Here is a 144,179-nt window from a genome sequence, read left to right on the forward strand (position 1 = left end):
TTTTATTTAGTATGTACAGACACCATACTTGACCCTCCTTTTGCTTGACTTATATTACCTTATTGGACATGTGATAGAAGGTTTAAGTTTAAAATTGAATAAATGGTGAATATAGCCACTACCTCAGTATTTAGGATCACCCAGAAGTGTAATAGTCTTTACTGCATTTTCGCCTAGATTACGAGTTTTGCGCTATAGAAGTTGCGAAACGAACGTTGCGTTATTTCACCCTCCATAGCGCTGCCATTACACGTTTCTGAAAAGCCTCCTTGTGCTTGCAATATGGTAGCGATAAGCTCCATACCGCACAAAATCCAAGGGCTGCTTTGAGGTGCTTGTGCACGCTTCCCCCATAGACATCAATGGGGAGAAGATGTTAGGAAAAAAAACTAACACCTGAAGTGCGGAATGGCGATTGCCGTAACGCAACCCCATTGATGTCTATGGGGAAAAAAAAAGTTACGTTTAAACCTAACACCCTAACATAAACCCCAAGTCTAAACACCCCTAATCTGCTGCCCCCGACATCACGACACCTAAATAAAGCTATTAACCCCTAATCTGCCGCTCCCAGCATGGCCAACACTATAATAAAGTTATTAACCCCTATTCCGCCGTTCCCCGACATTGCTGCCACTATTCAAATTATGCTTACCTGATAATTTCATTTTTTTCTGAAGGAAAGAGTCCACAGCTGCATTCATTACTTTTGGGAATACAGAACCTGGCCGCCAGGAGGAGGCAAAGACACCCCAGCCAAAGGCTTAAATACCTCCCCCACTTCCCTCATCCCCCAGTTATTCTGCCGAGGGAACAAGGAACAGTAGGAGAAACATTCAGGGTGAAAAAATTACAGCCGCCTCATAGATAAAAACACGGGCAGGAGCTGTGGACTCTTCCCTTCAGAAGAAAATGAAATTATCAGGTAAGCATAATTTATGTTTTTCTTCTTAAAAAGGAAGAGTCTTCAGCTGCAGTCATTACTTTTGGGAAAAGAATAACCAAGCTAGAGGACACTGAATGCAAACAACGGGTGGGTACAAAAGGCACCTCAACCTGATTACTCGACACCCTAAAAAATATAGATGACATGGGTGAAAAACACGAAGCCCAGTTAACTGCACATTAGTTACACCACCGGCAAAGCCGAACTAAACCACTCAGTCCCAGAGTCCATCAAGCCCAAACAACCTCCGAGGAGTCAGCCCAGCGGATCACGACTCCCATGAAGGTACCCGGCCAAGACAAGGACCGCTATCTGCCCCCAAAAAGGAAAACAGATTCTCATGAAAAATTCAAAGGATCATTCCACTCCACAGAACATAGAACAACCCATGGTTGTCTTCCAATAGCAACGCCCAGGAAGGTGAACTCCCTAGAAACGCAAGAAAGAGATCCATACACAGGGAAACATGTCCCTAAAAGGCAAAATCATGCCTCGCCGGATCAACTGAAGACCCTGGCCCCGAGATAGGGGCCCCTGAAGCCTCAGGGGCCAACGCTTCCACAGAATGCTGAACTGAATCGGGTGATCCCACGTTCAACGGGCCCTGGTTAACGGAACACGGACAGTATCTTAGAAATACTTCGCTTAAGAGATAGAAATGATTCAGCGCCATAGAAATGGCCATGCGGAACCATGCCGTAACCTCTGGAGGAAACAAGCCACCCTCCGGAGAAGGAGTAAGGGCCATAAGGACACCTGCTTGCTGTGACAAACTTGTATAGGAACACAACTGCAGATTTTGCAAATAGTTTTGTACCACTCTCTCAGTGATGAACACTATATATCAAGTGTATATCAAAGGAGAGAGAGTGGAGATAATATGGTAAATAAGTACCAGAATGACTTGTAACAATGTCCAGAGACAATAGTAGCAATAATCTGTTCAAATTAATGAAGTAATAGATAGCTGGTTACAAGTGAGAAGGAACAGTCTCTTATCCCTTAGTAAGCAACAACATTTGTGGATGAAACTATTAGTTATGGGGGAACTCCATTCCCAAGACCTCTTCTTCCCGGCTTGGATGAAGACTTCTGCCCGTCTGGAGGACCACTTCACCCGGCTTCGTTGAGGACTTCGTCACGGTTGGGTGAAGACTTCTCAAGATAGGGTGATCTTCAAGGGGTTAGTGTTAGGTTTTATTAAGGGGGGATTGGGTGGGTTTTAGAGTAGGGTTGGGTGGTGGGTTTTAATGTTGGGGTGGTATTGTCTTTTTTTTCAGGTAAAAGAGCTGATTACTTAGGGGCAATGCCCTGCAAAAGGCCCTTTTAAGGGCTATTTGTAATTTAGTATAGGGTAGGGCTTTTTATTATTTTGGGGGGCTTTTTTATTTTATTAGGGGGATTAGATTAGGTATAATTAGTTTAAAAAACTTGTAATTATTTTATTATTTTCTGTAATTTAGTGTTTTTTTCCATACTTTAGATAATTTTATTTAATTGTAGTTAATTTAGGGAATTAATTTAATTGTAGTGTAGTGTTAGGTGTTAGTGTAACTTAGGTTAGGTTTTATTTTACAGGTAAATTTGTCTTTATTTTAACTAGGTAGCTATTAAATAGTTAATAACTATTTAATAACTATTCTACCTAGTTAAAATAAATACAAAGTTGCCTGTAAAATAAAAATAAATCCTAAGCTAGCTACAATGTAACTATTAGTTATATTGTAGCTATCTTAGGGTTTATTTTATAGGTAAGTATTTAGTTTTAAATAGGAATAATTTAGTTAATTGTAGTAATTTTATTTAGATTTATTGAAATTATATTTAAGTTAGGGGGGGTTAGGGTTAGACTTAGGTTTAGGGGTTAAGAACTTTAATATAGTGGCGGCAACGGTGGGGGTGGCAGATTAGGGGTCAATAAGTGTAGGTAGGTGGCGGCGACATTGGGGGCGGCAGAGTAGGGGTTAATAAATAAAATGTAGGGTTCAGCGATGTTGGGGGCAGCAGATTAGGGTTAATACATATAATGTAGGTGGCGGCGGTGTCCGGAGCGGCAGATTAGGGGTTAGTAATATAATGTAGGTGTCGGCAATGTCGGGGGCGGCAGATTAGGGGTTAATAAGTGTAAGATTAGGGGTGTTTAGACTCGGGGTTCATGTTAGGGTGTTAGGTGTAGATATAACTTTTATTTCCCCATAGGAATCAATGGGGCTGCGTTAGGAGCTTTACGCTGCTTTTTTACAGGTGTTAGGTTTTTTTTCAGCCGGCTCTCCCTTATTGATTCCTATGGGGAAATCGTGCACGAGCACGTTTAGACAGCTCACCGCTAACGTAAGCAGCGCTGGTATTGAGGTGAGATGTGGAGCTAAATTTTGCTATCCGCTCACTTTTCTGCGGCTAACACCGAGTTTGTAAATACCCATAATACCAGCGCTGTCTGTAGGTGAGCGGTTAGCTTAAACTGCTTGTTAGCACCGCACCCCTGTTAACGCAAAACTCATAATCTAGCTGATAGTTATTTGTTGCCAGGGTTTATTTGCTACAGCCAAAGGCATTAAAAGCCCATAAGGCGGTCTCCTTTCAGTGTTAGTTGTTACACAGGTGATACAGAATCTAACATATTCCTTTACGGTCTTTTTTATTCCAGGCCACCAAAAAGTCCTGGATGATAATTCCAGGGTACGTTGTACACCTGGGTGTCCAGATAAAGGGGTGTCGTGATGACTTTTTACTAGCTGCTGCCGGAGTTTGGTTGGAACAAATATCTTATCCTTATGGTAGTATATTCCAGCTCTCTTGGTAAGGACAGAATGAGGTACTTCTTTATCTAACTGAGAAAATACTTGAGGTCTGTTGCTAGTTGTGAAGTAATACCAACAAAACGTTCAGGAGCAATGATATGGGTGGTCATAGGCTGAGGCAGGGGTTTGGTTTGGAGAGAGCATCCGCTTTTCTGTTTTTATCAGCTGGTCTATAAACAATTTGAAGATCAAATCTGGAGAAGTACAGGCTCCAGCGCACTTGTCTGGATGACAAGGTTTTGTTAGTTTGCAAGTATTGCAAATTTTTGTGGTCAGTAAAGATTAAGATCAGATGTTTTGCTCCTTCTAACAAGTGTCTCCAGTGTTCCAGGGATCTTCTTATAGCCAGAAGTTCCTTTTCCCCTACTGAGTAATTCATCTCAGCAGGGTTCATTATTTTAGAGTAGAATGATACTGGATGAAGAGGTTCAGAGAATGATTTCCTTTGGGATAGAACAGCTCCGATGGCATAATTGGAAGAATCAACTTCTAGAACATACTGATAATTCGCATCAGGGAATCTTAAAATGGGAGCAGTTGTAAAACTCGTTTTAAGAACTCAAAGGCTGTGATGGCTTGTGGAGGCCAAATGAATGGTTTAGTAATACTAGTTAGTTGAGTGAGAGGTTTTGCTATGGCTGAGATATTTTTTATGAATTTCCTGTAAAAGTTAGAAAAACCTAAGAATCGTTGGAGTTCTTTTATGTTAGTGGGTAAAGGCCAGTCCTTGACGGCTTCAACTTTTCCTGTTTGCATTTGAATTCCTTCAGGAGTTATGTTATAACCAAGAAAAGAGATGTTGGAGACGTGGAATAAACACTTTTCAGATTTAGCATACAGCTTGTGTATCTTTAGTCTTGTCAAAACCCATCTAACATGTTTTATGTGTTCTTCTTTGGTTTTGGAGTATATCAAATAATCATCCAGGTAGACGACCATACAGACATCCAATAAATCCCTGAAGACATCATTGATGAAGTGTTGGAAAGTGGCTGGGGCGTTACATAAGCCAAAAGGTATTACGAGATACTCAAATAAACCATATCTGGTCCTAAATGCCGTCAGCCACTCATCACCTTCTCTAATGCGAATGAGGTTATAAGCCCCTTGAAGATCAAGTTTGGTGTATATAGAGGCTTCTGATAATCTTTCAATCATTTCAGGAATGAGCGGAAGGGGGTACTTGTTTTTAATTGTTAGTTTATTAAGTTCCTGATAGTCGATAATGGGACGTATTGTCTTTGTTTGTGACAAAAAACATTCCGTCCCCTGCGGGTGTAGTTGACGGTCTGATGAACCTCTTACACAAATTTTCGTCTAGATATTCATTTAGATGTTCTAATTCAGGTTGACTTAATGGGTATACATGTCCGTATGGGATATTAGCACCAGGTAGTAACTTAATTGGACAATCATATACGCGGTGTGGTGGAAGGTTCTCAGCCTCAGTTTTGCTGAAGACGTCGGAAAATTCTGTGTATTCTTTAGGCAGTATTTGATCCTCCAAAAATGCATGTAGAAATGTTGTATTGGGTGAGCACGTATTGTTACAATATATTGTATCGAAACATACCTGGGAGGTTAACCAATGTATCTTCGGTTGATGCAGTTGAAGCCATTTGATACCTAAAATGACAGGGAAATGAGGAGATGGTAACACATCAAAAGAAATATATTCAGTGTGTCCTGTGTCAGTGGTGACTCGTAATGGAACAGTGTGATGTGTGATAGGCCCTGTACTGATAAGAGACCCATCAATAACTCGAATGGAAACAGGGGAATTTTTCAACACCAAAGGAATTTTATTAGTCTTCACAGTATTAGAGTCTAAGAAATTTCCAAAAGCTCTGGAATCGATTATGGCTTCAGTTCTGACTCGTTTGTGGTCCCACTGTAAAATGAGAGAAAGCTTACAATAAGATGCGTTATTAGTCACTATTTGTGATGAGTGAATGAAAATGGACTTACGTTTCTTGTTCTTGAGAAGTATGGGGCAATCAGAAACAACGTGCGCAGGATTTGCGCAGTACATGCACAAGTTCCTATTCCTTATCCTGGTTCTCTCCTCTGAGGTTAAAGGACCTCGAATCACTCCTATCTCCATAGGAACAGTGGGAGAAGACGTTTTCTGAGGTACAGATGGTTGGGTGAATGAGGAATACTTAGCAGGTGTGTCTGAGTAACCTTGTTCTGACCTTCTTTCACGTAGTCTCCTATCTATCTGTGTAGAGATCCTCATTAATGCTTCTAGTGTATTTGGGAGTTCCATACGTGCTAGCTCATCTTTCACGTAGTCCGCTAGTTCAAGGCGGAACTGGTTGTGTAGGGAGATCTGAATCCACAATGAATCTGTGGCAAACATTTTAAATTCGGCTATATACTCCCCTTCTGCTCTTTTGCCTTGTTTCAAACTTCTCATACTGGCTTCTGCAGTGAGTTGTATATCTTTGTCGAGGTATAATTCGTCCAATGCAGAGATGAACTCATCCAGGGAGCCAAGTATTGGATCGTCATTTTCACAGAGGTTATCTGCCCACACTCTAGGTTTAGCACGAAGAAAGGGAAATAATCGTTAAAACCTTAACTCTTTCAGTGGGGTAACTTCTGGGTTTTAATTTAAAAAGCAAACGGCATGCATTTCTAAACTGTCTGTAGCTCTTCCTGTTGCCAGCAAAAGTGTCTGGTAATGAGATATGTGGTTCAGGTATGTCTGCAACTTGAGAGCTTTTAACAGCTATAGAGTCCTTGATTATGTCTTTCAGGGATTGGTTTTCAATTTGTAGAACCCTAACCGCCTGACCAATTTGGTCGACCTTTTGTGAAAGATTGAAAACTATTTGTGGCAAGGGACGCCATTTTTAAATGGTTCCCTTGCATTGAAGATCCAGTGTATGGCGGTGACCGTATGAAGAGGACGCTCTGCGTCGGATGTCTTCAAGGATGGATCCACTCCACGCCGCTGGGATGAAGATAGAAGACGCCGCTGGGATGAAGATAGAAGATGCTGCCTGGATGAAGATAGAAGATGCCGCCTGGATAAAGACTTCTTGCCGCCTGGATGGGGATGGATGTCCGGACTTCAGAAACTGTGAGTGGATCTTCGGGGGTTAGAGTTAGTTTTTTTTTTTTAACTTTTTTTTTTTTTTTTTTTAAGATTAGGGTTTGGGCTTTTTTTAAAAGAACTGCATGCCCTTTTCATGGCAATGTAAAAGAGCTGAATGCCCTCTTAAGCGAAATGCCCGTACAAATGCCCTTTTCAGAGCAATGGGTAGCTTAGGTTTTTGTTAGAGTAAGGTTTTTTATTTTGGGGGGTTGGTTGGTGGGTTTTACTGTTGGGGGGTCTTTGTATTTTTTTCAAGGTAAAAGAGCTGATTTCTTTAGGGCAATGCCCTACAAAAGGCCCTTTTTAGGGCTGTTGGTAATTTATTGTAGGCTAGGGGATGTTTTTATTTGGGGGGGGCTTTTTTATTTTTATAGGGCTATTAGATTAGGTGTAATTGATTTTATTTTTGTTAATTTCGTTTGTTATTTTTCGTTATTTAGTTGTTTTTTTTTTTTAATTTTAGACAAATTGTTTTAGTAGTGTTAGGTTTTTTTAATGTGTAATTTAGTTTTTTAATTGGTAGTTATTTTAATTTTAGTATAATAGTTTAGTATAATAGTTATGTTAGGTTAATTGTTAGTTTAAACTTGTTTTTTTTTTTATTTCACAGGTAAGTTTTTATTTATTTTAAGATAGGGATATTGTAATTTTAATTTAAAGTTAGGGGGTGATAGGTTTAGGGGTTAATAGTTTAATTTATTAATGGCGATGTGGGGGGGGCTGGCGGTTTAGGGTTTAATAGGTTTATTTAGTATTGGCGATGTGGGGGGCTGGTGGTTTAGGGGTTAACAGGTTTAGTTAGTGGCGGCGGTGTCGGGGAGCGGCGGATTAGGGGTTAATAAGTTTAATATAGTGTTTGCGATGTGGGAGGGCCTCAGTTTAGGGGTTAATAGACGGTTTATGGGTGTTAGTGTACTTTGTAACAGTTTAGTTATGAGTTTTGTGAAACAATTTTGTTACACAAGATCCATAACTACTGGTCTCAGATGGCGGAATGGATCGTGTTGGTATAGGCTGTAATGCAAGCATTTTAGCCTCACTGCACAACCGGCAATATGGCGCTATGGAAATCCCATGCAAAAACATCATTTTTTGAGTGCGGGATTGACGTTGCGTTACAGGCTACAATGCTTGTGGTATAGCTATACCGACATGACTCGTAATGACTGCGTTACTGTACAATTCTTATTAGACTCTTATAGCTTTGGGATCCATGTTTATCTACTAAGGGTCCAAAAGTGACTCTAAGTTTGACACTTGCTACATACCCCATATAGCTCCACCTATTAGTGCTTTATAATACTTGAGGTCCAAAAGCGACCATTTTATCTCATAGTAGGAGATACATTTATAAGTTTATACACTTGAAAATAGGGGTAAATCACAGGTCCTATAGCCACCCAAATAATCAGAAAAATTATGGTTTATTGTGTGGTCTATTTCTTGGATTTTAATGTATACAATTCTCTATAGCTTGATGTATGATAATATATACCCGAATAGTGTTAAGTCCTATGATTTTGTATATAGACTTGGAATATTTATCTCAAATTTATTGGGATTGCAGAATATTGATCCACTTTTTGGAAAAGAGTACTGCTATATTTATGTTGCTTGTATTCTTTGCATAAACCTGAATAAAATAATATTGAAAAATAAAAAAATCATTACTGGCAGACTCATTAGAAAACCGCTTAGAAAAGACTGGTTAACCAGAAAGATGAAGCAGCAGCTACATCAGCAATAGAGATAGCTGGCCTAAATAAATATCTTGCTTGCAGTAAGGCCTTTCTATGAAAGGATTCTAACTTCCTAACTAAAGGGTCCTTAAAAGAGGTACTGTCTTCCAAAGGAATAATAGCATGCTTAGCCAGAGTGGAAATATTAGAGGCAAGTAAGGGATATAACTTCTTAAACCTTGCAGAAGGATTACAAGAACAGGATTTAAACAGTTAACTAGCTTGCCCCATCTACTTCAGGACGTTTATCTCTAAAGTAAACAAAGTTTCTTTAATAGAGAACAAATATGCTAAATTTAAGCGAATAAGAATATATCACAAATTAATGATCAGAGGAAGACCCCTGATCATCAGAACCAACCTCTTCCTCTAACAGCGACTAACCATACCCCATATACATCCCTCTGACAAACACTGTACTCTGAGGGGGAAACGGGCCTCAACTAAGACTGAAAGCCCCTCTCACTGAAGAATCATATGCACATTGTTGTTCTTCAACTTCCTCCAGCGGAGGCAAAGACAAGATTTGTTTCTGGTAAGGTGGGAGGGATTTTATAGAGGTCTTGGTGTTTGGGAGTCTATGGGGGGTAGTTATCAAGCCGTCAACCTCAAATACGCTGGAATTCCGCAGCGTATTTGTGGCGAGGCTGATTCGCCTTAGTTATCAAAGGCTACAGACCGGCAAAAGTAGAATTTTGTGACGTAAACTTCGATCCGCCGGACTCAGTCCGACACAGATCGATTCTTACGTCACTCCAGATGTTCCGAATACAAGTGCGGCACAATCTGACTACTTTTGCTAGTTATCAAAAAACTAGCAGGTACGCTCGGCACTTTTACGGCCCAGCGTACCTGGTTTTCAATCCGCCGCCCTGGAGGCGGCGGATCCCATAGGAATCAATGGGAGTCTGACCATAGCGAAAGTACAAGTTCGCTGCTGACAGATATCCCATTGATTTCTATGGGAGCTGTCTACACCTAACACGTACCCCGAGTCTAAACACCACTAATCTGACCCCCCCTACACCGCCGCAACTAAATAAATGTATTACCCCCTAAACCGCCACTCCCGGAGCCCACCGCAACTATAATAAATGTATTAACCCCTAAACCGCCGCTCCCGGAGCCCACCGCCACCTACAATAAATTACCTAGTAACCCCTATCCTGCCCCCCCTATACCGCCGCCCTCTGTAATAAAGTTATTAACCCCTATCCTGCCGATCCCGCACCTCGCCGCAACTAAATAAATAGTTTAACCCCTAAACCGCAGCTCCCTGACCCTGCCGCAACCTATATTAAATTTATTAACCCCTAATCTGCCCCCTCTACACCGTCGCCACCTATAATAAATTTATTAACCCCTATCCTGCCCCCCACTACACCGCCGCCACTGTAATAAATTTATTAACCCCTAAACCTAAGTCTAACACTAACCCTAACACCCCCCTAACTTAAATATTAATTAAATAAATCTAAATAATATTTCTCTTATTAACTAAGTTAATCCTATTTAAAACTAAATACTTACCTATAAAATTAACCCTAATATAGCTACAATATAAATAATAATTATATTGTAGCTATCTTAGGATTTATTTTTATTTTACAGGCAACTTTCAATTTATTTTAACTAGGTACAATAGCTATTAGTTATTAACTATGTAATAGCTTACCTAGCTAAAATAAAGAGAAATGTACCTGTAAAATAAAAACTAACCTAAGTTACAATTACACCTAACACTACACTATACTTACATAAATTATTCCTATTTAAAACTAAATACTTACCTGTAAAATAAACCCTAAGATAGCTACAATGTAATTAAGAATTACATTGTAGCTATCTTAGGATTTATATTTATTTTACAGGTAACTTTGTATTTATTTTAGCTAGTTAGAATAGTTATTAAATAGTTATTAACTATTTAATAACTACCTAGCTAAAAGAAATACAAAATTACCTGTAAAATAAATCCTAACCTAAGTTACAATTAAACCTAACACTACACTATCATTAAATTAATTAAATAAATTAACTACAAATAACTACAATTAAATACAATTACATAAACTAACTAAAGTACAAAAAATAAAAAAAGCTAAGTTACAAAAAATAAAAAACATAAGTTACAAACATTTAAAAAATATTACAACAATTTTAAGCTAATTACACCTAATCTAAGCCCCCTAATAAAATAACAAACCCCCCAAAATAAAAAAATGCCCTACCCTATTCTAAATTACAAAAGTTCAAAGCTCTTTTACCTTACCAGCCCTTAAAAGGGCCTTTTGTGGGGGCATGCCCCAAAGAATTCAGCTCTTTTACCTGTAAAAGAAAAATACAACCCCCCCCAACATTAAAACCCACCACCCACATACCCCTAATCTAACCCAAACCCCCCTTAAAATAACCTAACACTAATCCCCTGAAGATCATCCTACCTTGAGTCGTCTTCACTCAGCCGAGCAGCGATGGAACCGAAGTGGACATCCGGAGCGGAAGAAGTTATCCTCCAAGCGGCGCTGAAGAAATCTTCCATCCGATGAAGTGATCCTCCAAGCGGCGCTGAAGAAGTCTTCGATCCGGGCGATGTAATCTTCCAAGAGGCGATGAAGAAGTCTTCTATCTGGGCGATGTCATCTTCCAAGCTGGGTCTTCAATCTTCATCCCGCCGACGCGGAACATCCTTCTTTACCGACGGACTACCGACGAATGAAGGCTCCTTTAAGGGACGTCATCCAAGATGGCGTCCCTTCAATTCTGATTGGCTGATAGGATTCTATCAGCCAATCGGAATTAAGGTAGGAAAAATCTGATTGGCTGATGGAATCAGCCAATCAGATTCAAGTTCAATCCGATTGGCTGATCCAATCAGCCAATCAGATTGAGCTCGCATTCTATTGGCTGATCGGAACAGCCAATAGAATGCAAGTTCAATCTGATTGGCTGATTGGATCAGCCAATCAGATTGAACTTGAATCTGATTGGCTGATTCCATCAGCCAATCAGATTTTTCCTACCTTAATTCCGATTGGCTGATAGAATCCTATCAGCCAATCGGAATTGAAGGGACGCCATCTTGGATGACGTCCCTTAAAGGAGCCTTCATTCGTCGGTAGTCCGTCGGTAAAGAAGGATGTTCCGCGTCGGCGGGATGAAGATTGAAGACCCGGCTTGGAAGATGACATCGCCCGGATAGAAGACTTCTTCATCGCCTCTTGGAAGATGACATCGCCCGGATCGAAGACTTCTTCAGCGCCGCTTGGAGGATCACTTCATCGGATGGAAGATTTCTTCAGCGCCGCTTGGAGGATAACTTCTTTCGCTCCGGATGTCCACTTCGGTTCCATCGCTGCTCGGCTGAGTGAAGACGACTCAAGGTAGGATGATCTTCAGGGGATTAGTGTTAGGTTATTTTAAGGGGGGTTTGGGTTAGATTAGAGGTATGTGGGTGGTGGGTTTTAATGTTGTGGGGGGGTTGTATTTTTCTTTTACAGGCAAAAGAGCTGAATTCTTTGGGGCATGCCCCCACAAAAGGCCCTTTTTTATTTTGGGGGGGTTTGATATTTTATTAAGGGGCTTAGATTAGGTTTAATTAGCTTAAAATTGTTGTAATATTTTTTAAATGTTTGTAACTTATGTTTTTTATTTTTTGTAACTTAGCTTTTTTTATTTTTTGTACTTTAGTTAGTTTATGTAATTGTATTTAATTGTAGTTATTTGTAGTTAATTTATTTAATTAATTTAATGATAGTGTAGTGTTAGGTTTAATTGTAACTTAGGTTAGGATTTATTTTACAGGTAATTTTGTATTTCTTTTAGCTAGGTAGTTATTAAATAGTTAATAACTATTTAATAACTATTCTAACTAGCTAAAATAAATACAAAGTTACCTGTAAAATAAATATAAATCCTAAGATAGCTACAATGTAATTCTTAATTACATTGTAGCTATCTTAGGGTTTATTTTACAGGTAAGGATTTAGTTTTAAATAGGAATAATTTATTTAAGTATAGTGTAGTGTTAGGTGTAATTGTAACAGGTTAGTTTTTATTTTACAGGTACATTTCTCTTTATTTTAGCTAGGTAAGCTATTAAATAGTTAATAACTATTTAATAGCTATTGTACCTAGTTAAAATAAATTGAAAGTTGCCTGTAAAATAAAAATAAATCCTAAGATAGCTACAATATAATTATTATTTATATTGTAGCTATATTAGGGTTTATTTTATAGGTAAGTATTTAGTTTTAAATAGGATTAATTTAGTTAATAATAGAAATATTATTTAGATTTATTTAATTAATATTTAAGTTAGGGGGGTGTTAGGGTTAGTGTTAGACTTAGGTTTAGGGGTTAATAATTTTATTACAGTGGAGGCGGTGTAGTGGGGGGGCAGGATAGGGGTTAATAAATTTATTATAGGTGGCGACGGTGTAGGGGGGGCAGGATAGGGGTTAATAAATTTAATATAGGTTGCGGCGGGGTCAGGGAGCGGCGGTTTAGGGGTTAAACTATTTATTTAGTTGCGGCGAGGTGCGGGATCGGCAGGATAGGGGTTAATAACTTTATTATAGAGGGCGACGGTATAGGGGGGGCAGGATAGGGGTTACTAGGTATAATGTAGGTGGCGGTGGGCTCCGGGAGCGGCGGTTTAGGGGTTAAGACATTTATTATAGTTGCGGTGGGCTCCGGGAGCGGCGGTTTAGGGGTTAAGACATTTATTATAGTTGCGGCAGGGTCTAGGAGCGGCGGTTTAGGGGTTAGTAACTTTATTTAGTTGCGGGGGGCTCCGGGGGCGCCGGTATAGGGGGTAGAACAGTGCAGTTTAGTGTGAGTGCTTAGTGACAGGCTAGCAATAAAGCTGTAAAAAAGCCGAAGAGCAGCGAGATCGGATGAGTGATAACTCTCACAGTCCGCTACTCATCGCCCCAAGGCTTTTTGACAGCTTTATTTGATAACTTAGGCGTATTTTTTCAGGTTCGCGGCGGCAAAGGTAGGCGAGCTTAGGCGGGCGTATTGGGCCGGCGAAGGCAGAAAAGTTGACACGATGATAACTACCCCCCTTTGCCTCCTCCTGGTGGTCAGGAAAGGTGATTCCCAGGAGTAATGGATTGTGGACTCTAACCACTTTTATGAAAGAAAAGTAGTTTCATACTAACGATAGCCCTATATTTTCAAACCTCTACTAGAAGACAATTGCATAAATCCACTACAATTTGACGCTATTATTGTCACGGTTCCCACCGTTCCATGCAGACAGCCAGGCTTGGTCGCCCCTTCGGGGGCAAGCAAGGGACTTGAACCTGGGACCTCTCTTGTCCTAGGCTTGTTCTCTTGCCTCTAAGCCACGGTTGATTCTCTCAATTTGTGTGTGCATGCAAGTCTTTCATTACCTTTCCTTCCTGCTTAGGTGTCTTTGTTCCTGAAATCTCCAAGACTGACCCAGGCTTGTGACCTCGGCTCTGTTCATCGTTTACCTGCACCTCTGGCTTTCTTTGATCTCTGCAATACCTTCACTACTCTCTTGGATTTACCCTTGTTTGTACAGCATGCTTGGATCCTTGGTGTTTGCACACAGCCCCCATGCATTTATTCACAGCCCAGGTGGTTTTATTACCTGATCACTTTGGGCTGTGATACCTGTAAGGGTGAGCACATCTCTCTGCTACAGACTCCAATCCAGGTAAGACCTCTACATAAGAACTGACCATTATGGAGCCGCAGAGATGAACAGGATGCTCACTGCCCTGACCCAGCAAGTATCCAACTTGAATCAGACTGTTCTCAATTTGCAGCGGGACTTTTGTGCTCTTAAAGGTACGGTACACCCAGAACCAGCATATTGTGAACCTTTTGGACTGTTACCTGAGAGATTCGATGGTAGCCGTTCCTCCTTCTTGTCCTTTAAGGTATATTGTGAGCTGTTTGCCTTAAAGCCTCTTACGTATGCCACTGACTTCATCATAGTCCGCTCAGCCATCAACCTACTTTCTGGGCAGATAAAAAAAATGGGCACACCAGATGCTCCTGGATAAGTCCTGTCCTAGACAACTGGGGGGCTTTCATAACAGTCATGGCCACTCAGTGTACTACCACAAGGCAAACTAAGGTTCCTAGGTCTGTTCCACGTTCCCACAGATCACGGCTTCCTTGTGACTGGGATGATTTTTACCAGTACTCACCCGCAAACCTTGAGGCTTCTGATGAATCCTATATTATTATTTTTATTATTATACTTTATTTATTAAGCGCCAACATATTCCGCAGCGCTGTCCATGGATACAATTCATTAATAAAACAATGCAAGACTTGTAAGAGACAGGACAAAATTTACAAACACATACAGGAGGGATTGAGGGCCCTATTCCTGTGGAAACTTACAATCTAGAAGGGTAGGAGGTTGAGAAACAGGAGGTGAGGACTGCAAGATTGAGAAGGATGTTAATACAGAGTTAGATGAGGGAAATGTTAGGTAAGTGAAGTTAATTTATTATTGAGTTGGGTGGTAGGCTTCCCTGAACAGAAAAGTCTTCAGAGAACATTTAAAGGAAGAAAGATTAGGGCAAAGCCTGACAGCATGAGGGAGAGTGTTCCAGAGGGTAGGTGCTGCACGAGAGAAGTCCTGCAGTCTAGCATGAGAGGAGGTGATAGTTGCAGATGCAAGGAGCAGGTCATTGTTGGATCTTAGTGGGCAGGCTGGAGTATACTTGTGTATTAGAGGATAGGTAGAGCGGAGCGGCGTTGGTGAGAGTTTTGTATGTAAGGGTGAGAATTTTGAATTTGATTCTGCTGTGAATGGGGAGCCAATGAAGGGACTCACAAAGAGGTGCAGCAGATACAGATCGACAGGAAAGGTGGATCAGCCTGGCAGAGGCATTTAGGATGGATTGAAGGGGGGAGAGGCGGGAAAGAGGAAGGCCAGCGAGTAGGTTATTGCAGTAGTCAAGTCGGGAGATAACAAGGGAGTGGATTATTTGCTTTGTGGTGTCAGCGCTCAGAAAAGGGCGAATTTGGAAATATTGCGTAGATGATTGCAGCAGGATGTAGAAAGCGATTGGATATGGGCGACGAAGGATAAGTTTGAGTCAAGTGTGACTCCGAGGCAGCGGACTTGGGGCGATGGGGAAATGGTGATGCCGTCAACAGGGATAGAGAAGTCAGAAGTCGGCGTAGAGCTTGAGGGGGGGATAAGAAGGAGCTCAGTCTTGGACATGTTAATCTTTAGGTGGTGAGAGGCCATCCAGGAAGAAATACCAGATAAGCAGTTGCTGACATGAGAGAGGACAGAGGGAGAGAGAGCAGGGGTGGAGAGGTAGATCAGGGTGTCATCAGCATAGAGGTGATATTTGAAGCCATAACTGTTGATAAGATTACCCAGCGAAGAAGTATAGATGGAGAAGAGTAGAGGACCCAGAACAGATCCTTGAGGTACTCCAGGACATTGAGGAGCCCATGGAGATAGGGGTAATCCGGAATAGGCAGGCTCCCCAAGAAAGAGCCAGAAGGAGTCATTGTCTTTGCTTTAACTGCGGGGCACTTCATCTCCAATTGCCCTATTCGCCCACCTTGGTCTCCAGCTCTCCAAACTGGCACTATTTTTGTTCACCCTCTTTGTTCTATATGCAATTCTGTGAGGTGCCAAGGTTGCAGTCATGGCTGTCCATGTTCTGCTGTTCAGAAGAGTCTACTAACCTCTGAAACTGTTATTTCCTGTAGACCTACGGAACCTGCTTTTGCTAGTCCTAAATTCCCTGAGACCTCGGTTATGCCTCTACCTCTTGCTCCTGATGATTTGCCTAATCCTGAAACCACCATCATCACTTCTGTACCAGCAAGCACCAGCATTACATTCTGTCCTGACAAAGTACTGCCACCTGACTGCACTTATTGCCTCAAATGGTATCCGTGTCTGCAAGCAGGATCTTGTGATGTTCGAGAAAGCATTGCAAGCTGTGAATGCCTCACCTGCGAGTACTTCGACAGCAGCCAAGATGAAAAAGAATAGGAAGAAGGCTGCCAAGAACACTATTGGCCCAATGTTTCCCAGTAATGTAGAAGATGACCAAATTGTAGGTCTGGATGACTACGGGAGAGTCGCCATCTTGCCAGATGACAACTTTGACAGGTCTGATGATGAGGCTGACTTTGCTACCAAACTCAAAGTGGCCTCTACCCAGCCTGCTCATGCCCGGGGGGCGATTTTAAGGGGAGGGAACTGTCAAGGTTCCCACCGTTCCATGCAGACAGCCAGGCGTGGTCGCCCCTTTGGGGGCAAGCGAGGGACTTGAACCTGGGACCTCGCTTGTCCTAGGCTTGTTCTCTTACCTCTAAGCCACAGTTGCTACTCTCTATTTGTGTGTGTATGTAAGCCTTTCATTACCTTTCCTTATCCTGCCTGCTGCACTGGGGCTGGACTCTGGATATTGCTTTGCCTGGATCACCTGTGCTCATTTACAACCTGTCAGTCAGGCTTACCTGGGACTTCCTACCAATTAGCAGCTCATTATCTGGCTATATAACCCTGCCTTTTCCTGTGCTCAGTGTCAGTTCTTTGTTTCATGTTTCCTGTTTAGGTGTCTTTGTTCCTGAAATCTCCAAGACTGACCCTGGCTTATGACCCCGGCTGTTCATAGTTTACCTGCACCTGGCTTCCTTTGATCTCTGCAATACCTTCACTACTCTCTTGGATTTACCCTTGTTTGTACAGCATACTTGGATCCTTGGTTTTTGCACACAGCCCCAATGCATTTATTCACAGCCCATGTGGTTTTCTTACCTGATCCCTTTGGGCTGCGATACCTGTAAGGGTGAGCACATATCTCTGCTACAGACTCCAATCCAGGTAAGACCTTTACAATTATGCAAATTACTAGCATTTGTTACATATTATATTCATGGTATACAGTCCACTTATTTGTTCTATAGGTGTCTAGGGGAGGAAACATAACGTTGTTACACTCTTGGGAGTTCTCAGTGTCTTTAGTTGGAAGCCAACATGTGTTGGCTGTGGTTTAGGACCCAGGAAAGAAGAGACCATGACTTGGGTTCAGAGCTCATCACAGTTTGCTCTAACAAACTTTTAATTTTTATGCTTTTAGCCTAGATGTGTACATCCAATTGAGTGCTGACCATTCTGTATGTTGTTTTTAGACGTGCTCTGGCTGTTGTACTCTTGTATGTTTTAACCTGACCAATAAAAGAAGATATGTTTTATTTTGTCAAGGAGGGTGCCGGTCTTTTCTTTTGAATGATATATATATACACACACACACACACACACACACACACACACACACACACACACACACACACACATACAGTATATCCTTATTATTCAACAAATAAAAGTAGACAGCCAAATTTAAAAACAGTAGTTTTATTAGATATAACATATTTCAAGCTACCAAATTTAGATTTTTTTACATCTTATAGACCTTTTTAAGATCTTATAAATCTACAACTTTAAGTGCCTACGTTTATAGATTAAAGCTAAAAATGATATCACAGATAAAACAAAAGCAATAACCTATGCTTATTTACTGTCGAAATCGTTCTGTATATGTATACACAGGGTCCGAAAATTGTACGACAATTGACAGTGTTTTCATACAGCAGATAAACTGAAGCAAGACAGAGCTTGCTACATTTTAGTTAATTTGCTCCACAAGAAATGGAGATAATCCACTTGTGAGTATTTTAGTAAATCTATGATAACAAAACTATTGGGATAGATTCACTGGGCGCGATCACATATACGGCGCAGGTTTCGGCGCAAGCGTGGGAACCTGCGCCGCCCGTAATTTCACCTCGCACATCGGGGTATTACATATACGGCGCCGGCAGTTCATAAAGTGCCGTAAGTCAGATAAACTAGCGATGTCCAGAAATGAGCGTAGCTACAAATTTCTGGAGTCGCTAGTGACTTACAGCACTTTAGAAACTGCCGGCACCTAAGAAAAGTAAAGAAAATAACAAATCTCCCGTAAAAGTCTAACCTGCCTCCCAAAAATAAGCCCGACATGTAAAACCCCTATATCCGCAATCCCCCCCTCTCATTACTAATATTAAATGTATTAACCCCTAGACCGACAACCCCCCACAACGCAATATGCCTATTTAAACTATTAACCCTTATATCCGCCATCAAACCCACACCGCAAGTAATAACTAAATTATTAACCCCTAAACCGCCATAGCCCACATAGCCTATTAAATGTATTAACCCCTAATCTGCCGCAGCCAACGTTGCCGCCACTATATTAAAGTTATTAACCCCTAAACCTAAGTCTAACCCTAACACTAACACCCCCTAACTTAAATATTATTTAAATAAATCTAAATAAAATTACTATTATTAACTAAATTATTCCTATTTAAAACTAAATAAATACCTGTAAAAAAAAAACCCTAAGATAGCTTCAATATAATTAATAATTACATTATAGCTATTTTAGGATTTTTTTTTTTTACAGGCAACTTTGTATTTATTTTAACTAGGTACCTAGTTAAAATAAGTACAAATTTACCTGTAAAATAAATCCTAACCTAAATTACAATTATACCTAACACTACACTATAATTAAATTAATTACATAAAAAAACTACAATTAAATTAAATAAACTAAAGTACAAAAAACAACAAACACTAAATTACAGAAAATAAAAAATTAATTACAATTTTTTAAATCTAATTACACCTACTCTAATCCCCCTAATAAAATAAAAAAGCCCCCCAAAATAATAAAATTCCCTACCATATACTAAATTACAAATAGCCCTTAAAAGGGCCTTTTGCGGGGCATTGCCCCAAAGTAATCAGCTCTTTTATCTGTAACATAAAAGACAATACCCCCCCAACATTACAACCCACCACCCACACACCCAAACCTATTCTAAAACCCACCCAATCCCCCCTTAATAAAACCCTAACACTACCCCCTTGAAGATCACCCTACCTTGAGCCGTCTTCACCCAGCCGGGCAGAAGTGGACATCCAGAGGGGCAGAAGTCTTTATCCGATCCAGCCAGAAGAGGTCCTCCAAGCGGCAGAAGTCTTCACCCAGGCGGCATCTTCAATCTTCTTCCGTCCGGAGCGGAGCGGGTCCATCTTGAAGACATCCGACGCGGAGCATCCTCTTCCTTCTTGATCGGACGACTGAATGAATCCAAGATGGCGTCCCTTCAATTCCTATTGGCTGATAGAATCAGCCAAACGGAATTAAGGTAGGAAAAATCCTATTGGCTGATGCAATCAGCCAATAGGATTGAGCTTGCATTCTATTGGCTGTTCCAATCAGCCAATAGAATGCGAGCTCAATCCTACTGGCTGATCGGATCAGCCAATAGGATTGAACTTCAATCTTATTGGCTGATTGTATCAGCCAATATGATTTTTCCTACCTTAATTCCGATTGGCTGATAGGATTCTATCAGCCAATCGGAATTGAAGGGATGCCATCTTGGCTGACGTCACTTAAAGGAACCTTCATTCAGTCGTCGGATCAAGAAGGAAGAGGATGCTCAGCGCCGGATGTCTTCAAGATGGACCCACTCCGCTCCGGATGCAAGAAGATAGAAGATGCCGCCTGGATGAAGACTTCTGCCGCTTGGAGGACCTCTTCTGGCCGGATCGGATGAAGACTTCTGCCCCTCTGGATGTCCACTTCTGCCCGGCTGAGTGAAGACAGCTCAAGGTAGTGTGATCTTCAAGGGGGTAGTGTTAGGTTTTATTAAGGGGGGATTGGGTGGGTTTTAGAATAGGGTTGGGTGAGTGGGTGGTGGGTTGTAATGTTGGGGGGGGTATTGTCATTTATTTTACAGGTAAAAGAGCTGATTACTTTGGGGCAATGCCCCGCAAAAGGCCCTTTTAAGGGCTATTTGTAATTTAGTATAGGGTAGGGAATTTTATTATTTTGGGGGGCTTTTTTATTTTATTAGGGGGATTAGAGTAGGTGTAATTAGCTTAAAAAAATTGTAACTAATTTTTTATTTTCTTTAATTTAGTGTTTGTTGTTTTTTGTACTTTAGTTTATTTTATTTAATTGTAGTTAGTTTATGTAATTAATTTAATTATAGTGTAGTGTTAGGTTTAATTGTAATTTAGGTTAGGATTTATTTTACAGGTAAATTTGTATTTATTTTAACAAGGTAGTTATTAAATAGTTAATAACTATTTAATAACTTTTGTACCTAGTTAAAATAAATACAAAGTTGCCTGTAAAATAAAAATAAATCCTAAAATAGCTATAATGTAATTATTAATTATATTGTAGCTATCTTAGGGTTTATTTTATAGGTAAGTATTTAGTTTTAAATAGGAATAATTTAGTTAATAATAGTAAATTGATTTAGATTTATTTAAATAATATTTAAGTTAGGGGGGTGTTAGGGTTAGACTTAGGTTTAGGGGTTAATAACTATTATAGTGGCGGCGACGTTGGCGGCGGCAGATTAGGGGTTAATACATTTAATAGGCTATGTGGGCTATGGCGGCTTAGGGGTTAATAATTTAGTTATTACTTGCGTTGTGGGCTATGGCGGTTTAGGGGTTAATAGAGTTTATTAGTTATTACGGTGGGGGATTGCGGTTGACAGGTAGATAGACATTGCGCATGCGTTAGGTGTTTGTTTATTTTTGCAGGCATTTTCGGGAGTTACGGTGCTCCCATACTCAGCACAAGGCCTGCTACGGCTGCCTTTTATGGCGAGGTAAAAATGGAGTAAGATTTCTCCATTTTCGCCACGTAAGGCCTTGCGCTGGATATTGGATACCGATTTACAACGCGGTCCCATGTTAGCCTATGGGAGTATGCGAGCGACGGGTGAAATATACGTGCCACATTTATAAGCGGCGCTGTATATAGGATACCAAAATCGCGTAAAAACTGGCGTCGCCGGCTTTTGCGGGCGACACTGCATATGTAATGGAGGCCACTAAATCCTATTGAAACAATGCTATTGTATGGAGAATATTCAATACAAAATGTAGAGTCACATGAGTTTTAGTGAATGGGCTCAATAGTATTACACAGAAGCGGCTATTAGTAAATCTGTCACACAGTAACACAAACACACTCACAAAATTAATCCCATTAATTTGCAGATTCTTCATCTTCATTTCCAATCTCACCAGTTCCCATAATTTTTTTTTAGACTTACTAAAGAATAGAGATGACCAAATAGTGAAAGGTTACGAAGAATTAGGCGAGACTGAAATTTGTCAGCGCTATATAAATAACCAATAATAAGAATTATTGCGTAGAGAAGGAAAAGACTATTGGAGTATTTGCCCCACTACACTTTAGAAAAACTGATTTCTGAATTGTAAGCAATGTAAATATTTTTTTCTAAAAAATAAAAATTGCTACAGAGTATACCGTATTATTTATCTGTTCCTAGCATGGTTTATACACAGCATAGTAGACGAGTTTCAAAGATGACAGAAGTCCATTGAGGACAACCTATACACACACACACACATATATATATATATATATATATATATATATATATATATATATATATATATATATATGGGCCTTTAAACATTAATATTCTTTAATAACAGTTTTTTTTTTGTTTTTTTTTGCTGCATATTTGTTTTTTGAACTGCACCACTGGCAAGGACTGATTGTCATTGTGAGTGCTATACCCCTATTTGGATTTTATATATATATATATATATATATATATATATATATATATATATATATACACAGTATATACTTAAATTAATACGATTAAAAAGGTGAACAATTTAACACAAGCAATCATATCCCTGAATTTGATTTCTAGCCAGAAATGTATCTAAGCCATTTTTAAATGTATCTATGGTTTTGGCATTCACTACCTCCTTAGGCAATGAGTTCCACAATTTGATTGCTCTTGAATTGTACTACAGAAAGTTTTCAATAATATCCCTGTGCACAAAGAGATTTATCCAACTCAATAATGTGTCTCACAGTCAATTTGAAGTCTAATTCATAGTATACACATCTAGAGATGAACAGAAGAAAAAAAATGCACAAATTTATGTTCTACTAATGTCAAATGGAAACCAACTTATATGTGGCCAGGAATTAAATATCCCATCAAGGTCTTATTTTAAAAGAACGATATTTATCTCGGAAGGGAGTTGTGAAGGGTGTGATTCATATGAGGTGAGTCAATCTCGTGTCACATATCACCCCTCTCTGTAATCTCAATCAAATTAGGCTGTTGAAGGTCAAATACATGATGTCACTGTGACAGGGTCACATTTGTTTTTGTCTTTATTTCACCTTTTTTTCAGCTTTGCCCTGTAAATAAAGAACAAAATAGAATTTTTAAACAAAAACATAAGAAGCCACAGTGAAATCCCATCTGTCATATGGCGATTTATAGAGACGCTATACAGCAATAGTAAAGGTGTTCAAATAGATTAGTATGCTCACTCATAACTGTGTTTAAAAGAAACATAATACAGTACCCCATTTTTTTCATGATCCAGATAGAACAATTTTAAACAACTTTCCAATTTACTTCTATTATCCAATTTGCTTACTTCTCTTGGTGTCCTTTGTTGAAGAAGCAGCAATGCATTACTGAGAGCTGGCTGAACACATCAGGTGAGTCAATGACATTAGACATACAGGTATATGTGCAGCCACCAATCAGCAGCTATCTCATGGCACTTGCTGCTCCTAAACCTACCTAGGTATGCTTTTAAAGAAAGGATATCAAGAGAACATTTGATAAAATAAGTAAATTAAAAGTTACATAAAATTATCTGGGTCATAAAAGTTAAATTTTGACTGCCAAGGGGTTACACACAAAGATAAACTCCTACTGAGGCACCACAATCTACTGCTACCCCTAAATAGTACATAACCAATCAGGTGCATCATACGCGTGTATCAGACAATCACCAGCCATGTCCAGTTCAGGACTGGCTAGAGAACAGCTCTCAATTTTTTTTTAATTATTTTTTTAAATAGAACATTTTATTATTACTGCATTGGAATATCCCTTTAACCCAATCTCTCTTCTAATATAAAAATAACTAATGAACGAGGCCAGAGTTCTCAAGAGGACAAATACACTGCTGCCTAGGAACTCCTTTGCTCAGTTTGGATCCTGTCTGGTTGATCATACGATGCAATAAGCTTCTTATTCCTTACATATTATTTGCTGCAAACTAACTGTTCAGTATGGATATTGCACATGGGATATTTATGGTTTCCTTAGGCATATATATGACTTTAAAGGGACATGAAAATACACAGGTATTGTCTGGCCAGACGAGTGAGCTGCGGCTTGCTTCCATTTGACCCTGTAGTTTTTTTTAAAGTTTTATAACTTCGTTTGAGTATCTTTAGCAGATAGCAACTATCGGCGATTTGCATGATTTATTTAAAGCACAGAGATATGTTTTAGTCTGCTTAAAGGAACACTGTACCCAAAAATTTTCTTTCGTGACTCAGATTGAGCATGAAATTTTAAGCAACTTTCTAATTTACTCCTATTAGCAAATTGTCTTCATTCTCTTGGTATCTTTGTTTGAAATGCAAGAATGTAAGTTTAGATGCCGGCCCACTTTTGGTGAACAACCTGGGTTGTCCTTGCTGATTGGTGTATAAATTCATCCACCAATAAAAAAGTGCTGTCCAGAGTACTGAAACCAAAAAAAAAAAGCTTAGATGCCTTCTTTTTCAAATAATGATAGCAAGAGAACGAAGAAAAATTGATAATAGGAGTAAATTAGAAAGTTGCTTAAAATTGCATGCTCTTTCTGAATTACAAAAGAAAAAAATTGGGTTCAGTGTCCCTTTAAATTTTCTTATATTTTTAAACTATATGTGTCAGTAGACACAACGATTAACTTTTCTGTATAAGATAGAAGTCTTAGAAATGTTATACACCTTTTTGTATTGAATTTATTCACTTGATCCCACACAAGTTTATCACACATTGCAAACGATGTTAGTTTGTTTTTCCATATGTGTGTGTGTATATATATATATATACTGTATACAAAAGTGTCTGGCTTCTAAACTTGTAGCGTCCTGGCCTAGATATACAACAGATTATACAAATAAAAATTAAAGTGTCTCTATGGAACTCTAAATACCTTTGCATCCTCCTTGGTCTCAGAAGTACTGAACAAAGGAACAACTAAAATAGAAAGAAAGATATTAATTAGAGAAGGACATTGATTGGAGGAGCCCCTCTCTCTGTATTTATCAACCAATGAACAAACAGGTCAGAAGCTAGTAGTCAAACAAAAAACAGTTCTCTTTAAAAAAAAATTAAAAAACTGGGCAAGAATCAAACCCACAATTTAAGTCTCCCAAGTTGTGTTATTTTTGCACTCTTTGGTAGATTTCTTCACTTTTCTATACTTTTGTGGCCTCACCTTTCTTGTGCAGTAAACTGAAGATTCCGTACAGGATTAGAGCTGTCACAAATAGATACATCCCATCTTCAATAGACGGCCCAGAGATACCTACAACGAGAAAGAGACTCCATGTATTATTGGTCATGTATTATTGGTCATGTGAGAGAAGAGATTTTGCTTCATGCATCGTGATCAGAAAAGTGATAATTGTGTGGCAACTCATCTGTAAAGGCTTCCCTGCTTATTTCATTTGTTTTTCTCTGTCAGGGATGACCAACCATTGGTCCATGGGCCATCTGTGGTCTTCTAGACTAGTTCTTTCTGCACCCATGAAAAAGAAGAACTAAGAACGTCTGCCATAATTTTTTTGTCGCCCCAGGAAAAAGCCAGACTAAAAATGTGTGCTTAGCGGACTGATGGGTGGGTAAAAAGGTTGGCCACAATCAAAACAGCGCTGTGGAGGAGAACAGATAAAGGGTATCCGGCAACCTTACCTTAATCTGGATCTGAGCCACTGGACATTTTTAGAAAATATATTAGTTGTGTGTTTAATAGCCATAAATTTATGTGTGTCCCTAAAGACTTCTACAGTGCAGACCTACTCAACAGAGGGACCTAGTGCAAAAATGTTTTAGGCCCCCCAAAACGGTAACTCTGTATAATGATTTTGAGGATAAATAAGATAAAAAGGTAGCTACACCTACAACCTGCACTAATAAAAGGCTCAACTGTACAAGGATTGTACACATTCTGCACAAACCTATTTATAGACTCACTGTTACGGGCCCCCCTAGCCTTTGGGCCTGGTGCCACTGTCCCTGCTGCACCAATGGTAGTTCCGCCCCTGGACTTCTAGAATATTGATCTGTGGCCAATATATGTTAGAAAGTTGGCCAATTAGGAATGGTTATAACTGGCTTACTAGAGTGTACAACCAATGACTGTGTAGGATACAGCTGTGTCTGCACTTCCATGTATAACATGAATTGGAAAGCCCACAATATTCAGAATTAAATTACAAGAAAAGAGAACAAAATAAATAATGAAAGTATATTGCAAAGTTGTTTTTCAACATGTAATTAAACAATTTATATTAATATCTTGAGGTGTTTAATGCCCCTTTAAATATAAAATAGTGGTTGGAATTACTCCTACTTTAGAATAAACAACTGATACCATCTATTTTCCATTTGTTTTCAAATTGTTGTTTTACTTTTCCTACAAATTGTGGAAGTTTGAGGGTATTTACCTGCCACTTGGAGGGTACGTGAACGTGTCAGGCCTTCTTTGGAGCTGACGTGGTAGACACGGCAGGAGTATCGAGCCCCATGGTGTTGAGCACTGACATTGATGCGTAGTGATGCTGTCATGCTGAAGGTGCCATCTTGGTTGCGGCTGTGAGGGGATAGAGTAGTTCCAGAGAGGAGGGTAGAATGTGGCTCCCCTGGGAGACGGACCAGGAACTCCACAGAGATTTCCAGTGGATGAAAGTGAGAGATGGCACAGGTGAGGGTCAACTCCTCATCAGGGCGGCCAAAGAGAGGGTCAGGGAGGAGAGTGACTTGAGGGACAGCTGGGCAGAAAGAGGAAGAGGAAACAGATGGGGGGTGAGGTAGAGAAGAAAAAGCAAGAAGGGCATACATTAGGAGTGAATGGGATAATGAGAAGAGTTGTTGTAAAGAAGTGAAAGAGAAGAGGAAGTAAAGCGAGAAGGGAGAAAACGAGTAGGAGACAAATTGGAAAAGAGAGAGGAAGGAGAGTTAGAGATGTAGAAAGGAGAGGATGGAAAAATATTGAAGTTGGAGACAGTGCAAAGTAATAACGGTAATGGAAAGAATTTAAAAAAGGAGGAGGAGGTTGGGTGTGAATGAAGGAGAAAAAGAAAGGTGGAGGGAATAAAGTAGAGAAAGGAGGAGGTTTGGAAGTAATAAGGAAGTTAGGAAACAACAAAGGAGTGAAAGGAAAAACATGGAAGTGTATGAAGAAGAGAAACAAGGAGGCGGGAAACAAAAGAGAGAAAGATAAAGGGGTTGGGAAGAGAAAAGAAAAAGTTGGAAGGATATGAGGGAAAAAAATAGGTTGGGAAGGAACAATGGAGAGGAATGGAGGAAGTTGAAGGGTAATGAAGGAGTGAAAGGTAGAGATTGGGGGTTTGGAGGGAATGAAGGAGAGAAAATTGAAGAAATAAAAACAGAAGATACAGGAATTAGGTAATAAAGACATTACATAAAATAAAAGGGAGAAACAGGGAAGGAGTGAAAAGTAAAGGAAAGAAGTGAAATCAGAGAGGGATGAATAAAATATAGAGATGGGAGATATATAAATATTATGATAATTAAAAAACAGATTTTCCTGTTACCCCATCAACCCTTCTTACGTTTCCTCTCTTTCTCATAGGCTATTGTTTAAAGTAGTTTTTTTCTAGACGTGCAAAAATGTGGTTATGTTATTTGTTTGCAAAACAAATATTGAAGTTTAACCCTTTGAGTGCTAAACACTTTCCCACCTGGGTGTTAAGCTGATAGAGGGTTTTTAATTTTTTTTAAATATATATATATATTTTTTTACTTTTTTAAAAAAAATTCCCAGATCCCCAAGACTTATACTGTTGGAAAGGTTAGGCAATTACCTTTCCACTGGTGGGTCTTGAGGGTCTGTAGCTGCTTAGATGCCTGAGATACAGGCTTCTAATCAGCATGCCCCCTTTCCCTATACATGTCATTGTCTGTTTTAAAAAAAAAGTTGCGCAGTGACGTCATCACGTCATTGCGCGTGACGTTACCACGCAAAACATGAAGCCCCGGCGATGCCTGTCACTATGCAGGTCCGATCACCGGGGTAGGAGCGAGTGGGGATCTTCCTCAAGGTGGGAGAGTGCTAGCGACGGCTCTGAGCCGTCATTAGCACCAGAGTGGGAAACTGCAACGGCTCAGTCGTCGTTAGCACTCAAGGGGTTAAAGGAACATGAAATACAAATTTAGTCTTTCGTGATTCAGATAGAGCATACAACTTTACACAAATCTAATGTACTTATATTATCACATTTTCTTTGTTCTCTTGGTATCTTTTGTTGAAAAGTAGCGAGGTAAGCTCAGGAGAGTGCACATGTCTGGAGAACTATATGGCAGCAGTTATGCAAGAATATTATCCATTTGCAACTAGAGGGCAGCACTGTTTCCTGTAGTGCTACAGATGCTACCTAGGTATCTCTACAACACAGAATATCATAGGAACAAAGCAAATTAAATTGGAAACTTTTATAAAATTGTATGTTCTGTCTAAATCACAATTTTTTTTTTGAGGGTTTCATATCCATTTAACTAAACAAACATATGAACAAATGATAAAGTTTATTAATTAGTTCATTTAGTTTCGCCTTTCAATAGATAAGGGTAACTACAACAGATTTAGTATTAGATCATTAGTTTATTTAGTTAACAAAGTACATTTGCTTACTTAATTAACTAAATTAATTTACTTAAAGGGACACTGGACCCAATTTTTTTCTTTCATGATTCAGATAGAGCATGCAATTTTAAGCAACTTTCTAATTTACTCCTATTATCAATTTTTCTTCATTCTCTTGGTATCTTTATTTGAAATGCAAGAATGTAAGTTTAGATGCCGGTTGTGAATAACCTGGGTTGTTCTTGCTGATTGGTGGATAAATTCATCCACCAATAAAAAAAGTGCTGTCCAGAGACTGAACCAAAAAAGAAGCTTAGATGCCTTCTTTTTCAAATAAAGATAGCAAGTGAATGAAGAAAGATTGATAATAGGAGTAAATAAGAAAGTTGCTTAAAATTGCATGCTCTATCTGAATCACGAAAGAAAAAATTGGGTTCAGTGTCCCTTTAATGAACAAATTTAAGACTCAATTACAAAGCACGCACAATCATGGATTTCCTGTCCAATATCAACTAAAAGAGCTATACGATATAAATATATATATATATAAATAATAAATATGTTTAAATTAGTTTTAGAAGCGTTTGAGTTCAAAGTCCCTTTAAGTTTGCTACAATTTTATTGCCTCCCTAGAGCATTGCACTGACTGGCTCATTTACACCCATGCAAATAATAATAATAAAATATATATATTGCTCTTTTATATGTGTGATGCAGTAACATATATTGAGAATATAATATATATCATAGAAGGTAAAACAGTACATCATGTCTACCACACGCATGCTTCAGATAAAACCTGGTTTGACTTTTCTGCTTTCATTTCAGTGTTTCTCACCTGTAACCTTTAGCTGGATGTCCCTCTGCGCTCTCACATAGGGCAAGTAGACAGTGCAGAGAAAGGTTCCCTGGTATCGGACATCAGCTTTTTCCAGTGTGAGGGACGCGTCCCCAGAAGAGTGCAAGGCAGTGAAGTTCATGCGACAGTCTGGTGCAGCTTCTGCCACCCGATCTAGTCGCCCATCGTAAGCGTAGAGAACCGTCCCATCGCCAAGAGCTCTGTGTCTCCACTCCACAGAGAAACGAGACTGTTGCCCTCGCCAGAGACCACATGGAATGGTCATGGGCTTGTCAAAAGTTGCAAATTGGGACACGGATGGGGTGTACACAGCTAATGTGACTGGAAGTGGAAGAATGTGAATTAAAAGGTTAAGGAGAGGTGGAACATCGAATAATGTAGCATCAAAAATGCTGTAGAGACAATTAGTAGAATTAATGGTAACAAAGAAAAGTAAGAAAGTGTGGAAATATTGGGGTCTATTTATGATAGTGCGAACGGACATGATATGATGTAGCGTATCATGTCCGCCGCACATCGATAAATGCCAACAGCATACGCAGTCGGCATTTATCATTGCACCAGCAGTTGTGAACTGCTGATGCAATGCCGCCCCCAGCAGATTTGCGGCCAGGGGTGTCAATCAACCCAATCGTATTCGATCACGTTGATTTCTGTCCGCCGCCTCAGAGCTGGCGTACAGGTTATGGAACAGGCAGCAGTCTTTAGACCACTGCTCCATAACATCTGTTTCTGGTGACCCCATAGTGTCATGTTTGAAGGAGAGAGCGGAAAAAGTGGAGGTGGAGTGACAATTGAGAAGGGCAATGAATGGTGGGGGTTGGAGTGTGGAGGTAGTGAGTGGGTCAGTGGAATGCAAGGATGTTAAGGCAGAAAGAGCTTGTTTGTAGTAAGAGAAGGAAAAAGGGGATCAAAAGAGAAGTTGGTTGGTTTGAGTGAGCGAGTTTAGGGTGGATATAAAAGAGAGGGATGAGTTGTAGTCAGAGGGAAGGAGGGGACCAGGGATTTAGTTTGACCAAAGTTTGAGGTAGTCAAAATTGGTTGGATTGAGAGGCAGATGGTAGATTAGATTAAGAAATAATTAAAAGGAAGTGAGAAAAAAAAATATATATTAGAATAGGGGAGGGAAAAAACAGATATCAAAGTGTGGAATTTTGCAAATGAGAGAAAGGACAGAAAAGGGGAAGTGGAGCTAAAAGTGGGATCAATAAATATCTCCAATTTCACCAGTTTTTAGATCATGCTATGTGGCTGAATCTGCTGCATAGAATAATATAGACACTTGCACCCACAGTGGTGGGAGGGTATGGAAATTAGGCATGTTTGGAAACTTTATAAAGAGAGAAGACTTTTTCAGATACTTACAGACCTGACGAAACGTATGCAGTATGTATGTCAGATTGATTTCTCTGATAAGATCTGGGGGTCCCCTCTTTGAGGGGTTTACAACTTAGGGCTAGATGACGAGTGGAGCCCTATTTATCGCTCCCACTCGCACTTTACCTTTGCTAGAAGTAAGCATTTTGCGTGCGTTGGATAGCACGCGTATTGCAAGTTGAAAATAAAACATTTTCGCACAAGCGCTAAACCGTAACGTGCAAAAAGCTGAACCTCAAATATTCTGACCGATTTAACGTAGTATTCTCCCTTAGACTTCAATGGAGGGCAAAACATAACAACCTTACTCGCCAGCAACCCAGATAACATTTTCTCAAGTATATATACATATTTAGACACCTGAGACCTCATATCTTTGAGCCCTAATACATTTTTTAGGCAATTTTTTAAAAATAATTTTTATTAGACAGTGTTATTATAATTGTAACTGTACTTTTAAATGTAATTTTGATGTGTTTCCTGCAACTTTTTTGACTCGCGTAACAGAGCTCTGAGGTCGTGTTATCCAGACTGACTTTAAATTCAATAGCGCTCAAGCGAACGCGTTTACTTTCAACTTTTAATTTGTGCGCTTCTTCCGACATATTCAAAGAGCCATGATAAACCCCTTATCGCTCGTGTGCAACAGTTAGAGCGCCACTCGTAAACTAGTCCTTAGTTGGAATTGAGATGTCTGATTTGGGCTAACCCTTAAACACCTTGACATATGTACTATTTTTCCACTACATAAATAATGCTGCACTGCCAGTCTTTGTCAAAACACTTTTTTATAAAAGAGTTGGAGAGATGTGGCCCGTTACTCTCAGGGCAAAATTTGGCAATCAGCAGTTCTGCCCACTAGATCAGCCATTTAATGTGTTAAACTTTACAAATTGCAAGCTTGGGGTTCTGTGGTATATGGTCCCTTAGAGTACGTAACAGTTTTCCAACATGCTCAGCCACCTGCCGGTGGAGGTGCGACTGACTGGGAGCAGGGAATGACCAAAACTAATAACCTTCTGGAGATTGAAGTAGTATTTTAGGCCATACAGCTGCTTGATTCCATCTCTGCTTATGTAACATTCTTGTGAACTGCTGGTGCAATGCCGCCCCTCCAGATTCGCTGCCAATCGGCCGCTAGGGGGTGTTAATCAACCCGATCGTATTCGATTGTGTTGATTTCCGGCGATGTCTGTCCGCCTCCTCAGAGCAGGCGGACAGGTTATGGAGCAGCGGTCTTTAGACCTCTGCTTCATAACTTGTGTTTCCGGCGAGTCTAAATGCTCGCCATTAACACGGGGCATCACGTTCCATTCGGAGCTTGATAATTCGGCCCCTTGGTATGAATGTAACGAGGATGAGGGTAGGGCCTGTTTGGACTGTTTGTCTGGTCCTTGGGGGGGGGGGGGGAGGCATAGGCAAGAGGGCTTTTTTGGTTGAATGATTAGTGTGTGGGTCTATTTCTTACCTTTTTCTGGGGAACCCAAACTAGAGGTTGAGTGTTTTAGGTACATTCTATGCATTGAGTGAACAGTGGTCAGTAACGATTGCGCCATAGTGTTTGGCTGTAATAGTTTAATTTCATTAGACATTGTTGTCCTATTTTGCGTTATTTTCTTTTTACTATCCAACATAGGTTCTAGTTAAAGGGACACTGAATTAAAAATAAAAGTTAGCATTATTCCAATAAATGTAAAAAAAAATCCACTTCTTAATGTACTATGTGTTTTAAATTTTTACCGTTTCGCTGCAATCATTTGACAAAATGTTTCTTATTTTCCACCCTCAGGGGAAGGAAGGAATATGACGGACTGTTGCTGCGATGCACCTGCGCAAGCTTCTGCAACGTCAAGGAATACGTCACTCACCGATTCTCTCTATTGAAAGCAGCAGACCTGCTCTATCTATCCAGTATTATGCTTCAGGCGGCATCAGCTTCACATAACAAAATGTGCATGCACTATATCACTGGACTAACTGCGCATGCGCAAGATAACAAAAAAGCAGTTTAATTATATTCATAGAAGCAGCCGCCGATATAAGGATGAAAACGACGATTGTACAGCCCATATTAGTGGGTTGGCTTGACTGACGTCAGTATAAAAAATGTAAAATACATTTTTAATATGTTACATGCATCGTTGGACAATGAAAGTAGGTGCATTTTATAACTTTAATCATTAGTCCATTCACCAAAAAAAAGTACAGTAATCCTTTAAAGTGAAGGTCAATTTTGATGAATTAGTGCCTGGTTTTTAATAATCCTATTAAAAACAAGGGCACTTTAATTCATCAAAATTGACATTTCACTTGTTTTCTTCTAAAACTTACCTTTTAATCCTGACATCCGCTCCAGCTATTCCCCCGGCCGTCGGAAGCCTCTTCTTACATCAGAAATGACAAATCCGGCTTCCTCCAATCACGGCTCTCATGGCCTGAGGCAACGCCGTGATTTGAGGAAGCCAGATTGGTCATTTTGGACCCGCAAAGAGTTCTTGCGACGGGCGGAGGAAGCGCTGCAGCGGCTGTCAGGATTAAAAGGTAAGTTTTTGAAGAAAACAAGTGAAAAATGTCAATTTTGATTAATTAAAGTGCCCTTGTTTTTAATAGGATTATTAAAACCGGGCACTAATTTATCAAAATTGACCTTCACTTTTAAGCTGGAGAGGCTAGTGAAACAGGAGAGGAAGGTGGGGAAACTCACAGATATGAGCAATTCTGTAACTCGGTCCCTAGCTATAGCTCTAGTGACCTCTAGTGTTCACTGCTTAGTATTACAAGCATAAATCAAGCTGTGCACCAGTACCTGCCAGATGGTCATCTTTCTCGCCCTGTGGCCCTAGTACGGCACTAACACTGTACCCATCAGTCTCATCTCTAGCGGACATGCTGTACCAAGTGCGCCCCAAAGAAGGAGGGCTGATCTCTTCTTTCGTGAGAGAGCGGGCCCAATCCAGTGAGACCTCCTGGGGTAGGTGTTCTGTCATCTCACAGTTGGTGAATTCACGAGACCTTAACTTGCCAGAGGAGTCTAAAATAGGAGAGACAGAAATAAGGCAGGGGACGAGTGCAAACATAAAGTGTTAGGGTTAGGGTAAGGGGCTGGAATCTTAAAGGTACATTGTACTGAAAACCATTAAAGGGACACTGAACCCAATTTTTTTTTCTATCGTGATTCAGATAGAGCATGCAATTTTAAGCAACTTTCTAATTTACTCCTATTATCAAATTCTTTTCATTCTCTTGGTATCTTTATTTGAAATGCAAGAATGTAAGTTTAGATGCCGGCCCATTTTTGGTGAACACACTGTGTTGTTCTTGCTGATTGGTGGCTAAATTCACCCACCAATAAACAAGTGCTTTCCATGGTTCTGAACCAAAAAAATAGCTTAGATGCCTTCTTTTTCAAATAAAGAAAGCAAGAGAACAAAGAAAAATTGATAATAGGAGTAAATTAGAAAGTTGTTTAAAATTGCATGCTCTATCTGAATCACGAACGAAAAAATTTGAGTTCAGTGTCCCTTTAACTACTTTAATATATTCCACCTTTATTTTGTCTTTTGAAATAGCTGCTTTTGCCTTTTGAAGCCACCACCAATACTAAAGAGGCAGCAGAATTAAAGGGATACTAAACCCAATTTTTTTTTTCTTTTATGATTCAGATATAGCAGCAATTTTAATCTACTTTCTAATTGACTCCTATTATCACATTTTCTTCGTTCTCTTGCTATCTTTATTTGAAAAAGCAGGAATGTAAAGCTTAGGAGCCGGCCAATCTTTGGTCCAGCACCTGGGTAGCTCTTGCTGATTGGTAGCTAAAAGCAGCTCACATTCCTGCTTTTTTCATATAAAAATAGAGAATGAATAAAAATTGATAATAGGAGTAAATGAGAAAGTTGCTCAAAATGTCTGCTCTATCTGAATCATAAAAGGAAAAAATTGGGTTGTGTCCCTTTAAACTTGGCAGTGGGGAGTCCTAGAGAGCGAGAGAGACCAGCCCATTTCAAATGGTGTTCCTGCAGCAGCTTTGAATATAATGAACTCTTATCTCCTGCTTGTCTGAGTACATTAACCAATTAACAGAGTTTTTGAAAGACAATTAATACAGTAAAATCTCTGTACATCTTTAATTATATATTTTTTCTAATATGCAGAATTCTGGGGCTCTAATCTCTTAATGTCTATTTAATCCACTGTTTAAAGGGACGGTAAATACCTTCAGATAGTAAATTTGCACCATCATTTCATTATTTATTTTGCCCATATTATCTGTTTATTGGAACAAAAAACTATTCAAATGGGCTGAGCTTGCAGGGAGAATTACCTAATTTTTCTAACCATTATATAAGCAAATGCCTCCTTGTCTTATCTCTCTCTGTATACACAAAACCCAATACTCACAGAGAGAGCAATTCAAAATGAAAATTTTAGTACCTCTCTCTTGCACCCCCTGGAATTGTGATTTTTTTCTGTTGCCTCTTCTTTGCTTCCGTATTGAAATGTTCAGGGCTCGATTTATCAAAGCCCTACGGCTGCAAATTCTCACAAGAACTTGCTCGCCGTAGATTCACAAGCAGCGGTCACTAGACCGCCGCTTCCCTAACCTCTTCGCCACCTCTAAGGTGGCGAAATTCAATCTCCACGGTCTAGTTCGACCGAGGAGATTGACAGCTCCTGCCCGCGCGGGATTGGCTGTGCGCGGGCAGGGAGCAGACATTCCAAGTGAGAGCAAAATTGCGCTTGTGTGTAATGGTGATTACCTACGGGTAAATTCGCCCCGCCACAGGCAAGCTGAGGCGTACAGGGGCGCATTTATGCGCCCCTGTCCGCCTCAGCTTTGATAAATCTAGCCCTCAGTATATGTGGTGGTTTCAACAGGCAAAAGCAGCTATTTTAAATGATAAAATTACAGGTAAAGGAGTGGTTTTTAAATAATTTAATATACACCAGCAGGGAAAATAGATTATTGGCAACACTTTAAAAGGGAAACAATTTTACAATACAATGTCCCTTTAAAGGGATATGAAACCCCAAATGTTCTTTTGAGATTCAGACAGAGCATTCTATTTTTAAAAACTTTCCAATTGACTTCTATTAGCAAATTTGCTTTGTTTCCATGGTTTTATGTATTCAAGAGATACATAGATCAGCATCTGGAGCACTACAGGAAATAGTGCTGCCATCTAGTGGTCTTACAAATGGATAACATTCTAGCAAAACTGCTGCCATAAATGGGCTGGCTCCTAAGCTTATGTCCCTGCTTTTCAACAAAATATACAAAGAGAACAAAGAAAAAAAAAATATAATAGGAGTAAATTAGAAAGTTGTTTAAAATTGCATGTTCAATCTGAATCATGAAAGAAAAAATGTAGGTTTCATATCCCTTTAAGAAAAAATATAGACACTCTAGAACTGAGACAGGCTTCACAAGCTTGACCCTGCCACCTATCTGTCACAAAATAATTGTGGCTAGGTGTCTACTCTAACAACTGCTGGGTGGATTATGACTATAGAAAAACCAACTGCAGCAAATAAGGTGTTAACGCATTATAAAATTCCCACATTTACCTAGATTGTTAAGTATTGCATCTCCCTTCTCTTACTTGTGTATGGTTACAACTACATACCAGTGACATAGTACACCAAGGTGCCTTCTTCTGGGATCACGGCTGGTGCAGGGGTCAAGCTGGAGGTGTCTGTGAGCACTAAGTGCACAGGAGTCTGCTGTATAGATTTTGGCTTGGTAGCAGTACCGGGAATCTCTTCCACATACCAGCAGGAAATGAAGCCATTGCCAGAGACCAGAGTGTTCATAAACAGGACAATCCCTGCAAGGGACGAAAATTCAACAATATACAAATAAAGAAAAAGGATAAAGAAAAATCCAAAATGGTTGCAACATCTATTGACCAATAGGAATGCAGGAGCTTTACTCATCTACCAGTCACCTTCTATCCCGGGGACAGCTATGTACAAACATGCACTTCCTGTCTATATTAGGGCTTGATGATATATCTTAAACATAGTATACGTTTGTGACTACAGACACATATGCTAAACAGGTGTTTTTTTTAAAGGGACAGTCTACACCATCATTTTTATTGTTTAAAAAGATAGATAATCCCTTTATTACCCATTTCCCAGTTTTGCATAACCAACACAGTTATATTATTAAGCTTTTTACCTCTGTAATTACCTTGTATCTAAGCTTCAACAGACTGCCCCCTTATTTCAGTTATTTTGACTATAGAGAATCACATGAACTAACCCCCTTGAGTAGGGAAAAAAATGTCAAATTCCATTCAGATAAGAGGCGGCCTTCAAGGGCTAAGAAATTAGCATATGACCAACCTAGGTTTAGCTTTCAACTAAGAATGCCAAGAGAACAAAGCAAAATTGATGATAAAAGTAAATTGGAAAGTTGTTTAAAATTACATCTCCTATCTGAATCATGAAAGTTTATTTTTCACTACACTGTCCCTTTAAATTTATGCTTTATGCTGATTTTCCTTGGCAGTGTTTAAAAGGACACTGTACTATAAACATTTGTTTCCCCTTAATATATATTACACATAACTTGTTATACATACTGTAGAGTATTAAATGTATGTGAAATTGTTGTTTCCTGTTTGTTTTTGTATTTAACAACATAATTTATGCTTACCAGATAAATTCCTTTTCTTCCTGGCAGGGAGAGTCCACGACTTCATTCCTTACTGTTGGGAAATACAACACCTGGCCACCAGGAGGAGGCAAAGACACCCCAGCCAAAGGGTTAAATATCCCTTCCACGTCCCCTATCCCCCAATCATTCTGCCGAGGGAACAAGGAAAAGTAGGAGAAACATCAGGGTATAAAAGGTGCCAGAAGAAATAATATAAAAACGGGGGCCGTCCATCAAAAAAATAAATTACGGGCAGGGTCGTGGACTCTCCCTGTCAGGAAGGAAAGGAATTTATCTGGTAAGCATAAATTATGTTTTTCTTCCATAAGGCAGGGAGAGTCCACAACTTAATTCCTTACTGTTGGTAAAACTATACCCAAGCTCCAAAGGACACTGAATGAATAATGGGAGGGAAAGGAAAAAGAGGGGAAAGAAAAAAAGAGGCAGACCCTATTCTGAGGGCACCACAGCCTGCAAAACCTTTCTCCCGAAAGCTGCTTCAGCTGAAGCAAACACATCAAACTTGTAAAATTTAGAAAAAGTATGTAAGGAGGACCAGGTAGCCGCCTTACAAATCTGATCCATTGAGGCTTCATTCTTAAAAGCCCAGGTAGAAGCTACTGCTCTAGTGGAATGAGCCGTAATCCTCTCATGAGGCTGTCATCCCGCTGTCTCATAAGCTGAGCGGATGACACTCCTCAACCAGAAGATAGAGAAGTCGTAGTAGCCTTCTGCCCCTTACGCTTCCCTGCATAGATGACAAACAAAGAGGAAGATTGTCAGATTTCCTTAGTAGCCTGAAGCTAGAACTTCAAGGCACGAATCACATCTAGATTGTGAAGCAAACGTTCCTTTGCTGAAGGATTAGGACACAAGGAAGGAACAACATTTTTTTGATTAACGTTACAATTCGACACCACCCTAGGAAGGAACCCTAGTTTAGTGCATAAAACTGCCTTATTAGCATGAAAAAACAGATAAGGGGGATCACATTGCAAAGCAGAAATCTCAGAAACTCTGCGCGCAGAAGCAATAGCCAACAAAAAAGACCCTTCCAAGTTAACAATTTAATGTCAACAGCATGCATAGGCTCAAACAGAGCCTGCTGCAAAACACTAAGAACAAGATTGAGGCTCCAAGGTGGAGCCCCAGATCTAAACACGGTCTGATCCTAACCAGAGCCTTATCAAAGGACTGCACATCCAGAAGCTCAGCCAATCTCTTGTGCAGTAACACAGACAGGGCTGATTTCTGTCCAGGGAACTAGCAGATAGGCCCTTCTCCATTCCATCCTGGAGAAAAGATAAATTTCTGGCAACCTTAACCTTATGCAATGAAAAGCCACGCTGTTCACAAAGTCCTCCACACTTTATGGTAGATACGATGACTAACTGGCTTACGAGCTTGAACCAGAGTGTAGATAACACTCTCATAAAACCTTCTTCTGGCTAAGACTAAGCATTCAATCTCCATGCAGTGAGCCTCAGAATCTAGATTTTGATGAAAGAAGGGACCCTGTATCAGCAGATCTCTGCGACAAGGTATCTTCCACTGAGGAGATGAGGACATCCCCACCAGATCCGCAAACCGCATCCTTCGCGGCCACGACGGAGCAATCAGAATTACAGATGCTCGCTCCTGCTTGATGCAAGACACCACACGAGGGAGAAGCGGTAATGGAGGAAAAACATATGAGTCTGAACCTCCATGATACTGATAGGGCATCTATCAATTCTGCCTGAGGATTCTTCGAACTCGACCTGTACCTGGGTAGCTATGTATTGAGGCGGGATGCCATGAGATCTATCTCCGACATCCCCCACTCGCTGCATATCTCTGCATACACTTCGGGGTGAAGAGACCATTCCCCTGGGTGAAAGGATTGCCCACTCTAGTATTTGAGATACTTCTCTCATCGCCAAGGAACTTCTCGTTCCCCCCTGATGGTTAATATAGGCAACCAAGGTTATATTGTCTGATTGGAATCTGATAAACTATGACGAACCCAGAAGGGGCTAAGCCTTCAAGGCATTGAAGATTGCCCACAGTTCCAAAATATTGAGTCCACAGAGCTTGCGCCTTCTTGGCACATGAAATGGCTCCCCAGCCGGAAAGGCTTGCATCCGTAGTCACAATCTCCCAGGACGGTCTCAAAGAGCACGTGCCTTGGTACAGAAGATCTGGACAGAGACACCAGGAGAGCGAGTCTCTCGACAGGCTGTCCAGCACATTCTGTTGAGACAGATCTGAATGGTCGCCTTCCCATTGTTTCAGCATGCATAGTTGTAAGGGTCTGAGGTGGAATCTGGCAAAAGGAATGATGTCCATGCAGGACACCATGAGTCTGATTACCTCCATACACTGAGCCACTGAGGGTCTCAAGGAGGCCAAGATATGCAGAAGTTAGCTTGCAACGTCTCTGATCTGGGATAAGTATTCTCACGGATATGGAGTCTATTATAGTTCCCAGAAAATTTACTCTTATACTTGGAGTAAGAGAACTCTTTTCCAAGTTTATATTTCATTTATGTGATCAAAGAAGATTGAGAAGGGACTTGGAGCGTTCTTCTGCTGGACGAAAAGATGGTGCCTGTACCAAGATATCATCCAGGTAAGGCGTTACTCCAATACCTTGAGTTCTGGCAACGGCTAGAAGAGCCCCAGAACCTTTGTAAATATCCTTGGAGCAGTAGCTAGGCCAAATGGAAGAGCTATGAACTGGAAGTGCTGGTCCAGAAAAGCAAACCTCAGGAACTGAAAATGTTCCCTGTGAATCGCGACGTGAAGGTATGCATCCTTCAGGTCTATTGTGGTCACAAACTGTCATTCCTGAACCAGAGGAAGGATTGACCGTATTGTCTCCATTTTGAAAGAGGGAACACTCAGAAACTTGTTTAGGCACTTTAGGTCCAGAATTGGACGAAACGTTCCCTCCTTTGGAACCAACAAAAAGGTTTGAATAAAACCCAAACCTCTTTCTGCTGTAGGTACTAGGACAATTACTTCTAGAGAGGAGAGATCCTGTACGCAACCTAAGAAGGCAGCCCTCTTTTCCGCTCTTGAAGACAGACTGGAGAGTATGAATCTGCCCCTGGCGGATGAGACTTGAATCCTTGAGATACAACCTCCAGGACCCAAGGGTTCTTTACATCCTGGAAGCAAGCGTTTGAAAAAAGAGACAGTCTGCCCCCTACTCGATCTGATCCTGGATCGGGGGCAACCCCTTCATGCCAATTTGTTCTCAGCGGGCTTCTTAGTATGTTTGGACTTATTCCAGTAGTGAGCCGGCTTCCAAGTACTCTTGGGCTGCTCCAACTTGGAAGAGGACTGCTGTCGTTGTGACTTGTCAGCATGAAAGGAACCAAAATTAGACAGTTGCCGTCTGCATAGTCACGTCACAGATGAAGGAGTTCGCAATTCTCAGTGCTTTAATTCTCTCCTGAATATCCTCAAGGGGAGTCTCCACCTCAATGTACTCTGACATAGTGTTTCAATAGTAGGTAGCTGTTCCAGCAAACATGGCTAAGTTAAAACATCTTCCTCAGAAAAGTTTCCATTTTCTTATGCATAGGCTCTCTAAAAGAAGAACTATCCTCCAGAGAGATAGTAGTATGCTTAGCCAGCATAGAGATAGCGCCATCCACCTTAGGGATGGAGCCCACAATTCTAATTGATAGTCAGGGACCGGGAATAATTTTTTTAAAGTAGACGAGAGGGAAAAATAAGTTCCTACTGTTTCCCATTCGTTACTAATAATGTTCGCCATTTTAACTGGCACAGGAAAAGTCAGAGGAACCTTCCTATCTTCATAAACCCCGTCTAATTCAGGGATCTTGGGCTCCTCAGGGAGTGTGGCCTCTGGAACCTCTAGTGTAGACACAACCTCCTTTAATAAAAAAACGCAGATGCTCAATTTTAAATCTACAGGAGGGTTCCTCCGCAGAAGGAGGTTTAAAAACTGAAGTCTCCGACTCAGAAAGTTCACCCTCTGAAGCTACAGAGGTTAACTCATCCTCGGATAGCTGGGATATAGTAGCTAAATCCAACAAATATTTAGATGACTCTATGCCAGGAAAACTATGTTTAACCTTTCTCTTGCATTTGTTAGAACGAGGTAAGGCACTCAAGGCCGCAGACACCGCCGATTGTAACTGCGCGGGAAAGTCGCTGGAAAAAGGCCCCCTCCAGATGGGGGATTAGTTGACTGTGGGGAAATGCATGTGAAGCGGGTAATGTAGAAAGGGTAGTAATTTCTCGGGACCCAGATTCTTGAGAAGTAGACGGCTCAGAAGGGCTAATAGCGCTATGAGTATTAGCAGGCTTTCTCCCTACTTAGACTTTAGAACAGTGTTTAGGCAAATGGAACAAAATTGAGAAGACGGGCAAACCACAGCCTCCTCACAATATAAACAGGAATTAATAATCAGTACAGAAGTAGCAGAACCTTTTAATGTAGTATCAGAGTCCTCCATAGCTTTGTATATACCCACAGAAGAACAAGCAAAAATAGACGCTTTTATTTAAAAAAACGTCACCTTAATACTCCCAATGGCTGGGGCACTCACCACCTCCTAGACCCAGACAGCTTACAGTGAAAACGCTCTCCTCAGGAGTGATGTCTGCAGCAGGATCTTAGGAAATGAAAGAGACCACACCCAGTCACGTGGTACGTAAGACAGAACTTCCCCTGCTAGGAAAAAGGGCGCTAAGCTATTATGAGCTGCGCAACATTTAAAAAACGAAAGTGAAACCTGTTTGTTCCAAGCCCAAAAAAACACACAGTCTATGAATCCAAAAAAACTCACATTAAGCAGATATAAATCCCCAAGCCTGAAGGAGATATTAACCCTTGATCCTATCGAGGTATAAAGGAGCCACACTGTGACCCTGTATAGCACTTTAAAGTGTATAAATAAAAAACGGTCTTACCCTCCAGGATCCATGCAGTGGAACAGGCACAGCCTCTCAAGTGTGACAGTCTTGCAGCAGCGCTTCTGACATGGACTTAAGTGTGTAACAGCAAGCAGTGAAATTCAACACTGGTTACTCAGGAGCTGTTAGCGACAGTGTGGATGGGTTCTCAGAAAAACTTTCCCTGCATCTCCAGACTCTAACTTTCATCAATACTCTCACTGAGAGGTTGACATGATTACTTAAAAACTCCAGTCCTATCTCGAAGGGCAGATACCCTTTTTCAGGACTATCCAAATCTTCTGACACTTCTCTGCCGCCTCCTATAGTGACGAAAGGCAAATAATGACTGGGGGATAGGGGAAGTGGGAGGGATATTTAAGCCTTCGGGTGGGGTGTCTGTGCCTCCTCCTGACGGCCAGGTGTTGTATTTCCCAACAGTAAAGAATGAAGTTGTGGATTCTCCCTGCCTTATGGAAGGAAATAGTTGTTTTTGCGCATTAAACCAATTACCTGTTGTTCTCAAGGGCATTCTAATTTAAATGGGTAAAGCAAATGTTATCCATGTCTAAACGCACAGCCTAATAGGTATTGAAATTCTAATTTTGGCTGGGGGAGTCAATGAGCAAAACCAGCTATTTCAGTGGATTTTTTTTTATCTTAATACCATGGTACCATTTGAATTAAATGCTGACTTTGAATTATGCCATTTTTTAATCTGATATATAAACCCCATAATATGAGGAAATATTCTTTGTGTTTTCACTATGTATTTACCACTCAGATCAAATGCTGACTTTGAACTATACCATTCTTTAATCTGATATGCAAATCCCATAATGTGAGGAAATATTCCTTACGTTTTCGCTATGCTATGGTAATTATAGATAGATATAATTTGGTTTTCATACATATATCATGGTTTATATATACGTGTATATTCCTTTAAATAAAATGCCAGATTCTTGGTCCGTGATACCTGAATGTGTAACAACAGAATAGCTACGCACTGCTTTTATGAATATCATCTTAAAAACATTACCATCTTAAATGGAGTAATTGAATCGTGAAGGAGGAATAAAAGGATACCTAGAACCGCTAAGAGTCACTCTTGAAAAAGCCACAGGGGCGTGGCGAAACGTACGTCGAGATTACGCATCTGGTAATGCGTCACAGGGAAGGGTGTTGTACTGCAAGGACTTTGGCTGTTATACGGATACATTGTATCAATCCTTTGCCATCCTACTTGATAACAAAGTGTAACTTGTATAGTGCAACATTTTTGCACTGTAACCCCGAGTGACTATTTTTTTGCCAGATTGCATTTGTTTTATAATTTTATACTTTTAATAAATATTTTGAGTGGAAGTGGTTCCGGACTTCTTTTGCCTAGGCTTAACCTCATAAAAGTCAGGTCTGCATTTAAAGTGGAGCTTGGAAACAGCTCCCATAAAGTGTGAGTAACATTTCAAGCATTGACCATTTAAATTGTGTTGTAACAATATGACACTATTGCTTTATCCCTTTTTTTTCTTGGAGATTCAGGAGTTTGAGAGGAAAAAAACACACAGAGATACAGCTAATCCTGACAGCTTTGTACTCAGGACTGCCTTTACACCTGAGCTGATGATAGCTCAGGCATATGTGAGTAGTCACTTGAACACACAATTGTATATAAATACTGTCTAAACAATATTTCACTATTTTGTGTTTTTCTCTTTTCTCTATTTGAGGAACTGAGGACCTTCAATCCGATATCCTTTTTATCACATTTATTCACATTATTATTTTTGTTTGTGATTTGAGTTATTTATTTTTATTACTAACAGGTAAAATGGACCATTGGGAACACATTAAAGGGGAGTACAGTTTCACTTTCATGTAGTTATTAAGTGTGTCCTTGTCAGTATACTCAAAACAAACAGGATTGCTTTAGAGTCCATCCTGGAGTCATTTGATGATCAGCAAACAACTTTAGAAGTCATTTGCACATCATCAGACATCATCAGGCTGTAAAGTCATCAGCTCAGGTAAATAATTATCAGTGATAATTTCAGAATGATTAGCAGATGACCTTACTGATACCTTCACAAGCATGAACAGCCAGTGAATGACTGTAGAGTTATCTCAGTTAAATATTTTGGCCTGTGGGCATACTTCAGGATGGCTCCTGATGACTAGTCTGGAGTTATCGATTACTTCCAGGAAGATCATCCTTTTTGACTAGGGTAATGATCATGTTGTATTGTACCTGTTTGGTAAAGTTTGTTTGCTTTGTTTTAGAGTAATTTATAGAACCTTTTGAGCTTCTGGGGGAACAGTAACCTGTGTGATCACCATCCAGAGTTACAATACAAGAGGTTGATTTTGCCTCTGTGTTTTCTGCAATTGCTTTGACACACTACCACCCCATATTTTGTAGGATAATAATGGTTTCAGAGCTTGGTCCACTGTACCGAAAAAGAACCTATTAAAAGTCATGGGTTGCTGAGGACGTCTAGCCACACCCAAATTGCCCTCACTCTCTTCCAGCTCTGCTTAACTCCCCACCCAGACCCGTCTAATCCCTGCAACTCCACCACCAATAGGATGTGACTCCTCCCTTATCTCACGGAATAGCCTACCAGTCTTCCCATCCTGGATAGTCTCCAGCAAATTTAAAATATGCTTTTGTAGCTTAAACTGAAGGACCAGCTATGTTTTTTTAGGAGACAAAGTTCTTTGTATAGATATGAGAAGAATAATCTAAAGAATTAGAAACAGGTGTAAAAATATTGGCGCTACCACTCCCTGGCTCTCAATAGATCATTTTAAAAAGTTATTAGACATGTAATACTAATGAAAATTTAGATTTACAAGTTCTAAAAAGATCAGAAAACCTGTTCCTACAGCAGAAAACTCCCAGCATTCAGTGCTTATACTGCAGGGAAAATAGGCAGAGACATGCAAATAATACAATCTATCTTGCTGTCCCTTTCACTTATATGAAGGTTATGTTATTCAATAATGTTTTATGTGTATTCAGGATTAGAGCCATTTTTCTAATAAGCAACATTAGCAACTGTCTTCGGTCACCTCTGAGGCTCAACCAGACCTCCTACTGTAACTGTCCCTATTTGAGATGGACAGTCCCTAAATCTGAGCTCTGTATTGCTGTCCCGTGGAGATAACCATATGTCTTCTTTTTGAAGATTTTCCATTAGCCTCATCCACAGACCACCAGACACGCCCACCAACTGCTAAGACACACCCACTTTTGATTAAAGACCCTGCCCCTCCTGAAGTGGCCTCCAGCCAATCAGCTGGCGATTATGATCCAAGCCTGTGTGTGTCTTTATTTAGTGCGTCACTGGGAGCAACAATTAGCAAAGGATGGTTTGCTCCCTATATTTATCTGAGAACTTTGGCTATTACATCAATAATTTGTTTAGTCCTTAATGCTTTTCTTTTCAAAGCAATGATGTAAGGCAATAGTCGCAAACAAACTCATGTATTTTATACTTATTATGTTATATCAATACATTTTTGCAATTTCATAGTGTCCAACACAAGAAAACATTTCCAGGGATATTTTGCAGCAGAGCAATCAAGTAGTTAGGGTAAAGGAGTATTGACCACGCCCACCAACAGCTTTTCAACACTGCCCACTCCACTAAAAAACGCCTAATGTAAATTGCCTGTGTTCTGTCAAAATTTGCTCCCTATGACGAACCCTACCGTCACTGGGGCTTCTGAAGGGGGCGGTTGGCTAGCCTCCTGCCCACTGACTATGGCCCGGGTAATTATCCAGGGATTTTACCCTATTTGCCAGGTCAGGGCACGGAGGGGAGCCGGGACAGGAAAACCCTCTTCCTGGCCGGGGGTGACTACTGAAGAGATACGGCTAAGGCGCATCCCAGGTAACCGGCCTCTTGGAACCATTTCCGGATGTTTTACTCCCTATGCCGGATACCTGGGAAAGGTGCAGCTTTCCACCACAGTCGGCCAGTTTGTAATGGCAATGGGATTCTCAGGAAGAAGCTCATCCCACCTGTAGCCAGGCTTGTGGAACTGGTTTCGGTAACCTCCTGAACTGCCCGGCTGGCTTATCCCCTTATCAGGGAAACATGTCCCGAGACTCTAACACGTAAGTAAGCCTACATGCCCAGAGACAGGCTGAGTGTTATCTGTCTGCCCTATTGTGTACTGTCATTGTTTCCTGAGTGAGTTAATTATTGTGTATTCCCATTGTTCCCTTAAAGGGACACTGAACCCAAATTTTTTCTTTCGTGAGTCAGATAGAGCATGCAATTTTAAGCAACTTTCTAATTTACTCCTATTATCAATTTTTCTTCGTTCTCTTGCTATCTTTATGTGAAAAAGAAGGCATCTAAGCTTTTTTTTTTGGTTCAGTTCTAGATAGCACTTTTTTATTGGTGGATGAATTTATCCACCAATCAGCAAGAACAACCCAGGTTGTTCACCAAAAAACATAATTTATGCTTACCTGATAAATTTATTTTTCTTGTGGTGTATCCAGTCCACGGATCATCCATTACTTGTGGGATATTCTCATTCCCAACAGGAAGTTGCAAGAGGACACCCACAGCAGAGCTGTCTATATAGCTCCTCCCCTCACTACCATATCCAGTCATTCGACCGAAAACAAGCAGAGAAAGGGGAAACCATAGGGTGCAGTGGTGACTGTAGTTTAAAATTAAAAAATACCTGCCTTAAAATGACAGGGCGGGCCGTGGACTGGATACACCACAAGAGAAATAAATTTATCAGGTAAGCATAAATTATGTTTTCTCTTGTAAGGTGTATCCAGTCCACGGATCATCCATTACTTGTGGGATACCAATACCAAAGCTAAAGTACACGGATGAAGGGAGGGACAAGGCAGGTACTTAAACGGAAGGTACCACTGCCTGAAAAACCTTTCTCCCAAAAAATAGCCTCCGAAGAAGCAAAAATATCAAATTCGTAGAATTTTGAAAAAGTATGAAGCGAAGACCAAGTCGCCGCCTTGCAAATCTGTTCAACAGAAGCCTCATTCTTAAAGGCCCATGTGGAAGCCACAGCTCTAGTAGAATGAGCTGTAATCCTTTCAGGAGGCTGCTGGCCAGCAGTCTCATAAGCTAAGCGTATTACACTCCTTAGCCAAATTAGATACCACCTTAGGTAAAAACCCAGGTTTGGTATGCAGAACTACCTTATCCGCATGGAAGATCAGATAAGGAGAATCACATTGTAAGGCAGATAACTCGGAAACTCTACGAGCCGAGGAAATAGCTACCAAAAAAAAAGAACTTTCCAAGATAAAAGTTTGATATCTATGGAATGAAGAACTTTAAGAACCAAATTTAAGCTCCAATGTGGAGCAACAGGTTTAAACACAGGCTTGATTCTAACTAAAGCCTGACAAAATGCCTGAACGTCTGGGACATCCGCCAGACACTTGTGCAAAAGAATAGATAGCGCAGAAATCTGTCCCTTTAAGGAACTAGCTGACAATCCTTTCTCCAACCCTTCTTGGAGAAAAGATAATATCCTGGGAATCCTGACCTTACTCCATGAGTAGGCCTTGAATTCACACCAATAAAATATTTACGCCATATTTTATGATAGATTTTCCTGGTGACAGGCTTTCGTGCCTGAATTAAAGTATCAATGACTGACTCGGAGAAACCACGCTTTGATAAAATCAAGCGTTCAATCTCCATGCAGTCAGCCTCAGAGAAATTAGATTTGGATGGTTGAAAGGACCTTGAAGTAGAAGGTCCTGTCTCAGCGGCAGAGTCCATGGTGGAAAGGAAGACATGTCCACCAGATCTGCATACCAAGTCCTGAGTGGCCACGCAGGTGCTATCAAGATCACTGATGCTCTCTCCTGCTTGATCTTGGCAATCAGACAAGGGAGCACAGGAAATGGTGGAAACACATAAGCCAGGTTGAAGGACCAAGGCGCTGCTAGAGCATCTATCAGCGTTGCCTTGGGGTCCCTGGACAAGGAAGCTTGATGTCTCAGTCTGTAATAGTTAATGCGCAAAAAAGTGCTAAACTAGGCCCCACCCACTCATAGTAACACAGTGGAAAGCCTCAGGAAACTGTTTCTAGGCAAATTTAAGCCAGCCATGTGGAAAAAAACTAGGCCCCAATAAAGTTTTATCACCAAAGTATATATAAAAACGTTTAAACATGCCAGCAAACGTTTTATATTGTAAATATAAAAGAGTATTACCTCAGAAAGTAAGCATGATACCAGTCGTTATTAAATCACTGTATTCAGGCTTACCTTACATAAATTTGGTATCAGCAGCATTTTCTAGCCTTCACATCTTCTAGAAAAATATTAACTGCACATACCTCATAGCAGGATAACCTGCACGCCATTCCCCCGCTGAAGTTATCTCTCTCTTCAGTCATGTGTGAGAACAGCAATGGATCTTAGTTACAACCTGCTAAGATCATAGAAAACACAGGCAGATTCTTCTTTTTTTCTGCCTGGAACAAAATAGCACAACTCCGGTACTATTTAAAAATAATAAACTCTTGATTGAAGCAAAATAACAGCTACATTTCACCACTTATCTCTTACTACCTCCATGCTTGTTGAGAGTTGCAAGAGAATGACTGGATATGGTAGTGAGGGGAGGAGCTATATAGACAGCTCTGCTGTGGGTGTCCTCTTGCAACTTCCTGTTGGGAATGAGAATATCCCACAAGTAATGGATGATCCGTGGACTGGATACACCTTACAAGAGAAATGGGCCGACATCTAAACTTACATTCTTGCATTTCAAATAAAGATACCAAGAGAATGAAGGGAATTTGATAATAGGAGTAAATTAAAAAGTTGCTTAAAATTTCATGCTCTTTCTGAATCACGAAAGAAAAAAATTTGGGTTCAGTGTCCCTTTAAGTGAGTTGATTACCCAGTTAAAGGGGGATTCTCCCTGGAAGTATATAAAATGTATGTACTCCCTTCAATAAATGTTTTACCTGAACTGGAGTCCTGTCTCTTGTTTTGGGTAATGGGCTGGGGTCAGCTATTTACATGCTGGAGGGGTTTGGAGAGCAGGAGGCAGCATTTGGCGGAGGTACCAAGTGGTCCGTCACACTCCATCGTCGAGATTTGCTACTTTCATGTGCACATGCGCACAATAACGTAATTGCACTACATATGTTTCAAACGAATGTGTGGAATGCGATTGCATAATTACAAGCATGCGCACATTATTAGGTAGCAAATTTCATTCTTAAAGCGGCCATGGATATACGCGCATGCACAGTTGAAGATAGTGGTAGCAATTTTCAATGGGTGGTAATTTGTCATTCAATTACACAAGGTTTTTCACCCACTTCTTAATTACAGCTCCATTTGTCACCACCACCTTCAACTGCGTGCATCTCCATGGGCGCTTTAAAATTGAATGTGAGGAGTAAATATCCTCTCCATCGAACATTTACTACCTAACAGTCGCCTAGATTACGAGTTTGGCGCTAGAAGCTATGCGGTGCTAACGAGCAGTTTATTGTCACTGCTCACTTACAGACAGCGCTGGTATTACAGGTTTTTACAAACCCGGCATTAGCCGCAAAAAAGTGAGCGAAGAACAAAATTTTGCTCCACATCTCGACTCAATACCAGCGCTGCTAACGGTAGCGGTGAGCTGGCTAAACGTGCTTGTGCACGACTTCCCCATAGGAATTAATGGGGGAGAGCCGGCTGAAAAAAACCTAACACCCATTGATACCTATGGGGAAATACATTTATGTCTACACCTAACACCCTAACATGAACCCCGAGTCTAAACACCCCTAATATTACACTTTCCTAACCCCTAATCTGCCGCCCCCGACATCGCCGACACCTACATTATATTATTAACCCCTAATCTGCCGCTCCGGACACCGCCGCCACCTACATTATACTTATGAACCCCTAATCTGCTGCCCCCAACATCGCCGCCACCTACATTATATTTATTAACCCCTAATCTGCCGCCCCCAATGTCGCCGCCACCTACCTACACTTATTAACCCCTATTCTGCCGCTCACAACGATGCCACCACTATAATAAAGTTATTAACCCCTAAACCTAAGTCTAACCCTAACCCTAACCCCCCCTAACTTAAATATAATTTAAATAAATCTAAATAAAATTACTACAATTAACTAAATTATTCCTATTTAAAACTAAATACTTACCTATAAAATAAACCCTAAGCTAGCTACAATATAGCTAATAGTTACATTGTATCTATCTTATGGTTTATTATTATTTTACAGGCAAGATTGTATTTATTTTAACTAGGTAGAATAGTTATTAAATAGTTATTAACTATTTAATAACTACCTAGTTAAAATAAAGACAAATTTACCTGTAAAATAAAACCTAACCTAAGTTACACTAACACCTAGCACTACACTATAATTAAATAAATTAACTAAATTAAATACAATTAAATAAAATTATCTAAAGTACGAAAAAAACAAAACACTAAATTACAGAAAATAATAAAATAATTACAAGATTTTTAAACTAATTACACCTACTTTAATCCCCCTAACAAAATAAAAAAGCCCCCCAAAATAAAAAAAAGCCCTACCCTACACTAAATTACAAATAGCCCTTAAAAGGGCCTTTTGCGGGGCATTGCTCCAAAGTAATCAGCTCTTTTACCTGTAAACCCCCCCAACATTAAAACCCACCACCCACACAACCAACCCTACTCTAAAACCCACCCAATCCCCCCTTAAAAAAACCTAACACTAACCCCCTGAAGATCACCCTACCGTGAGACGTCTTCACCCAACCGGACAGAAGTGGTCCTCCAGATGGGCAGAAGTCTTCATCCAACCGGACAGAAATGGTCCTCCAGATGGGCAGAAGTCTTCATCCAGACGGCATCTTCTATCTTCATCCATCCAGCGCGGAGCGGGTCCATCTTAAAGACATCCGACGTGGAGCATCCTCTTCATCTGGAGCCTTCTTACTAAATGACGGTACCTTTAAGTGACGTCATCCAAGATGGCGTCCCTACAATTCCGATTGGCTGATAGAATTCTATCAGCCAATCGGAATTAAGGTAGAAAAAATCCTATTGGCTGATGCATTCAGCCAATAGGATTGAGCTTGCATTCTATTGGCTGATTGGAACAGCCAATAGAATGCCAGCTCAATCCTATTGACGGATGAAGAGGATGCTCCGCGTCGGATGTCTTGAAGATGGACCCGCTCCGCACCGGATGGATGAAGATAGAAGATGCCGTCTGGATGAATACTTCTACCCGTCTGGAGGACCATTTCTGCCCAGTTGGATGAAGACTTCTGCCCGTCTGGAGGACCACTTCTGCCCGGTTGGGTGAAGACGTCTTACGGTAGGGTGATCTTCAGTGGGTTAGTGTTAGGTTTTTTTAAGGGGGGATTGGGTGGGATTTAGAGTAGAGTTGGTTGTGTGGGTGGTGCGTTTTAATGTTTTGGGGGTTGTTTGTAATTTTTTTACAGGTAAAAGAGCTGATTACTTTGGGGCAATGCCCCGCAAAAGGCCATTTTAAGGGCTATTTGTAATTTAGTGTAGGGTAGGGCTTTTTTTTAATTTGGGGGGCTTTTTTATTTTGATACGGGGATTAGAGTAGGTGTAATTAGTTTAAAAATCTTGTAATTATTTTATTATTTTCTGTAATTTAGTGGGATTTTTTTTCGTACTTTAGATAATTTTATTTAATTGCAAATAATTGTATTTAATTTAGTTAATTTATTTAATTATAGTGTAGTGTTAGGTGTTAGTGTAACTTAGGTTAGGCTTTATTTTACAGGTAAATTTGTCTTTATTTTAGCTAGGTAGTTATTAAATAGTTAATAACTATTTAATAACTATTCTACCTAGTTAAAAACATAATTTATGTAAGAACTTACCTGATAAATTCATTTCTTTCATATTAGCAAGAGTCCATGAGCTAGTGACGTATGGGATATACATTCCTACCAGGAGGGGCAAAGTTTCCCAAACCTCAAAATGCCTATAAATACACCCCTCACCACACCCACAAATCAGTTTAACGAATAGCCAAGAAGTGGGGTGATAAGAAAAAAGTGCGAAAGCATAAAAAATAAGGAATTGGAATAATTGTGCTTTATACAAAAAAATCATAACCACCACAAAAAAGGGTGGGCCTCATGGACTCTTGCTAATATGAAAGAAATGAATTTATCAGGTAAGTTCTTACATAAATTATGTTTTCTTTCATGTAATTAGCAAGAGTCCATGAGCTAGTGACGTATGGGATAATAAATACCCAAGATGTGGAACTTCCATGCAAGAGTCACTAGAGAGGGAGGGATAAAATAAAGACAGCCAATTCCGCTGAAAAAAATAATCCACACCCCAAAATAAAGTTTTAATCTTATAATAAAAAAAACTGAAATTATAAGCAGAAGAATCAAACTGAAACAGCTGCCTGAAGCACTTTTCTACCAAAAACTGCTTCAGAAGAAGAAAACACATCAAAATGGTAGAATTTAGTAAAAGTATGCAAAGAAGACCAAGTGGCTGCTTTGCAAATCTGATCAACTGAAGCTTCATTCCTAAACGCCCAGGAAGTAGAAACTGACCTAGTAGAATGAGCTGTAATCCTTTGAGGTGGAGTTTTACCCGACTCGACATAAGCATGATGAATCAAAGATTTTAACCAAGATGCCAAAGAAATGGCAGAGGCCTTCTGACCTTTCCTGGAACCGGAAAAGATAACAAATAGACTAGAAGTCTTTCGGAAACCTTTAGTAGCTTCAACATAATATTTCAAAGCTCTAACTACATCCAAAGAATGCAACGATCTTTCCTTAGAATTCTTAGGATTAGGACACAATGAAGGAACCACAATTTCTCTACTAATGTTGTTAGAGTTCACAACTTTAGGTAAAAATTTAAATGAAGTCCGCAACACCGCCTTATCCTGATGAAAGATCAGAAAAGGAGATTGACAAGAAAGAGCAGATAACTCTAAAACTCTTCTAGCAGAAGAGATGGCCAAAAGGAACAGAACTTTCCAAGAAAGTAATTTAATGTCCAGAGAATGCATAGGTTCAAACGGAGGAGCTTGTAAAGCCCCCAAAACCAAATTCAAACTCCAAGGAGGGGAGATTGACTTAATGACAGGTTTTATATGAACCAAAGCCTGTACAAAACAATGAATATCCGGAAGATTAGCAATCTTTCTGTGAAACAACACAGAAAGAGCAGAAATTTGTCCTTTCAAAGAACTTGCAGACAAACCCTTATCCAGACCATCCTGAAGAAATTGTAAAATTCTAGGAATTCTAAAAGAATGCCAGGAAAATTGATGAGAAGAGCACCAAGAAATGTAAGTCTTCCAGACTCGATAATATATCTTCCTAGACACAGATTTACGAGCCTGTAACATAGTATTAATTACGGAGTCAGAGAAACCTCTATGACTGAGAATCAAGCGTTCAATCTCCATACCTTCAAATTTAATGATTTGAGATCCTGATGGAAAAAAGGACCTTGAGATAGAAGGTCTGGTCTTAACGGAAGAGTCCAAGGTTGACAAGTAGCCATCCGAACAAGATCCGCATACCAAAACCTGTGAGGCCATGCTGGAGCCACCAGCAGAACAAACGAACGCTCTTTTAGAATCTTGGAGATCACTCTTGGAAGAAGAACCAGAGGCGGAAAGATATAGGCAGGATGATACTTCCAAGGAAGTGACAATGCATCCACTGCCTCCGCCTGAGGATCCCTGGATCTGGACAGATACCTGGGAAGTTTCTTGTTTAGATGAGAGGCCATCAGATCTATTTCTGGAAGACCCCAGATTTGAACAATCTGAAGAAACACCTCTGGGTGAAGAGACCATTCGCCCGGATGTAACGTCTGGCGACTGAGATAATCCGCTTCCCAATTGTCTACACCTGGGATGTGAACCGCAGAAATTAGACAGGAGCTGGATTCCGCCCAAGCAAGTATCCGAGATACTTCTTTCATAGCCAGAGGACTGTGAGTCCCCCCTTGATGATTGACATATGCCACGGTCGTGACATTGTCCGTCTGAAAACAAATGAACGATTCTCTCTTCAGAAGAGGCCATGACTGAAGAGCTCTGAAAATCACACGGAGTTCCAAAATATTGATGGGTAATCTCGCCTCCTGAGATTCCCAAACCCCCTGCGCTGTCAGAGACCCCCATACAGCTCCCCAACCTGTCAGACTCGCATCTGTTGAGATCACAGTCAAGGTTGGGAGAACAAAAGAAGCCCCTTGAACTAAACAATGGTGATCTGTCCACCACGTCAGAGAGTGTCGTACAATCGGATTTAAAGATATTAACTGTGATATCTTTGTATAATCCCTGCACCACTGGTTCAGCATACAAAGCTGAAGAGGTCGCATGTGAAAACGAGCAAAGGGGATCGCGTCCGATGCAGCAGTTATAAGACCTAGAATTTCCATGCATAAGGCTACCGAAGGGAATGATTGAGACTGAAGGTTTCGACAAGCTGAAACCAATTTCTTGAAGAAATGACACAAGTCGATTCGTATGAAATTCTGCTAAATGTGAAGACTGAGCAAGTACCAAGATATCGTCCAGATAAGGAAATACCACAATACCCTGTTCTCTGATTACAGATAGCAGGGCACCGAGAACCTTTGAAAAAATCCTTGGAGCTGTTGCTAGGCCGAACGGCAGAGCCACAAACTGGTAATGCTTGTCTAGAAAAGAGAATCTCAGAAACTGATAGTGATCTGGATGAATCGGAATATGCAGATATGCATCCTGTAAATCTATTGTGGACATATAATGCCCTTGCTGAACAAAAGGCAGTATAGTCCTTATAGTTACCATTTTGAATGTTGGTATCCTTACATAATGATTCAATATTTTTAAATCCAGAACTGGTCTGAAGGAATTCTCCTTCTTTGGTACAATGAATAGATTGGAGTAAAACCCCAGACCCTGTTCCAGAACTGGAACTGGCACAATTACTCCAGCCAACTCTAGATCTGGAACACATTTCAGAAATGCTTGAGCCTTCACTGGGTTTATTGGAATGCGAGAAAGAAAAAATCTTCTTGCAGGAGGCCTTACTTTGAAACCTATTCTGTACCCTTGTCAAACAATGTTCTGAATCCAAAGACTGTGAATCGAATTGATCCAAATTTCTTTGAAAAATCGTAATCTGCCTCCTACCAGCTGTGCTGGAATGAGGGCCGCACCTTCATGTGGACTTGGGAGCTGGCTTTTGCTTTCTAAAAAGGCTTGGATTTATTCCAGACTGGAGATGGTTTCCAAACAGAAACTGTTCCTTTAGGGGAAGGATCAGGCTTCTGTTCCTTATTCTGACGAAAGGAACAAAAACGATTAGCAGCCCTATATTTACCTTTACATTTTTTATCCTGAGGTAAAAAAGTTCCTTTCCCCCCAGTAACAGTTGAAATAATAGAATCCAACTGGGAACCAAACAATTTATTACCTTGGAAAGAAAGGGAAAGCAAAGTTGACTTAGAAGACATATCTGCATTCCAAGTTTTAAGCCATAAAGCTCTTCTAGCTAAAATAGCTAAAGACATATACCTGACATCAACTCTAATGATATCAAAGATTGCATCACAAATAAAGTTATTAGCATGTTGAAGAAGTTTAACAATGCTATGAGTATTATGATCTGACACTTGTTGTGCCAAAGCCTCCAACCAAAAAGTGGAAGCTGCCGCAACATCAGCCAAAGAAATAGCAGGCCTAAGAAGATTACCTGAACACAAATAAGCTTTCCTTAGAAAGGAATCAATTTTCCTATCTAAAGGATCCTTAAAGGAAGTACTATCTGCCGTAGGAATAGTAGTACGTTTAGCGAGAGTAGAGATAGCCCCATCAACTTTAGGGATTTTGTCCCAAAACTCTAATCTGTCAGATGGCACGGGATACAATTTCTTAAACCTTTTAGAAGGAGTAAATGAATTACCCAGATTATTCCATTCCCTAGAAATTACTTCAGAAATAGCATCAGGGACAGGAAAAACTTCCGGAATAACTGTAGGAGGTTTAAAAAACGAATTTAAACGCTTAGTAGATTTAGTAACAAGAGGACTAGATTCCTCCATCTCTAATGTGATTAAGACTTCTTTAAGTAAAGAACGAATAAATTCAATTTTAAATAAATATGAAGATTTATCAGTGTCAATATCTGAGACAGAATCCTCTGAACCAGAAAAATCATCATCAAAAACAGACAAATCAGAATGATGATGTTCATTTAAAAATTCATCTGAAAAATGTGAAGTTTTAAAAGACCTTTTCCGTTTACTGGAAGGAGGAATAACAGACATAGCCTTCCTAATAGATTTAGAAACAAAATCTTAAAAATATTAACAGGAACATCCTGAGTATTAGATGTTGATGGAACAGCAACAGGTAATGGTATATTACTAATGGAAATACTATCTGCATTAGCAAGTTTATCATGACATTCATCACAAACTACAGCCGGAGGGACAGTTACCACAAGTTTACAGCAGATACACTTAACTTTGGTGGAACCAGCATCAGGCAGCGTTTTTCCAGAAGTAGCTTCTGATCCAGGGTCAATCTGAGACATCTTGCAATATGTAAAAGAAAAAACAACATATAAAGCAAAATCTATCAAATTCCTTAAAAGGCAGTTTCAGGAATGGGAAAAAATGCCAATGAACAAGCTTCTAGCAACCAGAAGCAAATGAAAAATGAGACTTAAATAATGTGAGAAAAAAGGTGGAGACAAAAATGACGCCCAAATTTTTTACCGCCAAAAAAGCCGCCCACATTATTGGCGCCCAATGCTTTTGGCGCCAAAAATGACGCCACATCTGGTGACGCCGACATTTTTGGCGCAAAACGTCAAAAAAAATGACGTAAACACGAACAACTTCCGTCGACAAGTATGACGCCGGAAATGACAAAGAAATTTTTTGCGCCAAAAAAGTCAGCGCCAAGAATGACGCAATAAAATGAAGCATTTTCAGCCCCCGCGAGCCTTTCATATACATTATCCCAAATAATGAAACTGACTGTCTGAAATAAGGAATATTGATCATCCTGAATCAAGGCAAATAAATGTTTAAACACATATATTTAGAACTTTATATAAAAGTGCCCAACCATAGCTTAGAGTGTCTTAAAAAAACATAATTTATGCTTACCTGATAAATTCATTTCTCTTGTAGTGTATCCAGTCCACGGATCATCCATTACTTGTGAGATATTCTCCTTCCCCAACAGGAAGTTGCAAGAGGATCACCCACAGCAGAGCTGCTATATAGCTCCTCCCCTAACTGCCATATCCAGTCATTCGACCGAAACAAGCCGAGAAAGGACAAACCATTGTGTGCAGTGGTGACTGAAGTTTAATTAAAATTTAGACCTGCCTGAAAAGGACAGGGCGGGCCGTGGACTGGATACACTACAAGAGAAATAAATTTATCAGGTAAGCATAAATTATGTTTTCTCTTGTTAAGTGTATCCAGTCCACGGATCATCCATTACTTGTGGGATACCAATACCAAAGCTTAAGTACACGGATGATGGGAGGGACAAGGCAGGAACTTAAACGGAAGGAACCACTGCCTGTAGAACCTTTCTCCCAAAAACAGCCTCCGAAGAAGCAAAAGTATCAAATTTGTAAAATTTTGAAAAGGTATGAAGCGAAGACCAAGTCGCAGCCTTGCAAATCTGTTCAACAGAGGCCTCATTTTTAAAGGCCCAGGTAGAAGCCACAGCTCTAGTAGAATGAGCTGTAATTCTTTAAGGGGGCTGCTGTCCAGCAGTCTCATATGCTAAACGGATTATACTCCGAAGCCAAAAAGAAAGAGAGGTTGCCGAGGCCTTTTGACCTCTCCTCTGTCCAGAGTATATAACAAACAGGTGAGATGTTTGGCGAAAATCTTTAGTAGCCTGCAAGTAAAAACTTCAATGCACGGACTACGTCTAGATTATGCAAAAGACGTTCCTTCTTTGAAGAAGGATTAGGGCATAATGATGGAACAACAATCTCTTGATTGATATTTTTGTTAGAAACCACCTTAGGTAAAAACCCAGGTTTTGTACGCAGAACTACTTTATCTGAATGAAAGATCAGATAAGGAGAATCACAATGTAAGGCAGATAACTCTGAGACTCTTCGAGCCGAGGAAATAGCCATCAGAAAAAGAACTTTCCATGATAGAAGTTTAATATCAATAGAATGAAGGGGTTCAAACGGAACCCCTTGAAGAACTTTAAGAACCAAGTTTAAGCTCCATGGGGGAGCAACAGGTTTAAACACAGGCTTAATTCTAACTAAAACCTGACAAAATGCCAGAACGTCTGGAACTTCTGCCAGACGCTTGTGTAAAATAATAGACAGAGCAGAAATCTGTCCCTTTAAAGAACTAGATGATAGTCCTTTGTCCAAACCCTCTTGGAGGAAGGACAATATCCTAGGAATCCTAACCCTACTCCATGAGTAATTCTTGGATTCACACCAATGAAGATATTTACGCGAAATCTTGTGGTAAATTTTCCTGGTGACAGGCTTTCGTGCCTGTATTAAGGTATCAATTACTGACTCGGAGAAGCCACGCTTTGATAGGATCAAGCGTTCAATCTCCATGCAGTCAGTCTCAGAGAAAGTAGATTCGGATGATTGAAAGGACCTTGTATTAGAAGGTCTTGTCTCAGAGGCAGAGTCCATGGTGGAAAGGATGACATGTCCACTAGGTCTGCATACCAGGTCCTGTGTGGCCACGAAGGCGCTATCAATATCACCGATGCTCTCTCCTGTTTGATTTTGGCAATCAGACGAGGGAGCAGAGGAAACGGTGGAAACACATAGGCCAGGTTGAAGAACCAAGGCACTGCGAGAGCATATATCAGTGCCGCTTCTGGGTCCCTGGACCTGGATCCGTAACAAGGAAGCTTGGCGTTCTGGCGAGACGCCATGAGATCCAGTTCTGGTTTGCCCCAACGGAGAACCAATTGAGCAAACACCTCCGGATGGAGTTCCCACTCCCCCGGATGAAAAGTCTGACGACTTAGAAATCCGCCTCCCAGTTCTCTACCCCTGGGATATGGATCGCTGATAGGTGGCAAGAGTGAGTCTCTGCCCAGCGAATTATCTTGGAGACTTCTGACATCGCTAGGGAACTCCTGGTCCCCCCTTGATGGATGATGTAAGCCACAGTCGTGATGTTGTCCGACTGAAATCTGATGAACCTCAGTGTTGCTAACTGAGGCCAAGCTAGAAGAGCATTGAATATTGTTCTTAACTCCAGAATATTTATTGGGAGGAGTTTCTCCTCCTGAGTCTCCTGAGTCCATGAACCCTGAGCCTTCAGGGAGTTCCAGACTGCACCCCAACCTGGAAGGCTGGCGTCTGTTGTTACAATGGTCCAATCTGGCCTGCGAAAGGTCATACCTTTGGACAGATGGACCCGAGATAACCACCAGAGAAGAGAATCTCTGGTTTCCTGATCCAGATTTAGTAGAGGGGACAAATCTGTGTAATCCCCATTCCACTGACTGAGCATGCATAATTGCAGCGGTCTGAGATGCAGGCGCGCAAATGGCACTATGTCCATCGCCGCTACCATTAAGCCGATTACTTCCATGCACTGAGCCACCGGAATGGAGTGAAGAACACGGCAAGCATTTAGAAGTTTTGATAACCTGGACTCCGTCAGGTAAATTTTCATTTCTATAGAATCTATCAGAGTCCCTAGGAAGGAAACCCTTGTGAGAGGAGATAGAGAACTCTTTTCTTCGTTCACTTTCCACCCATGCGACCTCAGAAATGCCAGAACTATCTCAGTATGAGACTTGGCAATTTGAAAGCTTGACGCCTGTATCAGGATGTCGTCTAGGTAAGGAGCCACCGCTATGCCTCGCGGTCTTAGAACCGCCAGAAGTGAGCCCAGAACCTTTGTAAAAATTCTTGGGGCTGTAGCCAACCCGAATGGAAGAGCTACAAACTGGTAATGCCTGTCTAGAAAGGCAAACCTCAGGAACCGATGATGATTCTTGTGGATCGGAATGTGAAGGTAGGCATCCTTTAAGTCCACTGTGGTCATGTACTGACCCTCTTGGATCATGGGTAAAATGGTTCGAATAGTTTCCATCTTGAATGATGGAACTCTGAGGAATTTGTTTAGGATCTTTAGATCCAAAATTGGTCTGAAGGTTCCCTCTTTTTTGGGAACCACAAACAGATTTGAATAAAACCCCTGTCTTTGTTCCGTCCGCGGAACTGGATGGATCACTCCCATTACAAGGAGGTCTTGCACGCAGCTTAGGAATGCCTCTTTCTTTATCTGGTTTGCAGATAATCTTGAAAGGTGAAATCTCCCTTGTGGGGGAGAAGCTTTGAAGTCCAGAAGATATCCCTGAGATATGATCTCCAACGCCCAGGGATCCTGAACATCTCTTGCCCACGCCTGGGCGAAGAGAGAGAGTCTGCCCCCTACTAGATCCGTTGTCGGATAGGGGGCCGCTCCTTCATGCTGTCTTGGAGGCAGCAGCAGGCTTTCTGGCCTGCTTGCCCTTGTTCCAGGACTGGGTAGGTTTCTAGGCCTGCTTAGATTGAGGAAAAGTTCCCTCTTGTTTTGAAGTAGAGGGAGCTGATCCTGCACCTGCCTTGAAATTTCGAAAGGCACGAAAATTAGACTGTTTGGCCCTTGATTTAGCCCTGTCCTGAGGAAGGGTATGACCCTTACCTCCAGTAATGTCAGCAATAATTTCTTTCAAACCAGGCCCGAATAAGGTCTGCCCCTTGAAAGGAATGTTAGACTTTGAAGTCACATCAGCTGACCAGGATTTAAGTCATAGCGCCCTACGCACCTGGATGGCGAATCCGGAATTCTTAGCCGTTAGTTTAGTCAAATGAACAATGGCATCAGAAACAAATGAGTTAGCTAGCTTAAGTGTTCTAAGCTTGTAAATAATTTCAGTCAATGGAGCTGTATGGATGGCCTCTTCCAGGGCCTCAAACCAGAACGCCGCCGCAGCAGTGACAGGCGCAATGCATGCAAGGGGCTGTAAAATAAAACCTTGTTGAATAAACATTTTCTTAAGGTAACCCTCTAATTTTTTATCCATTGGATCTGAAAAATCACAACTGTCCTCAACCGGGATAGTGGTACGCTTTGCTAAAGTAGAAACTGCTCCCTCCACCTTAGGGACTGTCTGCCATAAGTCCCGTGTAGTGGCATCTATTGGAAACATTTTTCTAAATATAGGAGGTGGGGAAAAGGGCACACCGGGTCTATCCCACTCCTTACTAATAATTTCTGTAAGCCTTTTAGGTATAGGAAAAACATCAGTACTCACCGGCACTGCATAGTATTTATCCAGCCTACACAATTTCTCTGGCACTGCAATTGTGTCACAGTCATTCAGAGCAGCTAATACCTCCCCAAGTAACACACAGAGGTTCTCAAGCTTAAATTTAAAATTAGAAATCTCTGAATCAGGTCTCCCCGATTCAGAGACGTCACCCACAGACTGAAGCTCTCCGTCCTCAGGTTCTGCATATATCAGACATGGCTCTTACGCGCTCTGTATCTCGTCTAACCCCAGAGCTATCGCGCTTGCCTCTCAATTCAGGCAATCTGGCTAATACCTGTGACAGGGTATTATTCATGATTGCAGCCATGTCCTGCAAAGTAATCGCTATGGGCATCCCTGATGTACTTGGCGCCATATTAGCGAGCGTCCCTCGAGCGGGAGGCGAAGGGTCCGACACGTGGGGAGAGTTAGTCGGCATAACTTCCCCCTCGACAGACCCCTCTGGTGACAATTCTTTTATAGATAAAGACTGATCTTTACTGTTTAAGGTGAAATCAATACATTTAGTACACAATCTCCTATGGGGCTCCACCATGGCTTTTAAACATAATGAGCAAGTAGTTTCCTCTGTGTCAGACATGTTTGTACAGACTAGCAATGAGACTAGCAAGCTTGGAAAACACTTTAAACAAAGTTAGCAAGCAATATAAAAAACGTTACTGTGCCTTTAAGAGAAACAAATTTTGGCAAAATTTGAAATAACAGTGAAAAAAGGCAGTTACACTAACAAAGTTTTTACAGTGTATGTAACAAGTAAGCAGAGCATTGCACCCACTTGCAAATGGATGATTAACCCCTTAATACAAAAAACAGATTAACAAAACGAAAAATATGTTTTTTAAACAGTCATAACAACTGCCACAGCTCCTACTTTTGAAGCCTTTTGAGCCCATCAGAGATGTCCTATAGCATGCAGGGGACTGCTGAGGGAAGCTGAATGTCACAGTTTGTAATTTAACTGCACCAACTGTATTATACTAATACAGTGGAAAGCCTCAGGAAACTTTCTAGCAAAAATAAAGCCAGCCATGTGGAAAAAACTAGGCCCCAATAAGTTTTATCACCAAAGCATATATAAAAACGATTAAACATGCCAGCAAACGTTTTATATTACACTTTTATAAGAGTATGTATCTCTGTTAATAAGCCTGATACCAGTCGCTATTAAATCACTGCATTTAGGCTTAACTTACATTAATCCGGTATCAGCAGCATTTTTCTAGCAAGTTCCATCCCTAGAAATATGTTTACTGCACATACCTTATTGCAGGAAAACCTGCACGCCATTCCCTCTCTGAAGTTACCTCACTCCTCAGAATATGTGAGAACGGCAATGGATCTTAGTTACTTCTGCTAAGATCATAGAAATCACAGGCAGATTCTTCTTCTAATGCTGCCTTTGATAAAACAGTACACTCCGGTACCATTTAAAAATAACAAACTTTTGATTGAAGTTAAGAAACTAACTATAATACACCACTCTCCTCTTACTACGTCCATCTTTGTTGAGAGTTGCAAGAGAATGACTGGATATGGCAGTTAGGGGAGGAGCTATATAGCAGCTCTGCTGTGGGTGATCCTCTTGCAACTTCCTGTTGGGGAAGGAGAATATCCCACAAGTAATGGATGATCCGTGGACTGGATACACTTAACAAGAGAAATAAGGCTTACTTACCCCAGGACACTCATCTACATGTAGTAGAAAGCCAAACCAGTACTGAAACGAGAATCAGTAGAGGTAATGGTATATAAGAGTATATCTTCGATCTGAAAAGGGAGGTAAGAGATGAATCTCTACGACCGATAACAGAGAACCTATGAAATAGATCCCGTAGAAGGGACCATTGAATTCAAATAGGCAATACTCTCTTCACATCCCTCTGACATTCACTGCACACTGAGAGGAAAACCGGGCTCCAGCCTGCTGCGAAGCGCATATCAACGTAGAATCTAGCACAAACTTACTTCACCACCTCCACGGGAGGCAAAGTTTGTAAAACTGATTTGTGGGTGTGGTGAGGGGTGTATTTATAGGCATTTTGAGGTTTGGGAAACTTTGCCCCTCCTGGTAGGAATGTATATCCCATACGTCACTAGCTCATGGACTCTTGCTAATTACATGAAATAAATAAATACAAAGTTGCCTGTAAAATAAAAATAAACCCTAAGATAGCTACAATGTAACTATTAGTTATATTGTAGCTAGCTTAGGGTTTATTTTATAGGTAAGTAATTTAGTTAATTGTAGTAATTTTATTTAGATTTATTTAAATTATATTTAAGTTAGGGTGGTGTTAGGGTTAGACTTAGGTTTAGGGGTTAATAACTTTATTATAGTGGCGGCGACGTTGGGGGCGGCAGATTAGAGGTTAATAAATGTAGGTAGGTGGCGGCGATGTTAGGGATGGCAGATTAGGGGTTAATACAATTTAACTAGTGTTTGCGAGGCGGGAGTGCGGCGGTTTAGGGGTTAATATATTTATTATAGTGTCGGCGATGTCCGGTTCGGCAGATTAGGGGTTAAAATATTTATTTTAGTGTTTGCGATGTGGGGGGGCCTCGGTTTAGGGGTTAATAGGTAGTTTATGGGGGTTAGTGTACTTTTTAGCACTTTAGTTAAGAGTTTTATGCTACGGCGTTGTAGTGTAAAACTCTTAACTACTGACTTTTAAATGTGGTAGCAGTCTTGACAGGAGAGGGTTTACCGCTCACTTTTGGTCAGACTCGTAATACCGGCGTTATGCAAGTCCCATTGAAAATATAGTATACGCAATTGACGTAAGTGGATTTGCGGTATTTCCGAGTCTGGCCAAAAAAGTGAGCGGTGAGCCTGTCATTTCAAGACTCGTAATACCAGCGGGCGTTAAAAAACATAATTTATGCTTACCTGATAAATTCCTTTCTTCTGTAGTGTGATCAGTCCACGGGTCATCATTACTTGTGGGATATTATCTGCTCCCCTACAGGAAGTGCAAGAGGATTCACCCAGCAGAGTTGCTATATAGCTCCTCCCCTCTACGTCACCTCCAGTCATTCGACCAAGGACCAACGAGAAAGGAGAAGCCAAGGGTGTAGTGGTGACTGGAGTATAATTTAAAAAATATTTACCTGCCTTAAAAAACAGGGCGGGCCGTGGACTGATCACACTACAGAAGAAAGGAATTTATCAGGTAAGCATAAATTATGTTTTCTTCTGTTAAGTGTGATCAGTCCACGGGTCATCATTACTTGTGGGATACCAATACCAAAGCAAAAGTACACGGATGACGGGAGGGATAGGCAGGCTCTTTATACAGAAGGAACCACTGCCTGAAGAACCTTTCTCCCAAAAATAGCCTCCGAGGAAGCAAAAGTGTCAAATTTGTAAAATTTGGAAAAAGTATGAAGCGAAGACCAAGTTGCAGCCTTGCAAATCTGTTCAACAGAGGCCTCATTCTTAAAGGCCCAAGTGGAAGCCACAGCTCTAGTGGAATGAGCTGTAATTCTTTCAGGAGGCTGCTGTCCAGCAGTCTCATAAGCTAAACGAATTATGCTACGAAGCCAAAAAGAGAGAGAGGTAGCAGAAGCTTTTTGACCTCTCCTCTGACCAGAGTAAACGACAAACAGGGAAGACGTTTGTCGAAAATCTTTAGTTGCCTGTAAATAAAATTTAAGGGCACGAACTACATCCAGATTGTGCAAAAGACGTTCCTTCCTCGAAGAAGGATTTGGGCACAAGGATGGAACAACAATCTCCTGATTGATATTCCTGTTAGTGACTACCTTAGGTAAGAACCCAGGTTTAGTACGCAGAACTACCTTATCCGAGTGAAAAATCAAATAAGGAGAATCACAATGTAAGACTGATAACTCAGAGACTCTTCGAGCCGAGGAAATAGCCATTAAAAATAGAACTTTCCAAGATAACAACTTTATAACAATGGAATGAAGGGGTTCAAACGGAACACCCTGTAAAACGTTAAGAACAAGGTTTAAACTCCATGGTGGAGCCACAGCTTTAAACACAGGTTTAATCCTGGCCAAAGCCTGACAAAAAGCCTGAACGTCTGGAACTTCTGACAGACGCTTGTGTAACAGAATGGACAGAGCTGAGATCTGTCCCTTTAAGGAACTAGCGGATAACCTCTTTTCTAAACCTTCTTGTAGAAAAGACAATATCCTAGGAATCCTAACCTTACTCCAAGAGTAACCTTTGGATTCGCACCAATATAGGTATTTACGCCATATTTTATGGTAAATCTTTCTGGTAACAGGCTTCCTAGCCTGTATTAAGGTATCAATAACTGACTCAGAAAAACCACGCTTTGATAAGATCAAGCGTTCAATTTCCAAGCAGTCAGCTTCAGAGAAGTTAGATTTTGATGTTTGAAAGGACCCTGAATCAGAAGGTCCTGTTTCAGAGGTAACGACCAAGGTGGACAGAATGACATGTCCACCAGATCTGTATACCAAGTCCTGCGTGGCCATGCAGGCGCTATTAGAATCACTGATGCTTTCTCCTGTTTGATTCTGGCAATCAATCGAGGAAGCATCGGGAAAGGTGGAAACACATAAGCCATCCTGAAGGTCCATGGTGCTGTCAAGGCATCTATCAGGACCGCTCCCGGATCCCTGGATCTGGACCCGTATCGCGGAAGCTTGGCGTTCTGTCGAGACGCCATGAGATCTATCTCTGGTTTGCCCCAACGTCGAAGTATTTGGGCAAAGACCTCTGGATGAAGTTCCCACTCCCCCGGATGAAAAGTCTGACGACTTAAGAAATCCGCCTCCCAGTTCTCCACTCCCGGGATGTGGATTGCAGACAGGTGGCAAGAGTGAGACTCTGCCCAGCGAATTATCTTCGATACTTCCATCATTGCTAGGGAGCTTCTTGTCCCTCCCTGATGGTTGATATAAGCTACAGTCGTGATGTTGTCCGACTGGAACCTGATGAACCCCCGAGTTGTTAACTGGGGTCAAGCCAGAAGAGCATTGAGGACTGCTCTCAATTCCAGAATGTTTATTGGAAGAAGACTCTCCTCCTGATTCCATAGTCCCTGAGCCTTCAGAGAATTCCAGACAGCGCCCCAACCTAGTAGGCTGGCGTCTGTTGTTACAATTGACCAGTCTGGCCTGCTGAATGGCATTCCCCTGGCCAGATGTGGCCGATAAAGCCACCATAGAAGAGAATTTCTGGTCTCTTGATTCAGATTTAGAGTGGGGGACAAATCTGAGTAATCCCCATTCCACTGACTTAGCATGCACAGTTGCAGTGGTCTGAGATGTAGGCGTGCAAAAGGAACTATGTCCATTGCTGCTACCATTAGTCCGATTACCTCCATGCATTGAGCTACTGACGGGTGTTGAATAGAATGAAGGACACGGCATGCACTTTGAAGTTTTGTTAACCTGTCCTCTGTCAGGTAAATCTTCATTTCTACAGAATCTATCAGAGTCCCCAGGAAGGGAACTCTTGTGAGTGGAAAGAGAGAACTTTTCTCTTTGTTCACTTTCCATCCATGCGACCTTAGAAATGCCAGTACTATCTCTGTATGAGATTTGGCAGTTTGAAGGCTTGAAGCTTGTATCAGTATGTCGTCTAAGTACGGAGCTACTGAAATTCCTCGCGGTCTTAGTACCGCCAGAAGAGTGCCCAGAACCTTTGTGAAGATTCTTGGAGCCGTAGCCAGTCCGAATGGAAGAGCTACAAACTGGTAATGCCTGTCTAAAAAGGCAAACCTTAGATACCGGTAATGGCTTTTGTGAATCGGTATGTGAAGGTAAGCATCCTTTAAATCCACTGTGGTCATGTACTGACCCTCTTGGATCATGGGCAAAATTGTTCGAATAGTTTCCATCTTGAACGATGGAACTCTTAGGAATTTGTTTAGGATCTTTAAATCCAAGATTGGCCTGAAGGTTCCCTCTTTTTTGGGAACTACAAACAGATTTGAGTAAAACCCTTGTCCTTGTTCCAACCGCGGAACTGGATGGATCACTCCCATTAATAAAAGATCTTGTACGCAGCGTAGAAACGCTTCCTTCTTTGTTAGGTTTGTTGACAACCTTGACAGATGAAATCTCCCTCTTGGGGGAGAGGATTTGAAGTCCAGAAGGTATCCCTGAGATATGATCTCTAACGCCCAGGGATCCTGAACATCTCTTGCCCAAGCCTGGGCGAAGAGGGAAAGTCTGCCCCCCACTAGATCCGGTCCCGGATCGGGGGCCCTCAATTCATGCTGTCTTAGGGGCAACAGCAGGTTTTCTGGCCTGTTTGCCCCTGTTCCAGGACTGGTTAGGTTTCCAGCCTTGTCTGTAGCGAGCAACAGCTCCTTCCTGTTTTGGTGCAGAGGAAGTTGATGCTGCTCCTGCTTTGAAATTACGAAAGGAACGAAAATTGGACTGTCTAGCCTTGGCTTTGGCCTTGTCCTGAGGCAGGGCATGACCTTTACCTCCTGTAATGTCAGCAATAATCTCTTTCAAGCCGGGCCCGAATAAGGTCTGCCCTTTGAAAGGAATATTAAGCAATTTAGATTTAGACGTAACATCAGCTGACCAGGATTTCAGCCACAGAGCTCTGTGTGCCTGAATGGCGAATCCTGAATTTTTAGCCGCAAGTTTAGTTAAATGTACTACGGCATCTGAAATAAATGAATTAGCTAACTTAAGGAATTTAAGTTTGTGTGTGATGTCATCTAGTGTGGATGATTGAAGTGTCTCTTCCAGAGACTCAAACCAAAATGCTGCTGCAGCCGTGACAGGCGCAATACATGCAAGAGGTTGCAATATAAACCCTTGTTGAACAAACATTTTCTTAAGGTAACCCTCTAATTTTTTATCCATTGGATCTGAAAAAGCACAGCTATCCTCCACTGGGATAGTGGTACGCTTAGCTAAAGTAGAAACTGCTCCCTCCACCTTAGGGACCATTTGCCATAAGTCCCGTGTGGCGGCGTCTATTGGAAACATCTTTCTGAATATAGGAGGGGGTGAGAAAGGCACACCGGGTCTATCCCACTCCTTAGTAACAATGTCAGTAAGTCTCTTAGGTATAGGAAAAACGTCAGTACTCGTCGGTACCGCAAAATATTTATCCAACCTACACATTTTCTCTGGGATTGCAACTGTGTTACAATCATTCAGAGCCGCTAATACCTCCCCTAGTAACACACGGAGGTTCTCAAGCTTAAATTTAAAATTTGAAATGTCTGAGTCCAGTTTATTTGGATCAGAACCGTCACCCACAGAATGAAGCTCTCCGTCTTCACGTTCTGCAAACTCTGACGCAGTATCAGACATGGCCCTTGCATTATCCGCGCACTCTGTTCTCACCCCAGAGTGATCACGTTTACCTCTTAGTTCTGGTAGTTTAGCCAAAACTTCAGTCATAACAGTAGCCATATCTTGTAATGTGATTTGTAATGGCCGCCCAGATGTACTCGGCGCTACAATATCACGCACCTCCTGAGCGGGAGATGCAGGTACTGACACGTGAGGCGAGTTAGTCGGCATAACTCTCCCCTCGTTGTTTGGTGAAATATGTTCAATTTGTACAGATTGACTGTTTTTTAAAGTAGCATCAATACATTTAGTACATAAATTTCTATTGGGCTCCACTTTGGCATTAACACATATAGCACAGAGATATTCCTCTGAATCAGACATGTTTAACACACTAGCAAATAAACAGCAACTTGAAAATACTTTTCAAAGTAATTTACAAATAATATGAAAACGAACTGTGCCTTTAAGAAGCACAGAAAAAAATTATAACAGTAAAAATAATTAAGTTATAGCATCAATCTTTGTCAGAATATACAGTTTTAGCAAAGGATTGTTCCCCTCAGCAATTAAACAACACAACTTTAGCAAAGGTTTAATCCCATTAGCAAAGATAACAATTTCTGAAAGCAGGAAACAAATTACAGAATAAACGTTTTTATCTCAGTCAAACTATAATTCTCACAGCTCTGCTGAGAGGAATTACCTCTCTCAAAATAAGTTTGAAGACTCCTGGGGCGCGATCCGATATCGATCGCAGTTTGCGGCGCAAGCGAGGGAACCGGCGTCGCCCGCAGTTTCAGCTCGCAACTCGAGCTATCCCATATAGGTCGCCGTCAGATGCTAACGTGCCGTAAGTCTCACAAACCAGCGATGTCCAGAAATCTGCGTAAGTACAAATTTCTGGCGTCGCCAGTGACTTGCGCCACGTTAGAATCTGCCGGCGCCTATAAAACCTGACTAAAGTCTAAAACACCCGCACTGTCTAACACGCCTCCCTAACATAGCCCGCACTGTCTAAGCCTCTATCCGCTATCCCCCCTCACTAGCCTAACAATAAAAATGCTATTAACCCCTAAACCGCCGCTCCTTTACCCCGCCGCAACCTAATAAAATTATTAACCCCTAAACCGCCGCTCCCGTACCCCGCCGCCAGCTATATTATATCTATAACCCCCTAAAGTGAGCCCCTAACACCGCCGCCATCTATATTAAAATTATTAACCCCTAATCTAAGCCCCTTACACCGCCGCCATCTCTATTAAAATGATTAACCCCTAATTTAATCTACCTACCCTGCCGCCAGCTATATTATCTATATTAACCCTAAGTATATTATAGTTAATATAGTTATTACATTATATATATTAACTATATTAACCCTAATTATATTAGGGTTAATATAGTTAATATAGTTACTATAGTATTTATATTAACTATATTAACTCTATCTAACCCTAACACCCCTAACTAAATTTATATTAAATTAATCTAATTCATTTATAAACTAAAATATTCCTATTTAAATCTAAATACTTACCTATAAAATAAACCCTAAGATAGCTACAATATAATTAATAATTACATTGTAGCTATGTTAGGGTTAATATTTATTTTACAGGTAAATAGTTAATTATTTTAACTAGGTATAATAGATATTAAATAGTTATTAACTATTTAATATCTACCTAGTTAAAATAATTACCCAATTACCTGTAAAATAAATACACCTACACTATCAATAAATGTAATAAACTACAAACATCTATCTAAAAATACAATTAAATTAACTAAACTAAATTACAAAAAAAAACAAACACTAAATTACAAAAAATAAAAAAAAGATTAAAAGATTTTTAAGCTAATTACACCTATTCTAAGCCCCCTAATAAAATAATAAACCCCCAAAATAACAAAAATTCCCTGCCCTATTCTAAATTCAACAAATTTCAAAGCTCTTTACCTTACCAGCCCTTAAAAGGGCCTTTTGTGGGGCATGCCCCAAAGAATTCAGCTCTTTTGCATTCAATAAATACAATCCCCCCCCCCCCCATTACAACCCACCACCCACATACCCCTATTCTAAACCCACCCAAACCCCCCTTAATAAATCCTAACACTACCCCCCTGAAGATCTCCCTACCTTGTCTTCACCACACCGGGCCGAACTCCTGATCCGATCCGGGCGATGTCGTCCTCCAAGCGGCAAAGAAGAAATCTTCCTCCGGCGACGTCTTCCTCCAAGCGGCAGCAAAGTCTTCAGTCTTCCGGCGGCATCTTCAATCTTCTTTCTTCGCTCCGCCGCCGCGGAGCATCCATCCCGGCCGATCGCTAAACTTGAAATGAGGTACCTTTAAATGACGTCATCCAAGATGGCGTCCGCCGAATTCCGATTGGCTGATAGGATTCTATCAGCCAATCGGAATTAAGTTAAAAAAATCTGATTGGCTGATTGAATCAGCCAATCAGATTCAGGTTCAATCCGATTGGCTGATCCAATCAGCCAATCAGATTGAGCTCGCATTCTATTGGCTGTTCCGATCAGCCAATAGAATGCGAGCTCAATCTGATTGGCTGATTGGATCAGCCAATCGGATTGAACCTGAATCTGATTGGCTGATTCAATCAGCCAATCAGATTTTTTTAACTTAATTCCGATTGGCTGATAGAATCCTATCAGCCAATCGGAATTCGGCGGACGCCATCTTGGATGACGTCATTTAAAGGTACCTCATTCCAAGTTTAGCGATCGGCCGGGATGGATGCTCCGCGGCGGCGGAGCGAAGAAAGAAGATTGAAGATGCCGCCGGAAGACTGAAGACTTTGCTGCCGCTTGGAGGAAGACGTCGCCGGAGGAAGATTTCTTCTTTGCCGCTTGGAGGACGACATCGCCCGGATCGGATCAGGAGTTCGGCCCGGTGTGGTGAAGACAAGGTAGGGAGATCTTCAGGGGGGTAGTGTTAGGATTTATTAAGGGGGGTTTGGGTGGGTTTAGAATAGGGGTATGTGGGTGGTGGGTTGTAATGGGGGGGGGGATTGTATTTATTGAATGCAAAAGAGCTGAATTCTTTGGGGCATGCCCCACAAAAGGCCCTTTTAAGGGCTGGTAAGGTAAAGAGCTTTGAAATTTGTTGAATTTAGAATAGGGCAGGGAATTTTTGTTATTTTGGGGGTTTATTATTTTATTAGGGGGCTTAGAATAGGTGTAATTAGCTTAAAAATCTTTTAATCTTTTTTTTATTTTTTGTAATTTAGTGTTTGTTTTTTTTTTTTATTTAGTTTAGTTAATTTAATTGTATTTTTAGATAGATGTTTGTAGTTTATTACATTTATTGATAGTGTAGGTGTATTTATTTTACAGGTAATTGGGTAATTATTTTAACTAGGTAGATATTAAATAGTTAATAACTATTTAATATCTATTATACCTAGTTAAAATAATTAACTATTTACCTGTAAAATAAATATTAACCCTAACATAGCTACAATGTAATTATTAATTATATTGTAGCTATCTTAGGGTTTATTTTATAGGTAAGTATTTAGATTTAAATAGGAATATTTTAGTTTATAAATTAATTAGATTAATTTAATATAAATATAGTTAGGGGTGTTAGGGTTAGATAGAGTTAATATAGTTAATATAAATACTATAGTAACTATATTAACTATATTAACCCTAATATAATTAGGGTTAATATAGTTAATATATATAATGTAATAACTATATTAACTATAATATACTTAGGGTTAATATAGATAACATAGCTGGCGGCGGGGTAGGTAGATTAAATTAGGGGTTAATCATTTTTATATAGGTGGCGGCGGTGTAAGGGGTCAGATTACGGGATAGATAAGGTAGATGGCGGCGGTTTTAGGGGCTCACAGTAGGGGGTTAGTTTATGTAGATGGCGGCGGGGTCGGGGAGCGGCGTTTTAGGGGGTAATAACTTTATTAGGGATTTCGGGGGGGGGGGATCGCGGTTGACAGGGAGATAGACATTGCGCATGCGTTAGGTGTTAGGTTTATTTTAGAAGATCGCGGTTGACAGGGAGATAGACATTGCGCATGCGTTAGGTGTTAGGTTTATTTTAGCAGCTAGTTTAGGGAGTTACGGGGCTCCAATAGTCAGCGTAAGGCTTCTTACGGCTGCTTTTTGTGGCGAGGTGAAAATGGAGTAAGTTTTCTCCATTTTCGCCACGTAAGTCCTTACGCTGCATATTGGATACCAAATTGCGCGGGTTTGGTATACCTGCCTATGGCCCAAAAAACTGCGGGCGACGGCAGAAATATACGGGCGTAACTTCTAGCTTACGCCGTATATAGGATACCAAATCCGCGCAATTATTGGCGTCGCCGGCTTTTGCGGGCGACGCTTTATATCGGATCGACCCCCTGAGCTCTGTAGAGATGAACCGGATCATGCAGGGAATACAATAAGTTGCTGACTGAAATATTTGATGCATAGTAAAAGCGCCCCTCCCCCACACACACAGCAGTGAGGGAGAACAGAAACTGACAGAAAAAAACAGATTTAAGCAACTGCCAAGTGGAAAAATAGTGCCCAAACATTTATTCACTCAGTACCTCAGTAAATGAAAACGATTTTACATTCCAGCAAAAACGTTAAACATAATCTCTAGTTATTAAACAGCTTTATGTCTTTCTTACAGTGTAATTCTAGTGAAGCACCATTCTCCCAGAATACTGAAGTGTAAAGTATACATACATGACATTATATCGGTATGGCAGGATTTTCTCATCAATTCCATTGTCAGAAAATAAAAACTGCTACATACCTCTATGCAGATTCATCTGCCCGCTGTCCCCTGATCTGAAGTTTACCTCACTCCTCAGATGGCCGAGAACAGCAATATGATCTTAACTACTCCGGCTAAAATCATAGCAAAACTCTGGTAGATTCTTCCTCAAACTCTGCCAGAGAGGTAATAACACACTCCGGTGTTATTTTAAAATAACAAACTTTTGATTGAAGACAGGGCCGTTTCTAGGGGCGGGCAGACCGGGCAGTGGCCCGGGGCGCAATAGGCACAAAAGGGAGCAGTGTGAGGGAGCAATTAAAATTATTTTATTTTTTTAAACTGTTAAAAAACTGACTGAGAGAGTAGAGTAGACAGTCAGATGACAGAGACCGTGCGGCAGTGACTGGGGGCGCCACCAGACTCAGAGAGAATCATGGAATATGGATTGGAAACCCACTGAGTCAGAGACAGACAGGCGGCAGTAGTGTTATAGCGGGAGGAAGTTGGTTCCTTTTTTCCCACACTTTCGCAGTGTGTACACATACTGTCTAATTTGTCTATCCTTGACTCAGTGTGAGTGGGCGTGGCGAGTGGCGACAGAGGAGACAGGAGACTGGAGAGACAGACAGGTCCCCCAATTAGCCTTAGGTGCCGGGCGGTAACAGAGGGAGAGTCCTGACTCCTGTCCTGAGTCCTCAAAAAGCGGAAGCGGTTGGTCCGTCCTAGTGCCAGTGTGTGTGAGCCAGGCGTGCGTTGGTTACTTACCGTTACCAGCACTGCAGCAGCAACAGGACTCGTGCCACCTTACCCCCAGCAAGTGAAGCAGCCCATCAGGGACTCCCAGGGCAGCTGCCGTGCCGACACAACCGTGAGACCGTCAGACCATTCTGCATTCTGCAGAGAGTTGCAGCCAGGCCAGGCTACTAGACTTAGGTAAGTACTAAAGTTCACTTCATCATCCTTCCTCGACCTCCATTCCACCCCCCGCTCCCACTCACGCCACCCGCCCGGACCCTCTCTGTCTCACAAAGTCACAGGCCAGCAGAAGCACTTTTAACTACAGTCAGCCTCATACTCATTTTGACACTCAGTGCACACAGTGAGCGCAACAGCTATGAGGGCGCCTATGGCTAATAATAAAGGCTGTTTAAAAAAAAATAGACCTTTAAAAAAAAAAAAAAAAAAAAAGATTTATTATTTTTAGTGGGGGGGGGGGGGGGGTTGGGGGCAGCCAGGGCTGCACTGGCACTAAGTTAATGGATGGTACACTAGTACACAGTGTTGACTGTGTTGAATCATGAATCCATGTGGATTCCATTTCCATTGATAACCTATTAGGCACACAGCTACATGTACAGTGTAAGCAACACAGACACACAGGGTCAGTCCAGCCTAAAATACCATACCCTAACCCCATATACCTTTATGGCCACTGGCACTGCATGTACAGTCAGTCAGTGTAAGCAAATTAGCCTAAGCCTACAGACACACAGGGTGGTGTGGGTCAGACAGACAGTAAGACTAAGTATTGTAATAATAAGTATGGAGTGCCTCTTGCAGCTTCCTCTATTCTTTCCTATTCTTTCCTATTCTTATCTATTAACCAACCATAAAAACTCCCCCATCCACACATGTATCTTATATTCTTTTCTTATCTATTAACCATTTATACTTATGGCTAGTACTGTAGTCTGGTTTGGTGAGAGTGGCGAAGAAAGGTGAAGTGTTAACACTTCACCTTTCTCTCACCAAACCAGACTACAGTACTAGCCATAAGTATAAATGGTTAATAGATAAGAAAAGAATATAAGATACATGTGTGGATGGGGGAGTTTAAAGGACCAGTCAATGCAGTAGATTTGCATAATCAACAAATGCATGATAAGAGGACAATGCAATAGAACTTAGTCTGAACTTCAAATGAGTAGTAGATTTTTGTTAAAAAAAATTGCAGTTATGTCTATTTCCACTCCCCCTGTATCATGTGACAGCCAATCACAAATGCATACACGTATATGCTGTGAATTCTTGCAAATGCTCAGTAGGAGTTAGTGACTCAAAAAGTGTAAATATAAAAAGACTGTGCACATTTTGTTAATTGAAGTAAATTGGAAAGTTGTTTAAAATTGCTGCTGTATCTGAATCTTGAAGTTTAATTTTGACTTGAGTGTCCCTTTAAGTGTGTGTTGGGGCTTGTGTGGGGGGTCCTGTTAGGTAGTTTATTACTTGAGTTAGGGCCTTCCTCTATTTGGGTGTCCTAATGACTTGGGCATGATGGGGCCTATGCTATGAGTAGGGCAGTGTTTATTGCCATGAGCTGAAGCAGCAGCATACGTGGGTTCTACAAGGGTGTTGGTGCACTAGGGGATCTGACATGCTCAGTGATATTATAGTACTTTTTTTTTCTACATTAGATAACATTTGTATTGCCATTACCACTAGTCTATTTAGCTGCTGTTTTGCCTAAACTAATGCTGCATGTATAATTCTTTCCAGTGGTGTATTTAGGTTTTGTGCTGCCCCCCACCCTCCCAGGTTTAAGGCCTTTTTTTATTTTTTATTTTTTTTATTAGCATTTAAACAGATGTAAAAGTCAATACAAAATGTCATTGTTCAGAAATACAGATAAAGATAGGAGTTGCAATGCACTACTGGGAACTAGCTATTTGGCACACATTCCTCTTGTTATTGGCTCAACAGATGTGTTCAGCTTTCTCCCAGTAGTTCATTACTCCTTTGGGGATGATTTTAGCTTTGTTTAAAGGGTTGTGTGTATACGTTTGTGTGTGTGTATGTATGAGTTTGTGTGTATGTATGTTTTTAAGTTTTTGTGTGTATATGTGTGTGTGTGTATGAATCTGTGTGTTAGTGTGTGAGTTTTTTGTGTGTCTGTATATGTGTATGTCTATATATCTGTGTGTGTAAGTTTATGTGTGTGTTTGTATATGTGTATGTCTATATATCTGTGTGTGTGAGTTTATGTGTGTGTCTGTATATGTGTATGTCTATATATCTGTGTGTGTGAGTTTATGTGTGTGTCTGTATATGTGTGTGTCTATGAGTTTTTTTGTGTGAGTCAGTATGGGTGTATGTATGTCTTTAATTTTGTCTTTGTACATTATTAAGAGTGGATAATCAATATTTTTTGCAGTCCACTTTGGAGGTGTTTTTTCTTCTACATGTCCTCTAAGGCTTATATATATATATATATATATATATATATATATATATATATATATATATATATATATATATATATCTATATATATATATATATCTTTTTATGTGTAGATACCCTGCATCATTGTGTAATGTAGTGTACTCTTTATCAGTGTGTAGATACCCTGCATCAATGTGTAATGTAGTGTACTCATTATCATTATATAGATACCCTGCCTGCATCAATGTGTAATGTAGTGTACTCATTATATAGTATAGTATTCTCATTATTTCAGTGTAGTTTTCTCAGTATCTGTGTAAATATATGTTTAAATATATATTCTAGAGTACGTTTTGACGAACGCGCAATGTCCTTAATAAACAACAAAGCCTCGGGAGCAAAAAACCGTAAAAGAGTTCGTATGGAAAAAGAGGAAGATCTTAAAAGTGCAAAAGTAATGTCTAAGTTCTTAAGAAAGGAAGAAAATACCCACAAGCAGCAATTAGTTGGCAAGCTTCACATTGTAACTAATACTGCTACAGAGGAAGAGGTTTTAACTGAGTTCACCACCCCACAAAATTTAATGTGTGAACCTTCAACTAGCCATGTTGATAAGATACAGGAAGGTGAAATTGAAATCATAACCTGTGACAACTTAACTAGCCTAATCATAGAAAAAAAGAAAGATACAGTTGAAAATGTTACCGAACATATTTCTTTTAAAGATATTTCTTTATGGCCAGGTCCATCATCAATGAACAGACAAGTAAGAGATCACATTGTTATAGAAGGACCACAACCGTTACCATCATCAAATTATAGATATCCAAAAGATTCCAAAAAAAGGCACTTTTCAAATTCGTATTTGTTCCATATACTACCAAATAAGGAGAGAACAACAAGAAGGTGGCTACAATATTCAGTTGTCTCAGATAAAGTATATTGTTTTTGCTGCAAGCTGTTTGACCCAAAGCCAAAATCTATGCTTGGGAAAGATGGCATTAATAACTGGCAGCATATAGGTGATTATCTGAACAAACATGAAGGCGCTCTCGAACATTTTCAAGCAAGCAAAATGTGGCTTAATGCAGAAAAATGTCTTTTGGGAAATAAAGGCATTGACAAAGAATTACAAGAACAGATAAAATCAGAAACCAGTCGTTGGCGAGCTGTATTAGAAAGAATAATGTCAGTTGTAATTTATTTAGCAAAAAATAATTTGGCTTTCCGAGGAACATCTAACAAATTGTTCTCTCCAAATAACGGAAACTTCTTGGGCCTAATAGAATTATTAGGAAAATTTGACTCCGTAATGATGGATCACTTACGGCGAGTGACATCTAAAGATATCCATACTCATTACTGTGGAAATCTTATTCAGAATGAGTTAATCACTTTAATGGCATCTCAAGTGAAAAAAAACATTTTGCAAAAGGCTAAAGAGGCAAAATATTTTTCGGTTATGCTAGATTGTACACCTGATGTTAGCCATAATGAGCAATTATCGTATACCATCAGATTTGTTGATATCACAGAAGAAACCATTGCAATAAAAGAGCACTTTTTAGGTTACCGCATAGCAAATGAAACATCTGGCGAAGCACTTTCAGACCTTCTTTTTTGTGAAATGTCAGATTGTGGTCTGGATATGAACAACTGCCGGGGTCAGGGCTACGATAATGGAGCAAACATGATAGGCATAAACAAAGGTGTCCAAAAAAGAGTTTTGGAGAAGTACCCCAGAGCATTTTTTAATCCGTGCGGGTGTCATAGCTTGAATTTAGTGATAGGTGATGCTTCTAAATCATCTGTAAAATCAGTGTCCCTCTTCGGAATACTTCAGAGACTATACAATGTTTTTGCTGCATCTACAAAACGCTGGTGTATTCTATCTGATCATGTACAAAATCTTTCACTGAAGAAAGTCTGTGAAACAAGATGGGAATGCAGAATTGAAAGCCTTAAAGCTGTACGGTATCAATTTGAAGACATTAATAATGCTCTTATGAGCCTAGAAGAAGACATCAGTGACCCAGTAATCACATCAGAGGCAAAGTCACTTAATTTGCATTTGGAGGATTTCAGTTTCATTTTAACTCTTGTTATATGGTATGACCTTCTATTCCAAGTGAACATTGTAAGCAAGTCTATGCAGTCAAGACAATTTAATTTGCCACTCTGCAATGATATTCTAAAGAAATGCATTAGTTTTGTTCAAAACTATAGAGATTCTGGCTACGAATCTGCCAAAGTAACTGCAAAGGAAATCGCTTTAGGTTTGGGTATTGAAACCACTTTCAAAGCAGACAAGAGGAAGAAGATGAAAAAAAGAATGTTTGCATATGAGAGCAGAGATGAAACTCCTGCAGAAGAAGAACAACATTTTAAGTCTTCAGTGTACTACCCTCTTATTGACAACATGACTACTTCTCTTGAACGCCGTTTTAGTCAATTATCCGTACACAATGAAAGATGGGGCTTTCTATATAACATAATGGCATTACCAGAGAAAGATAAACTGCTAAATTTATGCAAAGATCTGGAGCATATATTGGCTAATAATAATCAATCAGCACCTGAATGTGATATAGATGGCTTCCAGTTGTCCGAAGAACTGACACAGATTATACCTACTATTCTGAAGGAATCTGTCACACCACTTGAAGTCTTACAGCACATTCAATCTACTAATACTAAATGCTTGTTTCCTAATATTTGGGTAGCCATGAGGATCTTACTCACCATTCCAATCACTGTGGCTAACTGTGAAAGAAGCTTCAGCAAACTAAAACTGATTAAAACCTATTTACGGTCATCAATGGCAGAAGAAAGACTTTCAGCTCTTGCTCTATTGTCTATAGAGAGTGAACTGTCAGAGCAAATTGATTACACTACTGCAATAAACAATTTTGCAGCTGCTAAATCAAGAAAAGTAGCCTTTGTTTAGACCTTCATTTATTTTAGTTGTCTGTTCATTAAAGTTTGACTTGACCTGGTTGTCAATGTTCATACTGTAGGAAAATCTGTTGCTGAGCCTTTTTTTCATGTTGTTTCTTTATATATGACCTGAAAGTAACCTCTTTTGCACATACAAAGGGCTCTCCTGTATTATATAATATGTTGTGTAAGTTTGCTTATGATGACATTTGCTGTTGGCTGTTGCTTATTTTATTTCAAATGTGACATTATTGCTTTATTGTAAAAATTGTTTTTCTGCCTTTTTAAGGCCCAAGAATGGCCTTAACATTATTAACCTACTATACACAGGTCCAAGCGTGGCCTCTTGATTTAATAGGAGGTCTATACAAAAAGGAGGTTTCAGCCTAACCTTTAGTTGACTTACTTGTAATTGTAATGATGCTATTTTATTTGGAGTATTTCTGACTTAGTTTCTTTTGTGGCATGGTAATTGCTATTTGTATTGTATTCCTAATAAGTTCAATGAAGTAATTACGCAATTTCAAAGAAAATGTATCTGCTGTATTGTATTTATTTTTCATGTACACTTTACAGATTTAAATTAAAATTAAATGGCAGTGAGACATGGAAGGTAGACGGGAAAAGGTTGCACTTTAGAATGAGGGTGGGGGGGGAGGGGGGCAAATTTTGAAATTTCGCCCTGGGAGCTGAAATCTCTAGAAACGGCCCTGATTGAAGATATAAAACTAAGTATAATCACCATAGTCCTCTCACACGACCTATCTAGTTGCTGGGTGCAAGAGAATGACTGGGGGTGACGTAGAGGGGAGGAGCTATATAGCAACTCTGCTGGGTGAATCCTCTTGCACTTCCTGTAGGGGAGCAGATAATATCCCACAAGTAATGATGACCCGTGGACTGATCACACTTAACAGAAGAAAGCAGCGTTGGGACCGGCCAACCCAGCTTTTTAAGCCTAACGCCAAACTCATAATCTAGCCGAGTGTGCGCATGCTTGCAATTACGTAATCGCATTCCACACATTCTTTTGAAACATATGTAGAGTGCAATTACGTCACTGAGCGCATGCGCAGACAAAGGTAGCAAATCTCAATGAGGGAGCAAATTTCAGCAGAACACCTGTAATGTACTACATATAGTATGACGTATAATTTGATGTAATCTGTAAACTGTAAGAGACTAAGGGATGACAATTCACCAAATTAGATGTTTTATTTTAATATTCTACTTTTTTCTACAGTAAACTATAGGGAATGTACACAGCATGTTATTAACTATAAACAGTTAGTTGTGCAGGCCAGGATATACATTTATATTAGTGGTGGTTCTACAAAGGGTTGCAAAACAACTATAATATTAAAAGTTGCACCGTGTTTTGGTGATAAATACAATTAAAATAAAATAGCCCTGACACACTATGGTTTCTTCCCAGCTCCACCCACTGAACACCTGCAACCAATCAGCTGCCTTGACTACACCATCTGACCACCTGTAAGCAATCAGCTGGACTGACTCTACCCACTGAACATCGGAGACGCTGCCTACATGTTTTTCTGACTAATAAAGCAGAAGGTAGAACCGCAGAGGAGTTTTTGCAGCACAATAAACAAACACTCCTGGCCTCTCTGTACACTTATACTGCAGAGCAAACATACTCTTAGCCTCTCTATAGTATAGATGTATATATTTACTGACATGAAGGTACCTGCTCTGCAGTATACATGTACAGTGGTGAATATGTATGCTCTGCAGTATATGTATAGAGAGGCCAGGAGTGTGTCTGCTCTGCAGTATATGTATAGAGAGGCCAGGAGTGTTTCTGCTCTGCAGTATATGTATAGAGAGGCCAGGAGTGTTTGTGCTCTGCAGTATATGTATAGAGAGGTCCGGAGTGTGTCTGCTCTGCATTATATGTATAGAGAGGCCAGAAGTGTGTCTGCTCTGCAGTATATGTATAGAGAGGTCAGGAGTGTGTCTGCTCTGCAGTATATGTATAGAGAGGCCAGGAGTGTGTCTGCTCTGCAGTATATGTATAGAGAGGCCAGGTGTGTGTCTGCTCTGCAGTATATGTATAAAGAGGCCAGGAGTGTGTCTGCTCTGCAGTATATGTATAGAGAGGCCAGGAGTGTGTCTGCTCTGCAGTATATGTATAGAGAGGCCAGGTGTGTGTCTGCTCTGCAGTATATGTATAGAGAGGCCAGGAGTGTGTCTGCTCTGCAGTATATGTATAGAGAGGCCAGGAGTGTGTCTGCTCTGCAGTATATGTATAGAAAGGCCAGGTGTGTGTCTGCTCTGCAGTATATGTATAGAAAGGCCAGGTGTGTGTCTGCTCTGCAGTATATGTATAGAGAGGCCAGGAGTGTGTCTGCTCTGTAGTATATGTATAGAGAGGCCAGGAGTGTGTCTGCTCTGCAGTATATGTATAGAGAGGCCAGGAGTGTGCCTGCTCTGCAGTATATGTATAGAGAGGCCAGGAGTGTATCTGATCTGCAGTATATGTATAGAGAGGCCAGGAGTGTGTCTTCTCTGCAGTATATGTATAGAGAGGTCAGGAATGTGTCTGCTCTGCAGTATATGTATAGAGAGGCCAGGAGTGTGTCTTCTCTGCAGTATATGTATAGAGAGGTCAGGAGTGTGTCTGTTCTGCAGTATATGTATAGAGAGGCCAGGAATGTGTCTGCTCTGCAGTATATGTATAGAGAGGCCAGGAATGTGTCTTCTCTGCAGTATATGTATAGAGAGGTCAGGAGTGTGTCTGTTCTGCAGTATATGTATAGAGAGGCCAGGAGTGTTTCTGCTCTGCAGTATATGTATAGAGAGGTCAGGAGTGTGTCTGCTCTGCAGTATATGTATAGAGAGGCCAGGAGTGTGTCTGCTCTGCAGTATATGTATAGAGAGGCCAGGTGTGTGTCTGTTCTGCAGTATATGTATAGAGAGGCCAGGTGTGTGTCTGCTCTGCAGTATATGTATAGAGAGGCCAGGTGTGTGTCTGCTTTGCAGTATATGTATAGAGAGGTCAGGAGTGTGTCTGTTCTGCAGTATATGTATATAGAGGCCAGGAGTGTTTGTGCTCTGCAGTATATGTATAGAGAGGCCAGGAGTGTGTCTGTTCTGCAGTATATGTATAGAGAGGCCAGGAGTGTTTCTGCTCTGCAGTATATGTATAGAGAGGCCAGGAGTGTGTCTGCTCTGCAGTATATGTATAGAGAGGCCAGGAGTGTTTGTGCTCTGCAGTATATGTATAGAGAGGCCAGGTGTGTGTCTGCTCTGCAGTATATGTATAGAGAGGCCAGGAGTGTGTCTGCTCTGCAGTATATGTATAGAGAGGTCCGGAGTGTGTCTGCTCTGCAGTATATGTATAGAGAGGCCAGGAGTGTGTCTGCTCTGCAGTATATGTATAGAGAGGCCAGGAGTGTGTCTGATCTGCAGTATATTTATAGAGAGGTCAGGAGTGTTTGTGTTCTGCAGTATATGTATAGAGAGGTCAGGAGTGTTTGTGCTCTGCAGTATATGTATAGAGAGGTCAGGAGTGTTTGTGCTCTGCAGTATATGTATAGAGAGGCCAGGAGTGTGTCTGTTCTGCAGTATATGTATAGAGAGGTCAGGAGTGTGTCTGCTCTGCAGTGTATGTATAGAGAGGCCAGGAGTGTGTCTGTTCTGCAGTATATGTATAGAGAGGCCAGGAGTGTTTGTGCTCTGCAGTATATGTATAGAGAGGTCAGGAGTGTGTCTGCTCTGCAGTATATGTATAGAGAGGTCAGGAGTGTGTCTGTTCTGCAGTATATGTATAGAGAGGCCAGGAGTGTGTCTGCTCTGCAGTATATGTATAGAGAGGCCAGGAGTGTGTCTGTTCTGCAGTATATGTATAGAGAGGTCAGGAGTGTGTCTGTTCTACAGTATATGTATAGAGAGGTCAGGAGTGTGTCTGCTCTGTAGTATATGTATAGAGAGGCCAGGAGTGTTTCTGCTCTGCAGTATATGTATAGAGAGGTCAGGAGTGTGTCTGCTCTGCAGTATATGTATAGAGAGGCCAGGTGTGTGTCTGCTCTGCAGTATATGTATAGAGAGGCCAGGAGTGTGTCTGCTCTGCAGTATATGTATAGAGAGGCCAGGAGTGTGTCTGTTCTGCAGTATATGTATAGAGGGGTCAGGAGTGTGTCTGCTCTGCAGTATATGTATAGAGAGGTCAGGAGTGTGTCTGCTCTGCAGTGTATGTATAGAGAGGCCAGGAGTGTGTCTGCTCTGCAGTATATGTATAGAGAGGCCAGGAGTGTGTCTGCTCTGCAGTATATGTATAGAGAGGTCAGGAGTGTGTCTGTTCTGCAGTATATGTATAGAGTGGCCAGGAGTGTTTGTGCTCTGCAGTATATGTATAGAGAGGCCAGGAGTGTGTCTGCTCTGCAGTATATGTATAGAGAGGCCAGGAGTGTGTCTGTTCTGCAGTATATGTATAGAGAGGTCAGGAGTGTGTCTGCTCTGCAGTATATGTATAGAGAGGTCAGGAGTGTGTCTGTTCTGCAGTATATGTATAGAGAGGCCAGGAGTGTGTCTGCTCTGCAGTGTATGTATAGAGAGGCCAGGAGTGTGTCTGCTCTGCAGTATATGTATAGAGAGGTCAGGAGTGTGTCTGCTCTGCAGTATATGTATAGAGAGGTCAGGAGTGTGTCTGTTCTGCAGTATATGTATAGAGAGGTCAGGAGTGTGTCTGTTCTGCAGTATATGTATAGAGAGGCCAGGAGTGTGTCTGTTCTGCAGTATATGTATAGAGAGGCCAGGAGTGTGTCTGTTCTGCAGTATATGTATAGAGAGGCCAGGAGTGTGTCTGCTCTGCAGTATATGTATAGAGAGGCCAGGAGTGTGTCTGCTCTGCAGTATATGTATAGAGAGGCCAGGAGTGTGTCTGTTCTGCAGTATATGTATAGAGAGGCCAGGAGTGTGTCTGTTCTGCAGTATATGTATAGAGAGGCCAGGAGTGTGTCTGCTCTGCAGTATATGTATAGAGAGGCCAGGAGTGTGTCTGCTCTGCAGTATATGTATAGAGAGGCCAGGAGTGTGTCTGCTCTGCAGTATATGTATAGAGAGGCCAGGAGTGTGTCTGTTCTGCAGTGTATGTATAGAGAGGCCAGGAGTGTTTGTGCTCTGCAGTATATGTATAGAGAGGCTAGGAGTGTGTCTGTTCTGCAGTATATGTATAGAGAGGTCAGGAGTGTGTCTGCTCTGCAGTGTACATGTAAGATATGAATGTGTCTGCTCTGCAGTATATGTATAGAGAGGTCAGGAGTGTGTCTGCTCTGCAGTATATGTATAGAGAGGCTAGGAGTGTGTCTGCTCTGCAGTATATATATAGAGAGGCCAGGAATGTGTCTGCTCTGCAGTATATGTATAGAGAGGCCAGGAATGTGTCTGCTCTGCAGTATATGTATAGAGAGGCCAGGAGTGTGTCTGCTCTGCAGTATATGTATAGAGAGGCCAGGAATGTGTCTGTTCTGCAGTATATATATAGAGAGGTCAGGAGTGTGTCTGCTCTGCAGTGTACATGTAAGATATGAATGTGTCTGCTCTGCAGTATATGTATAGAGAGGCCAGGAGTGTGTCTGCTCTGCAGTATATGTATAGAGAGGCCAGGAGTGTGTCTGCTCTGCAGTATATGTATAGAGAGGCCAGGAGTGTGTCTGCTCTGCAGTATACATGTACAGATATGAATGTGTATGCTTTGCAGTATACATAAAGGGAGGCTGGAAGTGGTGTGAAAATTGCAGATTTACAACTACAGTTTCAGTACAGCATTTTCTAAACGGGTTTCCTTTCTTAATTAATTAACCCTGTAATTTAACACACTTAATTATGTTTCACCTAGATTACGAGTTTTGCGCTAAAGAGGGTGCAAAACGAACGCAACAAAAGTTGCGTTATTTCCCCCTCCATAGCGCTGCCATTACACGTTTCTGAAAAGCCTCCTTGTGTGTGCGATATGGTGGCGTTAAGCGCCATACCGCTCAAAAGCCAAGGGCAGCTTTGACGTGCTCGTGCACACTTTCCCCTATAGACATCAATGGGGAGAGAGTGTTAGAAAAAAAAACTAACACCTGAAGTGCGGAATGGCTGTCGCGGTAACGCAGCCCCATTGATGTCTATGGGGAAAAAAAATTAAGTTTAAACCTAACACCCTAACATAAACCCCAAGTCTAAACACCCCTAATCTGCTGCCCCCGACATCGCTGCCACCTAAATAAATTTATTAACTCCTAATCTGCCAACGTTAAATAAAGTTATTAAATGCTAATCTGTCGCTCCCGACATCGCCACCACTATAATAAAGTTATTAACCCCTATTCCGCCGATCCCCGACATCACCGCCACTATATTAAAGTTATTAACCCCTAATCTGCCAAAGGTAAATAAAGTTATTAACTGCTAATCCGTCGCTCCCGACATCGCCACCACTATAATAAAGTTATTAACTCCTATTCCGCCGATCTCCGACATCACTGCCACTATATTAAAGTTATTAACCCCTAATCTGCCAACGCTAAATAAAGTTATTAACTGCTAATCTGTCGCTCCCGACATCGTCACCACTAAAATAAAGTTATTAACCCTTATTCCGCCGATCCCAGACATCACCGCCACTATATTAAAGTTATTATCCCCTAATCTGCCGCCCCCGACATCATTGTCACTAATAAAAGCTATTAACCTCTTTTCCGCAGCTCCCCGACATCCCTGCCACTAAATAAAGTTATTAACCCCTATACCTTCGGCCTCCCACATCTCCGCCACTAAATAAACCTATTAACCCTTAAACCGCCAGCCCCCCCACATTGCAAAACACTAAATTAAACTATTAACCCCTAAACCTAACACGCCTTAACTTTAAATTAAAATTACAATATAACGCCATTTAAATAAATAAAAACTTACCTGTGAAATAAAAATAAACCTAACATTAAACTATAAATTAACCTAACATTACTATTCTAATAAAATAAAAAAATTACCAATTAAAATATCTATTGTGGGAGGCTGGAGGTTTAGGGGTTAATAACTTTATTTAGTGGGGACGATGTCGGGGAGCGGAGGAATAGGGGTTAATAGCTTTTATTAGTGGCGGCGATGTCGGGGGCGGCAGATTAGGGGTTAATACCTTTATTATAGTGGCGGCGATGTCGGGGAGCGGCGGAATAGGGGTTAATAATGTTATTATAGTGTAGACGATGTCGGGAGCTGCGGAATAGGGGTCAATAGGTTTAATTTAGGGTTTGCGATGTGGGAGGGCCTCGGTTTAGGGGTAAATAGGTAGTTTATGGGTGTTAGAGTACTTTGTAACATTTTAGTTATGAGTTTTGTGAAACATTTTTGTTACACAAAATCCATAACTACTGCTCTCAGATGGCGGTATGGATCGTGTCATTATAGGCTGTAACGCAAGCATTTTAGCCTGAACGCACAACCTATAATACCGGCGCTATGGAAATCCCACGCAAAAACGTCATTTTTTTTAGTGCGGGATCGATGTTGCGTTACAGGCTACAATGCTTGCGTTACAGCTATACCGACACAACTCCCAATAGTGCGTTCCTGCTATTACTCTGAAATTGTCATTTTTTCAGTGTTAAAAGCCGCAACGCAAAACTCGTAATCTAGGTGTTTGTGCATTCAAAAAAAAAAAAGCTGCTTTACCAGTCTATTTTTTTAACACCAGCCAGTCTAGAACCATACTGAGCCAGTTATTGGTAAGTAATACCCTCCCTGCCTGATTTACTGGCAAGGAGCGGATGTCTGGGCCCTATTATACACCAAATATGGGCACAAAGTGGCGATCACAGGATATTGCAAGCTACAATCTAGTAGCAAGCTATATATATATATATATATATATATAATATATATAAGTCAGCCTTAATGGCATGGGTATTTAAATGTATTCTAAGTTTCATTATTTCAGTTTGTACATGTACTGTATATTCCCTACACACGACTGATGCACACACACAAACAATGCCATTGCTATATTTAGTTTTGGAACACCCAGAAAGTTAATTAAATTGTATTTTAGTCCACCAAAAGGGTGTGCTGCAACTTATAATCACGCACCATAACTGTGCAACATGAGGCCTACATATACTTATCAAACACACAGGCCCACTACTGCACATTGCATTTACTGGAACATGAAAGTAAAACAAATTTGTTATTTGGGAAGTCCCTACGTTTTCAGGAAAGAGCAATAGAAAATATGATATAAAAGACTATCACAGAGGGAGGGAGAGGGATGGATCCCATTTCAGTTATAAGCGTAATATTTGGTTACAACAACATTTATTAACCCCTTAATGACAGCCTGTAGGGTGTTTATAGGGCATGAAAGGTACATGAAACCCAAAATATTTTTTTCATTATTCAGATAGAGCATGATATTTTAAACAACTTTCTAATTTACTTATATTATCAGTTTCTTTGTTCTCTTGGCATCTTTTGTTGAAAAGCAGGGACAAAAGCTCATAAGCATGCAAGGGGCTGGAGCACTATATCGCAGTTGTTTTGTAAGAATGTTATCCTTTTTCAAGAGCACTATATAGCAGCACCATTTCCTGCCATTTAAGGCTCCAGATACCTACCTAGGTATCACCATGAGAACAAAGTGAATTTGATAATAAAATTACATTTGAAAAGTTTTGAAAAATGATATGTTTGGTCTCATTCACAAAAGAACATGTTTGTGTTTTATATCTCTTTAAGGGGTTAATTAAATAAAGTGGGTTTCTCTGACAGCTGCAAGGCCACATTATTGTAGCCGTCATTGTCGTTAAAAGGTTAAAACCTTTGAAGAGTTTTGTTATTTTTTTTTAGCATTTGTTGTATTTACAACTGGATGGTGACCTACTTCAGAGATAGAGAGGGAAGAAACGAGGTACAGAAAGAGAGAGAAAATAGATAATTATATAGAGAACAAAAGAGAGAGAGAGAGAACAAGAGAGAGAGAGAGAGAACAAGAGAGAGAGAGAGAGAGAACAAGAGAGAGAACAAGAGAGAGAGAGAGAGAGAACAAGAGAGAGATAGAGAGAGAGAGATAGATAGAGAGAGAGAGAGAGAGAGAGAGAAAAGAGATAATTATATATAGAGAACAAGGCAGAGAAAGAGAATGAGAGAGAGGGAGAGAAAGGAAGAGAGAGAGAGAGAGAGAGAGAGAGAAGAGATAATTATATCTAGAGAACAAGGGCGAGAAAGGGAATGAGAGAGAGAGAGAGAGAGAGAGAGAGAGAAAAGAGATAATTATATATAGAGAACAAGAGAGAGAGAGAGAGAGAGAGAACAAGAGAGAGAGAGAGAACAAGAGAGAGAACAAGAGAGAGAACAAGAGAGAGAGAGAGAGAGAACGAGAGAGAGAGAGAGAGAGAGAGAGAGAGACAAAAAAGAGATAATTATATATAGAGAACAAGGGAGAGAAAGAGAATGAGAGAGAGGGAGAGAAAGGAGGAGAGAGAGAGAAAAGAGATAATTATATATAGAGAACAAGGGAGAGAGAGAGAGAGAGAGAGAACAAGAGAGAGAGAGAGAGAGAGAGAACAAGAGAGAGAACAAGAGAGAGAACAAGAGAGAGAGAGAGAACAAGAGAGAGAGAGAGAGAGAAAAAAGAGATAATTATATATAGAGAACAAGGGAGAGAAAGAGAATGAGAGAGAGGGAGAGAGAGAAAGGAGGAGAGAGAGAGAAAAGAGATAATTATATATAGAGAACAAGGACGAGAAAGAGTAAGGGAACAAGAGTACAAGAGAGAGAAAAAGAGGAAATGAGAGATAAAAGAGAGAAGAGAGAGAGAAAAGAGAGCGAGCGAGAAAAAGAGAGAAAAGATAGAGAAAGAGAGAGGAGAGAGAGAAAATAGAGAGATAGAGAGAGGAGACAGAAGAAAGAGAGAGAGAGAAGAAAGAGAGAAGAGAGAGAGAAAATAGAGAGCTAGAGAGAAGAGAAAGAAAGAGAGAGAAGAGAGACGAGAGAGAGAAGAGAGAGAAGTAGAGAGAAAGTAGAGAGAGAAATTAAGACATAGATAAAGAAAGAAATATAAGACATACAAAGATGGTGGGGTGTGAACACAGGGCAGTAGTAGGAAAAACAAAATGCAGAGACAGAGACTAGTTTCAGAGAGTGCTGGAGACAGGGAGAGACACTTACCTAACACATGATAAATAAGTGACATCTTGTATATGGTTGAAGGGATCATGTTAGCAGGACTGAGCTGCAAGTAGAGAAAACCACCTCAGTGTAAGGATGTGCGTCTCACTGTTGCAGACTAGTCTCAGGGAGCTGTCTCCTTTATTTGTCCCTCACTACCCCCTGCACCCTATCTTGGGCCGTGCGTCGTCTCCCTCTCTCTGTTGTGTGTTGTTATCTGCTGCTCAGTGTAGTTTCACTTTCAGTCTCTCCCTGCAGTTTGTTTTTGACTCAGATACAAATCCGCTTTGGCAACACACAGACTTTTTTTTTTAACCATCTGTTTTACCTTTCTGAATTAGTTGCTTAAAGGGACACTGAACCCACAATTTTTCTTATCTTATTTATCAAATTTTCTTCATTCTCTTGGTATGTTTATTTGAAAAGCAAGAATGTAAGTTTAGATGCCGGCCCATTTTTAGTGAAGAACTTGGGTTGTCCTTGCTGATTGGACAGCACCAATAAGCAAGTGCTGTCCATGGTCTGAACCAAAAATGTGCTGGCTCCTTAGCTTAGATGCCTTCTTTTTCAAATAAAGATAGCAAAAGAACCAAGAAAAATTGATAATAGGAGTAAATTAGAAAGTTGCTTAAAATTGCATGCTCTATCTGAATCATGAAAGAAAAAATTGTGGGTTCAGTGTCCCTTTAAACATTATTTTACTATGTAACTTGCATGGGTCCCACTCTCCCTAAAGAGAGAAGCAAACTCTGTAACTTGCAAACCAGATAGCACTTTATTGTATAGCTTTGCTACAAGCACTGCTGCCATATAGTGTTCACAACACATGCACATTCCTGCCTACCTCAGTATGCTCTCATGGAAAGTTGATGAATTTCAACAGATCACTGAGAGAAATTGGTATATTTTAAGGGACATGAAACCCAGATTTTTTCTTTCATCATTCAGATCTGATTTTAAACAACTTTCCAATTTACTTCTATAATCAAACTTGCTTCATTCCCTTGGTATCCTTTGTTGAAGGAGCAGCAATGCACTACTGAACACTCTATGCAACATTGGTACAAAACATTGTTGCAAACACTGCTGCCATAGAGAGTTAAAGACACGTGGACGCTCCTGAGCTTCTCTGAGCCTACCTAGGTATACTTTTCAACAAAAGAAAACCAAGAGAACAAAGCAAATATGATAATAGAAATACATGGAAATCTGTATAAAATTGCATGGTCTGTCTGAGCATTGAAAGTTTAATTTCTACTTTACTGTCTCATTAAATCAAGTCACAATTGTTTTAAAGCTGTTCCTATACCGGTGCAGCCCCATTCTAATTACACCTGCCTTTAATTGTTTTTATGCTCAATCATCAGTCCACAAGGCAGGGGTAAATTAGTGAGTGTACAATTTAACCCCTGATACACTAAGTAAGCATTGCTGCCTATACAATAAATATCAGTAATATGTCTGTATATTGGGGGGAGTCTATGCCCCCCCAACCTTACTCAGCACCACTGCATTTCTGGGCTTTAACGCCGATGGACGGATAACAACGTCCTAACCGGGTGGCTTTCCTGAAGCCACTGGCGCTTCCCTGATGGTATCCCGGTCTGGAGGGTGTGCCTAGCATCATAGGGACACCCCCCTGACCCAATCCCATCATTGAAATCTCGTGATCACGTGCACGATCGCGAGATTTGAAATTGTTTACATCGGAGCAGTTGTTCCGATGTAGACACTTTAACCCCGGCTGGAAAGGGTTAAAGGAAAATGATAAACTAAATAAATGCTAGATACATAGTTACCAACATTTGATTTTTTTTTTCCAGGGATGCATTGTAGCAGAGCCACGCCCATGTATGGTTTGCATAGCTCCGCCCACTCCAATCCACCCCAAAACAAATACAATTCTAGTGGTATAATTCAGTGATACTGATTGCTTAAAGGGACAGTCTCTTCCAGAATTGTTATTGTTTAAAAAGATTGATAATCCCTTTATTACCAATTCCCCAGTTTTGCATAACCAACAGTTCTATTAATATACATTTTACCTCTGCATACCTCCCAACATCTGTGGCTGGGTATCAGGGACTCAGGAGATTGATGGGGCCGGTTGCTGTTTGTGGGAGGAGCCGTGTTGGGACAGGGTAGGATAGTGGGTGGTTAGGGGTGGGATGGTTGATGAGGGTGTCTCAGAGGGAGAACAGAAGAGCTCAGAATTAGGGGCTGTCCCTCTCAAGTAGAAAGAGTTGTAAGGTCTTAGGTTATTGCAAGTTGTGATAGGATTAAGCAAGATTGGGGAACTCCACCCTATAGCACCCTTTATCTTCTTCACTAAAAGTATTATAATGCAGATGCCTGTAGCCAGTGTTTTATCCCATTATATACAAAAGATCAAACTGTATAAACTAAATAAAAATAAAAAACAAATAATAATATATTAAAATGTACTGAAGGAAATATGGCACCTGGTTAGTGCTGTCACCCATCCTAGTATGACCAGGACAGTCATGAAATCAGAAGGTAAAATTAAAGTTAAAAGTAATTTTAACTTATTTTCAATCACATATATTATTTTTAATCTTTAAAATGCACAATTTATTGCAGATGTTTTTCTTTACAGTTTAAATTAAAACTTTAATATGCTGAACATTCTGTGTTTATGCTTATTTCAAACTGTGTAAAATAAAATATTTTAGTACAAACATGTGAAGAACCACAAATGGATGGGCAAAAGGTAGCAACCGTACAACTAGTGCACCTATTGTTATGTCACCTTATAAACACTTTACCTTTTGTCAATTTGCTAAATGTCAGACTGATCATTGTGACATAAGTGTCAGGGTATAAAGGCCAGAGCACAGTGAGGCAAGAAAGAGTACAGAGGAGAACAAGAAGAAGGAGAGGACAAACGCATAGAACAATCAGCAGACATCAGTCTCCCTTCTGATCTTTCCCACCATCTCCAGGCCGCCCAAAGAGAGCAACAGAGACGCTTAAGTTCCAAGACAACGAGGAATCAGTTAAAGCAAAATATTTCTTGTGGTGGTAGTGAAGACACCCAACTTCTTTACAGCAGTGACCTTTAAGAAAATTCATCTGAGCCTCTGCAGGAGAATAGTTCCAGGAAGACCTGCAGGTGAGCACTCCCTGTTGCCAATGACTTTGTCCCACAAGAAGGCGTTGAAAGGAGAATATATTCTAGGCCATTGTGCACCCTCACATGGTATGGCAATATTTATATACTCATTTTATAGGTTGAACTCAATGGACTTTTGTCTTCTTTCAACCTCATCTATTGTGTTATGCATTATAATGAGTCTTGTCATACCTGAGGACACATCACTCCTTCGCCATGTATTTGATACTTCCTGCAGTTCAAGATGGTTTTAGATTTGCTGTAGAATAATTCCACGGAACAATGACTTTGTCCCATGAGAAGACTTTGAAGGAAGAGTTATGTAATTCTGGACCATCGTAACCCTCACACAGTATGGCAATATTTATATACTCATTTTATAGGTTGAACTCAATGGACTTTTGTCTTCTTTCAACCTCATCTATTGTGTTATGCATTATAATGAGTCTTGTCATACCTGAGGACACATCACTCCTTCGCCATGTATTTGATACTTCCTGCAGTTCAAGATGGTTTTAGATTTGCTGTAGAATAATTCCACGGAACAATGACTTTGTCCCATGAGAAGACTTTGAAGGAAGAGTTATGTAATTCTGGACCATCGTAACCCTCACACAGTATGGCAATATTTATATACTCATTTTATAGGTTGAACTCAATGGACTATTCTGTCTTCTTTCAACCATAACTTCTATGTTATACATAATAATGAGTCTTGTCATACTTGAGGACACAGATGAAATTAATAAGGCAACAATGTCCAGGACTTATTTGCTTTCTTTGAACCAAATGACTGAATGAAAATGAATATATTCATAAAAAAATAAACAGAGCATTACTTTAAAATCAGCTGTGAGTGTTGTTTTTCATTTCTTAAACAAAATACTACTTACAATGTACTTGTGGGTTTGTTAAAAAGAGGTGGATATATTTACAAATACATAATATATTTCTGAGGTGTAATGAGACACTAATCTTATACTTATCATATCTATGTAAGAAATATGTACCAGTTCACCCACTCATACACATACACATGCACAGATACTAAATGATAAATTCAATTTAAAAAGGGCATAAATGGAAGTGTTCCTTTTTAGAAATTTAAGTTTCATTCTGCCAGTTCTGAGCATGAGCAAATCTGACTCCCTTTCTATTCACTTAATACTAAACCAACTCTGGCTGTAATATGACATCATGCTAGATAAGACTATAGCCTCCTAATAAGGCAGTGACAGTAATGGACACTGCACAAATTAAGTTTCAAATAATACATATTGCAATGATTTATATTAAGTATAAGCCACTGCTTACTGCGGTTTTATTACCACAAAATTGAGGCCAAAAAGCAAATTCTACAACCTGCACTTGCTGTAACGTAAATAGCTGGTTTAGGCAATTTGCAGCAAAGGTTACCGATTTTGGGCTAGAAGTGGAGTGTTATTTAGCGCTCATGTTCAAGCTCTAATACAGCTGAAAATAAACTTGTCACACGCGCAGGATATCGTAAGTATTGTGGGAGGAGCAATGTTGAGAAGGGGTGGGATAGTAGGTGGTTAGGTGTGGGATTTTCCGGTCAATGGGTGTGTTTTGATGGTCCGTGGGTGTGTCTGGGTGGTCAATGGGTGAGTGGATGGTCCGTGGGTGTGTCTGGGTTGTCAATGGGTGTCTGGATGGTCCGTGGGTGTGTCTGGATGGTCTGTGGGTGTGTCAGGGTGGTCAATGGGTGTCTGGATGGTCTGTGGGTGTGTCCGGGTGGTCAATGGGTCTCTGGATGATCCGTGGGTGTGTCTGGGCGGTCAATGGGTCTCTAGATGATCCGTTGGTGTGTCTTGGTGGTCAATGGGTCTCTGGATGATCCGTGGGTGTGTCTGGGTGGTCAATGGGTGTCTGGATGGTCCATGGGTGTGTCTGGGTGGTCAATGGGTGTCTGGATGGTCCATGGGTGTGTCAGGGTGGTCAATGGGTCTCCGGCTGATCCGTGGGTGTGTCTGGGCAGTCAATGGGTCTCTGGATGATCCGTGGATTTGTCAGGGTGGTCAATAGGTGTCTGGATGGTCCATGGGTGTGTCTGGGTGGTCAATGGGTGTCTGGATAATCCGTGGGTGTGTCTGGGTGGTCAATGGGTGTCTGGATGGTCCGTGGGTGTGTCTGAGTGGTCAATGGGTGTCTGGATGGTCCGTGGGTGTGTCAGGGTGGTCAAAGGGTGTCTGGATGGTCCATAGATGTGTTAGGGTGGTCAATGGGTGTCTGGATGGTACATGGGTGTGTCTGGGTGGTCAATGGATCTCTGGATGATCCGTGGGTGTGTCTGGGTGGTCAATGGCTGTCTGGATGATTCATGGGTGTATCTGGGCGGTCAATGGGTGTCTGGATATTCCGTAGGTGTGTCAGGGTGGTCAGTGGGTATCTGGATGATCTGTGGGTGTTTCTGGGTAGTCAGTTGGTGTGTTTTGATGGTCCATGGGTGTGTCTGGGTGGTCAATGGGTGTCTGGATGATCCATGGGTGTGTCTGGGCAGTTAATGGGTATCTGGATGATCCGGGGGTGTGTCTGGGCAGTCAATGGGTCTCTGGATGATCTGTGGGTGTGTCTGGGCGGTCAACGGGTCTCTGGATGATCCGTGGGTGTGTCTGGGTGGTCAATGGGTGTCTGGATGGTCTATGGATTTGTCAGGGTGGTCAATGGGTGTCTGGATGGTCCATTGGTGTGTCTGGGTGGTCAATGGGTCTCTGGATGATCCGTGGGTGTGTCTGGGTGGTCAATGGGTGTCTGGATGGTCCATGAGTGCCGGCTGGTCAATGGGTGTCTGGATGGTCCATGGATGTGTCTGGGTGGTCAGTGGGTGCCAGGATGATCTGTGGGTGTGTCTGGGTGGTCAATGGGTGCCTGGATGATCTGTGGGTGTGTCTGGGTGGTCAATGGGTGTCTGGATGGCCCGTGGGTGTGTCTGGGTGGTCAATTGGTGTCTGGATGATCCATGGGTGCCGGATGGTCAATGGGTGTCTGGATGGTCCATGGGTGTGTCTGGGTGGTCAATGGGTGTCTGGATGATCTGTGGGTGTGTCTGGGTGGTCAATGGGTGACTGAATGATCCGTTGATGTGTCTGGGTGGTTAATGAGTTTCTGGATAGTCTGTTGGTGTGTCTGGGTGGTCAAAGGGTATCTGGATGTTTGGTGGGTGTGTCTGGGTGGTCAATGGGTGTCTGGATGGTCCGTGGGTGTGTCTGGTTGGTCATTGGGTGTCTGGATGGTCAATGGGTGTGTCTGGGTGGTCAATGGGTGTCTGGATGGTCCGTGGATGTGTCGATGGTCCATGGGTGCCTGGTTGGTCAATGGGTGTCTGGATGGTCCATGGGTGTGTCTGGGTGGTCAGTGGGTGCCTTGATGATCTGTGGGTGTGTCTGAGTGGTCAAAGGGTGACTGAATGATCTATGGGTGTGTCTGGGTGCTCAATGGGTTTCTGGATGGTTTGTGGGTATGTCTGGGTGGTCAATGGGTGTCTGGATGATTCATGGGTGTATCTGGGCGCTCAATGGGTGTCTGGATATTCCGTAGGTGTGTCAGGGTGGTCAGTGGGTATATGGATGATCTGTGGGTGTTTCTGGGTAGTCAGTTGGTGTGTTTTGATGGTCCATGGGTGTGTCTGGGTGGTCAATGGGTGTCTGGATGATCCGTGGGTGTGTCTGGGCAGTTAATGGGTATCTGGATGATCCGTGGGTGTGTCTGGGCAGTCAATGGGTCTCTGGATGATCTGTGGGTGTGTCTGGGCGGTCAACGGGTCTCTGGATGATCCGTGGGTGTGTCTGGGTGGTCAATGGGTGTCTGGATGGTTTATGGATTTGTCAGGGTGGTCAATGGGTGTCTGGATGGTCCATTGGTGTGTCTGGGTGGTCAATGGGTCTCTGGATGATCCGTGGGTGTGTCTGGGTGGTCAATGGGTGTCTGGATGGTCCATGAGTGCCGGCTGGTCAATGGGTGTCTGGATGGTCCATGGATGTGTCTGGGTGGTCAGTGGGTGCCAGGATGATCTGTGGGTGTGTCTGGGTGGTCAATGGGTGACTGGATGATCTGTGGGTGTGTCTGGGTGGTCAATGGGTGTCTGGATGGACCGTGGGTGTGTCTGGGTGGTCAATTGGTGTCTGGATGATCCATGGGTGGCGGATGGTCAATGGGTGTCTGGATGGTCCATGGGTGTGTCTGGGTGGTCAGTGGGTGCCTGGATGATCTGTGGGTGTGTCTGGGTGGTCAATGGGTGACTGAATGATCCGTTGATGTGTCTGGGTGGTTAATGGGTTTCTGGATAGTCCGTTGGTGTGTCTGGGTGGTCAAAGGGTATCTGGATGTTTGGTGGGTGTGTCTGGGTGGTCAATGGGTGTCTGGATGGTCCGTGGGTGTGTCTGGTTGGTCATTGGGTGTCTGGATGGTCAATGGGTGTGTCTGGGTGGTCAATGGGTGTCTGGATGGTCTGTGGATGTGTCGATGGTCCATGTGTGCCTGGTTGGTCAATGGGTGTCTGGATGGTCCGTGGGTGTGTCTGGGTGGTCAGTGGGTGCCTTGATGATCTGTGGGTGTGTCTGAGTGGTCAAAGGGTGACTGAATGATCCATGGGTGTGTCTGGGTGCTCAATGGGTTTCTGGATGGTTTGTGGGTATGTCTGGGTGGTCAATGGGTGTTTGGATGTTCCGTGGGTGTGGCTGGGTGGTCAATGGGTGTCTGGATGATCCGTGGGTGTGTCTGGGTGGTCAATGGGTGTCTGGATTATCCGTGTGTTGGACTATTACTGGCCAGATGCAGCTGTAGTGCATTTAAAACAGAAGAAATATATTTACTTATTGTAAAAAAAAAAAGTAGAAATATGTAATTGTGCGATGTGCTACAATCTTGAAACAGATTAAAAACTAATATGTTTGTAGATTATGCATTGGTGCTTCCTCTACACCAGTGTTTCTCAACCGCGGCACTCAAGTACCCCCAACAGGCCAGATTTTTATTTTAGCTGAACCAGTGCACAGATTAAGTAATCAGCTGATCAGTAACACCATGGTTACTAACCTGCTCTCACCCATATTTCACCAGTGCACTGGTTCAGCTATAATGAAAACCTGACCTGTTGGGGGTACTTGAGGGCCGCGGTTGGAAACAATGCTCTACACTTTTCAGCACACTCCTGTGCTGGATCACTGAGTAGCCCCTCCCTTTTCCCTCTGACTCACCATTTGGGGAAGGAAAGGGTCCGCAGTGCATAGTATGTCTGTGTGCTGACCCTGAGGCACACATGTCAGTGAGGAGTGGGGGTAAGGAACAAGCCTGTGGAGAACAGCTAGGTTAGTAGTATTATGCCGGGGGTGACTTTCTCTTCCTCATATCAAGCATTCTAACATTCTAATTTCAAATATTAGTATTCGAATTGTAATTCAAATTTGGTAATATTCGTTTTTTTTTTATTTTCGATTTTTTGTTTATTTTCAAAAGCTAATTTCAAATAATGCAAATCCATTTTGATTTCGAATGTTCATAATACATCAAATATACACATTCGAAATTCAAATGTGTATATTCGAACTATTATGAACATAAGAATTTTAAAGCAACATTCGAATTCAAAAATACATTTTTTAAATCAAAAATATAATTTGATTTTCAAATTTTAAAGATTGATATTGGATTGTGTAAAACAAATACCCAAATAAATATTTGTTCTACCATTTGAATTGCGATTTAGCCACATTTGCCAATTCCTAAATATTATCTCTGTTTTCCCAGTGAGTTCAACTCTATCCTCTCCCCGCTGCCTCTAGTGTCACTAAAGCTCTGATCAGTAGAGATTACTTCTCCTAGTGCAGAAGATAGGAAACAATGCTGAAAGAAACATAGGGCCAGATTACAAATTGTGCGTTACAGCTGTAGCGCTTAAAAAATGGCCTTTGCATGCGGTATAGTCAGCTCACCGGTATTACAAGTCGCACGTTACAGCTTTAACACAATCGTTATGACCTATACCAAAACGATCCATACAGCAATCAAAGACCAGTAGTTATGGATATTATGGAAACAAAAATGTTTCACAAAACTCATAAAAAATATGTTACAAAGTACACTAACACTCATAAAATACCTATTAACCCCTAAACCGCCATCCCCCTACATTTCAAATTCTAAAATAAACCTATAAACCCGTAATCTGCCGCTCACCCACATCGAGACTACCTAAATTACAGTGTTAACCCCTAATCTGCCATCCCCCCGCATCGCTAACACGAAATAAATCTATTAACCTCTAAACCGCTGACTCCCCACATCCCGACTCCCTAAATAAACCTACTAACCCCTAAGCCACCGACCCCCACATCGCGAGAAACTAAATTAAACTATTAACTCCTAAACCTAACAACCCCTAACTTTAAAAGGACAGTCAAGTCCAAAAAACGTTCATGTTTCAAATAGGGCATGTAATTCTAAACAACTTTCCAATTTACTTTTATCACCAATTTTGCTTTGTTCTCTTGGTATTCTTAGTTGAAAGCTAAACCTAGGAGCTTCACATGCTAATTTCTTAGACCTTGAAGGCCACCTCTAATCTAACGGCATTTTGATAGTTTTTCACCACTAGAAGGCATTAGTTCACGTGTTTTATATAGGTAACATTGAGCTCATGCACATGAATTTACCATGGAGACAGCTCTGATTGGCTAAAATGCAAGTCTGTCAAAAGAACTGAAATAAGGGGGCAGTCTTCTGAGGCTTAGATACAAGGTAATTAAAGAGGTAAAACGTGTATAATTATAACTGTGTTGGTTATGCAAAACTGGGGAATTGGTAATTAAGGGATTATCTATCTTTTAAAACAACAAAAAATTAGGTGTTGACTTTCCCTTTTAATTAAAGTTACAATATAACTACCTTAAAATAAATAAAAAAAATTACCTGTGAAATAAAAAAACACTAAGCTTAAACTATAAATAAACCTAACATAACTATTAAAAAAAATAAAAGATACCAAAAATAAAAAACCTAAATTACAAAATTAAAAAATCCTAACAGGAACAGGAAATAAAATAAAAACTAACATTACAAAAAAATAACAAACTCGAAAATTATGAAAAATAACAAAACCTAACATTACACAAAATAAAATGCTCTAAAATTATGAAAAATAACAAAAGCTAAGATTACAAAAAATAATAAACGAAATTATCCAAAATAAAAAAATTAAACCTAATCTAATACCCCTATAAAAACAAAAAAGCCACCCCAAAATAAAAACACCCCCTAATCTAAGAATAAACTACCAATATCCCTTAAAAGGGCCTTTTGCAGGGCATTCCCCTAAGTTTAACAGCTATTTTACTTTAAAAAAAAATACTAAGTCCCCCACAAACAGTACAACCCCCCACTCACCCAACCCCCCAAAATAAAAAAGACCTAACTCTAAAAAAAAACTAAGCTACCCATTTCCCCTAAAGGGGCATGTGTATGGGCATTGCCCTTAAAGGGACAGTATAATTTCATTTTGATATAACTGCATGTAATAGACACTACTATAAAGAATATGATGCACAGATAATGATCTAAAAATCCATTATAAAACTGTTTAAAAACTTACTTAGAAGCTCTCAGCTTAGCTCTGTTGAAAAGGTAGGTGGAAAGCCCACTGCAAGTGGGAAATAAGACCCCCCCCCCTTCTTTTGCATATGAAAAGACCCTTTACACAAACAGGAGCAAGCTGGAGAAGGTAGCTGACGGTATTCTCATAAAACTTTGGGGCTTGGTTAGGAGTCTGAAAATCAGAGCAATGTTATTTAAAAATAAGCAAAACTATTGATTTTTTAAAAAAAAACAATTTTATGGGCTATATAAATAGATAATCTACAAAACATTTATGTAAAGAAAAAATGAGCGTATAATGTCCCTTTAAAAGTGCAATCCGCTCTTTAGTGCCCATTAAAAAAAATAAAAACCCCTAATCTAAAAAAAAAAAAAACCCCCAAAAAAACCAAACCTAACACTAACCCGACATAGGTACTCACCATTCCTGAAGATCAGCGGTGAAGGTCTTCATTCAGTGTGGGACCATCTTCTTTCTTTATCCTGGTGGCGTGGAGCGAAGCAGGATCAGTGGCAGCGCAGAAATCCAACGTGGAGGCTCCTCTTCATGCGATCCTCCGCCGCACACTGAAGATTGAATGCAAGGTACCCCTTTTATATTGGGGTACCTTGCATTCCTATTGGCTGAAAATTGTAAATCAGCCAATAGTATGAAAGCTACTTAAATCATATTGGCTGATCAAATCAGCCAATAGGATTTAAGCAGCTAATATTTTTTTTAGGGAGTCGCAATGTAGGGGGATGGCGGTTTAGAGGTTAATAGCTTTATTTAGTGTAAGCGATGCGGGAGGACGCCGGATTAGGGGTTAATACTTTAAATTAGGTAGTAGCGATGTAGGTGGGCCGCAGATTAGAGGTTAATCAGTTTATTTAGTGTTGGCGATGTGAGGGGACGGCGGTTTAGGGGTTATTAGACTAGGGGCTTATGTTAGGGTGTTAGGTTTTCAAACAACTTTATTTTCTTCATAGACTTCAATGGGGAATGTGTTAATGCGATTGCCATTTCGCAATCGCAGGTGTTTTTTCCTACATTTTTTCTCCATTTATCTCTACGGAGGAAAACGTGCACGAGCACGCAAGGTCGGAACTTTGTTATTGTGCACCATATCGCACAACAAAATAAAGTTTTAGGGTGACTTGTAATACCGGCGGTATAGAAATAGCGTAACGGACCCATTTTGTGCCGCTACACCGCACAACTTGTAATTTAGGCTATAGTGAGCTGCAGTTTAAGAGACAAATCAATAACTGATATCAAAACTTCTGTGTGTGGGGGGAACTTCCGGGCCGCGGCCATGACCAGTCGCACTTCTGCAAGCTGCTCCAGCTTTCCAGTGTAATCTGCATGATATGCATTTTCTGACTAAGCATCTATGATAAAAATTAACAGAATTGAAATCTTCTAAAGAAAGCCTATCTCATGAGCCCAAATTCACAGAGATCCCTGTTAGCTTCAGAGCCCAGAGCTACGCTTGAAGCTGGGACCTTCAACAACAGCCACGTTAGTGAGATACGCTCCCTGGCAGAGTGCTTTTCCGGCCTCTGTTGTTGTTCACCACCATGTGTTGATTAACCCGGCAGGACACTTCTAAATACCTTAGGAAACTGTGGGAATGGAAAACCATATCCTTTGGGTGCTTCAGAAGCTGCTGGCTTACCATCACACCGTGCTTCAAGAGACCTTGCGGGCCACATTCGGCTCCCCAGACCAAACGATAGCTGTGGTTTGCCACCCGTGCAAATCTGTAATGTGGTTGATGTGGAATCTTATTGGACATCTCCTCCTTGTGTGGACACAGAGGGAAGCTTGGATACAGGCGGTGGGGCCCTAAGCGTAAAGGCAGTATCTCAAGAGTACCCGGCTAGTCAAAGAGAAAGAGGCAGAACTCTTCAGCTCCCCAAACGAGCCATATGTTATTGTACCTACCCCAACTATAGCTGATCTCAAAGCAGATGCAACACTGCTCACAACCACAGGGAACAAGACCCCACAGCATTGGACTCAAAATCTGCTTAGCGTCTCACCGCCTTAATTAAAAAACCGCTAGAAGAAAACAACCCAGACTGGTAGCCAATGACCAGCGGAAAGGCTATAGCACCTTCGCAATACCCCTTCTCATAGAAGCCTCTGCCGTTACCTCTACTGAGATTTAAGATCTACATGCTCAGCCTTCTAGTCCTAGAAAGTCTGTGACGCGACCAGGCCCACTAATACTGCTCAAGCACAACTCCCACGATATTCCAACATTCTATGGGACCTTATTATCGCAGAGACACATTTCCTCCTTGACCCGCAGAATTATAGGAAAGCATCCAACAGAATAGGAGTGGGGTAAGATTTATCAGAGAACCAAATAGAGAATACCCCTTAAATGACGCTCTCCTATCTCTAAGTCTGCAGAGACTCTGATTATACCTATCAATGAAAGCCATAACAAACAATATCAGGGGACTTTATGGACTTATGTTAGGTTTTTTACATATATCTCAGTGGGTGATAAAGGTTAGTTTAAGACACTGGGGACGATTTATCATGGCCCGAATGGGGCCAAATACCCCTGTTTCTTAGCTGTTCTCTACAGGAAAATTGATAATAGGAGTAAATTAAAAAGTTGCTTAAATATGCACTTTTCACCGGTAGCTTTGAAAAAACATAAATTAAGCTTACCTGATAATTTCATATCCATCTGTGGGAGAGTTCACTGCTTCATTCATTACTTGTGGGAATTAAGAACCTGGCCACCAGGAGGAGGCAAAGACACCCCAGCCAAAGACTTAAATACCTCCCCCACTCCCCTCATCCCCCAGTCATTCTTTGCCTTTCGTCAAAGGAGGTTGGCAGAGAAGTGTCGGAAGATTCGGAGTAGTCTCTTATGGAGGGTGGTACTCCTCAAAGTGGGGCTGGAGTTTTAAGTAGTCCTGTTAGCTTCTCAGTGAGAGCATAGATGAATGTTAGAGTCCGGAGATGCAGGGAGAGTCTTTATGCAAACCCATCCCGACTCAGATTAACAGCTCCATAAGCCATCAGCATTGGCGAGTTTCGCTGCCTGCTTTTCTGCTCACAAGTCCAAGTCAGGAGCGATGCTACTACCCTGTCACACTTGAAAGGCCGTGTTCCTGTTCCACGGCGTAGATTCTGGTAAGATAGTTTCATTTATACATATATGATAACGTAAGAAGACAGGGTCACAGTGTGTCTCCTTTATCTGTATAGAATCAAGGGTAATACCCTCGGAAGGGGGGGTTACTGAACAGGGGGATTTTCAATGCATAATATTGTTTATTGTGTTGTTATGCTGCATCATGTGTGAGATGAGGCTCTGTCAGTGTGTGAACAGTCAGTTTCTTAGCGAGAGATTGATGCAGACCTTTTTGACGCAAAAGGTTCTTAATTCCCACAAGTAATGAATGAAGCAGTGGACTCTCCTCCCATTAAGATGGAAATTTACATTCATTTTAACGAAAACAAATGTAAATGTTTAAACAAACATTCAGTATTTGTTTAGTTTTAAAACTAAACGTATACCGAATAATGCAGCCACTGAATCTTGGGGGAAAAGAATTTCCCTGAAAATTCAGTACAAAAATTTCGTCCAAAACTAAAATTTCTTGGCTGCACATAGCTAGTGCATACATCATGTTTTACATACATCATATATATACAAAGTGTATTTAGGAGTATACATTTTGCATTAAGAAGCATACACAGCTTTTAGCATAAATAGCTCATTGTATTTCAGCAACTGTATTTTTTTTTAAACACAAAAATCACTAAAAGGACACCAGACACCTTGGGTTAAACACATTTATTCTAACAAGCCAACAGTAATTAGTCACCTTGACGAGGGTCAGGTTCCCTCACTACAATAAATTATAGTACTAAGAATTAAGAATGGGGTAAGGTGTATATATATATATATAAAATTTTAGATATCTACACACTCACACACTGTCTACAGGTTTATAAGAATCTGTGGTTGCATTTCCTTCTAGACATATAGGCAGTGGAGGGACCAGCATGGGACCAGAACAAGCTAAGGGTTAATGCTGGAGGGAATGAAATAGGAGAAGAGGGCAGTATTGGATCTAGTTACAACAATGTTGCTAGTGTAGGGAGGAGCTCCCCTTCCTTACCTTAAAAGTGATCAGCACAGCTTCCTGGCCCTCTTCTTCCTGGATCCTGGAGCAGAGACGTTTTTGTATAATTTGCTGTGACTTCAAACTTCTTCATGCAGCGTCCAAGACGATTCCAGGCCCTGAGTTTCACAAAACCTGGAAAAGAAAAGCATATAAGTGACATGGATAATATTGAGGAGTTAGATTACTTTGTCCGAGCAACACAGTACACATATTCAGTTAATGCAACTCATAGCACTATTCACAGATCAGTTACAACAGTGGCTGATGTACATGAGGTTAGCTGCACTGATTCGGCCTATGCCACTGAGGCAATGGTCAGGCCTTCTGGCGTAGTGGCCTCGAGTGCACATGGGGGCCTGGGTAGTATTCCAGGGGTAGAACAGGGACTTCAGGAGGTGGGCCAAATAGATCCTCAATCTCCTGTGTTGTTTGAAGGCAGGCCCAATATGGAGACTCCATTAGCTAGGCCGAGGCCTTCTTCTTCTAAAAGATTGTCTGTGGGCGTGGATCCCCCTACATAGTTAATGATCCCCCTGCCACTTATATCCCAGAAGATAGGGGCCAAAATATTGGTGGTGCAGTGGGTGCCCTAGAAAATCGACCCCCCTTCCAGCATGGCCCAGCAGTTGGTGTTCAGATGGCGTTGTCAGGTGCGGGGCCTAGTCACGTGGTGCCTGCTTTAGTTCCCTTTAACTTACCTGCAGCGTCCGTGTCATCCCTTTTCACAGCGATTCCTCCGTTGGCTGCATCAGCGGTGTCTTCTTTTCTTGCGTTACTGGCGGCGGTTATGGCTCCTCCCGGCATTCCCCTCCAAGCGGCGTCTCCGTCGGTAATTCCGGAAGTGGGCGTGAGAAGCCCCGCCCCTTCTGGTGACATCACTCAGCCTCATTCGCGCCCGGACACAGAAGGAGATGGCGGCAATCGACCGGGTTCTCTCGTACACGCCACAGGTGAGTACCATGAGAGGACACCGGTAGGGGAACGATTGCCAGTCTCCTTGGGGCAATTAGAGGGGCAAAACTTGTACAAAAAAGGCCCAATAACGGTGTTATGATACGGGGGGCAGGGCCTCAAGAGGTAACGTAGTACATAAGAGAGGTGTCGGAAGGAATGTATCATGGGAGATGAGAGGGGGCAGCCGTTCTAAAGTGCAAAAAGGGGTATTTGCAAGAGGTAGTCGAGGCAATCATACCCTAGTATATAAGGCTAGGAGTGATCAACATGCAAAACGGAATGAATGTTATGCGCAGAATATGAGTGACGTTTATAGCAGCAGCACTGCGCTTGATGTAATTTCACAGCGTGTGAGTGGTATGGGTGTAACTGCTAGGGCATCCTTACAGACAGGCATAAAGGTGCTGATTGCGAATGAAATGGCGAATGTATCTGTTAACACTTCACTTGACAGCGTGAATGGGCCACACAATATTATTACATTGGCCAGTGCATCTGGAACTAATGTTAGTGATGGTATGAATGTCCAGAATCCTCCCTTTATTGTTAGGGACCCTCTTTCACTCCCCACTGGGGATATTGTTAGGCTGGGGCACAATACTAACATGCATCCGTTGCAGGGAGCGTCAGGGTGCAGTACAACGGTGAGCAAGGCTGTAAGAATAGAGAGTGCTAATCCTTCCACCACTGGTGTTCGTTGTGCTCGTCAAATTTTATCTATTTTGCAGGGTACGGCTCAAGCTGGTTCTGTCTCATCTGGTATCTGGTCCAGCAAGTATCCCTCTTCAGGCATCTAACCTAGTTGGAGCGCGAGATGATCCAGCGCTAGCGGCAGCGGCTCAACAGTCAGCAACTAGTGAACCAAGGAGAGACAACCCACTAGTTGGCACAAGTCAGGCAGCAGCATCCTCTGCAGATGGTAAGACTGGGGCATTTATACATGGCCGACCTGACATGGCAAAATCATCACTAACAGAATCAGACTCTGACAGTGACACTTCATTGGGGCTTAAAACTAAAGGGCAAAAGCGTATGTTTTCAATGGTTAAAAGAATGTGGCAGGAATTCCAAGGGGGTAATTTTAAGAGAGCAGCCCAGCAGCAGCAGCAAATAGCCTTAGTTGAAAATTCCCCCAAGGTTCCAGGCCAAATGGCTGACTGCCCTTTACCTAGCCTTATTTCGGAAAGGAAGGTTGCCTTACACAGTGATTCATTGCCCGCTTACACCCCTCCTTGCATGGGCACTTGAAACCCAAAACAGTTAAAAAAATCCAGCAAGGTCTTTGAGCTCTCAGCAGAAGCTTATAGACAGAAAGAGAGAAGTTCTGATGGTACTGGTCCAAAAAGGTTCAAGTGCCCGGAGACATTTGACGAATGGCTGGTTTGTTTCAGGGTCTATGCGTCATACTACTTAGCAAAATACCCCAGTCAGTGCCATGCTATCCTGAAATGTACAGATAATATACACTGGATACAGAGGAAGTATGGTGATGAAGCATGGAGGGATTATGATTCGGAGTTCTCCACATTCACCAGTGCTCCCAAAGGGTAAACGTAAAGGGGGTGCCTGTTGGGCATTTCAAGACACCAAATGCGATAAGGGCAGTTCCTGCACCTTCCGTCATTCACCCCAGAAATGAATGCCCAAAGAAAAAGGACGTCCCACTGAGCCACAAACAGATTTACTCCTGTTACAAAGGGCACCAACTCCAGTGAGGGTTCATGCCCTTAGGCCTTGGCTAGGACACTACCCAGACCATCACGTGGCAAAGTTGTTGTTAGACGGTTTCCCATAATTCAGAGTATTAAGGGGGCCTCTTGCCTGAGAAACTTGAAATCTGCTTATAAGTTCCCACAAGTTGTTAGGGAGAAATTGACTAAAGAAATCAGTTTGGGAAGGATCATTGGCCCTTTCCCTTCCATACCCCTGCCAAATTTAGTGGTGTCTCCTTTGGGAGTGGTCCCAAAGAAGGAAGCTGGTAAATTCCGTTTAATCCAGCATCTTTCGCATCCCAGGGGAAGTTCCGTTAATGATGCCATTAACCCGGAACTCAGCTCAGTGACGTACCAATCGTTTGATAGTGCTCTTGAGTTGGTAAGGTCGGTTGGTCAAGGGGCCTTACTTGCGAAATTAGATATCGAAGCTGCCTTCCGATTGTTGCCGCTACATCCATCAGCCTTTCAACTTATGGGAATTAAGTTTAAGGGTGGTTACTATGTTGATCGCTGCCTTCCTATGGGTTGTGCCCTGTTTTGTGCGCTGTTTGAGACATTCAGTACTTTTTTACAATGGGCAGTCAATCAGCTAGTAGGTGGGGATTTCATAGCGCACTACCTTGTCGACTTTCTCCTAGTAGGTAGAAAGGATTCACAGGATTGCAAGCTTCTCATGCAGACCATGAGAGATCTTGTGGCAAAATTTGGGTTTCCTCTTGCTGAAGATAAGTCTGAAGGTCCCTGCACTTGTCTTACATTTTTAGGTATCCAAATTGACACGGAGGCGATGTGCAGGTTACCCCCCCGAGAAAGTAAGATCCATGTTGATAGCAGTAAGATCAACTTATGCCAGTGGTTTCATTGCCCCCTGCCAACTCCAATACTTGCTGGGCCTCCTTAATTTTGCGGGCAGAGTTATTCCCATGGGGAGGGTTTTTAACAGAAGGTTGGAAAGTAAATTAAGCGGCCTTTCTACACCTTCTATGAAAATCCGGATCACTGATGGCATGAGGGCTGATTTGAGGGTATGGGAGGATTTCTTAAAGAATTTTAATGGCATCTGTCTTTGGCGTTCACTCCCTATATCTAGTCAATAATTACACTTATTTACGGATGCAGCCGGGTCTAAGGGATATGGGGCTTACTTTCAAGGGCTATGGTCGGCGGGTCCCTGGCCTTCAGATTTGAAAGAAAGGGGCCTGACTCGGAACCTCACCCTACTAGAACTTTTCCCAATAGTGTTGGCAGTTGAGATATGGGGGGCATGCTTTGCAAACAGGATGGTTGTTTTCTGGACAGACAACACAACCTTAGTGTCGTTCATGCTGTAAACAATTTATCGGCAACATCTGCTGTGGTGGTTTGCCTGCTGAGACACCTGGTGTTGCGCTGCCTAGAAATTAATGTTCATTTTCAAGCGCAACATGTCCCCGGGGTTAACAATGTATTGGCTGATACACTGTTGCACTTTGATTTGGTGACTTTCCAACGTCTTGCACCTAATGCTGCTCCAGTGGGTTTACCCTGTCCTGATTTTCTTTGGCAGCTTCTAAATCATGCATATCCCTGCTTCCTTTAGTCAGAGCTTCCTTAGCCCCATCTACCTGGCACTCTTACATTAGCTTGTGGGACGAATGGGAACGATTCTGCCAGGACCGAAATTTGGAGGCTGTGGAGGCATCACAGGTCACATTATGTGACTGGCTGGTGAGTCTTAGAAAGCTGGGGGCTCGTCATGGAGCCATTCACTGTCTGCTGGCCGCATTGTCGTTCTTTTTTCGGACAATGGGCGTGCCTAACCCGACTAGCTCCTTTTTTGTACGGCAGGTAGTCAAGGGGTGGGGGAGATTGCAACCCCAGCAGAAGGACCCTAGAGAGCCCATTACCTTCGCCCGGCTTGAGCCGCTGGTTGTGGCATTAAGGGAGGTTTGCACTACGTAATATGAGTTTCTGTTGTTTCGTGCAGCCTTCATCCTTTCTTACTCTGCAGCCCTTAGAGTAGGCGAATTGGTATCCCCTTCTAAAACACAGATTGATAAAGGTGTTCTGGCTGAACATGTGCGTTTTTCCACAGATTCCGTGCTGTTGTATCTTCTGCGTTCGAAAACGGATCAGCAAGTTAAAGGGGTGTGGATTTCTATGCCCAAGACAGTTGGGTCATGTTGCCCAGTCTTGGCCCTTACCCAATTCTAGGAATGTAGGCCAGCAAATCCGGGGTCTCTTTTAATGCATGCCAACGGGTGCGCGTTATCCGTTTACTAGTTCTGCAAGGTCTTAGCAAAAGCGGCTGCGGTAGCAGTTTTAGATGTAACTAGGATAGCTGCACACTCCTTTCGCATAGGGGCTGCTACTAATGCAGCGCTGACAGGTTCCTCGGTGGAAGCTATTAGGCATTTGGGGAGATGGTGTTCCAATAGGTACCGCCCAGTTGTTTAATGTCAATTCATGTTTTTTTTGTTTGTGTTCTTACACTGTTTTGTCATTACAGGAGCATACCAAGGTGCTCAGAGGGTGTGGATCGTGGGCCATTCGTATGTGCATTGGAATTGCATCCGTTGCCTATCCCTGCCCGGGGGGCAATCCATGGGGTTCCCCTCCCATAAAGTCTCAGTTAGATGGTTGGGGGAAAGGGGTATGCTGTGGCCTAGGTTAGCCCCCCTTATATCTGAGGCCCTAGTATGCTGGGGTAAGCCTCACATATTGATTACCCACCTTGGGGGTAACGATGTGGGCGCCATTCCAGTATTAGAATTGATAAAAAATCATGCAAGCCGGGATTGCATGGATAAGGACTAGAATACCGAATGTTAAGATAGGGTGGTCCAACATTATTCCCAGACTGGAATGGCGACACATGGCTAGTCACAGTGCAGCATATAGCGTGCAGAAAAAAATAGATGCCTCAGTAGGCAAGACCGTCACAGGGGTGGGTGGAGTCGTTATCAAGCACGATTCCATCACGGCCGACAAGCTGCAGTACTATAGAAGAGATAGGGTTCACCTAGAAAATGTAGCCCTAGATATATTTATTACTGATATTAGGAATTCTTTAGTAACCCACCTATAAGCAGGTTGTGGTTGATTAGGGTGGCGGCAAGTGTATCATTTTCATTCTATCTTGTGGCGGGAGGTAGTGGCCCTGTTGCGTAGGATATGGTGAAAAGGGGTGAGTGATGACCAATCTCAAAGTGTGAGGGGTGGACGTCCCCAAGTGCATGTGGGGTGCCCCTCCTTCCCCTTGTGGGTGGGTCACAAGAACTCGACACCCCTCAGTAGCATTTTCCTTGAGCAGAGAGCCTCTCTGCTGCAGTTTTCCGTTTGGGCCGTTTACCTCTAGCAGCGTTGGGTTTATGGTTAGTGATAATGTCTTGCCGTCATCTTGCCTGTCGGTTCAGTTTCAGAAGTTATTCAGTTAATAAATATTTTGACCCATGACGGTCAAAATTTTACCCACAATCAGTTTCTGTGTCTTATTTATTTCTTAGAGTTAAGTTATTTAAAGGTTAAGTTATTGTTATGTCCCTCTCTGCTGGTAACAACTGATAGGCATTTAATCCCTTAAGGCAGTGGAGGGACCAGATCAAGCTAAGGGTTAATGCTGGAGGGAGTGAAATAGGAGAAGAGGGCAGTATTGGATCTAGTTGCAACAATGTTGCTAGTGTAGGGAGGAGCTCCCCTTCTTTACCTTAAAAGTGATCAGCACAGCTTCCTGGCTCACTTCTTCCTAGATCCTGGAGCAGAGACATTTTCCCTCCCACCCTCCCCTTGTGGCAAGATGGCGGCCTTCTTCTTCTTCTTTTTTTTTTTTTTAGTTCTTTTTTAGTCAATTGCTAGAGCATGGACCTAGGTATGCCTAGTCAGGCTAACCTCAGTTAGTCCATAACAGTAGATTTATCTTCCATTTCTGGATTTCTCAGTTCGAGCGGCTGAGATACAGGAAACCTTACTGGGGAAGTGTTATGTCGCACCCTGACTGCGGGAGGTTGTGGCCCTGTTGCGTAGGATATGGTGAAAAGGGGTGAGTGATGACCAATCTCAAAGTGTGAGGGGTGGACGTCCCAAAGTGCACGTGGGGTGCTCCTCCTTCCCCTTGTGGGTGGGTCACAAGAACTCGACACCCCTCAGTAGCATTTTCCTTGAGCAGAGAGCCTCTCTTCTGCAGTTTTCCGTTTATCTCTAGCAGTGCTGGGTTTATGGTTAGTGATAATGTCTTGCCGCCATCTTGCCTGACGGTTCAGTTTCAGAAGTTATTCAGTTAATAAATGTTTTGACCCGTGATGGTCAAAATTTTACCCACAATCAGTTTCTGTGTCTTATTTATTTCTTAGAGTTAAGTTATTTAAAGGTTAAGTTATTGTTATCTCCCTCTCTGCTGGTAACAACTGAAAGGCATTTAATCCCTTATGGTACTGTACATAAATTGTCAGAAAAATATTGTAATTACATCCCCAAGCATAACTGTATACAAGTGGTTTACTGCGTATAGTTGTATGCAAATAAATATAGATTCATATGTTCAACATGACAAATGTTTATTTGGGTTTAAAAGATTATAGTCTATTTTCTTTTGTTAGGGGGGTATTTGGCTACCACACTTATTTAAAATAGTTACATTTAAATGGACAGTGACTCTTAGGAAAAAGTTTACATTAATAAAATCCTAAATGGATAATCTAAAATACCTCTGTAAACAGTATTGAAATCAGCAGTATTTAAAGCGACAATAAACTTTCTTTCATGATTTGGACAGAACATACAACAAATTTCCAATTTACTTTTATTATTTATTATTATTATCAGGTATTTGTAGAGCACCAACAGATTCCGTAGTGCTATAAACACAGGTGGTAAACAAGATAACATTTAATAGGGATCAAATGGGTATAGGGCCCAGCCGAGAGTTGCACTGTTGTAGTCGGCTCTTATGCGGGCGATCTACAAACAGCTGGTCTCATAGGCTTACATTCTAAGGGGTTCAAGAAGAAAGCAATGGAGTTAGGAAAGGTTAGTGTTGGTTGTATGCATCCCTGAATAGTAAAGTATTCAGGGAGCGTTTGAAGCTGTTAAAACTAGGGGAGGATCTTGTGGAGTGAGACAGAGAGTTCCACAAGATGGGAGCCAGTCTGGAGAAGTCCTGTAAACGGGAGTGTGAGGAGGTAACAAGAGAGGAGGAGAGTAGGATGTCATGAGCAGAGCGAAGGGGACGGGAGGGAGAGTATCTGGAGACAAGGTCTGAGATATAGGGGGAGCAGTGCAGTTGAGGGCTTTGTATGTCAGAGTGAGAATGTTGTGTTTAATCCTGGAGGCAAGAGGAAGTCAGTGAAGGGATTGGCAGAGAGGTGCAGCAGATGAAGAGCGACGTTTAAGGAAGATGAGCCTGGCAGAGGCATTCATTATTCATTATACCTATCCTAGCCAGCCCGAACACGAGAAAAACCTCTCACCTGCTGGGTTCTGTATTTAGATCTCCTGTGACTGGCAGCAATCTCTACGCGTTTCAGCCTGAGGCCTTGATAAAGGATAGGTACATCGAGCCATATCCCACTTTCCAGGGACAGACTCCATATGTGTAATTCCTATCCAAGGATCCAGTAACCGCTCCAGCCTCAATCACCTGGCTTAAGGGCTACACAGACACAAGGAGAAAATCCACAATTGGATCAGGAAACATCGGAAGAACCCGGATTTTAACCCAAAGAAAGAAAACAAGGGAAAACATACGGAACTACTTCACCAAAGGACCGGCCGGTCACAACTTTAACGGAGGAGATCCAGAATATGGACAATGTAAAAAGGTTTTTATAACAAGAGACAATCTGCTTATACAGGTATACACGTATATATGACAGATAAATCCACTTTCTACCATTTACTGCTGTAAATAACCACCATAGACCTGGAATATCGCTGTCTAAGCAAAAATACGTGGTATTCACATTAATCTAGCTAATATATTGTAAAACTAGATCTGCGCTGAAAAATTGTAATTGTAACCAACAAAATATACGATACATGTGTGTCAAGGAATAGAAACCTATTGTTGTTTATCAGGTGTTGCCAATCAGAGCTGCTTTCATAAAACCACGGTTATAGTCCCAAACTAGCAGTAATACTGATAGAATAAAACAAGAATAAAACAAGTACAAATTTTAAATTGACATTGTTTTTTTAAATCTAGATGCCGGCATCTATGTGTTAGATTTTATCGTTTACTATTTTATGATAAGTACCCTATTTGTATAGGAATAAAATACATATATCTTAAAGCACTTGCTCCTCTCTCTTCTTATGCATCATTTTTTTTTTTTTATAATTATGCATCATTTTTTATAATAATATCTATAAGACACATATATATATAAAAAACATAGGACACAAGACTATTTCTAAAAATATAGTAAATACTCTGTCATCCAGGTTATACGATCCAAATAAGACTATTTCTAAAAATATAGTAAATACTTTATCGTCCAGCTTATATGATCCAAATAAACTGGGGATCTTCACATACCAAAATAAAAATCGCAAAGTTGGACAACCAAAACAGGGACACCCTCATATGCAGATATAAATAGATCTAAACTAACATTTATTTATTTCACTCTATAAGACTCGCAGCTGCATAGCGCTATCCCAATCACTCTTTCTTCTTTTCCGGCTGGGTGAAGACAAGGTAGGGAGCTCTTAAGGGGGGTAGTGTTAGGTTTATTTAAGGGGGGTTTGGGTGGGTTTAGAATAGGGGTATGTGGGTGGTGGGTTGTAATGTTGGGGTGTGGTATTATGGGGGTTTTTTTTACAGGCAAAAGAGCTGTTTTCTTTGGGGTATGCCCCGCAAAAGGCCCTTTTAAGGGCTGGTAAGGTAAAAGAGCTGTGAACTTTTTTAATTTAGAATAGGGTAGGGAATTCTTTTTATTTTGGGGGGCTTTATTATTTTATTAGGGGGCTTAGAATAGGTGTAATTAGCTTAAATATAATTAGGGTTAATATAGTTAATATATATAATATAATAACTATATTAAATATATTAACCCTAATATAATTAGGGTTAATATAGTTAATATAGCTGGCGGGTAGGGGGATTAGATTAGGGGTTAATGTGTTTAATATAGGCGGCGGCGGTGTAGGGGATTAAATTAGGGGTTAATATATTTAAAATAGATGGTGGCGGTGTAGGGGCTCACTTTAGGGGGTAGGTAAGGTAGATGGAGGCGGGGTAGGGGCTCACTGTAGGGGGTAGGTAAGGTAGGTAAGGTAGATGGTGGCGGGGTAGGGGCTCAGGGGGTAGGTAAGGTAGATGGCGGCGGGGTAGGGGCTCACTTTAGGGGGTATGTAATGTAGCTGGCGACGGTGTAGGGGGAACACATTAGGGGGTATGTAATGTAGCTGGCGACGGTGTAGGGGGATCACATTAGGGGGTTATACTTTTAATTTAGGTGGCGGCGGGGTCAGGGAGCGGCGGTTTAGGGGTTAAATACTTTATTAGGGATTGCGGCGGGGGATCGCGGTTGACAGGTAGATAGACATTTCGCATGCGTTAGGTGTTAGGTTTTATTTAGCAGTTCGCGGTTGACAGGTAGATAGACATTGCGCATGCGTTAGGTGTTAGGTTTTATTTAGCAGCTAGTTTAGGGAGTTACGGGGCTCCAATAGACAGCGTAAAACTTACTACGGCTGCATTTTGTGGCGAGGGGAAAATGGAGTAAGATTTCTCCATTTTCGACCACGTAAGTCCTTACGCTGTATATTGGATACCAAACTGCGCTGGTTTGGTATACCTGCCTATGGCCCAAAAAACTACGGGCGAAGGCAGAAATATACGAGCGTAACTTCTAGGTTACGCTGTATATGTGATACCAAACCAGCGCAAATTTCGGCGTCGCCAGCTTTTGCGGGCGACGCTGCATATCGGATCGGGCCCCTGAGGTGTAAGAAATATGTACCAGTTCACCCACTCAGCAGATACTAAATGATAAATCCAATTTAAAAGGGCATTAATGGGAGTGTTCCTTTTTAGAAACTTAAGTTTCATTCTGCCAGTTATGAGCATGAGCAAATCTGACTCCCTGTTTAGTTTATTCGCTTAATACTAAATCATCTCTGGATGTTTTATGACATCATGCTAGATAAGACTATAGCTTCCTTTTAAGGCTGTGACAGTAATGGACACTGCACAAATTAAGTTTAAAATAAAAAATAAAAGGTAAAATCCATTTATATTGATGCATAATACATATTGCAATGTTTAATATTAAGTATAAGCCACTGCTTACTGCTGTTTTACTACCACAATGAAACAGACAGTTTAATATTCGTTTAAACAGTTCTTGCTTTTGTGTAAAATTGAGGCCAAAAAGAAAATTCTACAACCTGCAATTGCTGTAAATCAAATAGCTGGTTTAGGCAATTTGCAGCATAGTGATGACATAGTTTACCGATTTTGGGCTAAAAGTGGAGAGTTATTTAGCACTCGTGTACAAGCGCTAATACAGCTGAAGATAAACTTGTAACACGCGCAGGATAGCGTAAGTATTGTGGGAGGAGCAATGTTGAGAAGGGGTGGGATAGTGGGTGGTTAGGTGTGGGATTGTGCAGTCAATGGGTGTGTCTGGATGGTCCATGGGTGTCTCTGGGTGGTCAATGGGTGTCTTGATAGTCCGTGGGTGTGTCTGGGTGGTCAATGGGTGTCTGGCTGGTCCGTGGGTGTGTCAGGGTGGTCAATGGGTGTCCGGATGATCCGTGAGTGTGTCTTGGCGGTCAATGGGTGTCTGGTTGGTCCGTCGGTTTGTCAGGGTGGTCAATGGGTGTCTGGATGGTCCGTGGGCGTATTCAGGTGGTCAATGGGTGTCTGGATGATCCGTGGGTGTGTCTGGGTGGTTAATGGCTGTCTGGATGATCCGTGGATGTGTCTGGGTGGTCAATGGGTGTCTGGATGATCTGTGGGTGTGTCTGGGTGTTCAATGGGTGTCTGGATGATCCGTGGGTGTGTCTGGTTGGTCTATGGGTGTCTGGATGATCCGTGGGTGTGTCTGGGCAGTCAAAGGGTATCTGGATGGTCCGTGGGTGTGTCTGGGTGGTCAATGGGTGTCTGGATGGTCCGTGGGTGTGTCTGGGTGGTTTGTGGTTGTGTCTGGGTGCTTCGTGGGTGGGCCTTAGGGAAATTCTACAAATAGGGACATATGGCTGTCTCAGAGAGGGAACAGGAGAGCTCAGAATTAGGGACTGTCCCTCTCAAGTAGGAAGAGTTGTGAGGTCTTAGGTTATTGCAAGTTATGATAGGATTAGCAGATTGGGGAATTCCACCCCATAGCACCCCTTAATGCTATTATTACTTCTTCTTACTTCTTCACTAATAGTATTAAAAAGCGTCTTATCACATTATATATAAAGAGGGGCAAACAAAATATCAACCTGTATAAACTGAATAAAAAATAAATATTAATATATTAAAATTTACTGAAGCAAATATGGCACCTGGTTAGGGCTGTCACCCATCCTAGTATGACCAGGACAGTCATGGAATCAGAAGGTAAAATTAAAGTTAAAAGCAATTTCAATCACTATGCAGATAAATTATTTTTAATGTTTAAAATGTACAATATATTGCAGATGTTTTTCTTTACAGTTTAACTTAAAACTTTATTATGCTGAAGATTCTGTGTTTATGCTTATTTCAAACTGAATAAAATAAAATATTTTAGTACAAACATGTGAAGTAGCAAAATGGATGGGTAAAAGGTAGCAACCGTACAACTAGTGCACCTGTTGTTATGTCACCTTATAAACACTTTACCTTTTGTCCATTTGCTAAATGTCAGACTGATCATTGTGACATAAGAATCAGGGTATAAAGGCCAGAGCTTAGTGAGGCAAGAAAGAGTACAGAGGAGAACAAGAAGAAGGAGAGGACACACGCATAGAACAATAAGCAGACATCAGTCTCCCTTCTGATCTTTCCCACCATCTCCAGGCCGCCCAAAGAGAGCAACAGAGACGCTTAAGTTCCATGAAAACGAGGAATCAGTTAAGGCAAAATCTTTCTTATGGTGGTAGTGAAGACATCCAGCTTCTTTAAGAAAATTCTCTGAGTATCTGCAGAATAGTTCCAGGAAGATCTGCCGATGGGCACTCCCTGTTGCCAATTACTTTGTCCCACAGGAAGGCGTTGAAAGGAGAATATATTCTAGACCATAGTGCACCCTCACATGGTATGGCAATATTTATATACTCATTTTATAGGTTGAACTCAATGGACTTCTGTCTTCTTTCAACCTCATCTATGTTATGAATTATAATGAGTCTTGTCATACCCGAGGACACATCACTCCATCGCCATGTATTTCATACTATCTGCAGTTCAAGATGGTGCAAGATTTGCTGTGGAATAATTCCTCGGAACAATGACTTTGTCCCACGAGAAGACTTCGAAAGAAGAATTATGTATTCAGGATCATCGTAACCCTCACACAGTATGGCAATATTTATATACTCATTTTAAAGGTTGAACTTAATGGACTATTCTGTCTTCTTTCAACCATAACTTCTATGTTATATATTATAATGAGTCTTGTCATACTTGAGGACACAGATGAAGTCAATAATATCCAGGATTTATTTGCTTTCTTTGGACCAAATGACTGAATGAAAATTAATAAATTCATAAAAAATAAATAAATAGAGCATGACTTTAAAATCAGCTATAAGTGTTGTTTTTCATTTCCTAAACAAAATATTACATGCAATTTGGTTGTTGGTTATTATAAAGAGGTGACTATATTTAGAAATACATAATATATTTCTGAGATGAAATGAGACACTAATCTTATACTCATAATATATATGTAAGAAATATGTACCAGTTCACCCACTCAGCACAGATACTAACAGATAAATCCAATTTAAAAGGGCATAAATGGGAGTGTTCCTTTTTAGAAACTTAAGTTTCATTCTGCCAGTTCTGAGCATGAGCAAATCTGACTCCCTGTTTAGTTTATTTACTTAATACTAAACCAACTCTGGATGTTTTATGACATCATGCTAGATAAGACTATAGCCTCCATATAAGGCTGTGACAGTAATGGACACTACACAAATAAAGTTTAAAATAAAAAATAAAAGGTAAAATCCATTTATATTGATGCATTATACATATTGCAATGATTAATATTAAGTATAAGCCACTGCTTACTGCTGTTTTATTACCACAATATAACAGACAGTTTAATGTTCCTTTAAATAGTTCTTGCTTTTGTGTAAAATTGAGGCCAAAAAGCAAATTCTACAACCTGCAATTGCTGTAAATCAAATAGCTGGTTTAGTCAATTTGCAGCATAGGTTACCGATTTTGGGCTAAAAGTGGAGAGTTATTTAGCGCTCACGTTCAAGCTCTAATACAGCTGAAAATAAACTTGTAACACGCGCAGGATAGCGTAAGTATTGTGGGAGGAGCAATGTTGAGAAGGGGTGGGATAGTGGGTGGTTAGGTGTGGGATTGTGAGTGTGTCTGTGCAGTCAATGGGTGTCTGGGTGGTCAATGGGTGTCTGGGTGGTCAATGGGTATCTGGATGGTCCGTGGGTGTGTCTGGTGGTTTGTGGTCGTGTCTGGGTTCTTTGTGGGTGTGCCTAAGGGAAATTCTACAAATAGGGACAAATGGCTATCTCAGAGGGAGAACAGGAGAGCTCAGAATTATGGACTGTCCCTCTCAAGTAGGAAGAGTTGTGAGGTCTTGGTTATTGCAAATTGTGATAGGATTTAGCAGGATTGGGGAATTCCACCCCATAGCACCCCTTATTGCTCTTACTTCTTCAGTAATAGTATTATATTGCAGATACCTGTAGCCAGTGTGTTATCACATTACAGGGAGTGCAGAATTATTAGGCAAGTTGTATTTTTGAGGATTAATTTTATTATTGAACAACAACCATGTTCTCAATGAACCCAAAAAACTCATTAATATCAAAGCTGAATAGTTTTGGAAGTAGTTTTTAGTTTGTTTTTAGTTATAGCTATTTTAGGGCGATATCTGTGTGTGCAGGTGACTATTACTGTGCATAATTATTAGGCAACTTAACAAAAAACAAATATATACCCATTTCAATTATTTATTTTTACCAGTGAAACCAATATAACATCTCAACATTCACAAATATACATTTTCTGACATTCAAAAACAAAACAAAAAACAAATCAGTGACCAATATAGCCACCTTTCTTTGCAAGGACACTCAAAAGCTGCCATCCATGGATTCTGACAGTGTTTTGATCTGTTCACCATCAACATTGCGTGCAGCAGCAACCACAGCCTCCCAGACACTGTTCAGAGAGGTGTACTGTTTTCCCTCCTTGTAAATCTCACATTTGATGATGGACCACAGGTTCTCAATGGGGTTCAGATCAGGTGAATAAGGAGGCCATGTCATTAGATTTTCTTCTTTTATACCCTTCTTGCCAGCCACGCTGTGGAGTACTTGGACGCGTGTGATGGAGCATTGTCCTGCATGAAAATCATGTTTTTCCTTGAAGGATGCAGACTTCTTCCTGTACCACTGCTTGAAGAAGGTGTCTTCCAGAAACTGGCAGTAGGACTGGGAGTTGAGCTTGACTCCATCCTCAACCCGAAAAGGCCCCACAAGCTCATCTTTGATGATACCAGCCCAAACCAGTACTCCACCTCCACCTTGCTGGCGTCTGAGTCGGACTGGAGCTCTCTGCCCTTTACCAATCTAGCCACGGGCCCATCCATCTGGCCCATCAAGACTCTCTCTCATTTCATCCAGTCCATAAAACCTTAGAAAAATCAGTCTTGAGATATTTCTTGGCCCAGTCTTGACGTTTCAGCTTGTGTGTCTTGTTCAGTGGTGGTCGTCTTTCAGCCTTTCTTACCTTGGCCATGTCTCTGAGTATTGCACACCTTGTGCTTTTGGGCACTCCAGTGATGTTGCTAGCTCTGAAATATGGGCCAAACTGGTGGCAAGTGGCATCTTGGCAGCTGCACGCTTGACTTTTCTCAGTTCATGGGCAGTTATTTTGCGCCTTGGTTTTTCCCACACGCTTTCTTGCGACCCTGTTGACTATTTTGAATGAAACACTGGATTGTTCGATGATCACGCTTCAGAAGCTTTGCAATTTTAAGAGTGCTGCATCCCTCTGCAAGATATCTCACTATTTTTGACTTTTCTGAGCCTGTCAAGTCCTTCTTTTGACCCATTTTGCCAAAGGAAAGAAAGTTGCCTAATAATTATGCACACCTGATATAGGGTGTTGATGTCATTAGACCACACCCCTTCTCATTACAGAGATGCACATCACCTAATATGCTTAATTGGTAGTAGGCTTTCGAGCCTATACAGCTTGGAGTAAGACAACATGCATAAAGAGGATGATGTGGTCAAAATACTCATTTGCCTAATAATTCTGCACTCCCTGTATATATATAAAGAGGGCCAAACAAAAGATCAAACTGTATAAACTGAATAAAAATAAAAGACTAATAATATATTAAAATTCACTGTAGCCAGTATGGCACCAAGTTAGGGCTGTCATCCATCCTAGTACATATCCTGATTAGACATTGGGCATACTGGGCAAATGCCCGGTGGGCCAGAGCTGTTTGCCTTAGCCCTGCCCACCTGTTCCTGAGATACACATCACACATCCATTTGGAAGCTGCATGAATATGAATTCTATACTGCAGCTGCTGTTGTATAGTGAAGGGGGGACAGCAGTGCACAGTATCTTCCCCACTAAATGCAGTGGCAGTTTTAAAAAAAAGAGTGTCTACATGCTATGAGCACTACACAGAGCAAGCAGAATATTGCTGTGTTGAATTATTACTGGCCAGATGCAGCAACAGTGCATTTATAAAAGAATAAATATATTTACTTATTGTAAAAAAAAATAAAAAAAATATGTAATTGTGCGAGGTGCTACAATCTTGGAACAGATTAAAAACGAATACGTTTGTAGATTATGCATTGGTGCTTCCTCTACACCAATGTTTCTCAACCACGGTCCTCAAGTACCCTCCACAGGCCAGGTTTTCATTATAGCTGAACCAGTGCACATGTGAAGTAATGAGCTGATCAGTAACCATGGTTACTAACCTGTTCTCAATCATTATTTTACCTGTGCACTGGTTCAGCTATCATGAAAACCTGGCCTGTTGGGGGTACTTAAAGGGACATAATACTCATATGCTAAATCACTTGAAACTGATGCAGTATAACTGTAAAAAGCTGACAGGAAAATATCACCTGAGCATCTCTATGTAAAAAAGGAAGATATTTTACCTCACAATTTCCTCAGCTCGGCAGAGTAAGTTCTGTGTAAAAAGTTATACTCAGCTGCACCCAGCTGCAGGTAAAAAAAAAAAAATGAAGAAGTGAACAGCAGCCAATCAGCATCAGCAGTGCTGAGGTTATGAACTCTTACTGTGATCTCATGAGATTTGACTTAACTCTCATGAGATTTCATAGACCTAGATTTGGAGTTTGGCGTTAGCCGTGAAAACCAGCGTTAGAGGCTCCTAACGCTGGTTTTAGGCTACCGCCGGTATTTGGAGTCACTCAAAATAGGGTCTAACGCTCACTTTTCAGCCGCGACTTTTCCATACCGCAGATCCCCTTACGTCAATTGCGTATCCTATCTTTTCAATGGGATTTTTCTAACTCCGGTATTTAGAGTCGTTTCTGAAGTGAGCGTTAGACATCTAACAACAAAACTCCAGCCGCAGGAAAAAAGTCAGTAGTTAAGAGCTTTCTGGGCTAACGCCGGTTCATAAAGCTCTTAACTACTGTACTCTAAAGTACACTAACACCCATAAACTACCTATGTACCCCTAAACCGAGGTCCCCCCACATCGCCGACACTCGAATACATTTTTTTAACCCCTAATCTGCCGACCGCCACTTACGTTATCCTTATGTACCCCTAATCTGCTCCCCCTAACACCGCCGACCCCTGTATTATATTTATTAACCCCTAATCTGCCCCCCTCAACGTCGCCTCCATCTGCCTACACTTATTAACCCCTAATCTGCCGACCGCAAAGCGCCGCCACCTACGTTATCCTTATGTACCCCTAATCTGATGCCCCTAACACCGCCGATCCCTATATTATATTTATTAACCCCTAATCTGCCCCCCTCAACGTCGCATCCACCTGCCTACACTTATTAACCCCTAATCTGCCGAGCGGACCTGAGCGCTACTATAATAAAGTTATTAACCCCTAATCCGCCTCACTAACCCTATAATAAATAGTATTAACCCCTAATCTGCCCTCCCTAACATCGCCGACACCTAACTTCAATTATTAACCCCTAATCTGCCGACTGGAGCTCACCGCTACTCTAATAAATGTATTAACCCCTAAAGCTAAGTCTAACCCTAACACTAACACCCCCCCTAAGTTAAATATAATTTACATCTAACGAAATTAATTAACTCTTATTAAATAAATTATTCCTATTTAAAGATAAATACTTACCTGTAAAATAAATCCTAATATAGCTACAATAAAAATTATAATTATATTATAGCTATTTTAGGATTTATATTTATTTTACAGGTAACTTTGTATTTATTTTAACCAGGTACAATAGCTATTAAATAGTTAAGAACTATTTAATAGCTAAAATAGTTAAAATAATTACAAAATTACCTGTAAAATAAATACTAACCTAAGTTACAATTAAACCTAACACTACACTATCAATAAATTAATTAAATAAACTACCTACAATTACCTACAATTAACCTAACACTACACTATCAATAAATTAATTAAATACAATTCCTACAAATAAATACAATTAAATAAACTAGCTAAAGTACAAAAAATAAAAAAGAACTAAGTTACAAAAAATAAAAAAATATTTACAAACATAAGAAAAATATTACAACAATTTTAAACTAATTACACCTACTCTAAGCCCCCTAATAAAATAACAAAGCCCCCCAAAATAAAAACATGCCCTACCCTATTCTAAATTACTAAAGTTCAAAGCTCTTTAACCTTACCAGCCCTGAACAGGGCCCTTTGCGGGGCATTCCCCAAGAAGTTCAGCTCTTTTGCCTGTAAAAAAAAACATACAATACCCCCCCCCAACATTACAACCCACCACCCACATACCCCTAAGCTAACCCAAACCCCCCTTAAATAAACCTAACACTAAGCCCCTGAAGATCTTCCTACCTTATCTTCACCCTGCCAGGTTCACCGATCCGTCCTGAAGAGCTCCTCCGATGTCCTGATCCAAGCCCAAGCGGGGGGCTGAAGAGGTCCATGATCCGGCTGAAGTCTTCATCCAAGCGGGAGCTGAAGAGGTCCATGATCCGGATGAAGTCTTCATTCAAGCGGGAGCTGAAGAGGTCCATGATCCGGATGAAGTCTTCTATCAACTGCATCTTCAATCTTCTTTCTTCCGGATCCATCTTGCAGACCTCCGACGCGGAACATCCTCTTCTCCCGACGCCTACTAGCCGAATGATGGTTCCTTTAAGGGACGTCATCCAAGATGGCGTCCCTCGAATTCCGATTGGCTGATAGGATTCTATCAGCCAATCGGAATTAAGGTAGGAATATTCTGATTGGCTGATGGAATCAGCCAATCAGAATCAAGTTCAATCCGATTGGCTGATCCAATCAGCCAATCAGATTGAGCTCGCATTCTATTGGCTGATCGGAACGTCCCTTAAAGGAACCGTCATTCGGCTAGTAGGCGTCGGGAGAAGAGGATGTTCCGCGTCGGAGGTCTGCAAGATGGATCCGGAAGAAAGAAGATTGAAGTTTCAGTTGATAGAAGACTTCATCCGGATCATGGACCTCTTCAGCTCCCGCTTGGATGAAGACTTCATCTGGATCATGGACCTCTTCAGCTCCCGCTTGGATGAAGACTTCAGCCGGATCATGGACCTCTTCAGCCCCCCGCTTGGGCTTGGATCAGGACATTGGAGGAGCTCTTCAGGACGGATCGGTGAACCTGGCAGGGTGAAGATAAGGTAGGAAGATCTTCAGGGGCTTAGTGTTAGGTTTATTTAAGGGGGTTTGGGTTAGATTAGGGGTATGTGGGCGGTGGGTTGTAATGTTGGGGGGGGGGCATTGTATGTTTTTTTTTACAGGCAAAAGAGCTGAACTTCTTGGGGAATGCCCCGCAAAGGGCCCTGTTCAGGGCTGGTAAGGTTAAAGAGCTTTGAACTTTAGTAATTTAGAATAGGGTAGGGCATTTTTTTATTTTGGGGGGCTTTGTTATTTTATTAGGGGGCTTAGAGTAGGTGTAATTAGTTTAAAATTGTTGTAATATTTTTCTTATGTTTGTAAATATTTTTTATTTTTTGTAACTTAGTTCTTTTTTATTTTTTGTACTTTAGCTAGTTTATTTAATTGTATTTATTTGTAGGAATTGTATTTAATTAATTTATTGATAGTGTAGTGTTAGGTTAATTGTAGATAATTGTAGGTATTTTATTTAATTAATTTATTGATAGTGTAGTGTTAGGTTTAATTGTAACTTAGGTTAGTATTTATTTTACAGGTAATTTTGTAATTATTTTAACTATTTTAGCTATTAAATAGTTCTTAACTATTTAATAGCTATTGTACCTGGTTAAAATAAATACAAAGTTACCTGTAAAATAAATATAAATCCTAAAATAGCTATAATATAATTATAATTTATATTGTAGCTATATTAGGATTTATTTTACAGGTAAGTATTTATCTTTAAATAGGAATAATTTATTTAATAAGAGTTAATTAATTTCGTTAGATGTAAATTATATTTAACTTAGGGGGGTGTTAGTGTTAGGGTTAGACTTAGCTTTAGGGGTTAATACATTTATTAGAGTAGCGGTGAGCTCCAGTCGGCAGATTAGGGGTTAATAATTGAAGTTAGGTGTCGGCGATGTTAGGGAGGGCAGATTAGGGGTTAATACTATTTATTATAGGGTTAGTGAGGCGGATTAGGGGTTAATAACTTTATTATAGTAGCGCTCAGGTCCGCTCGGCAGATTAGGGGTTAATAAGTGTAGGCAGGAGGAGGCGACATTGTGGGGGGCAGATTAGGGGTTAATAAATATAATATAGGGGTCGGCGATGTAAGGGAAGCAGATTAGGGGTACATAGGGATAATGTAAGTAGCGGCGGTTTACGGAGCGGCAGATTAGGGGTTAATAATAATATGCAGGGGTCAGCGATAGCGGGGGCGGCAGATTAGGGGTTAATAAGTGTAAGGTTAGGGGTGTTTAGACTCGGGGTACATGTTAGAGTGTTAAGTGCAGACGTAGGAAGGGTTACCGCATAGCAAACAATGGGGCTGCGTTAGGAGCTGAACGTGGCTTTTTTGCAGGTGTTTGGTTTTTTTTCAGCTCAAACAGCCCCATTGTTTTCTATGGGGGAATCGTGCACGAGCACGTTTTTGAGGCTGGCCGCTTGCGTAAGCAACTCTGGTATCGAGAGTTGAAGCTGCGTTAAATATGCTCTACGCTCCTTTTTTGGAGCCTAACGCAGCCATTCTGTGGACTCTCAATACCAGAGTTATTTTTATGGTGCGGCCAGAAAAAAGCCGGCGTTAGTTTTTCGGGTCGGTACCGACAAAACTCCAAATCTAGCGGATAGTAAGCTGAATAGAGAAATAATATGAGAGTGCACGAGGCTCATCCCCTAAGCTGTCACAGGACAAACACACTAAAATGCTGCTTAGAAATCCTTTACAATGGGAGGTGGCTACTGAGGAACTTTTGAGGTAAAATATCTTTCTTTTTTACATAGAGATGTTCAGGTGATATTTTCTAGTCAGCTTTTTACAGCTATGCTGCATCACTTTCAAGTGTTTAAACATTTGGGTATTATGGCCCTTTAAAGGGACACTGAACCCAAATTTTTTATTTCATGATTCAGATAGAGCATGCAATTTTAAGCAATTTTGTAATTTACTCCTATTATCAGTTTTTCTTGCTATCTTTATTTGAAAAAGAAGGCATTTAAGCTTTTTTTGTTTGTTTCAGAACTATGGACAGCACTTTTTTAATTGGTGGATGAATTTATCCACCAATCAGCAAGGACAACCTAGGTTGTTCACCAAAAATGGGCCGGCATCTAAACTTACATTCTTGCATTTCAAATAAAGATACCAAGAGAATGAAGAACATTTCATAATAGGAGTAAATTAGAAAGTTGCTTAAAATGCCATGCTCTATCTGAATCACAAAGAAAAAATTTGGGCTCAGTGTCCCTTTAAGGACCGCAGTTAGAAACAACGCTCTTCACTTTTCAGCACACTCCTCTGCTGGATCACCGAGTAGCCCCTTCCCTTTCCCTCTGACTCAGCATTTGGTGAAGGAAAGGGTCCCCATGGCATAGTATGTCTGTGTGCTGACCCTGAGGCACACATGTCAGTGAGGAGTGGGGGTAAGGAACAAGCCTGTGGAGAACAGCTAGGTTAGTAGTATTATGCCGGGGTGACTTTCTCTTCCTCATTATCATTCGAGAGGGGTAAATATTTCGCAACATTCAAAATTTAAAAAAAAAATATTTTACATTCTTCTGTTCGAATCGAATTTCGAATGTTTATCAAACATTCTAACATTCTAATTTCAAATATTAATATTCGAATTGTAATTAAAATTTAGTAATATTCGTTCGAATATTCAGATTTTGTTTATTTTCGAATATAAAATCTAATTTTAAATAATGCAAATCCATTTCGATTTTGAATGTTCAAAATATATATCGAATATACACATTTGAAATTCAAATGTGTACAGGGAGTGCAGAATTATTAGGCAAATGAGTATTTTGACCACATCATCCTCTTTATGCATGTTGTCTTACTCCAAGCTGTATAGGCTTGAAAGCCTACTACCAATTAAGCATATTAGGTGATGTGCATCTCTTTAATGAGAAGGGGTGTGGTCTAATGACATCAACACCCTATATCAGGTGTGCATAATTATTAGGCAACTTCCTTTCCTTTGGCAAAATGGGTCAAAAGAAGGACTTGACAGGCTCAGAAAAGTCAAAAATAGTGAGATATCTTGCAGAGGGATGCAGCACTCTTAAAATTGCAAAGCTTCTGAAGCGTGATCATCGAACAATCAAGCGTTTCATTCAAAATAGTCAACAGGGTCGCAAGAAGCGTGTGGAAAAAACCAAGGCGCAAAATAACTGCGCATGAACTGAGAAAAGTCAAGCGTGCAGCTGCCAAGATGCCACTTGCCACCAGTTTGGCCATATTTCAGAGCTGCAACATCACTGGAGTGCCCAAAAGCACAAGGTGTGCAATACTCAGAGACATGGCCAAGGTAAGAAAGGCTGAAAGACGACCACCACTGAACAAGACACACAAGCTGAAACGTCAAGACTGGGCCAAGAAATATCTCAAGACTGATTTTTCTAAGGTTTTATGGACTGATGAAATGAGAGTGAGTCTTGATGGGCCAGATGGACGGGCCCGTGGCTGGATTGGTAAAGGGCAGAGAGCTCCAGTCCGACTCAGACGCCAGCAAGGTGGAGGTGGAGTACTGGTTTGGGCTGGTATCATCAAAGATGAGCTTGTGGGGCCTTTTCGGGTTGAGGATGGAGTCAAGCTCAACTCCCAGTCCTACTGCCAGTTTCTGGAAGACACCTTCTTCAAGCAGTGGTACAGGAAGTAGTCTGCATCCTTCAAGAAAAACATGATTTTCATGCAGGACAATGCTCCATCACACGCGTCCAAGTACTCCACAGCGTGGCTGGCAAGAAAGGGTATAAAAGAAGAAAATCTAATGACATGGCCTCCTTGTTCACCTGATCTGAACCCCATTGAGAACCTGTGGTCCATCATCAAATGTGAGATTTACAAGGAGGGAAAACAGTACACCTCTCTGAACAGTGTCTGGTAGGCTGTGGTTGCTGCTGCACGCAACGTTGATGGTGAACAGATCAAAACACTGACAGAATCCATGGATGGCAGGCTTTTGAGTGTCCTTGCAAAGAAAGGTGGCTATATTGGTCACTGATTTGTTTTTGTTTTGTTTTTGAATGTCACAAATGTATATTTGTGAATGTTGAGATGTTATATTGGTTTCACTGGTAAAAATAAATAATTGAAATGGGTATATATTTGTTTTTTGTTAAGTTGCCTAATAATTATGCACAGTAATAGTCACCTGCACACACAGATATCGCCCTAGAATAGCTAAAACTAAAAACAAACTAAAAACTACTTCCAAAACTATTCAGCTTTGATATTAATGAGTTTTTTGGGTTCATTGAGAACATGGTTGTTGTTCAATAATAAAATGAATCCTCAAAAATACAACTTGCCTAATAATTCTGCACTCCCTGTATATTTGAACTATTATAAACATTAGAATTTGAAAGCAACATTCAAATTTGAAAAATAACATTTTAAAATTAAAATTATCATTCGATTTTCATATTTTAAAGAATTTTAGTTCTTATCGATATTCAAGAAATATTCATTCTACCATTTCAATTGTGATTTAGCCACATTTGCCAATTCCTAATTATTATCTCCGTTTTCCCAGTGAGTTCAAAATCTATCCTCTCCCCGCTGCCTCTAGTGTCACTAAAGCTCTGATCAGTAGAGATTACTTCTCCTAGTGCAGAAGATAGGAAACAATGCTGAAAGAAACATAATGAGCTGCAGTTTAAAAGGGACAGTCAAGTCCAAAATAAACTTTCATGATTCAGATAGGGCATGTAATATTAAACAACTTTCCAATTTACTTTTATCACCAATTTTGCTTTGTTCTCTTGGTATTCTTAGTTGAAAGGTAAACCTAGGTAGGCTCATATGCAAATTTCTTAGATCTTCAAGGCCGCCTCTAATCTGAATGCATTTTCATAGTTTTTCACCACTAGAGGGCGTTAGTTCATGTGTGTCATATAGATTACATTAAGACCACGCACGTAAAGTTACCTAGGAGTCAGCACTGATTGGCTAAAATGCAAGTCTGTCAAAAGAACTGAGATAAGGGGGCAGTTTGCAGAGGCTTAGATACAAGGTAATTACAAAGTTAAAACGTGTATTGTTATAATAACTATCGACTAGATTACGAGTTTTGCGTTATGGCTGAAAAAGCCTCATAACGCTGCTTTTTCACTACCGCTGGTATTACGAATCTTGCAGGTATATCTGTACCACACACTTTTTTGGCCATAACGCAGCGTAACTACTGCAGCTTTCAAAAAGTCCTTTTTCAATTTGACTTCCTTTGCGCAGGTATTACGAGTTTGCCTGGGAGGCCAAAAAGTGAGCGGTACAGCCCATAACTACAAGATCCATACCGTAAACTGAAACTCAGTAGTTATGGGTTTTACACTACAAACCTGTAGCATAAAACTCATAACTAAAGTGCTAAAAAGTAGACTAACACCCATAAACTACCTATTAACCCCTAAACCAAGGTCCTCCCGCATCACAAATAATACAATAAAATGATTAGCCCCTAATCTGCCGCTCCCGACATCGCCGCCACTAGAATAAACATATTAACCCCTAAACCACCGCACTCCCGTATGGCAAACACTAGTTAAATATTATTAACCCCTAATCTGCTGTCCCTAACATCTCCGCAACCTACATTACTGTTATTAACCCCTAATCTGCCGCTCCTGACATCGCTGCCACTAGAATAAACATATTAACCCGTAAACCGCCGCTCTCCCGCATCGCAAACACTAGTTAAATATTAACCCCTAATCTGCTGTCCCTAACATCGCCGAAACCTACATTACTGTTATTAACCCCTAATCTGCCGCCCCCAACGTCGCCGCCACTATACTAAAGTTATTAACCCCTAAACCTAACACTAAGTCTAGATATGTAATGTGTAAGGTGTTGCAAAAAACTTGCAGATTCCTTTTTAGTACAGTTTAGAATATGTATATACGTTCCTGTTTTTTCAGTATTTTTTTATAATGTGATATTTATATTACAGGGGAATGGTATTGTTATAAATACTATAAATACGTGTGTGTATTGTCTTTCCCTTATTTTCTCCTTATTTTATGTGTTTTACTTTATCAAGACAATTAGTACAAGGTAGTTGTACACTCTTATATTAATTAAAAAAACACTTTGTTGTTATGATCGACATATAAATTTTATTTATACTAGACAGTCTTATGACAATCTTTAAAAAACATAAACTTTCTTTTTTTTTTAAAAACTAAAAAGATACTGGTGTCTAAATATATTATGTCTCCTTTGAGACTCTATTCATAAAACCTTCTCAATTGGTAACTTTTACTTGTTAAATACTATCATAAAATTTCTTTCATAAAGATACAGTTATACAATCTTATAATTTATGATACAATATTTTGGCAGTGTTCCGTAAGAAATATTTTGACCACTTTGACTTATTCTATTGATGGAATACAATCTATTATATTTTGATACAATATTTTAACAATGTTTCGTTGGAAATATTTGATCACTTTTGACTTGTTTCTATTAAGTAGTGTTTCGTTAGGAATAATTTTGCAATTCTGCTTAAATATTAAATACTAAATACCATCTTCTTCAATGTGTTTGTATTGTCTTTAGGGAAAAATGTGCAAATGCAATATCCTTTTTTAAAGTGTCTCTGTTGTGTGGCTTCTCAGGTTTTTTTATTCTAAGAAATGGTATTTGATTACGATACTTCGTATTGGCAGTAGGAGGTAGTTAATTTAAAACCCATATAGCAGTATTGGCTTTTTTTCAAAAAAACTATCGGCTAGATTACGAGTCTTGCGTTAGCCTTAAAAAGCAGCGTTGAGAGGTCCCAACGCTGCTTTTTAACACCCGCTGGTATTACGAGTCTGGCAGGTACAGGTGTACCGCTCACTTTTTTTCCGCGACTCGAGCATACCGCAAATACCCTTACGTCAATTGCGTATCCAATCTTTCCAATGGGATTTTCCTAACGCCGGTATTACGAGTCTTGGAAAAAGTGAGCGGTAGACCCTCTCCTGTCAAGACTCCTACCGCATTTAAAAGTCAATAGTTAAGAGTTTTATGGGCTAACGCCGTAACATAAAACTCTTAACTAAAGTGATAAAAAGTACACTAACACCCATAAACTACCTATTAACCCCTAAACCGAGGCCCCCCACACATCGCAAACACTTAAATAAAATTTTTAACCCCTAATCTGATGACCGGACATCGCCGCCACTGTAATAAATATATTAACCCCTAAACCGCTGCACTCCTGCATCGCAAACACTAGTTAAATTTTATTAACCCCTAATCTGCCGTCCCTAACATCGCTGACACCTACCTACATTTATTAACCACTAATCTGCCGCCCCCAACGTCGCCGCCACTATATTAAATGTATTAAACCCTAACCTAAGTCTAACCCTAACCCTAACTTAAATATAATTTAAAATAATCGGAAAAAAATTACTACAATTAAATAAATTATTCCTATTTAAAATTAAATACTTACCTATAAAATAAACCCTAAGCTAGCTACAATATAACTAATAATTACATTGTAGCTATCTCAGGGTTTATTTTTATTTTACAGGCAACTTTGTATTTATTTTAACTAGGTACAATAGTTATTAAATAGTTATTAACGATTTAATAACTTCCTAGTTTAAATAATAGAAATTTACCTGTAAAATAAACCCTAACCTAAGTTACAATTACACCTAACACTACACTATAATTAAATAAATTACCTAAATTAACTACAATTAATTACAATTAAATTAAATAAACTAAAGTACGAAAACAAACAAACACTAAATTACAGAAAATAACAAATAATTACAAGAATTTTAAACTAATTACACCTAATCTAATAAGTGTCTGGAGGTCCTCTTCTGCCCGGATCGGATGAAGACTTCTGGCTGTCTAGAGGACCACTTCTGCCCGGTTGGGTGAAGACGTCTCAAGGTAGGGTGATCTTCAAGGGGTTAGTGTTAGGTTTTATTAAGGGGGGGATTGGGTGGGTTTTAGACTAGTGTTGGGTATGTGGGTGGTGGGTTTTAATGTTGGGGGGTTATTGTATTTTTTTTTACAGGTAAAAGAGCTGATTACTTTGGGGCAATGCCCCACAAAAGGCCCTTTAAAGGGCTATTTGTAATTTAGTATAGGGTAGGGATTTTTATTATTTTGGGGGGCTTTTTTATTTTATTAGGGGGATTAGATTAGGTGTAATTAGTTTAAAATTCTTGTAATTATTTTATTATTTTCTGTAATTTAGTGGGTTTTATTCGTACTTTAGTTTATTTAATTTAATTGTAATAAATTGTAGTTAATTTAGGTAATTAATTTAATTATAGTGTAGTGTTAGGTGTAATTGTAACTTAGGTTAGGATTTATTTTACAGGTAAATTTGTACTTATTTTAACTAGGTAGTTATTAAATAGTTAATAACTATTTAATAACTATTCTACCTAGTTAAAATAAATACAAACTTGCCTGTAAAATAAAAATAAATCCTAAAATGGCTACAATGTAACTATTAGTTATATTGTAGCTAGCTTAGGGTTTATTTTATAGGTAAGTATTTAGTTTTAAATAGGAATAATTTAGTTAATAATAGTAATTTTATTTAGATGTATTTAAATTATATTTAAGTTAGGGGGGTGTTAGGGTTAGACTTAGATTTAGGGGTTAATAACTTTATTATAGTGGCGGCGGCAGATTAGGGGTTAATAAGTGTAGTTAGGTGGCGGCGACATTGGGGGCGGCAGAGTAGGGGTTAATAAATAAAAAGTAGGTGGCGGCGATGTTGGGGGCAGCAGATTAGGGGTTCATAGGGATAATGTAGGTGGCGGCGGTGTCCGGAGCGACAGATTAGGGGTTAATAATAAAATGCAGGTGTCGGGGGCGGCATATTAGGGGTTAATAAGTGTAAGATTAGGGGTGTTTAGACTCAGGGTTCATGTTAGGGTGTTAGGTGTAACATAAAAAATATTTTCCCATAGGATTCAATGGGGCTGCGTTAGCAGCTGAACGCTGCTTTTTTGCAGGTGTTAGGTTTTTTTTCAGCCGATTCTCCCCCATTGATTCCTATGGGGAAATCGTGCATGAGTAGGTTTTACCAGCTCACCGCTACTGTAAGCAACGCTGGTATTGAGGTGAGATGTGGAGCTAAATTTTGCTCTCCGCTCACTTTTTTTTGCGGCTAACGCCGGGTTTAAAAAACCTGTAATACCAGCGTTGTCTTAAGTGAGCAGTGAGAAAAAAATGCTTGTTAACACCGCACACCACTACCGACAAAAACTCGTAATCTAGCCGTATGAGTTTACATAAGTTTTGTTTCTTTTTCCTTGTTCTTCTTCCTTTAAACAGTGCACTGTTTGGATAAGATGCTTTCCCCCAGGGTGTTCCAATCAGCCAATAGAATGCGAGCTCAATCCTATTGGCTGATTGGATCAGCCAATAGGATTGAAGCTCAATCCTATTGGCTGATTGCATCAGCCAATAGGATTTTTTAACTTTTAATTCCAAGTGGCTGATATAATTCTATCAGCCAATCGGAATTCAAGGGACGCCATCTTGGATGACATAATTTAAAAGAGAATTCATTGTTCAAGAAGACGTCGATTGAAGAGGATGCTCCACGCCGGATGTCTTGAAGATGGAGCCGCTCCGCGCTGGATGGATGAAGATAGAAGATGCCGTCTGGATGGATGAAGATAGAAGATGCCGTCTGGATGAAGACTTCTGCCGGCTTCAAAGAGGACTTCTGCCCGCTTGGATGAAGACTTCTGCCGCTTCGTTGAGGACTTCTGTCGGCTTCGTTGAGGATGGATGTCGGGTCTTCGAAAACTGTAAGTGGATCTTCGTGGGGTTAGTGTTAGTTTATTTTTTTTAAGGGTTTATTGGGGGGGGTTTATTTTTAGATTAGGGTTTGGGCAGAAAAAGAGCTAAATGCCCTTTTAACGGCAATGCCCATACAAATGCCCTTTTCAGGGCAATGGGGAGCTTAGGTTTCTTTAGTTTGGATTTTATTTGTGGGGTTGGTTATGTGGGTGGTGGGTTTTACTGTTGGGGTGTTGTTTGTATTTTTTTTTTTACAGGTAAAAGAGCTGATATCTTTGGGGAAATGCACCGCAAAAGGCCCTTTTAAAGGCTATGTTTTTTTTATTTTGGGGGGGCTTTTTTATTTTGATAGGGCTATTAGATTAGGTGTAATTAGTTTAAATATCTGATAATTTATTTTTTATTTTGCGTAATTTAGTGGGGGGGTTTGTAATTTAGTTAATTGTATTTAATTAGTGTAATTTATTTAATTGTAGTGTAAGGTTAGGTGTTAGTGTAAGACAGGTTAGGTTTATTTTACAGGTAAATTTGTATTTATTTTAGCTAGGTAGTTAGTAAATAGTTAATAACTATTTACTAACTATTCTATCTAGTTAAAATAAATACAAACTTGCCTGTGAAATAAAACCTAAGCTAGTTACAATGTAAGTATTAGTTATATTGTAGCTAGTTTAGGGTTTATTTTATAGGTAAGTATTTTGTTTTAAATAGGAATTATTTAGGTATTAATAGTAGGTTTTATTTAGATTTATTTTAATTACAACATAATTTATGTAAGAATTTACCTAATAAATGAATTTCTTTCATATTGGCAAGAGCCCATGAGCTAGTGACATATGGGATATACAATCCTACCAGGAGGGGAAAAGTTTCCTAAACCTCAAAATGCCTATAAATACACCCCTCACCACACCCACAATTCAGTTTAACGAATAGCCAAGTAGTGGGGTGATAAAGAAAGGAGTAAAAAGCATCAACAAAGGAATTTGGAAATAATTGTGCTTTATACAAAAAAATCATAACCACCATAAAAAGGGTGGGCCTCATGGACTCTTGCCAATATGAAAGAAATGAATTTATCAGGTAAATTCTTACATAAATTAGGTTTTCTTTCATGTAATTGGCAAGAGTCCATGAGCTAGTGACGTATGGGATATCAATACCCAAGATGTGGAACTCCACGCAAGAGTCACTAGAGAGGGAGGGATAAAAATAAACAACAGACATTTTCCGCTGAAAAAATAATCCACAACCCAAAATATAAGTTTATTCTTTAAATGACATGAAAAACTTAAAACATCAGCAGAAGAATCAAACTGAAACAGCTGCCTGAAGAACTTTTCTACCAAAAACTGCTTCTGAAGAAGAAAATACATAAAAACGGTAGAATTTAGTAAATGTATGTAAAGAAGACCAAGTTGCCGCTTACAAATTTGATCAACTGAAGCTTCATTCTTAAAAGTCCACGAAGTGAAGACTGATCTAGTAGAATGAGCTGTAATTCTCTGAGGCGGGACCTGACTCGACTCCATAAGCTTGATGAATCAAAAGCTTTAACCAAGAAGCCAAGGAAATAGCAGAAGCCTTCTGACCTTTCCTAAGACCAGAAAATAACAAATAGACTAGAAGTCTTCCTAAAATCTTTAGTAGCTTCAACATAATATTTCAAAGCTCTCACCACATCCAAAGAATGAAAGGATCTTTCCAAAGAATTCTTAGGATTAGGACACAAGGAAGGGACAACAATTTCTCTACTAACGTTGTTAGAATGCACAACCTTAGGTAAAAATTTAAATGAAGTCCGCAAAACCGCCTTATACTGATGAAAAATCATAAAAGGAGAATCACAAGAAAGAGCAGATAGCTCAGAAACTCTTCTAGCAGAAGAGATGGCCAAAAGGAACAACACTTTCCAAGAAAGTAGTTAATGTTCAAAGAATGCATAGGCTCAAATGGAAGAGCCTGTAACGCCCTCAAAACCAAATTAAAACTCCAAGGAGGAGAGATTGATTTAATGACAGGCTTATTACGAACTAAAGCCTGTACAAAACAGTGAATATCAGGAAGTTAAGCAATCTTTCTGTAAAATAAAACAGAAAAAGCAGAGATTTGTCCCTTCAATGAACTTGGAGACAACCCCTTATCCAAACCATCCTGAAGAAACTGTAAAATTCTAGGAATTCTAAAAGAATGCCAAGAGAAATTATAAGAAGAACACCATGAAATGTAAATCTTCCAAACTCGATAATAAATCTTTCTAGAGACAGATTTCCGAGCTTGTAACATAGTATTAATCACTGAGTCAGAGAAACCTCTAAGCGTTAAATTTCCATACCTTCAAATTTAATGATTTGAGATCCTGATGGAAAAATGGACCTTGAGACAGTAGGTCTGGCCTTAACGGAAGTGGCCAAGGTTGGCAACTGGACATCCGAACAAGATCCGCATACCAAAACCTGTGAGGCCATGCTGGAGCCACCAGCAACACAAACGATTGTTCCATGATGATTTTGGAGATCACTCTTGGAAGAAGAACTAGAGGCGGGAAAATATAAGCAGGTTGATAACACCAAGGAAGTGTCAGCGCATCCACTGCTTCCGCCTGAAAATCACTGGACAGGTATCAGGGAAGTTTCTTGTTTAACAATAAATGATGGGGGAGGACGAAGTATGAAATAAACAGGAGACCAATATTATGTAGTGAATTATACTGATGTACTCTTTCCAAAAGATTTTAGTATATTGGTATCCTGCCACAAATTCTGAGTCAGGGAGCAAGACACAACTAAAAATAATTGTATTAGGATATACAACTGTATATAAGCAGCTCAGAAATGTGTATTAAGTTTAAACTCAGCCCAAAAAGAAAATTAAGCTTAAATTATCTTCTTAAATTATTAACATTCATACTTTAAACTTTATTAATATTAGCAAAAAACTTCCACACATATAATAGCAGCAGCAAAAAATAAAAACACTTAAACCCAGTTATAAGAGCCAACCATCCTAGGATATGGAGGATTGACAACAATAAATAATAATCAAAGCCAGCAGCACAAATATGCATTTAAACTAAGCCCTTACAATCCGAGGGCTAATTAAATTAGTTTTACAATTATCTATGTGCTGCTGAGCTAACAGTATCGAGAATAAGGTTATAATTTATAACATGGGTAAGCTAGTTAAAAAACAGAAAGACAAGGCTTCTCCCAGAGAACCCCTGACGCGCGTTTCGCAAAACGCTTCCTCAGAGGGGGTAAGTTTCTTGTTTAGATGAGAGGCCATGAGATCTAGCTCTGGAAGACCCCACATCTGAACAATCTGAGAAAACACATCTGGATGGAAGGACCACTCCTCCGGATGTAAAGTCTGACGGCTGAGATAATCCACCTCCCAATTTTCTACACCTGGGATATGCACCGCAGAAATTAGACAGGAGCTGGATTCCGCCCAAGCAAGTATCCAAGATACTTCTTCATAGCTTGGGGACTGTGAGTCCCACCCTGATGATTGACATATGCAACTGTTGTGATATTGTCTGTCTGAAAACAAATAAACGGTTCTCTCTTCAACAGAGGCCAAAACTGAAGAGCCCTGAGAATTGCACGGAGTTCTAAAATATTAATTGGTAATCTCGACTCTTGAGATTTCCAAACCCCTTGTGCTGTCAGAGATCCCCAAACAGCTCCCCAACTTGAAAGAATTGCATCAGTAGTGATCACAGTCCAGGTTGGCCGAAAAAGAAGCCCCTTGAACTAAACGCTGGTGATTTAACCACCACGTCAGAGAGTATCTAACATTGGGATTTAAGGATATAAATTGTGATATCTTTGTATAATCCCTGCACCATTGATTCAGCAAACAAAGCTGGAGAGGTCTCATGTGAAAACGAGCAAAGGGAATCGCATCCGATGCTGCAGTCATGAGACCTAAAACTTCCATGCACATAGCCACTGAATGGAATGACTGAGACTGAAGGTGCCGACAGGCTGCAACCAATTTCAAATGTCTCTTGTCTGTTAGAGACAGAGTCATGGACACTGAATCTATCTGGAAACCTAAAAAAGGTGACCTTTGTCTGAGGAATCAAGAAACTTTTTGGTAAATTGATCCTCCAACCATGTTTTTGAAGAAAACAACACTAGTTGATTTGTGTGAGATTCTGCAGAATGTAAAGACTGAGCTAGTACCAAGATATCGTCCAAATAAGGAAACACCGCAATACCCTGCTCTCTGGTTTCCATAAAGCAGGGCACCTAGAACCTTTAAAAAGATTTTTTGAGCGGTTACTAGTCCAAATGGAAGAGCAACGAATTGGTAATGCTTGTCTAGAAAAGAGAATCTCAGGAACTGATAATGATCTGAATGAATCGGAATATGAAGGTATGCATCCTGCAAGTCCATTGTGGACATAAAATGTCCTTGCTGAACAAAAGGCAGAATAGTCCTTAAAGTCACCATTTGAAAGTTGGTACTCTTACATAACGATTCAAACTTTTCAGATCCAGAATTGGTCTGAATGAAATTTCCTTCTTTGAGACAATGAATAGATTTGAATAAAACCTCAGACCCTGTTCCTGAAAAGGAACTGGCATGATTACCCCTGAAACTCCAGGTCTGAAACACACTTCAGGAAAGCCTGAGCTTTAACTGGATTTGCTGGGATGCGTGAGAGAAAAAAAATCTTCTCACAGGAGGACTTACTCAGAATCCTATTCGATACCCTTGAGAGACAATACTCTGAAACCATTGATTTTGGACAGAATTTATTCAAACATCCTTGAAAAAAACCTTAATCTGCCCCCTACCAGCTAAGCTGGAATGAGAGTCGCACCTTCATGCGGACTTAGGGGCTGGCTTTTGGTTTTTTAAATGGCTTGGATTTATTCCATTTAATGAAAGTTTCCAATTGGAAACAGATTCCATAGGGAAGGATTAGGTTTTTGTTCCTTATTAGACAAAAAGAACGAAAACGATTAGAAGCTTTAGATTTACCCTTAGGTGTCTTATTACCTTGGAAAGAAAGAGATAGCAATCTAGACTTAAAAAGTCATATCAGCATTCCAAGATTCAAGCCACAAAACTCTTCTAGCTAAAAATAGCTAAAGACATAGATCTAACATCAATCTTGATGATATAAAAAAATGGCATCAGAACTGATTAGTATTGCAGTAAGCGAACAATGCTAGATAAATCGGAATCCAATTCTTGTTGCGCTAATTTTCCAACAAAAAAGTTGATGCAGCTACAACATCAGCCAAAGAAATTGCAGGCCTGAAACGACCTGAATATAAATAAGCTTTCCTTAGATAAGATTCAAGTTTCCCATCTAAAGGAACTTAAGTACTATCTTCCATAGGAATAGAGGTATGTTCAGCAAGAGTAGAATTAGCCCCATCAACTTTGAGGATCTTTTCCCAAAACTCTATAGAAATTACTGGTAAAGGATACAATTTTAAAACCTTGAAGAAGGAATAAAAGAAGTACCCGGCTTATTCCATTCCTTAGAAATCATATCAGAAATAGCATCAGGGACAGGAAAAAAAACCCTGGAGAAACCACAGGAGGTTTAAAAACAGAATTTACTAGTTCTAATATCAAGAGGACTAGTTTCCACGATAACCAAAATAATTAACACTTCTTTAACAAAGAATGAAAATACTTCATTTTAAATAAATAAGTAGATTTGTTAGTGTCAATATCTGAGGAAGGATCTTCTGAATCAGATAAATCCTCATCAGAGGAGGATAATTCATTGTGTTGTCGGTCATTTGAAATTTCATCAACCTTATTTATTTATAAAATATTTTATTTATAAAATATTTTACCAGGAAGGATACATTGAGATTTCTCTCGTTTTCAAGTATGTCCTCGGATCACAAAACATTGCATTGATACAATAGGGTACAATAAAATACAAAAACAATAATAAAAATACACATTATATGCAAACATTTAACATAGAGCAGGTATGAAATATTTAACCATGACAGGAGCATTCTGTTTTGAGATATGTATAGAGGGATCTCTTAAAGGATTTTAGGCTTGGGGAAGTTTTTAAAGTGTGAGGGAGGTCATTCCATAATTGTGGCGCTCTGTAGGAAAAGGAGGATCGAGCTGCTTTTTTTTTGTATTGAGGCAAGCTAAATAATGTGCTGTTATTGGATCGGAGGTTATAGGAGGTGGGAATAGCAGGGGAGAGCATTCTGCTCAGGTAGGGTGGGAGCTTCCCAGAAAGGCTCTTAAAGACAAGGCAGGAAAGATGGAGGGTGCGTCTGGATTCTAGCGACAGCCAGTTTAGTTCTTTTAGCATGTCACAATGGTGGGTCCTGTAGTTACATTGTAGCACAAAGCGGCAGAGCGAGTTATATAACGTATTTAGTTTATTAAGGTGAGTTTGCGGAGCAGGTGCATATACTATGTCCCCATAATCCAAGATAGGCATCAGCATTTGCTGTACAATCTTTTCCTTTACTGTAGGGCTGAGGCAAGATTTGTTTCTGTACAGGGCACCTAGTTTTGGATAAAGTTTAGAGGCAATTTTTTCTATGTGGAGTCCAAAAGATAGATTGGGGTCTAACAACATACCTAAGTATTTAAAAGAGTGGACTGCGGTCAGCGTGCAATTGGATTTTGTTTTGATGCGAAGATGGGAATTTTGGAGAAGTTTTAAAAGACCTTTATATTAATTAGAAGGCAGAATAGCAGACAAAGCCTTCTGAACAGAATCAGTAACAAATTCTTTAAATTTCATAGATATAACATGTACATTAAAAGTTGAAGGAACAACAACAGGCAATGTACTATTTACTGATGGAGACAATATCTGCATGTAAAAGTTTATCATGATAACCAATACAAATGACATTCGGAAATATAATGCACTTAGCTTTAGTAGAACCGACATCAGGCAGCAAAGTTCCAACAAATACTTTTGAGACAGGATCAGATTGAGACATCTTGCAAAATGTAAAATAAAAAACAACATATAAAGCAAAATTTGTCAATTTCCTTATATGACAGTTTCAGGAATGGGAAAAAAATGCAAATAGCATAGCCCTCAGACATAGAAAAAGGCAAGAGGCAAATAGCAATGGGGTATTAAATTAATGAAAAAAATTGGTGCCAAGTATGACGCACAACGTGACTGAAATTTTTTTTGGCGCCAACAACATCCGGAAATGACACACTCGCGTTACTGACGCAACCCTGTGTAAGGAACTTGGCGTCAATTACGACGCCGGAAATTCCGAACTTGTGTCAACGGAAGTAACTTTGCGCCAAAAAATTTTCGCACCAAGAATGACGCAATAAAGTCTAGCATTTGGCGCACCCACGGGCCTAATCCTGCCCGCAATTTGCAAGAAAAATTTAGTCAATTTGAAAAAAGACTAAACCCCAGGTAAGAAAAAATATTTCTTAGTATGTTAATTTTCTCCAAATATGAAACTGACAGTCTGCAAAAAAGGAAATACATGAACCTGACTCATGGCAAATATAAGTACAATACCTATATTGCCCCTCCTGGTAGGATTGTATATCCCATACATCACTAGCTCATGGACTCTTGCCAATTACATGAAAGAAATTAAAGTTAGGTGGTGTTAGGGGTTAATAACTTTAGTATAGTGGCGGCGATGTTGGGGGCGGCAGATTAGGGGTTAATAAGTGTAATGTAGGTGGCGACGACATTGCGGGTGTCAGATTAGAGGTTAATAAGTGTAGGTAGGTGGCGGCGACATTGGTGCGGCTGATTAGGGGTTAATAACGAATGTAGGTGTCGGCGATGTCGGGGGCTGCAGATTAGGAGTTAATAAATGTCAGGGTCTATGTTAGGGTGTTAGGTGTAAACATACATTTTCTCTCCCCATAGGAATCAATGGGGCAGAGTTAAGGAGCTTTACGCTGCTTTATTGCAGGTGTTAGGCTTTTTTGTTAACTGGCTCTCCCCATTGATATCTATGGGGAAATCTTGCACGAGCACGTAAAACCAACTCACAGCAGCGCTGGTATTGGAGTGCGGTATGGAACTCAATTTTGATTTACGCTGCAATATTGCCTGCTAACGCCGGGTTTATGAAAACCTGTAATACCAGCGCTGTAGGGAGTTGAGCCGTGACAATAACTTGCAAGTTAGCACCGTGCCGCGCATCACGCAAAACTCTTAATCTAGCCGACTGTTGGTTATGCAAAACTGGGGAATGGGTAATAAAGGGATTATCTCTCTTTTTAATCAACAAAAATTCTGGTGTTGACTGTCCCTTTAAGAGACAAATCAATAACTTATATAAAAACTTCTGTGTGCTTAAAATAATTTTATAAACTCAACGTCTAGCTTTGGGGAAAAAAAACTTGATTGTATACTCTGAAATATAGAAATGCATTCTTTTTATAATACACAAGTATTTGACACAGTGCTTTCTAGTGTTCCATAGTGCTGTTTGGTACTGTATGTTTGTTGTTTGATATATTAATTAAAAAACTGATATAAATATGAGTGTGTATAGATTTGAGGGTGTGTGTATAACTGCATATGTGTGTGTATCTATCTCTGTGTGTGGCTCTGTGATTACCTTGTATCCAAGGTTCTGCAGAGTGCCCCCTTATTTCAGTTCTTTTGACAGACCTGCATTATAGCCATTGAGTGCTGACTTCTAGGTAACGCCACGGGAGTGAGCACAATGTTATATATATGGCACACATGAACTAGCTCTGTCTAGCTGTGAAAAACTGCCAAATGCATTCAGATAAGAGGCAGCCTTCAACGGCTTAGAAATTAGCATATGAGCCTACCTGGGTTTAGCTTTCAACTAAGAATATCAATAGAAAAAAAGCAAATTTGTTGCTAAAAGTAAATTGGAAAGTTGTTTAAAATGACACACCCTATCTGAATCATGAAAGGTTAATTATAACTAGACTGTCCCTTTAACCATTCAGCTGGACACCACACAGCACACTAGATGTTACACAGACTGAAATTAGACAGTGATATTACCTCAATATATTAACCTGCTAACTGCTGTCTTAGGGCTGCTGAGAACAATTTATGCAGATATGTTAAGGACTTGCTAAGTCAGTATTGATAGATTCACCAGTAGGGGGCATTTTATGAGGTGACTATTCATGTTTTTATTTTTGCTGCTGCAGTGATTACTGGTAATAGGTTTAGGTTAATAGACCAAGAAATGCTCCAGTAAACCTAGTTTTTTTTGTATGTTCTGTGAATGTCAGTTCCAGCACATGAAGGGCCTGATGTGTTAAAGGGACAGTCTACACCAGAATTTGTATTGTTTTAAAAGATAGATAATGCCTTTATTACCCATTCCCCAGTTTTGCATAACCAACACAGTTATATTAATATACTTTTAAGCTCTGTGATTATCTTGTATCTAAGCCTCAGCAGACTGCATACTTATCTCAGTTCTTTTGACAGACTTGCAGTTTAGCCAATCAGTGCCTGCTCCCAGATAACTTCACGTGCACGAGCACAGTGTTATCTATATGAAATACATGGGTGGTGAAAAACTGTTAAAATGCATTCTGAAAAGAGGTGGCCTTCAAGGTCTAAGAAATTAGCATATGAACCTCCTAGGTTAAGCTTTCAACTAAGAATGCCAAGAGAACAAAGCAAAATTGGTGATAAAAGTAAATTTGAAAATTGTTTAAAATTACATGCTCTATCTGAATCATGAAAGTTTATTTTGGCCTAGACTGTCCCCCTTTAAGACCCAGCTAAGCAAAGCCTCAGTATATACATGGGGGGAAATGACACCATGTTACAAACTGTGCAACACTAATGAGCTGCCTGACTTAATCACCCCTTGTCACTTACCCTCCCTAGTGTTATATATCACATATCATGACTTTCCCTTACCTGACACCTGACCTTACACTGCTAAACTCCAGTGTAACAGAAGACCACTGAAACTGCAAAAAAAACAACATACTGTAATGTAAGCAATTAGACTAATGCCACAGCGCCCTCTGTGGTGGGAGTACTGCACTGCACACA

General features: G+C 40.6%; 1 protein-coding gene across 1 annotated transcript; it reads right to left on the minus strand.

The window, feature by feature from the left end:
- Nucleotides 1-22,511: 22,511 nt before the first annotated feature.
- On the minus strand, nucleotides 22,512-90,060 carry TAPBP (TAP binding protein). Its single transcript, XM_053721893.1, has 8 exons — nucleotides 89,843-90,060; nucleotides 36,242-36,442; nucleotides 33,421-33,645; nucleotides 29,217-29,558; nucleotides 26,220-26,543; nucleotides 24,989-25,078; nucleotides 24,704-24,747; nucleotides 22,512-22,892 (listed from the first exon to the last, which is right to left on the minus strand). Exons 1-8 carry the CDS (start codon nucleotides 89,889-89,891, stop codon nucleotides 22,866-22,868), a joined length of 1,302 nt encoding a protein of 433 aa, XP_053577868.1. The 5' UTR covers nucleotides 89,892-90,060; the 3' UTR covers nucleotides 22,512-22,865.
- Between the last annotated feature and the right edge of the window lie 54,119 nt (nucleotides 90,061-144,179).

The sequence above is a fragment of the Bombina bombina genome, chromosome 7 (assembly GCF_027579735.1).
Source record: "Bombina bombina isolate aBomBom1 chromosome 7, aBomBom1.pri, whole genome shotgun sequence".
Lineage (NCBI taxonomy): Eukaryota > Metazoa > Chordata > Amphibia > Anura > Bombinatoridae > Bombina > Bombina bombina.

Bases quoted from the DNA above. Each gene is read 5' to 3' on its own strand.
- TAPBP (XM_053721893.1), bottom strand. From the start codon at position 89,891: ATGATCCCTTCAACCATATACAAGATGTCACTTATTTATCATGTGTTA. The intron at 33,646-36,241 runs GTATGTAGTTGT...CTCCTATTTTAG, and splicing joins CTTGGTGTACTATGTCACTG to ACTCCTCTGGCAAGTTAAGG. The intron at 24,748-24,988 runs GTGAGGCCACAA...TTTCTATTTTAG, and splicing joins CAGTTTACTGCACAAGAAAG to TTGTTCCTTTGTTCAGTACT.